Source organism: Raphanus sativus, chromosome 5 (genome assembly GCF_000801105.2).
Source record: "Raphanus sativus cultivar WK10039 chromosome 5, ASM80110v3, whole genome shotgun sequence".
Lineage (NCBI taxonomy): Eukaryota > Viridiplantae > Streptophyta > Magnoliopsida > Brassicales > Brassicaceae > Raphanus > Raphanus sativus.
The window spans coordinates 7,381,261-7,517,816 of NC_079515.1; the positions used below are offsets into that span (position 1 = coordinate 7,381,261).

General features: G+C 35.2%; 24 protein-coding genes and 2 pseudogenes across 30 annotated transcripts; 17 read left to right on the forward strand and 9 right to left on the reverse strand.

The window, feature by feature from the left end:
* Positions 1–7,328: 7,328 nt before the first annotated feature.
* Positions 7,329–9,894, reverse strand: LOC108862713 (WUSCHEL-related homeobox 1). Of its 2 annotated transcripts, none has more exons than XM_018636938.2 (4): positions 9,365–9,894; positions 8,889–9,254; positions 8,703–8,764; positions 7,329–8,033 (listed from the first exon to the last, which is right to left on the reverse strand). In XM_018636938.2, the coding sequence occupies exons 1-4, from the start codon at positions 9,489–9,491 to the stop codon at positions 7,536–7,538; spliced, it is 1,053 nt and encodes a 350-aa protein (XP_018492440.1). In that variant the 5' UTR covers positions 9,492–9,894; the 3' UTR covers positions 7,329–7,535. The 2 variants fall into 2 exon arrangements, with proteins under 2 accessions (XP_018492440.1, XP_018492441.1); XM_018636939.2 differs by having other exon boundaries at positions 8,889–9,251; positions 9,365–9,867.
* Positions 9,895–12,499: 2,605 nt separating this feature from the next.
* On the forward strand, positions 12,500–14,788 carry LOC108862714 (pentatricopeptide repeat-containing protein At3g18020). The gene has a single exon (XM_018636940.2). The coding sequence runs from the start codon at positions 12,548–12,550 to the stop codon at positions 14,609–14,611; it is 2,064 nt and encodes a 687-aa protein (XP_018492442.1). The 5' UTR covers positions 12,500–12,547; the 3' UTR covers positions 14,612–14,788.
* Positions 14,789–14,816: 28 nt separating this feature from the next.
* LOC108862715 (phosphopantothenoylcysteine decarboxylase) lies at positions 14,817–15,829 on the reverse strand. Its single transcript, XM_018636941.2, has 2 exons — positions 15,373–15,829; positions 14,817–15,301 (listed from the first exon to the last, which is right to left on the reverse strand). Exons 1-2 carry the CDS (start codon positions 15,709–15,711, stop codon positions 15,008–15,010), a joined length of 633 nt encoding a protein of 210 aa, XP_018492443.1. The 5' UTR covers positions 15,712–15,829; the 3' UTR covers positions 14,817–15,007.
* A 3,849-nt stretch (positions 15,830–19,678) lies between these two features.
* LOC108860268 (uncharacterized) lies at positions 19,679–22,022 on the reverse strand. The gene is made up of 4 exons (XM_018634168.2): positions 21,708–22,022; positions 20,815–21,615; positions 20,354–20,437; positions 19,679–20,253 (listed from the first exon to the last, which is right to left on the reverse strand). The coding sequence occupies exons 1-4, from the start codon at positions 22,020–22,022 to the stop codon at positions 19,912–19,914; spliced, it is 1,542 nt and encodes a 513-aa protein (XP_018489670.2). The 3' UTR covers positions 19,679–19,911.
* Positions 22,023–27,544: 5,522 nt separating this feature from the next.
* On the reverse strand, positions 27,545–29,847 carry LOC108860007 (uncharacterized). The gene is made up of 4 exons (XM_018633916.2): positions 29,536–29,847; positions 28,678–29,454; positions 28,237–28,320; positions 27,545–28,132 (listed from the first exon to the last, which is right to left on the reverse strand). Exons 1-4 carry the CDS (start codon positions 29,818–29,820, stop codon positions 27,803–27,805), a joined length of 1,476 nt encoding a protein of 491 aa, XP_018489418.2. The 5' UTR covers positions 29,821–29,847; the 3' UTR covers positions 27,545–27,802.
* A 15,010-nt stretch (positions 29,848–44,857) lies between these two features.
* Positions 44,858–48,648, forward strand: LOC108863162 (mitogen-activated protein kinase 9). The gene is made up of 11 exons (XM_018637490.2): positions 44,858–45,452; positions 45,904–46,312; positions 46,404–46,531; positions 46,606–46,665; positions 46,772–46,921; positions 47,238–47,393; positions 47,469–47,606; positions 47,715–47,788; positions 47,893–47,994; positions 48,082–48,286; positions 48,383–48,648. The coding sequence occupies exons 1-11, from the start codon at positions 45,135–45,137 to the stop codon at positions 48,446–48,448; spliced, it is 1,806 nt and encodes a 601-aa protein (XP_018492992.1). The 5' UTR covers positions 44,858–45,134; the 3' UTR covers positions 48,449–48,648.
* A 1,389-nt stretch (positions 48,649–50,037) lies between these two features.
* LOC108856314 (uncharacterized GPI-anchored protein At4g28100) lies at positions 50,038–52,255 on the forward strand. Its single transcript, XM_018630088.2, has 2 exons — positions 50,038–50,747; positions 51,628–52,255. The coding sequence occupies exons 1-2, from the start codon at positions 50,076–50,078 to the stop codon at positions 51,967–51,969; spliced, it is 1,014 nt and encodes a 337-aa protein (XP_018485590.1). The 5' UTR covers positions 50,038–50,075; the 3' UTR covers positions 51,970–52,255.
* Positions 52,256–53,941: 1,686 nt separating this feature from the next.
* LOC108862951 (actin-interacting protein 1-2) lies at positions 53,942–57,086 on the forward strand. Its single transcript, XM_018637224.2, has 6 exons — positions 53,942–54,411; positions 54,864–55,025; positions 55,115–55,301; positions 55,535–55,960; positions 56,112–56,519; positions 56,605–57,086. The coding sequence occupies exons 1-6, from the start codon at positions 54,023–54,025 to the stop codon at positions 56,857–56,859; spliced, it is 1,827 nt and encodes a 608-aa protein (XP_018492726.2). The 5' UTR covers positions 53,942–54,022; the 3' UTR covers positions 56,860–57,086.
* Positions 57,087–57,828: 742 nt separating this feature from the next.
* LOC108860282 (DNA-directed RNA polymerases IV and V subunit 2) lies at positions 57,829–63,675 on the forward strand. The gene is made up of 8 exons (XM_018634177.2): positions 57,829–57,939; positions 58,129–58,560; positions 59,020–59,259; positions 59,502–60,382; positions 60,756–61,047; positions 61,145–62,038; positions 62,136–62,443; positions 62,987–63,675. Exons 2-8 carry the CDS (start codon positions 58,162–58,164, stop codon positions 63,486–63,488), a joined length of 3,516 nt encoding a protein of 1,171 aa, XP_018489679.1. The 5' UTR covers positions 57,829–57,939; positions 58,129–58,161; the 3' UTR covers positions 63,489–63,675.
* Positions 63,676–64,520: 845 nt separating this feature from the next.
* Positions 64,521–68,101, forward strand: LOC108860284 (uncharacterized). Of its 3 annotated transcripts, none has more exons than XM_018634181.2 (8): positions 64,521–65,082; positions 65,219–65,265; positions 65,341–65,697; positions 65,792–65,991; positions 66,136–66,297; positions 66,425–66,739; positions 67,051–67,566; positions 67,649–68,101. In XM_018634181.2, the coding sequence occupies exons 1-8, from the start codon at positions 64,611–64,613 to the stop codon at positions 68,019–68,021; spliced, it is 2,442 nt and encodes an 813-aa protein (XP_018489683.1). In that variant the 5' UTR covers positions 64,521–64,610; the 3' UTR covers positions 68,022–68,101. The 3 variants fall into 3 exon arrangements, with proteins under 3 accessions (XP_018489683.1, XP_018489681.1, XP_018489684.1); XM_018634182.2 differs by having other exon boundaries at positions 64,942–65,082; positions 65,328–65,697; XM_018634179.2 differs by having other exon boundaries at positions 65,219–65,697.
* Positions 68,102–68,225: 124 nt separating this feature from the next.
* Positions 68,226–73,136, reverse strand: LOC108860283 (pentatricopeptide repeat-containing protein At3g18110, chloroplastic). The gene is made up of 4 exons (XM_018634178.2): positions 69,497–73,136; positions 69,160–69,360; positions 68,959–69,049; positions 68,226–68,858 (listed from the first exon to the last, which is right to left on the reverse strand). The coding sequence occupies exons 1-4, from the start codon at positions 73,072–73,074 to the stop codon at positions 68,346–68,348; spliced, it is 4,383 nt and encodes a 1,460-aa protein (XP_018489680.1). The 5' UTR covers positions 73,075–73,136; the 3' UTR covers positions 68,226–68,345.
* Positions 73,137–73,358: 222 nt separating this feature from the next.
* On the reverse strand, positions 73,359–74,997 carry LOC108860285 (receptor for activated C kinase 1C). The gene is made up of 2 exons (XM_018634183.2): positions 74,046–74,997; positions 73,359–73,634 (listed from the first exon to the last, which is right to left on the reverse strand). Exons 1-2 carry the CDS (start codon positions 74,922–74,924, stop codon positions 73,533–73,535), a joined length of 981 nt encoding a protein of 326 aa, XP_018489685.1. The 5' UTR covers positions 74,925–74,997; the 3' UTR covers positions 73,359–73,532.
* Positions 74,998–75,198: 201 nt separating this feature from the next.
* Positions 75,199–77,397, reverse strand: LOC108860286 (target of rapamycin complex subunit LST8-1). 2 transcript variants are annotated; one of them, XM_018634185.2, is made up of 10 exons: positions 77,047–77,393; positions 76,852–76,953; positions 76,646–76,758; positions 76,466–76,535; positions 76,225–76,302; positions 76,003–76,119; positions 75,838–75,920; positions 75,675–75,754; positions 75,527–75,586; positions 75,199–75,428 (listed from the first exon to the last, which is right to left on the reverse strand). In XM_018634185.2, the coding sequence occupies exons 1-10, from the start codon at positions 77,152–77,154 to the stop codon at positions 75,322–75,324; spliced, it is 918 nt and encodes a 305-aa protein (XP_018489687.1). In that variant the 5' UTR covers positions 77,155–77,393; the 3' UTR covers positions 75,199–75,321. The 2 variants fall into 2 exon arrangements, with proteins under 2 accessions (XP_018489687.1, XP_056842362.1); XM_056986382.1 differs by having other exon boundaries at positions 76,852–77,397.
* Positions 77,398–87,104: 9,707 nt separating this feature from the next.
* On the forward strand, positions 87,105–88,849 carry LOC108858085 (putative F-box/LRR-repeat protein At3g18150). Its single transcript, XM_018632065.2, is given in 4 exon segments — positions 87,105–87,502; positions 87,504–88,025; positions 88,179–88,352; positions 88,427–88,849. Coding segments are annotated over 4 exon segments (1,380 nt in total). The 5' UTR covers positions 87,105–87,127; the 3' UTR covers positions 88,736–88,849.
* Positions 88,850–92,909: 4,060 nt separating this feature from the next.
* LOC108858086 (putative F-box/LRR-repeat protein At3g18150) lies at positions 92,910–94,550 on the forward strand (annotated as a pseudogene).
* Positions 94,551–96,314: 1,764 nt separating this feature from the next.
* On the forward strand, positions 96,315–98,258 carry LOC108857699 (pre-mRNA-splicing factor SPF27 homolog). The gene is made up of 6 exons (XM_018631710.2): positions 96,315–96,607; positions 96,833–97,011; positions 97,137–97,220; positions 97,579–97,648; positions 97,751–97,884; positions 97,975–98,258. The coding sequence occupies exons 1-6, from the start codon at positions 96,368–96,370 to the stop codon at positions 98,027–98,029; spliced, it is 762 nt and encodes a 253-aa protein (XP_018487212.2). The 5' UTR covers positions 96,315–96,367; the 3' UTR covers positions 98,030–98,258.
* A 135-nt stretch (positions 98,259–98,393) lies between these two features.
* On the forward strand, positions 98,394–98,932 carry LOC130512660 (defensin-like protein 229). The gene is made up of 2 exons (XM_057010867.1): positions 98,394–98,528; positions 98,643–98,932. Exons 1-2 carry the CDS (start codon positions 98,462–98,464, stop codon positions 98,831–98,833), a joined length of 258 nt encoding a protein of 85 aa, XP_056866847.1. The 5' UTR covers positions 98,394–98,461; the 3' UTR covers positions 98,834–98,932.
* Positions 98,933–101,596: 2,664 nt separating this feature from the next.
* Positions 101,597–101,971, forward strand: LOC130495035 (defensin-like protein 229; annotated as a pseudogene).
* A 6,661-nt stretch (positions 101,972–108,632) lies between these two features.
* Positions 108,633–110,572, forward strand: LOC108859605 (alpha-1,3-arabinosyltransferase XAT3-like). The gene is made up of 3 exons (XM_018633517.2): positions 108,633–108,987; positions 109,070–109,189; positions 109,297–110,572. Exons 1-3 carry the CDS (start codon positions 108,831–108,833, stop codon positions 110,472–110,474), a joined length of 1,455 nt encoding a protein of 484 aa, XP_018489019.1. The 5' UTR covers positions 108,633–108,830; the 3' UTR covers positions 110,475–110,572.
* Positions 110,573–113,626: 3,054 nt separating this feature from the next.
* LOC108858087 (alpha-1,3-arabinosyltransferase XAT3-like) lies at positions 113,627–115,139 on the forward strand. The gene has a single exon (XM_056986753.1). The coding sequence runs from the start codon at positions 113,675–113,677 to the stop codon at positions 114,875–114,877; it is 1,203 nt and encodes a 400-aa protein (XP_056842733.1). The 5' UTR covers positions 113,627–113,674; the 3' UTR covers positions 114,878–115,139.
* Positions 115,140–115,446: 307 nt separating this feature from the next.
* On the forward strand, positions 115,447–117,397 carry LOC108863153 (T-complex protein 1 subunit delta). Its single transcript, XM_018637480.2, has one exon. It carries the CDS (start codon positions 115,535–115,537, stop codon positions 117,137–117,139), a length of 1,605 nt encoding a protein of 534 aa, XP_018492982.1. The 5' UTR covers positions 115,447–115,534; the 3' UTR covers positions 117,140–117,397.
* A 300-nt stretch (positions 117,398–117,697) lies between these two features.
* LOC108857488 (2-oxoglutarate and iron-dependent oxygenase domain-containing protein CP2) lies at positions 117,698–120,159 on the reverse strand. Of its 2 annotated transcripts, XM_018631477.2 has the most exons (10): positions 120,006–120,159; positions 119,596–119,903; positions 119,418–119,465; positions 119,142–119,318; positions 118,923–119,073; positions 118,729–118,815; positions 118,517–118,641; positions 118,324–118,442; positions 118,107–118,218; positions 117,698–118,023 (listed from the first exon to the last, which is right to left on the reverse strand). In XM_018631477.2, exons 2-10 carry the CDS (start codon positions 119,899–119,901, stop codon positions 117,988–117,990), a joined length of 1,161 nt encoding a protein of 386 aa, XP_018486979.2. In that variant the 5' UTR covers positions 119,902–119,903; positions 120,006–120,159; the 3' UTR covers positions 117,698–117,987. The 2 variants fall into 2 exon arrangements, with proteins under 2 accessions (XP_018486979.2, XP_018486978.2); XM_018631476.2 differs by having other exon boundaries at positions 119,596–120,137.
* A 442-nt stretch (positions 120,160–120,601) lies between these two features.
* LOC108859651 (uncharacterized) lies at positions 120,602–122,006 on the forward strand. Its single transcript, XM_018633562.2, has 2 exons — positions 120,602–121,019; positions 121,321–122,006. Exons 1-2 carry the CDS (start codon positions 120,855–120,857, stop codon positions 121,891–121,893), a joined length of 738 nt encoding a protein of 245 aa, XP_018489064.2. The 5' UTR covers positions 120,602–120,854; the 3' UTR covers positions 121,894–122,006.
* Positions 122,007–123,151: 1,145 nt separating this feature from the next.
* LOC108860564 (probable lipid phosphate phosphatase 4) lies at positions 123,152–125,417 on the forward strand. Its single transcript, XM_057010657.1, has 7 exons — positions 123,152–123,367; positions 123,655–123,892; positions 123,986–124,073; positions 124,209–124,318; positions 124,677–124,770; positions 124,858–125,106; positions 125,181–125,417. The coding sequence occupies exons 2-7, from the start codon at positions 123,677–123,679 to the stop codon at positions 125,339–125,341; spliced, it is 918 nt and encodes a 305-aa protein (XP_056866637.1). The 5' UTR covers positions 123,152–123,367; positions 123,655–123,676; the 3' UTR covers positions 125,342–125,417.
* Positions 125,418–129,326: 3,909 nt separating this feature from the next.
* On the forward strand, positions 129,327–136,242 carry LOC108858088 (uncharacterized). Its single transcript, XM_018632067.2, has 2 exons — positions 129,327–130,368; positions 135,310–136,242. Exons 1-2 carry the CDS (start codon positions 129,338–129,340, stop codon positions 136,043–136,045), a joined length of 1,767 nt encoding a protein of 588 aa, XP_018487569.2. The 5' UTR covers positions 129,327–129,337; the 3' UTR covers positions 136,046–136,242.
* On the reverse strand, positions 133,714–135,096 carry LOC108837258 (homeobox-leucine zipper protein REVOLUTA-like). 2 transcript variants are annotated; one of them, XM_057010804.1, is made up of 5 exons: positions 134,637–135,096; positions 134,383–134,522; positions 134,228–134,301; positions 134,064–134,154; positions 133,714–133,989 (listed from the first exon to the last, which is right to left on the reverse strand). In XM_057010804.1, exons 2-5 carry the CDS (start codon positions 134,479–134,481, stop codon positions 133,957–133,959), a joined length of 297 nt encoding a protein of 98 aa, XP_056866784.1. In that variant the 5' UTR covers positions 134,482–134,522; positions 134,637–135,096; the 3' UTR covers positions 133,714–133,956. The 2 variants fall into 2 exon arrangements, with proteins under 2 accessions (XP_056866784.1, XP_056866783.1); XM_057010803.1 differs by having other exon boundaries at positions 134,617–135,091.
* Positions 136,243–136,556: the final 314 nt, after the last annotated feature.

Genomic DNA, 136,556 nt, shown 5'->3' on the forward strand with positions numbered 1-136,556 from the left:
CGGAAAGGCGACGAACCAGCTCCCTGAGAATCCATACCAACACGGAGAGGCCAGTAGATGAAGCATTGGTGAAGTACTAGCAGACGGAAGCGGAGAAATTTATGGCTCGACTCCGGTCCCGTCAAACGAGCAGAGCACAAGAGACACCAGCGACTGAGTATCAAAACGGCAGGTAGCGGTGATCGATTTCCTTCTGAAACAATGAGAACAGAGGAGGAAAACTCCCATCAACAGGCGAGAACTGGTCATGACCCGTCGCGAGGCAGAGACAAAACAGAGTAACGGCAGAAACCCTAAGCTATCTCGAGCCATCAGACAGAATATAGACCAACAGAAGACGCCATGGTTGCTGCTACAAAGATAGTAACGGAAGAGAAGTCCCCGGCGAAACCCTCAATTTCACCTTTACGATTTAGATCCGAAAATCCAATCGGGGAAGTTCTAACAAAGCGACCGGTGACGGAGACAGAGCGAGACCAGGGGAGACCAAGGGAGGCAGCAACATCCCCTATATATTATTTGAGAAACATTACAACCTTTGAACCTTGATACGTGTCATCACGAAAATAATTTTCAGAATACTTAGAAAAATTAGTTGTTTTATCTAAATATATAGTATACTATTCACTAAACTGATTATAGAATTAATTATTAATGTATAAAATAGAGAGAATTTTAAGTTTACCACAATAAAAATAAAAAATATGAAATTACTTAATTTGATCAAAATATACATGATAATTAATGATTTTAAATAATAAATATTCAATAATAATTTGTACATCTTCTATCATTTTGTTTAATTTTATATTATTAAAATATATTAAACAATTAAATTAATCATATAATAAAAATTAGATTTTTTTCTCTATATGCTATCTTTTGAATTTTTAAAAACGACTATAAATTTATAAAACTGTTAAAAATTCCACTTTAAAATTTTTCTGATCATTGTTCATAAAGCTATATGAATAATATTCTTATTTAATATATATATATATTAATATCGCTTAAATTAAATATATACCATATAAAACGCATAAATATTTAAATCTCAATTGCATTGAAAAAGTACTAAGAAGTTTAATATTTCCATTTCATAATTTTCATTTAATTTTTAAAAATAAATATAAATTACTAAAAGTATTAAAAGTACCATATATAGGCTTTTGTTCTCAATGATTTAAATTTTTGTAATAAAAAATAGAAATAATCATAAAACTAAATGAAAAGAAAATTTAATTTGATAAATAGTCGTATTAAAAATATACTATACATCTATGTTAATATGATTTAAGTTTAAATGTATATCATATAAAAATAATAAATGATTTTGGATTTATTTACCATAAATCATTGTAAATAAATAAAATAAAAATTTTGTTTTATAACCAATTTAATTATATACGTAATAGTAACCTAGATATCAGTAATTTAATAAAATTATTATTTATTTTATTTTATTAATATGTAAAAAGGAAAATAAATAATAATTCCTAAAATATTTGTGTATACGATATTCATTTCGTGCAAGATGCAGATCTTAATTTAGTAATATATTTCATATACAAATTGTAAAGGGCAAATCTCTAAAATAGCACTTTTAAAGTTTTTATCACAAAAATAGCACTCAAAAAATAAAATGACCAAAATAGTACTTTTTGTTTTAAAAATTTTTATTTTTATTTTTAAAATTTTGAATACATTCCTAAAACTCCACCTCTTAACTCCAAACCCTAAGTCTTAGATTAAATAACCCAATGGTTATAAATGCATATTTACCCTTCAATAAAACTTCTTTTAGTCATTTTTTTTCCTTGTGATGCTATTTTGTGACAAAAACTTGGTTTGGTACTATTTTTATCTTTTTCTCAATTGTAAACCTATATATTTGAAGCTTAATAAAAAAATTTAAAATATTTATCGAATTAAGGTGTTGTGTTAGTGGATCACTCATATCCAGACACCTAACAGACATGTTTAACACTGCCATTTACAGTTAATTAGTCCTCAAAGTCTGTTTTGTTAAACTCTGGAAGTGGAAGGCATATGATGGATTGGTTTATTGACTTATTCCCACCCAGATTTGAGCTCTTCATTGACATCCCTATCTAAAAATATATAGACCTCATTGAGTATAGTAGACATATTTTTTATTAAATTGTTTAATGTACTTTCACTCGTAGGTGAAGCCTGAGAGTAGCAAAAGAAATAAATTAAATAAAACCAAAAGAAAAACATTCCACCGAGCATAGCCATAGGACTGTGCAATAATAGACTGTGGAGAGGAGATATATACAAAGGCCTTGAAATCACCACATACCAAAACTAGATTCTTTAGACTCCTGTTTAGGTTTTGACCCAACCCTATCTCTACTACACACACCTACTCTCTTTTTTTGTAATCACACTGTCAATTTCAATCTCTTTCATGTCAATTTATTTGCAATATTTATTAATTTAACAATACAAACCAATCTTGAGTATTGATACATCGTTCTAGAAAAAAAAACACCAACATATCTAGGTAGACTGATTGGCACAATTAAATTATATAGCTACGACCTCGATAGCCAGTTAACGTAGATATTAATAAAACAGAGAATGTGATGCAGTCTTACATTGTCAGAATATTATATATTGTCTAATGTGAATGTGTGTATAACGTATACACCTACATATGGGGCATACATGTATTATGATGACCTCATGATAGGAGAGATTCACTGACAATAATATAATAAAGACTTGAAAAATAGGCTTTAATTGTCTAATTTTGATAAAATTTGTTTTGTCTCGCAAGACTCGAAGGGAGAGAAGGAGTGAATGAAGAATCACATGACACATTCAACCAAAAATAGGGAAAACAAGATGCAGAGAATAAGAGGAGGCGGTTGATTCACATCCAAGCCCAGCCAACCCAACCAATGGTCCACCTCAATGCCTGCCACCATTTTGCCCCTCACAGTCTCATCCCTTCTCCAGTCTTGTCAATTCCTCTCTGTCCCTCCCTCTTCTTCTTTTAATTTGTCTCTTCCATCTTTGGGTGTTTATTAAAAAGGTTCTCCAAATTATCAATGACTAGTGTCGGTCCACTTTCACCTATTTTTTTGTTAGATTTTTAGATGTCATTTTATGTTCAAATTAGTAATTATAGTTATTGAATGTACGACATTTTCTCTTATAAGAGATCATTTCTTTCGTGTAAATTACAATGGACGTGTGTGTTTGGGACAACTTGAAGGCCGTCTCTATATATTATCTACTTAAATGTCAAGATGTCATGAATTAGGGAACACAAATAAATTATCTACTACAGAATAAAGCATAAATAAATTATATGTATACTTATAATGAATGTTTTCATACAAATATTTAAAATATAAATATTAGTAAACAAAAATTGTAGAAGTTTCAAAACTATATAAAATCATATCTCAATGGTATCCATGATAAAATATAAATAGAATATATATTTTAACATCTGAATTGAGAATCTCCATTGGCGATACTCTAGAATGATTTTAGGTTTACTCTTTGTCGTCTTTGTATTTAGTATTATTTTTTTTTGAAAAGGGCATTTTTGTATTTAGTATTTACATACCCATAAGTATGAATCAGATTTATTAGTACATTGTGGTTCTTGTTTTAGACTTCTACTACAGCTAGGGGCTTTCTCTAGCTAGAGAAAAATACCTAGAGATAAACCACTCTTGCATGAAATAGTACGTGTCCCATATATATCTATAAACTATATACTTCAGAAGAAAAAACATTTGTGTGCGGGCCTAGGCGGATGAGAGGTTTCTGCTTTATATTAAGAAAGATAAACATGAATTTATGCGAATCTATATGTTTATATATACTTTGATCATTTGAGTTAGGGCTGGGCAAAAAATCAGAACCCGAAAAACTGAACAGAACCGATCCGAAAAAGTAGCACCGAACCCGAACCAAAATTGATTAAATATCCGAATGGGTTTAAAATTTTGGTATTTAAAGAACCGAAACCGAACCCGATCCGAACCGAAGTATTTCGGGTACCCGAATATATCCGAAATAGATTTATATACTTAAATATATAAATTATTTTTAATATAATGTATATTAAAAACATTCAAAATATATAAGATACCTTTAAGTTTTCTAAAATACTCAAAAAATATATGAAAATAGTAAAAAGTAAATGTTTAAAATAGGTAAAGTATATTAAAAACACCAAAAATAGTTAAATATATATTGATTCTCTATCCAAATATTCAAAGAAAACCAATATATATGTTAAATTTAGGTATTTTGACATATTTGTTATTAAAATTTATATGTAATATATTATCTTTCTTATAAATTTCGAAAATTTAAAGTATATAATGAATTTTAAATTTTTAAAAATAATTTGAATGGGTTATCCGAACGCGAACCAAACCCGCAAAGATCCGAACCGAATCCGAACCGACATTTATAAATATCCGAATGGGACTGAAATTTTTGACCCAAAAACCCGAAACCCGAATGGACTAAACCGAAACCCGAATGGGTACCCGAACGTCCACCCCTAATTTGAGTTAGCGACTGCTTTGATCAAAGAAAAAAAGGTTAGCAACTGCTTGATATTAGCCATCGTCACCAGATAACATTCGTATCTCTACAGTATAGATGAGATTCCATGTTAATTGGTCATCTGCTTTCCCTGACCGATATATGATGATTGGATTATTATAATCTCTAGCAGTTATAAAGCTTATTATGCATATAGTATATTACGTCACTGATAAAAAAAAAATTACGTCACTGATAATATTATGATAAATCCAACGAGCAGAAGACACAGATTTGTGTGATCCATGGAAATAACCAAAAGATTACACTTAATTTACCAATTAATCTTCGTTCTTCACGAGAAGATTCATGTTTCTTTCTTTACTAACAACAAAATATGTATATTGTATCTGTGGTAGTCTGTTGACTATGCGCGTACCCGTTAATATTTTCTCTTCTTGCTTTTCACTTTTGTCGTATAGATTGATTAAAGTTATGTTTCTTTTGCTTACTTCCATGCTCGCAAGACACACACAATCATCATGGAGAAAAGCAAATGAAAGAGAAGAGGATGGAATAATGATGCATCAAAATAAGCTATACAAACATATGAACTCACTCTCTATCTTTCTTCTAAAATTGTTATTAAAGAAAATAATGTCACTGAATCGTACAACGAAACATAAAAGAATGAATGAATCTTTCAGAAAAAGAAGGAAAGTGTCGGGGACTTCTTCTATGAATAAGCTACTCAATTTTATTATTCTTCTGATTTTTCTTTTGTCATGTCTCTTCTATCCTCTAAAAGCCACTTGTCCATCTTTTTCTCACGTTCTCTCTCTCTCATATATTTTGTATTTCCCCCACATTCGAAATCAATCATGGCTAAGTCCATTAGCAATGGAGAATCAATTCTCACCAAATCTCTCAAGAATATAAAAAAAGAAAAATTACAAAATAAGTAATAGAGAAGTTATTCTCTTACCACGGATGTAGCAGCCCAGTTGGTTTAAACGTATGCGTTGCTGCTGCTGCACTCCTCTATTCGATCGACCATGGGAGGAATATTTTATGCCATAGACCTTATTCCTATGGTATCAGTTGGTCCCGGGTCTGGAAGATTATGAACCTCAGTCCCCGAAACCTCTAGATAATAAAAAGACAGTTTTTAAAAGGCGTTTTGTACACTATAGTTCTATTATAAGTGGGTAAACCATTTTCATGTTATAATAATTTATTTTAAATACTCCTCTTTTTAGAAACAAAAATAAATCTTTGCCCATTGCTAATGGCCTAAGCTTTCTATTGCATTGATTAGCTATACTTATATAAAATGTGGTCTGTGGTCTAGTTCAACTAAAATGTTATTAAAGAAAATGAAATCAGGTTGGCATTTTCTCTTTCCTTTCTATTAATGAGGTTGGCATTTGCTCTATCAAACTTTTCAATCATCCAGGAATACAATTTAATTTATTTTAAATACTTCATTTTCTTAGAAACAAAAATAAATCTCTGCCCATTGCTAATGGCCTAAGCTTTCTATCGCATAATTAGCTATACTTATATAAAATGTGGTCTAGTTCAATTAAAATATTATTAAAGAAAATAAAATCAGGTTGGCCTTTTCTCTTTCCTTTCTATTAATGAGGTTGACCTTTGCTCTATCAAACTTTTCAATCATCCAGGAATACAATTTCTTTTATACCTTCACCAAGGCTTTCAAATTTTATAGATACAAATATTATCCAAGTTATAAGTTAGAACTTATTAATCCCAAAATATACAACAAATGTTAGTTCATAATTTGGAATTTATGTTTCATTTGCATAACTGCATTATGTTTTCGATTGTTTGTGTGTGTATATATATATATTTAGGCATTGATTCCTCATCATAATTTTTCGCGTTAAAATGATACTCTATCTGTTTCAAAATACTTGATGTTTTGGATGATGACACAAGAATTAAAAACATATTTTTTGAAAAAGTAGAATTAAAAATTAAAATTAAAATTAATACAACCAATCATCAAAAAAATTATAAAACCTCATTGGTTACACATATTTCAATAAAACTAAAACTAATATAAAAATATCAAAACATCATATATTTGAAACATCCAAAAATCTTCAAAACATCATCTATTTTAGAACGGAGAGAGTACTTAATTAGCATTACATTTCAATTAAACAGTAATATATTGTGAATTTGTGAACCCCAAAACTAAAACAAAAGCACATGAATTAGGATGTATTTTGGTTTATGATTACTCCGATTAGAAATAAGGTTCTTTGAATATATTAAACCCTTAAACACAAATACAAAATAGTGACATTTAATATGAGGAATATATTTTATATAAGTAGCAAATGTAAAGTCCTTTTGTTGGCATGCAAGTGAAGAAAAAACAAAACAAGTCCCAAACCAAAGTCCTCCCACTCTCTAAGTCACTTCAACATCAACCCAATTCCTTTTGTCTCACGCACATTTATAACTCAAGATACGCATGCTAAAGGTGACAACTATACAGTATTATGGATCATGTGTGTTTATTTATATAGTATTTGTTGTGATATTTAGTCATTTTCTTTTAAAATTGATAGTTTGGCCTTTTAAAAGGTGTACTGTAAAAACGAGTTCCCATTGTTGTAACACTTGATATCATCACCAAATACACTATATCACCGTTAATCCAAAACCCTAACTCACCACATCTATATAAAAGATGAACTAATGGGTGTTTGTATTCCTTTTTAAGTTTTGTTTGGATGGGTTTTAACATTTAAAGAAAGTGGTCCAAAGTGCATTTAAAGGCAAACGCCTATGAAATGTTAACATCAACACCATAAAGACGCGTTACCCTCACTCCCAAACAAAATCCTAGTTAATTAATTATTTTTCTCACACTATAGCATGATTGATTACTTAACCTAGTTATCTTAAAACAGTAAAACACTAAAACATGTTTGCTCTTGAAAAAAAAGAATCAAATAGGATTAGTTCTTCAATGGAAGAAACTCATAGAAACAGTGGGGGCCACTCTCTTTCTCTTTCCCACCATCTCTACCATTGTTACAAAACCCTTCTTTTCTCAGTGGAAATAGTTCTAGTGTTTGTTCTTGGTGATCCACTTCACCGTTTAAGCAATCTTCACGACGTTCTTCATCTTTATTATCATCACAAGTTCCAGTGTTCGTTGCTGCTCTTGTCCTCAGAAATAAAGGTGAAATTGTGACGGTATCTTTAGCAGCGGAAACAGTACTGTTGCTAGTGGAGAAGTTAGACGAAACAGTAGTGGAATTGAGAATGAGTTGATGATGTTGTTGTTGTTGTTGTGAAGAAGGGTAATGTCCAGGTGCAAGCTGCATCATCTGCGACATGGCATTTCTCCCGGGAAAGTTTTGTCTCTCGTCTCCTACATGACGACCATTGCGCTTCGTTGCTACCATCGCTATTGAGACAGGCTCCTCATGATGATTAAGGTCATGAGGTTTCTGATATGCAAAAAAAAATTTTAGTCAATTGGCATTGGAACATGCAAAATTTGGGAACGAATAAGTCAAAATCTTGGCAAAGCGACAAACTTTATGCTTTGAAAAAAACGAATCACACAGACCCAAAGTAAAATTCCTGAAAAGGACAGAAGTCCAAGGAGAATGAGACCGTTAAAAGCAGGGTCAAGACGGTCTTTTGAAGCATGCGTTTGAGTGAAAAGCACACTATTTCATGGAGATTCAGTGAAAAACGAAGTGAAAAACGATAAAAATCGATCGTACGTAGCAGATGTCCCGACAGAAAGGCAAGAGTCTGCAGCTTTTTGTATCAATCCATCATTAAAAAAAATAAAAATACTCAAAACAATACTTAAAAGTTAATACTAATATATAATTCTCTGGTCACAAAAATACTTATTTTTTCATTTCCCAATAAGCTAATCTCTTTGCCTTTGTTTTCATTTTCAAATTTTTTTAAAGTTTCCAAAAAGAGAATGCACTAATTCTTAAGAGAATTCTCTTTGTAATCATATGCCAATTATATCATATCATAAACCCTTAACTACATTCCCTTTCATCAGAAAATATAGTGAATAGAAAACAAACATGCCTACAATATACGCATATAAACAGTTTACAAAAAAAAAAAATATACGCATATAAATATACCTCTGGTTGTATGTCGCATCCGACCGAACATATCCAGTTCTTCGTCTGTTCAACCTTGTAACCTGTAAAATTTAAATAAACCTAAATTAAGATTTAATGTATTAAAAAGCCAATTTACAAACCAAAAAAAGATTTAATGCATTAAAATATGATCCACATTCTGTTTCTAATATTATGGTCTCTCACTTGGTGGATATTTCTTGTCAAACCCGTGGTTTGAGACAAGACTAGTTGTAGTAAAGACAGATTCGTCGTGGCCATTTTCCATCTGTCGTCGCCGTTTTTGGCGTTCACGGGCTTTGTGGTTTTGGAACCAATAGAAAACGTTTTTGCCTTCGATCTTCCCGTACCGTCGTAGCTGCGCCGTGATTTTTTGGATATGGTCGGCCGAAGGAGTTCTGGTTCCTTTTTGGTAAAGCTCTTCAAGAGCCTTTAACTGATCCGGTGTCGGATTCCACCGTGAGCTCACCATTAACGGTGGATGTTGAGGCTCTGAGTTTAGCATCATGAGCTCCCTCTTGTTCTGCTCAGCTGTCATTGTCGTCATCACTGCTTTACAAAATCATAACAAGAAAAAAAAATGAGCATTGTTTTTTGCTAGATATACAGAACATTTAGAAAAGTATAATTTTTTGTGGGGTGGGGGGTGGGGAGAGAGAGACCCATGTTAAAGCGGTGGTCGGAGTTGGCGGCAGTGGGGCAAGATGAGAGGCGTGGGATGAGAGGACGAAGCTTTCTTCCTCCGTTGAAGGAATCTGCACCGCCTTCGTTGTAACCCATCATCCACATTTTGAACTATTTTTATATTTTTATGTGGATTTTGGAGCGGAGAGAGAGATAATAATTAGATGTTCATAAAAAACTAGATATTAGGGTTTTGTCTATTTTACTGGAATTTTGAAGATGAGAATTATATGGTAGAAGGAGGAAATAGACAAATATATAGTAGAAAGTGCTATTGGATGGTTTATGGGTTTGAATGTTGAGATATCTTCTTTTATGTGAATGTGAGTATGGGAGCATGCAAATGGGGTTTTGCTAGCACACGCATATGTGTATATGTATATATACTGATAGATATAACGCGTTCTTTTAAAATTGTTTTTCTTTTTTCACAAATTCACATTCACATAGATAGAAATAATCATTTATTTGTTTTCTCCGTTTTATTGCTTTTATTTTATAAACTCATCACCGGATTTCACAAACAAATTAACATTTTTATGTGAAAGAAGTAATAACACATTAACAAAATTCTTTTAATTTGATCAAAACATACATATATAATAGAATTATTTTTGTATGAAGAATGTGATATATTCTTATAATGAATAGTATTATATATGTATGAATATTATTTCGCTATGGCTTGTCGATTTGATAGACAACATGTACAATTAATGTAAACTGTATTTTTTTCATACACATTAGACCCAAATGCATCCATACTTACATGAAAAATCTCCTCTATTCCAATTGTTCACTATAGCCTATAACTAAAAGAAGTTATAGTTCAGGAGTGCTTATGAACATGGTACTAAACATGGGTAGTACAAAATTAAAAAGTCAGGTTAATTTGCGGATGAGTACACTACAAGCACATTGTAATTTAGCACACTAACTGACATACGTACAAATAGGACAGAATCCAAGAAGAACAGTAATACTAATTACAAATCATAAAAGACACTAATGCTAATTAGCGATACAATAAATGCATTGATTATATTTTGCCTCTGTGGGAACACCTGATTAACATCAAAACCGTTCGAACAAACAAATGGATTATCATGACGAAATACTACGTACGATGAAACAAAATTTTATACTACTAATTACCTACATGGCCGGTGTTCTAATTCACTAAATGATTTTCTGGAATGATGTAACTACTTTCTTAGTTTTATATTTGAAATCTCATACATGATTTTGAATGATGTAACTACACTCTTAGTTAAGTTTCAAAAAAAAAGAAAACATTCTTAGTTGTATACTTAATAGGACATATTATTATGAATGAAAATTGAAAAGGAAGAAGATGAGATTGACAAGTAAGTGGGGAAAAGAAGAGATAGGAGAACGTGGAATTCTGGGAAATGAATGATATGGGGAGATGCGAAGGAGCTTAAAACGACGTGACATTCTCCCATCTGTCTCCATCACTCCTTTTCTTTCATTCTTTTTTCCCCTTTTTCATTTTTACTGCTTCATAATATATATACTACAGAATAAGTATTCGAGATAAATGTATATGTGTGTGGTGGCTTTCACTATTCTTCTTGTTCTCAACTGCCCCATTGCTTTTTCTCCTTTACACTCTTCACCTCTTCTCCTTTGTCTCTCTCAAACCCACTTTTCCATAAAACCCTTTTCTTCTCTTTGGGATCTTAAATCCTCCTTTTCTGTCTTTTCCAAGCCCTAATCCATTTGTTTTTACCCCATTTTTTGGATGTTTGCAATATATGTTAATCCTTGGTTTTGTAAAAGATATGCTAATTAATATCGTGTCTTTTCTTTATTTGTTTTAATGATCATGTGATGGACAACGTTACATTGTACTAGCTCTCGTTTGATGCGACTCATTAGCTATATATATCTAGATGTTACATTGACTATTGTAGAAGGCATATTAGTAATGTGGAAAAAAAATGTTAATATGTTTTGAATTAACTTGAAAATATAATTTTACTGAAGTCGGCCGGCCGACTTTAGTTCTTCAAACTTCAAAGGAATTACATTTGTGAATATTACTTTAGTTAATCATTCACATGATCAAATTTGTGATTCTGGTCTGGCTTTCTTCAAACTTCTATACTATTTGTTCCGAAGTAAACAAATTACCAATGAGTATACGTACTATATAATTCTGTTTCTTCTTCTTACATTTCCTTTTTAACAAGAAATAGATTTTAAAATAACGTTTTCAGCACAGTTTGTATCTTTTAAAACTCATGCATAAAGGTCTCTGAGAAATCTTGACATTACTACAACTGTATCTATTTCTCGTTTACAGAAGAATTATTGATGTCATGTCAGATATATAAAAACTCGATTGATAAATACTCCAACGAGTGGCTTACATTTGGACCACAAACCTAATGCATTGCACACGGTTTATCTGGTTTAGATTAAAGTTTGTCATGATTTATTTTTGTAAAAATACAAACTTAATTTACTAGCTAAGTTCATTTTTGTTTACACCATATAGAACTAATTAAGGTGTTTTTCTTTTGAAAAAAACTAATTAAGGTGTTATCTTTTCTTTTTCAGCCAAAACAGTACGTATATAATTAAGAAAATAATTCTTCACAAATATTTTAATATGATATAGGTAAAATCATTTGTCGTGATTCTGTGTATGGATCTAGGTTACAAAAGATGTTGTGATGGAATAGTGTACTATATGTAACTACATTTTTGATTTTTTTTTGACAACGAACTACGTTTGAATAATGATGTTAAAAATGACAAAAAAAAATTAATAGAACCAAGTACTTATGTTATCTTGAAGTTCGATCATAAATTCCATAAAATTTCAGTCTTAGTTTAAAGTTAAATCATCTTAATTATAGCTTTAGCTATAGAAATATTCATCTACTAAAATTAAGAAAAACTTTAAAGGATTCTTTTTTCATCACACAAATTTCTTCATACTCGCACAAGTCCACAACACAGAGAAAAGTTAATACCCTCTACTATAAGTTGGGCCGGGCTTACATACACAACACTACGCAGGCCCAATGAAAGGATTAGCCCCATCGAGCAATAAATAGTACAAAGGAGAAAAACACTCGTGTCATATAAAAGCCAGTTTCAAAAAAATCAAACACACTTGCAAAGTCATCATGTTCTTCATCTCTCGCCTGCGAGCAAAAAAAAACGGCTTCTACCACACCTTCTTCTCCACGCCTCTCTCTTCCTCATCCGCCTCCGTATCAAAACCCCCAGAACATGTTCTCGACCCTCGATTAGAAGACGATGCAATACAAGAAGAAGAACAAGAAGACCGTCGACGCAGCGTCACCGACAGAGCTTACTGGAGAAGACGGATACACAGTCTCTGCACCCTCCGTAAAAGCCCCGACGAAGCTCTTCGAATCATCGACGGCCTCACCCTCCGCGGATACCGTCCCGACTCGCTCAACCTCAGCAGCGTGATCCACTCTCTCTGCGACGCCGGAAGGTTCGAAGAAGCTCACCGTCGCTGCCTCCTCTTCGTCGCTTCGGGTTTCGTCCCCGACGAGCGCACCTGCAACGTCGTCATCGCGAGGCTGCTCGATTCCGGGGCTCCGGCGAGCACGTTGAGGGTGATACACCGTCTGATCGGTGCCAAGAGGGAGTTCGTCCCGTCGCTGACGAATTATAACCGTCTGATCAATCAGATGTGTTTGATGTGTAGAGTGAGGGACGCGCATAGGCTTGTGTTTGAGATGAGGAGCAGAGGGCATAGACCGAACGTTGTGACGTACACGACTCTGATCGGTGGGTACTGCGAGATCCGTGAGATTGAGGTTGCGCGGAAAGTGTTCGATGAAATGCGTGCGTGCGGCGTGAGGGGTAACTGTCTCACGTTGAGTGTTCTTATTGGTGGGTTTTTGAAAAGGAGGGATCTTGAAGGAGGAAGGAAGCTGATGGAGGAGCTTTGGGGAGAGATGATGGATGAGAGTGATGCATCAGTGAAGTCAGCGGCTTTTGCGAATCTCGTTGATTCTCTGTGCAGGGAAGGGTGTTTCAACGACGTTTTCGAGATTGCTGAGGATATGCCGCAGAGTGATTCCGTGAATGTTGAGTTCGCTTACGGGCATATGATGGATTCGTTGTGTAGATATAAGAGGAACCATGGAGCTGCGAGGATTGTTTATATAATGAAGTGTAAAGGGTTGAGACCTAGGAGTACATCTTACAATGCTATCATTCATGGTTTGTGCAAGGATGATGGGTGTATGAGGGGTTATCAGTTGCTAGAAGAGGGATCTGAGTTTGGTTTTTTCCCGTCTGAGTATACTTATAAGCTCTTAGTCGAGAGTCTATGCAAGGAGCATGAGACTGGTAAGGCGAGGAATGTTCTAGAGCTTATGTTGAGAAAAGAAGGAACTGATAGAACTAGAATATATAATATCTACCTACGAGCTCTCTGTGTAGTGGATAACCCGACAGAAATCTTGAATGTACTGGTTAGTATGCTTCAGGGAGACTGTAGGCCCGATGAGTATACACTTAACACAGTCATTGATGGATTTTGCAAGATGGGTAGGGTGGATGATGCCATGAAAGTTCTTGGCGATATGATGACGGGGAAGTTCTGCGCGCCTGATGCTGTGACTTTAACTACTGTTATGTGTGGCTTGCTTACTCAAGGAAGAGCAGAGGAAGCTCTTGATGTGTTGAATAGGGTTATGCCAGAGAACGGGTTAAAGCCAAGTGTTGTTACATACAACGCTGTTATGCGTGGACTGTTCAAGCTCCGTAAGGGAGTTGAAGCTATGCGTGTGTTTGATCAGATGGCAAAGGCAGGTGTGAGCGCAGATAATACTACCTATGCTATTATCATTGACGGGTTGTGTGTCACTGGTCAGGTGGATAAGGCAAAGAGGTTCTGGGACGATGTGATATGGCCATCAGGCAGACATGATGCGTACGTGTATTCAGCATTTCTGAAAGGTCTTTGTCGGTTTGGTAGTCTAAGTGACGCTTGCCATTTCCTATACGAGCTGGCGGATGCTGGAGCGGTTCCTAATGTCGTGTGCTATAACATTGTGATTGATGAATGTAGTAGAAGTGGGTTGAGGAGAGAAGCGTACCAGATTATAGAGGAGATGAGGAAGAACGGTCAGGCTCCAGATGCTGTCACATGGAGGATATTAGATAAACTACACGATTCAAGGGCCTTAGCAGTGGAAGGAGAGTAATCTTTGGAACTCTGCAACCTCAGGAGAAAGTGTTTCAAAAGCAGTAAACTTCATGCTTATGGCATCTCTTACATTTTTGATTTCATGATTACTGGTAGAATGTAAAGCTGCTTGGTGATCTTAGAATTGGTTTAACTTATCCACCATGCCAACCCTGTTTGTAAGTTCTTTGCCGGTAAAATTCACTAGTTTCAGAGAGCTCAGATAGTTTAATACTAAGCTTAGATAAACTTAAATAGTTTTCTACAGCAACATGAGTTGAGACATCAACCCAGATTCCAGACAGCTGTTTTAAAGATGTACAATAAACAAGCATTACAAACTGAATAATCATCTATTATCTATGACACTGAAAACAGAACCAACCAATGCAAAGTGGACACCACCATGGTCTTTTTAACTTGTACCACCACTTTGCTGATGAGCCTGCGACTCCCAGAAGAGCCTGACAGTGGAATAGATAAGAGAAGGCTCAGCCATGGCGCCGTTACCATAGTCCCCACACGCCAATCTCTTCTTGATGGGAGGAATAAGCGTGACTCCAAGTTCATCAAGCGACAACAAATGCCTTTCTGTAAAAGGATTGTTCCACATCAAAGTATTCATCGCAGGTGCTACGAAAAGCGGTTTGCTATAATCCCAAGCTCGAATGATACAAGTCAGAAGATTATCACACAGCCCACCAGCAATCTATAAAGAGACAAAAAAAAGTAAATTTCAGACAAAGAAAACTTCAAGTTAGGGTCTTTAGATGTTTTTACCTTCCCTAATGTGTTAGCAGACAAAGGAGCAATGACCAAAACATCAGCCCAGCGTCTGAGCTCGATGTGAAGCACAGGATCGCCGATCTTGTTCCAGCTCGACCACTCATCTTCATCAGTGTACAGAGTCACTTCCCCTGGGAGAGAGAGTCTGTCGACGAAATGCAGAGACGATTTCGTGACGACGGCTCTCACTTCAGCCCACTCTGTGAAACAATGGCAGAGATTGCCGAATTTGATGGCGGCGACGCTTCCGCTTGAAGCGAGTAGTACACGTGGTTTCCTCGGAGAGGAGGGTTGCACTTCCATGTCTTCCCTGTCTCGTTTCCCAGTTTCCATGGCTCTTCGGAAACACTTACGGAACTAGGGGAAGGTGATGGATGGATGTGTGTTCGGCGAGGAACCCTAACCGAAACAACCGGACCTTGTCGTGAATATCAAAATGGTTTTAGAGGGAAGAGAGAGAGAATGGATAATCATTGCTCTCATTCTGGCTGGTTAGATGGGCCGTTACCTCTCTCTGTAGGCCTTGAATCTTTTATATGGGCTTTATACTGACATTTTCTTTATAATTTTATAAACTCTATTATAGATCATAGTGGATAAAAATAAAATATTAAGTTTGACCAAAAAAAAAAATATATTTAAAAACTAAAATTTATGTAATTATGATATTTATTTTGATTTAGATTGAAACTAAATACTTAATATTTGAATAACTTAATTGATTCGTATGCCTTTTTCATTTTTTTCAGTCAAATATTAGAAAAGACAATAGATGATAAAAAATTATTAAGACAAATTCAGTTTTTTCATATTTTAGTTTTTAGTCAAACATACTATAAGAAATTAAATTTTAATAAATAATTTTTTGATAAATAATAATCAAAACTAAGTCATTTTCGTATTTTATTAGTTTTAATTGAACATAACATTAAAAGAAACGAAACTTAGTAAATGAAATGAACTAAGAAAAAAATCCAAGTCATATTTTCCATATTTTATTTTAGTCAATATATCATAATAAGATAAAAATATTCTAACAAAATAAATAAAAGAGAAAAAATAAAGAAATCCAAGTAAAATCCAAAGCATATTTTAGTATTTTATTTGTCAGATATATTAATAAAGAAAGATAAGAGAAAACAAAGAAATAAATCCAAATAAAATCCAAGTCACATTGTTCATGTTTTACTTTACTCCAATCTATCATTATAAGAAAAAAAATTATAGTAAAAGAAATAGAAGAGAAACAAAGAAATAAATCCTGGTAAATCCAAGTAATATTTTCATATTTTATTTAGCCAAACATACCATTATAATAAAACAATTATAATCAAAGAAATAGAAGAGTACACAAAGAAACAAATCCACATAAAATTCAAGTCATATTTTTATTTTAGTAAAATATATCATTATAATAAAATAATTATAATAAATAAATAAAAGAGAATACAAAGAAACAAATCTAAGTATCTATATTTATTTTAATCAAATAATATAATATACAATTTAGTTTACAAAGTGATTTTTCATTCTAACCTTTAACGCTAAAAAGTAAACTGGTTAAAGTCGTTGTTACCTTCGATAATAATTTGCTTTATTCACTAGATTAAGTTAAATTATTAATTGATATAATTAAATTACTTAAAATAAAACTTTTTGAGTTTTCAGGTTAAAAAATAAAAAATCGTTATTAATTTTAACAAATAATTATATTAAATTAGACTAAACTATTAATTATTACTTAATGTAATAAAATTACCTATAAAAAGAATTTTAAATTTATTAAATTGGGTTGTTGATTAAACATAATATGATAAAAAATACCCAAACATAAAATATATTTTAAAAATAAAAAGATAATTCTACATACACTATGTTGTTATCTGAAAAATATCTTTCAATTATAAAAGTTAAAAATTATAAAACAGAAACCACATAATAAAGATAATTCAAGTAAAAATCTTAATGTTATATAATCAAAATAGAAATGAAAGAGAATGATTTCAAAGACTAATTTATTAATAATTAAGTTGGTTATAAAAACTTTTTATATTTATAGTGCATGATTTTTCAAAAAAAAACAATAATGAGTATATTGAATCATTTTAAATAATTTGATATTTGGTTTAAAATATTGAAAACATAAATTATTACTTATGATGATTTTTTTCTAAATTAGTAATACATTTATTAATAAGTAAATATAAAATGATTATACCCGCGACTAAAACTCAAAACACAATATGGTGACCCAATTACTCTTAGTCAAACAATGTTAGTAAGAAATGAAATAAGCAGTAAATAATATTAGTTTACCGCAAAATAAAACAAAAATGTGATATGGTCTAATGGGAAATGTAGTGAGCTTAGTTAAGTTTTATCCATTAGAATAATCATTGAAATTCTAAACATACATATATGTATGTATGTGTATGTATATATTATATACGTATATAATTCTAGGGTTCATAAATTTACATAAAATCCAACCTAAATATTTTTAGAATATTTATATGGATTTTTAGAACTCCAGTCAGTAGAATTCTCTATTGGAGATGCTCTACAATAGTTTACCGAGATTTTTTAAAACACTAAATTTAGAAACTATGAGTCAAATATCGGATTTCCTATGTTATTAAAAAAGTCAAAAACTTAACTTAATTTATTGTTCTAATTACCATATATCAATTTTACGTTTCTTAATAGATGTAGTCCTCTGTATTTCTTGTTTCTACATCGGTTGTTATTCAAAAATTTTAACATCTCATCAACTGAATTTGTTTCTCTATGGTTAGTATTTCCTTTGTTTTTTGTATAACAGATCATGGATCTAAAATAGTGTACTTGCTTATAACTTCCAAGAACCGACTCTGGCTAAACTATATAATATTTTACTTCAATTTAAATCATGTTTAATGTTTCATTATATATGTATCTATAAAAGAATTTTCTATTGTTATATTTTCCAAAAAGTTTACATGTTTCAAAATATCTTGCTTTCGTATACTCGTTTCAGTTCATATGTAATCTATGTTAGTAGTGCAAGAACATTGGGTATACATGCTTTGGTCTACTTAAAACAGCATAGCAATTGACTGATAAAACTAATCGTAAAAAAATAATTTATTCCAAGAAATTCATAAACACAGTTGGGAAAATTTTATTATAATACACCGAACTAAATTGTTACTATTTTAATACATGCTTTTTAAGGACCTAGAACAATACAGATGCAATATAGGGCAAGGCTTCTTGGTCGAGCAGAGATAAAATTGTCGTGTAATCCATGCTTGTACTAGATCACGAAGGAACTACAGCTGAAGGTCTTTCTTATCGGTAGTCTCTCGTTTATGCAGAAGTGTTGAATTATCTTAATGGCCAATGCAAATATGAGAGATGATAGTATCACTTTTGTATATTCTATGGAGCAAGCTTGGCGAAGTCATGGTTCACCCTTAACAGTTCCCACTTCGCAGTCTCATGGACAAGAGATGTCAATGTGCCTCAAGTCCATGAGCTTATTGTCTGTAGACCATACTTTCACTGCAGGTAATAGGGCTGCAATGGAGATCGCCATGATCACTGGTACCAATGGATCATTTTTGGTCCCTTTCTCTAACTTTTCTTGAACTTATTATCTGCTCTTGGGAGCTTTCTTGTATGATGCATATTGCCATTTTAATATTTTTCAAGCTTTCATACGAGTATAACGCTGTTTATATTTAGAATGGGTTTTCTCACCGTTAACAAAAGAACAATACATGAACTGTTTTATTCATTTTACAAAATAACACAGATTTAAAACTAAGAAACTGCCATACAATATTTCTGCGTCCCCAAGACAAATATATCAAGAATGATGGAACATAAGCACCCATATTAGATGATGGTAATGTCTACAGTTTTGCACGTTACATTTAAAGAGCCCATATGTCAATATAACAAGGTCAAAAGGAGTATACTAAAGCCTAAAACGAGTGTAGCTAACTAGGTCAAAGTATCTCAATGGTAGATGAGTCCACTATGTATACCGAAGGACTAAAGTTCAAAGTGTCTCAACGGTAGATGAGTCCACTATGTATACCAGAGGACAAGAGTTCAAACTGAATTCAAAAGTAGCTGACTAGTTGATTAAAATTAACTGTAGACATGGAATATGTATGAATATATATTAATAATAACGAGTGAAGACAATTAATATGGAACTAAGATATTCGACCTCTATAACTATAACTAACATATAAACAAAACGGAAGCAGAATATAATGAGAGATTGGATAAGAAAGAAACTTAGATTGATATAAAAGAGAAAACATCCAACACTGGAAATATCCCCTCTAAATTACAACAACCTCTAACTGTTTGGTTAGTCAGAACACAACGACAACACAATGCCTTTTGTTTCTTCTATACCAAACTATTAAATTCAAAATGCAAATGAGTTTTAAATAAAGATAGATGCAACAACTATTAAAAAATAACTCTCCTAACCATAAACACCAAGGCTATGTCTAGGATGTCTTTGTCGGACCATTATTCTTCAGAAATCAGATCTGGGCCTTGCATTGCCTCGGCTTCGGTCTGAGGCTGAGGCTTGGGCTGTGCTTGTTCTCCTTCCTCGACTTCTTGTCCATGTTCCTCTCCTTGGGTTTCAGCTTCAGTCTGGGCTGCTGCCTCCTCTGGGGGCATTTCTTCCATGGCTTCTGGCTCCACTTCTTCCACGGCTTGTGGCTGCACTTGTCCCACCCCATGTGGCTCCACAATCAATATTGGTAGTAGTCCTTCCACCTCCTGTCTAACTTGCGACATTGCTATAACGCCGTTGCCTCCAATACCAGCATTCAAGCCATCCAAGATTTCTTTTGCTTTCTCACACTGAAAAATTTAGAGACCAAAACCAAACATATAAGAATCAAGAATTCCATTTAAAAAAAAAAGAAATCAAATAAAGGTCAACACTGTTAACTAAACTTACAGCAAAGTCAAGCTTTCTCTTGAGTTCTCCATAGTCAGATTCCAATGTCCCGGTAGCTTCCCTGATGGACATTGGTGTGGCACTCTAGGTTCATAAAAGAACAACAGGTTAGGTATAAAATTCTTCACCAAATTCAAGACAGACAATAATTTTTAAATAAGAGACAAGTGCTTATACTATTTGAAACGTTTCTAATGAGAAGAAGGTGCAATAAACAAGATAAAGCCAAACAACACCAACCAGATAAAGACAAACCAAAAAGCGAGGGGACAGCAATATAATAAGACAACATCTGCAAACTAGTCAGGATCTAGATTCTCTCTTACATGCTATAAAACAGACAACCCGACAATGATTTTAATTAACAAATGATTGCAATAAAGTAATAACCTTAACACAGATATTACGAATCTATCTCAATCAAGATGACAAAGATTGTAATATATGGGATCGGAAATTACCTTTCTGGGTCTGTTCCTAACGATCTTAGGTGGACGTCCAGGTCCACGCCTCATCTTTGACGCAACCGCCACAGTTTCTCCACCAGCTGGAGCAGCGTTGGCGACTCCACCGCTAGATTCACCTATGAGTTGCCTCTTCCTCTGTCTCCCAGCAGCTCTAAGACTCGGTGGCCTACCCCTGCCTTGCATGCTTGCATTTGGAAGACCTAGAATCACACCCGCAGTTGGAGCGACCGGAACAGCTTCGTCTCTCCTTGGACGACGACCAGGTCGTCCGTTTGCCGAATCAGAAACCACCTGGGTAGGATTGGTTACAGGCAACTCGGGTTGCTCACGGCTTGACTGTCCGCGGGACAGGACGGCGACGGGTCGAGCATTGATGGGTTGTTGCTCTTGTGGAGCTTCGGGCCTAGCCTTTGGAGGGCGTCCAGGGCCTCGCCTCTGAGGCTGAGAAGGCAAAGCCCAAGCGGAGCCAGAAGCAGAAGCAGAAGCAGCCAGCAGAGCAAGAGGAGAGGTGTTCCTCAGAAAAACCTCAGATCTGGGAGCCACTATATCTCTCGCAACAGCCACGTTCTGCCGAGGAGGAGGAGGAGGAGGAGGAGGAGCAGCAGCAGCAGCGATCTTGTATGATTTGTTAACCATGGTGAGAACGCCATTATTCTTCAACGTCTTGAGATGGTAAGTCATCAAAACCTCGTGAGAAGGAGGCAAAACAGCGTTCGATCTCTTGATATGCGTCGAGATCGTCTGCTTGGTCGAACCACCTGGTTGGTTCAAGTCCCTGATTGCGTCACAGATCATCTACACACATAGAAAATGTCAGCACTTCAATAAAAAAGACCAAACAGAATTGAGTTTAAACTTAAAGTATAAGAGTTTAGATCCAAACTTACATTGTCGTAAGGAGGGTAGTCTATGGAAGGCTGTGCCCGTGCAGGAACAAGAGCAAACTGAGAAGAAGGAGAGATTTGCTGCTGGGGCTGGGGCAGGAACTGGAGACGGGACTGGAACTGAGGCCTAGGCTGGAACTGGGGACGGCGCTGGAACTGGGGCATGTGCTGGAACTGAGGCTGGGGCTGGGGCTGGAACTGGGGATGGAAATAGACATTGTTGGACTGGTTAATAGGTCGTACATGGAAAACGGGTTGGTTGGGAGGAGAGCCACGACCGCGGACAATGGAAGTGTTAGAAGGATGGTTAGGGTCCATCTGATAAGAAAACACTGAAAACAAAACAAAAACGGCTAAAAATGAGATTTAGTTTTTTTTTCCACTGGAAGATTATATTATTAAAAAAAAAATTATATTGATTATGATAACAACCAATAAACCGCACAACTTATAACACAAAAGCTAGCAGGTTTTGATCAAAAAAAAAAAAGCTAGCAGGTTAAACAAAAACCTAGAGGAAGAATCCAACAAAGAGAGATTTAGTTTTTTTTCTAAGGGATTTCTTTTTGATTATTGTTTGTTTTGTAAATGTGAAATTTTTTCTGAAGAAAGTTTTGTAAATGTGAAATATGAATATAATAATTGGGAGATTAAATAGATAAAATTGGGTTGAAATGATAGGCTGGGATGATTAATTAGGAAGAGGATTTGAGTTATTTGACTATGGAATTATGTTAAACTTACCATTTGAATAATATTTTATGATGTATTTTGACTAAGATTGATGACTTTTTTGCTAATATTTTATTTTTGAGATTTTTTTCGACAATAATAAAGATACTTTCATGATTTTATAAAAGACATATCTCGTTTTCTATGTAAATAATTATACATATATTTCTTGGAAAAATAAATAAGAATATCTAGTTACAAGAAATAAACAAGGACCTCCCGTCGCCAAAAGAAAAAAAAAACAAGGACCTCTATTGCTTTCTCATACATAAAGGAAGTGTAGCGAAAACCTTGTAGCATTAAGTAGATGAGCTCAATTAAAGAGCGTATGACAAGCAAATATAAAGGATGGTTTGGATGCATAAAATAACTACATAGACGAAATAATATCCATCACTAATAGTATAATACTATCCAGAAAGGTGTTAATAATAGATTGATTTTTGAAATTATTGTATTTGTGATACACACATAACAATGAGCTGATATTGGTATTGATTAGATAATTAATTTAATGTATAATATTTATATATATTATACTCTCTATGTTTCATTATAAAAAAAAATTTAAATTTTCTGTTTTGCCTATGTTTAAAATGTTATTTTGTTTGATTTTATTAATTAATCAGATAAGAGTAATGGTAAAAACTAAAAAAAAAACATTTAATATTTGCTATGAAAATGTAAAACTACATTTATAATGAAACAAAATTTAAAAACTAAAACGATATTAAATATAAAATGGAATGAATAATACATGATTTTTCAAATAATTAACTGTAATAACGAGAATAGATCTATTTTGATATTTTTTCATATTTAAATAATTTATATTCGGTATAATTTTTTTGTGAATGTAAATAATTACTTATGATCATTTTAAAATTATTAATGCATGGATGAAGAAAAATGCTACCAAATTATGACCCTTCAGTCGTTTCAACGAAGACTTTCTGCTAGAAAGTACGTTAACCAGCTAGGATAAAATATTTTTTATGATAATTGGTATCAGGTTATATAGCGGTTAAAAAAATTTAAGAGTAAGAAAAATACAAGAAGATAAATATGTGCATGATGTGGTGCACCTAATAAATTAATAAATCATATGTTTTTAATGTCTACGACGGTTCAGGTTTAGACACTTTCACGAATTCCATCGAATCAAGACATCTTTCCCACTTAACCAGTATTTGCAAACATAGATCATTTATTTTGAAGGGTTTCTTTCAAATTGGAAGATCATCAATTTGCATTGATCTTGTGATACATACATAAATGAAGAAACAATAAAGTATTTAGCGTTTTGGATATGATCCTAGAGATATTCTCAAATTAGCATAAACAAAGTTATTTTTTTGGGCTGAGGCACAAGTTTCTCTTACACAAGGAATTAGTCAAACTCGATTACAAGTAGCAGCAACAATATTGTCAATTCCAGGTAAATGGTGTTTTACAGATGAATCATGGAAAAATCAGGAATTTATCAAGAACAAGAATTCCTGAATAAGGTTCATGAAACTTGTGTATATTAGATACCGTGGATGGTCAGGACGTTACGCAAGATGTTTATTAATTCCTCTTCTACTCCACATCTTGCACATTGGATATCACATTAGATATCTCTTGTACAAAGTTTTTTTAACCGAAATACATCATGAGATTATTTTCGAAGTGAAATTTTAATCTTTGGTGGTCCACAAACTTTCCAAGAGAAAGCCTTCAAAATATCAACATCTTGCCTAGGGGTGGGCGTTCGGGTATCCGTTCGGGTTTCGGTTCGGGTCTGTTCGGATTTTGGGTTTTCGGGGTTAAAGATTTCAGCCCCATTCGGGTATTTTTAAATTTTGGTTCGGGTTTGGTTCAGATCCTTGCGGGTTCGGATAACCCGTTTAAATTATTTTTAAAATTTTAAAATTCATTATATACTTTAAACATCTCAAAATTTATAAACAAAATAATATATTACATATAAATTTCAATAACATGTGTCAAAGTATCAAAACTTAACATATAAATTGGTTTGATTTGGATATTTGGATAAAAATAATACATATTTTTATGTATTTTTGGTGTTTTGAGTATACTTTAACTATTTAGATATGTATTTTTGACTATTTGTATATATTTTTAAGTATTGTGGACAATTTAAAAGTATTACTAGATTTTGGTATTATATATGTTTTAGATGCTTTTTAATATACATTCAATCTACAAATAGTTAAAACATATATGTATATTAATCTATTTCGGATACATTCGGATACCCAAAATATTTCGGTTCGGATCGGGTTCGGTTTCGGTTATTTAAATACCAAAAATTTAAATCCATTCGGATATTTAGTTAATTTTGGTTCAGATTTGGTACTACTTTTTCGAATCGAATTCGGTTCTTCGGATTCGGTTTTTTTGCCCAGCCATAATCTTTCCCATATACTACAAGTGGTCGCCATAAATCCAAATACACCCTTTTGATTTGATAACTCGATTTAATCAAGTATTTTCTTTGTTAGTAAAGTGCCATCCATCTTTGTCCGTCCAGAGCAGATGAAGAATCAATCTATCAATCTATACTATTAAAGCAGATGAATGTTTATAAATCTGTCCCTGAAATTTTTAAGTAATTACAAAAATTGCATGTATTTGTTTCCAGCATTATTTGAAACCAATCAAAAGTCATTATTTTGCAATTACATTAAAGAGTATTTAATATAATTCAGTTCTTACCCTTTTTGAAAATTTTGTTTCCTAAATGTTTGTATTATATCTTTCTAAAAAATCTTTATCATTATTAATTATTTGAAAGCATTTATTAAATGAAACTTCAAAATAAAATCAAGTTAAAATAACAAATGATTAAATCAACAAAATCATAATACATGTCTGAATTATCTCAACTCCTTAAAATCTATACTATTAAAGCAGATAAATGTTTATTAGTCTGCCCCTAAAAATTTTTAAGTAATTACTAAAATTGCATGTACCTTTTTCCAGCATAATTTGCAACCAATCAAAAGTCATTATTTGCAATTACATTAAATTAAAGAATATTTAATATAATTCAGTTCTTATCTTTTTTGAAAATTTTGTTTCCTAAATGTTTGTATTATATCTTTCCAAAAAATATTTCACATTATTAATTATTTTGAAAACATTTATTAAATGAAACTTCAAAATAAAATCAAGTTGAAATAACAAATGATTAAATCAACAAAATCATAATACAGGTCTGAATTATCTCAACTCCTTAAGTATAGATTCATTTAAAATAAAAACTAAATCACATAAACTAAAATTATAGAAAATGTTTTGAAACCACAAATGAATTTTTCAATACAAGAGTGTTGAAGATATAAAATATTTTATTTAGATTTAAAAATAAGTGTAAAATAAGTTTAACTTCGGTTAAAAAAATAAAATCATATTACGGGTTAGAATTATTCTGAGTTTTCTAAAATTTAGTCATATTGAAAATAACAAAAATAAATCATATAAGTAAATGTAAGATAAATTTTATAAAATTTAAAATATATAATTTTTCAAAAATCATAATTTTTGTTACATAAAATATTTTTCTAACAAAAAATGTACCCACCCTTTTAAAGGCGGGTCAAAATCTAGTAATAATCTTAAGATTTATTGATTTCTCCTCTGCTTCACATCTTGCACATTGAATATCACCTTAGATACCTCTTGTACAAAGGTTATTTTACCGAATACATCTTGAAATTATGTGCCAAATAAAATTTTAATCTTTGGTGAGCAACGAAATTTCCAAGAGAAAGCTTTTGAAATATCAACATCTTGTCCATATACTACAAGTGGTCGCCATATATCTAGATACATTCTTTCGACTTGATACCCCGATTAACCAAGTATTTACCTTTGTTACTTAAGTGTCACTAGATCATGACCCGCTCGACCGAGCGGGAGTAAATTTTTTTTTATCTTTGTTTTTACTAAATGTTATACATGATCTCAATGTGTATTAATATAAAATTTTGATTAAATAGCAACGTGTACTAATGTGTTTAAATAAGTAATGTGTTTAATTACTAAATTTGATTTTTAATTTTTATGATAACGTAAAGTAAATTTTTCTATATTATTTTAAATATATAGTGCTATATATTTTGTATTTCCAACATTTATCATATAAAGCTTACATTGGGATATTATTTATATGAAAATACGTATAACATAATATATTTATATATTATATAAACATATGCACACCCGCACGGATTTTATTTTTAAAATGTATTCTATATTATTTAGTTTTATGTAGTACCGAGTTTGTATATTCAATTTTGTGTTTAAAGAACAATATCAAAACTGTCTTTCGTATGTAAAAATAACATTTGCAATCGCGAGTTGTGTCTTTTTATTGTAACACAAAATTTATATAAAACTTATGTTTTTTTGTACATTACGAAATTTAATTTTTTAAATAATTATTACGTAATTTCAAAATGAATTTGATCTCTGAGGTCTAATATATTTTGTGTGTAATGGTTCAAAGCATTTTTGATATATATTATATTTCAGTTTGGTTTGTTTTTAGTATTACTGTATAAATATAATACTATACAATATTACTATATTCTATACAATATATGAAGCTATGTGTTATTTGTTTTAGAAAGTAGATTAGTCCCAACATAGTTATAAGAATAGTCATATCTTTATGTATGTGTCTATGACTTATCTACCTAATGTTATTCGTACTAATAAAATTAATATGGCCAATGAAAATATACTGATCAATTTAAAATGAATTGTATAGGGTAATTGTAGAACGATTAATATTTTGGTATTCTTAGTATATATCTTATTTAAATCGACATGTAATAAATATAAAAATCATATATGGAATATGAACAAAAAGAAGAATTGTATTTAAGGAAATACATCAATACAAAGTTAGAGTATGGTACGTATTATATATAAAGAATGAGACATTTAATTTAAATATATGAGGTCCATCTTTAAAAATCCACCTAGAAGAAGTTGTAATGTTCCTGTTTTAATAAGATAGATTCATCCTTGTATGTCGTTTGAATCTGGCTTAAAGGAATACTTTCAATGAGAAATTGGATAAGAAAGAAACTTAGATTGATATAAAAGAGAAAACATCCAACACTGGAAATATCCCCTCTAAATTACAACAACCTCTTACTGTTTGGTTAGTTAGACACACAACGACAATACAATGCCTTTTGTTTCTTCTATACCAAACTATTAAATTCAAAATGCAAATGAGTTTTAAATAAAGATAGATGCAACAACTATTAAAAAAAGAACTCTCCTAACCATAAACACCAAGGCTATGTCTAGGATGTCTTTGTCGGACCATTGTTTTTCAGAAATCAGATCTGGGCCCCTTGCATTGCCTGGGCTTCGGTCTGAGGCTGAGGCTGGGGCTGTGCTTGTTCTCCTTCCTCAACTTCTTGTCCATGTTCCTCTCCTTGGATTTCAGCTTCAGTCTGCGCTGCTGCCTCCTCTGGCGGCACGTCTTCCATGGCTTCTGGCTCCACTTCTTCCACGGCGTGTGGCTGCACTTGTCCCACGCCATGTGGCTCCACAGTCAATATTGGTATTAGTCCTTCCACCTCCTGTCTAGCTTGCGACATTGCTATAACGTCGTTGCTCACATTACCAGCATTCAACATATCCAAGATTTCTTTTGCCTTCTCGCACTGAAACATTCAGATACCAAAACCAAACATAAGAATCAAGAATTCAATCCAAAAAAAAAATCAAATAAAGGACAAGACTGTTCATCATAATCAACTAAACTTACAGCAAAGTCCAGCTTTCTCTTGAGTTCTCCATAGGCAGATTCAAATGTCTCGGTAGCTTCCCTGATGGACATTGGTGTGGCACTCTAGATTCATAAAAGAACAAGAAGTCAGGTATAAAGTTCTTCACCAAATTCAAGACAGACGATAATGTTTTAAATAAAATACAACTCTTATACCAATTGAAACACGTTTCTAATGAGAAGAAGGTGCGAAATGACACCAACCAGATAAAGACAAACCAAAAAGCAAGGGGACAGGAATATAATGAGACAACATCTGGAAACTAGTTAGGTTTTAGATTCTTAATTGAAAACAGACAACCCGACAATGATTTAACTAACAAATGATTGCAATAAAGTAATAACATTTACACAGATATTGCGAATCTAGCGATCTACACAGATGACGAGGATTGTATAATATATGGGACAAGAAATTACCCTAGGTGGACGTCCAGGTCCACGCCTCATCCTTGACGCAACCGCTACAGTTTCTCCACCAGCTGGAGCAGCGATGGCGACTCCACCGCTAGATTCACCTATGCATAGCCTCTTCCTCTGTCTCCCAGCAGCTCTAAGACTCGGTGGCCTACCCCTGCCTTGCATGCTTGCATTCCTACTTGGAGTTGGAGCGATGGGAACAGCTCCGTCCGCCCTTGGATGACCACCAGGACGTCCGTTTGCTGACTCCATAACCACCTGGGTCGGATTGGGTACATGCAACTCGGGTTGCTCACGGCTTGACTGTCCGCGGGACAGGACAGCGATGGGTCCAGCAGTGATGGGTTGTTGCTCTTGTGGAGCTTCAGGATTAGCCATTGGAGGGCGTCCACGGCCTCGCATCTGACGCTGAGAACCCGAAGCAGAAGCCGAGCCAGAAGCAGAGGCAACCAGAAGAGCAAGCGGAGAGGTATTCATCAGAGGAACCTCAGATCTGGGGGCCACCGGATCTGCCGCAACAGCCACGTTTTGAGGAGGAGGAGGAGTAGGGGGTGGAGGAGTAGGAGGAGGAGGAGGAGGAGCAGCAGCAGCAGCGATCTTGTATGATTTGTTAACCATGGTGAGAACGCCATTATTCTTCAACGTCTTGAGATGGAAAGTCATCAAAACCTCGTGAGAAGGAGGCAAAACAGCGTTCGATCTCTTGATATGCCTCGAGATCCTCCGCTTGGTCGAACCATCCGGTTGGTTCAAGTCCCTAATTGCGTCACAGATCATCTACACACATAGAAAAAGGTCAGCACCTAAAAAAACAAACAGAATTGAGTTTAAAGTATAAGAGTTTATATCCAAACTTACATCGTCGTAAGGAGGGTAGGTTATGGAAGGCTGCACCTGCGCAGGAACAAGAGCTAACTGAGAAGAAGGAGGGATTTGCTGCTGGGGCTGGGGCTGGAACTGGGGACGAGTCTGGAAAGGAGGACGAGGCTGGAACTGGAACTGGGGCCTGGGCTGGAACTGAGGCTGGGGATGGAAATAGACATTGATAGACTGGTTAATAGGTGGTACATGGAAAACGGGTTGGTTGGGAGGAGAGCCACGACCGCGGACAATGGAAGTGTTAGAAGGATGGTTAGGGTCCATCTGAAAACAAAACAAAAACGGCTCTGAAAATGAGATTTTTTTTTTTTTTTCTTTTCCACTGGAAAATTAAATTGAAAAAAAAGATCATATTGATAGTGATAACAATCCAATAAACTAAACAAACATATAACTCAAAAGCTATAGGTTAAGCAAAAACCTAGAGGCTGAATCCAACAAAGGGATGTTTAGTTTTATTTCTTTTTGATTGTTTTTTGATTTGTAAATGTGAAATATGAATATAAATAATTAGGAGATTATATAGATAAGATTGGGTTGAAATGATAGGCTGGGATAGATTAATTAGGAAAGGATTTGAATCATTTGACTAAGGAACTATCTTTAACTTACCATTTGAATAGTACTTCAAGGATGTATTTTGACTAAGATTGATGACTTTCTTTTGTTAATGTTTTAAATCTTTAGACTTTTTTCGTCCCAAATTAAAATCTTTTAGCAATAAAGTAAATTAAAAAAGACCACCATGATTTTATATTACACATGTATCATTTTTTGTGTAAATAATTAATTACTAAATTTTAACCCGTTCTTAAAAAGGGCTGATATATTTTGTTGGGAAATTATTTTAGTTAATAAAAATTATGAATTTTGATAAATTATATATTTTAACTTTTTATGAAATTTATCTTAATTTACTTGTATGACTTATTTTTGTTATTTTCAATATGATTAAATTTTAAAAGATTCTAAATAATTCTAACCCATAATATGATTTTATTTAAACTGAAGTTAAAATTATTTTACACTGATTTTTTAAATTTAAATAAAATATTTTATATCTTCAACACTCTTGTACTGAAAAATTCATTTGTGCCTTTCAAAACATTTTCTATAATTTTATTAAATTTAGTTTATGTGATTTAGTTTTTATTTTAAATGAAACTATTTTTTAAAGAGTTGAGATAATTCAGACCCGTATTATGATTTTGTTAATTTAATCATTTGTTATTTCAACTTGATTTTATTTTGAGGTTTCATTTAATAAATGCTTTCAAATAATTAATAATGTGAAAGATTTTTTGGAAAGATATGGTGTAAATATTTAGAAAACAAAATTTTCAAAAAAGCTAAGAACATTATATTAAATATTCTTTAATGTAATTTGCAAAATAATAACTTTAGATTGGTTGCAAATAATGCTGAAAAAATACATGCAATTTTTATAATTACTTAAAAATTTCAGAGGTAAATTCATAAACAATCATCTGCTTTAATAGTATAGATACATAACATATACTTTTGGAAAATAACAAGAATATCTAAGTTACAAAATAAATAAATAAGGACATCTATTGCTTTCTCCTACGTAAAGGAATTGCAAAAATTGTTGCATTAAGTAACCTATGGTTGGCGTACTATTATGGCAACGAAAATTCTTTTTAATTTAGGATTATGAATATTATGGGGATAACTCTAAATACTAGTGTCTGGAATGAACTATGGATCTCGGACACCGAGACACGACCTCCAAGAAAATTCGATCGAGTGACTTATACACCCGAAACTCTTTGTTCACTCCTTTACTAAACGTGACTAGGAATCAAGACACTGCTCTTTTACAAAAATTCTTCCACCCTGAGAACATGCCCTTTATCTCGAGTTGATACATAGTACCAAGTGGTCAATGGATGATTATGCTTAGGCCTTGATTGGTAGAGCATTAGCATTAGCATTATGCTACACATTATCCAATTAACATTTGTTTGAAAAACATTTAGAAAAGCATTTACTAAATGCTAATGCTCTCTAAATGCTTTCTAGCAAATGCTCTCATATGAAGCTTTTGGAAGAACATTTGCATTTACAATTTATAAATTTAAGAAATAAATATAATTAGTTCATTTATTTGATTTAATATTATCATAAAATTATTTTTATATCCAGAAAATAAAAATTTGATTTCTAAAATAAATTTACAATATAAATATTTTTTTAAATAGTATTTCACATTAAAATATAATTTAATTATATTCTATCTCTTTTATATATTAATATATAAAATAAAAGATATATATAATGATAATTTATTTATTCTTTTAATATATTCAAATTATTTTATATCCAAAAATAAATTTATGTTTTATTTATTTTATTTAATAATATTGAAAATTATTTTATATCCAAAAATAAATTTATTTATTTTTTAAAAAATACATTCTAAAATAATAATATTTCACATTTAAAATTTAATTTATGTTATTAATTAAGATTTATATATATAATTTAATATATATAATTTCAAAATAATTATATTATAAACTAACTTTTATAAAAACTTAAAATTGTATAGTGCTACTGCTCTACCAATCATCTTATTAAAAGTTTTAATAAGAGCATACAGCTTCTGCAGCATACTGCTTGTACAGCATACTGCTACTGCTTCTTCATCAGCTGTACCAATCAAGGCCTTAGAATCATACAAATCTGGTGTCTACTCAGTTAAATCCGAATATGATTTAAACTAAGGAATACTACTGCTCAGATCGGCCAACCAAGTATCACTGGTTTACAGAGTCATGTGTGAAAAAAGGTTTGAGCCCTAAGAAAGATGAACACTTCATATGGCAAGAACTAATTCTCTAACCTCTTCTCTAGCCTCCTTCTCTAGCCTCTTCTCTAGCCTCTTTAGGAGCCTCTTTACGAGCTTTCTTCGAGGTCTCTGATTGTCTTCCTCCTCCTCCTCCACCTCCACCACAACCATCTCTTTGGCTCTTTTCGATGGAGTCACAAACTTAGGTTTTGTACCAGTGACTTCCCAGCAATCCATGGTCCACTTCCACGGTCTCCGATCATACATGACTTTAATGATGTTCTCCGCGGGCACGTCCTCAACCTCAGAGTCCCATTTTGGCCACATTTCACTAATGTCCTTCTCAACAAAGTTGATCACGCGGGTCTGCAGTAAATAGAAGAAGAATCGAGTTAGATATTTGAAACAAAATACTAAATAGACGACTTAATTATAAGTCATCTACTAAGTCGTCCAGCTGAACGACCTTCCATACGACTTATTATAGTCGTCTACTAAGTCGTCCAGCTGGACGACCTTCCAGACGACTTATTATAAGTCGTCCAGCTGGAAGACCTTCCAGACGACTTATAATAAGTCGTCTACTAAGTCGTCCAGCTGGAAGACTTTCCAGACAACTTAATTAAGTGAAGATGGAAAGGTACCTGACTCAAGATAGCAGCTTTCATGAATCTGCGGCCTCTGCTGCCCTCGTAAGCCAGAATCGGTGGAGACGGACTGTTTGCTCTGGGACTACCAATACTAGCACCCAATCCCGGAATAGCTGTGTACGCCCAGACCTGAAGAAACTTGTATAAACCCATCCACGGTGTAACAGCCAGTAATATCTTTGTTCCACAAAGAGTCCATCAGCACCTTAAACGCGACTATCCCCCATGGATAATTCTCAAACCGTTCTAAATCCATCACTAGCCTTGCCAGAGTAGCTCGTGTAGCGGTTTGAAAACTTTCTCCCTTCAATGAATCCAGTGAAGATGGAAAGGTACGCGAGTCGCTTGCGATCTTTCCCTGGACCAATCCCCGCATCTCTTCAGTGCTGCTATTATCTGATCAGTAGTTGGCCAGCTTCCAGATGAACTCCCATCATCCCTCAGAAAGAACCATCTCTGGGGTAACTTCACATTCTGGTTTCTCAAGGTCTTCGATGTACTCGCAGTTTAGACCAGTGATGTTTTCAAACTCTAACAGTGAAAACCTCGCAGGTTCTGGACCAACGAGACACCACATCTCGTACTTCTTCTTAATGTCCAGCTTTAAAACAGAGCAAGTAGTGAACCAGCCTTGAAGCCCAACCAAAATCCCTGCTCCTTGAACTTGATGAAAACTCCCAATCTCGACTCCTTGAGCTCTTCAAATTCAGCATCAGTGAGAGCTTCCCTAAGAGCAGTATGCAACTTCTTGTTATCCGTATGATACGAAATGCTTTTGTGGGGTTCTGGCTCTTCCCCTAATGTGTATAACCTACGGGGGAGTTCTGGAATATCCATCCTTTTTGTCTGCAAAATAATCAAAGACAACAATAGAAGTCAGAACACAAGCTAAATCAATCACGCCTTAATTGTTACTCCAGACGACTTAGTAGACGACTTTAATATAAGTCGTCTGGAAAGTCGTCCAACTAGACGACTTAGTTGACGACTTATATTTAAGTCGTCTGGAAAGTCTTCCAAATGGACGACTTATATTTAAGTCGTCTACTAAGTCGTCCAGTTGGAAGACTTTCCAGACGACTTACTTACAAGTCTTCTAGTAGAAAAAATTTCAAGCGGACCTGATTAGTCGCAGAAGGAGTTGGAGTACTCGTCATTGTGGTTATAGATCTGAAAAATAAACGTGAAACGGTGAGAATGAGTAAATTGAAAGAGACAACGTGTTATGTTCATCTTTTCCTCGAGTTTGATGACTTACCGGCGTTAGGGTTTACAGAGAAACAGCGCTACGGTTTACAGAGAAGAAGCGGCGGCGCTAGGTTTAGAAGAAGCGGCGGTGCTAGCTAGTGTTTAGAGGAAGCGGCGGTGAGAACGTTGGTGAGCACGGTGGCGAGGGCGACGGTTTGTTCGGAAATAGTGGAAGCGGGGGCGCTGGGGTTTAGAGGAATCGGCGGCGCTAGGGTTAGAAGAAGCTGCGGCGACAACGGTGAGAATGAAGTGAGATAGATAGCCGACGTTGAGAACGATGGTTGTTCGGAAATAGTGGGAATTCGAATCGCCTTTGATATCGCCGGTGAGAGAGAACTGTTAGGGTTTCTGAATTTCGCGGAAAATGAAAAAAAAAATCACCTTATATATTGGGTAAATAATACGGTTAGCTTTAAAAGTACATTGGTAAACTTTAAGGTTTGGTCCGGTTTAGACGACTTATTCTGGCTGATAATGTACATCAGACGACCTAATATTTAGTCGTCTGGGCACAGAAGACTAAATATTAAGTCGTCCCATATCCTAAAATGAACCCCTAAACTAAAATGACTAAATTAACTTACTAACCACGTTATAAAATCAAATTATACTTCAATTGTGTTTACTATACACAGAAATGAACACGCTTTGGTAATTTTAAAAATTTTCAAAAATGGTTTTAATGCTTTCCAAAACCTAACCATAAGAACACATACAATACTACAACATATGTTGATGAAACATAAACTAAAGAATATCATGACTCACTACTGTCACTCATCTGTGCTGAAAACAATTGAAATTTGTTATATATTAATTTATATCTCTTAAGACATATGTTAATTACATAATTCCAATTTTTCACTTATCAAAATATTTTTACAAAATTTTTAAATTATGTTTAAGAATAACTGTCCAGACGACTTTAAGTTAAGTCGTCTGGACGACTTATTTTCAAGTCGTCTAAACAGACGACTTACGAGGGGTAGAAACGTAAAAAAAAATCCGTTTTTTTTTTTGTTCACAAGGAGATAGTTGTAATTTCAATAGCCTTTTAGGTTACTTTTGCCTTTGACCCAAGTTGTGGTATTCTTTTGGGTTTGACTCCAAGTTTTGAGTCACAATTGGTAATTCTCCCTAAATTAAAACTTAAATATCAATTAATGTTTACAAATTTGTACAAAAATACCTTATTTGATCTACCGGTTAATATATTCTTACTATTAGACACAAAATGTCTCACATCAGTAGTTGAAAGAGATCATAAATAATATATACGATAGATGGACTAATCCACTTATCACCAATTGGTTTTAGGTTAGAAATTCATATAGCTTAACACTTATTTGTCCACCAGTATGAGAGTTCGAATCTTCCAAAAAATAACTTTTAGTTTACAGAATTTATCTAAAATGACCTAATTTTCTATAAATTAATGGATGACTAATATCTTTGATGGTCAATATATATAAACATAATTTTAAAAGTTTATGTAGTATTTTTAAATTTTAAATTTCATAATTTATCAAAAATAACGTCATTTGATAAATTAATGGTTTAATAACACATTTGATGATTAATATATATAAGCACAATTTTGAGAATTCGTGTAGTATTTTTGGATTTTTGTTTAGTTTAGTATGAAATATGCACTACTATAAAGTTTATGAAGGACATGACACAACACTTGAAGTTCATATAGTATTTTTAAGTTTTTGTGTAGTTTAGTATAGAATACGAACTACTATAAAATTCGTGAAGGAATAGGCCGACAGGTAAAGTTCATGTTGAAAATAGACACTTTTTCTACTAAAACACCCAAGTGACCATTGTAAAACAGTAAAGAATGAAAATGACGAAAAGACAGCACACACGACCACCCAATATATATTTTCTTTTTAAGTCATTTTATTACTCAAATTTGAGGTGATCTGGGTAACTATCCAATATTTAAATGGGAAAATGGATAGAGTGTGAATTGTATTATGTTCGGACAATGAGATTGTTAGAATATGATATTATCCACATGCTTACTTACGTTGTAATGAAAACGTTTGATTACATATTTACATAGTGGAAACGTGTTTGCTCCAGTTATTCTCAAAAAACTCTTGAAAACTATAATCTATATATACCACACATTGTGTTCAAATGAAAATTAACTAGATTTTGATTTGCGCATCTGTGTAAATGTTAGTTTTGATTGTTCTTTTCTATTTTTGTTTGTATGTCACCATTATATATTTTACGCTGTCACTATTATATAATGCAATTGTAACTGAATATGTTTTGGTTTACGTTATTTTATATCGAGATATTTGGCAGTATCATGTATACATTATTATTTAGAGAAGTGAATATGTTTTGTTCACATTTTTTTTAAATAACAATATGTACACTAATCTTTTAACATTTAGTTTTTACCAAATATGTATAAAATAAGTTAATTTATGAAGCTACTAACATAATAAATATCTATTCTATTAAAAAGAATTCATGACTTCTTTTATAAGTGATATTTTTACTTGGACCATCTTCTATAAAATTTATTAAATTTATTTACTTAATGCTAACAATCATAATATCTTTTGATATTCTAATTTAAAATATATATTTTAAAATTCTAAAATATTTGTTGAAATATTATATTTTCAAAAATTGAATACAAATACTTTCACTAATTTCGTAATTAGAAATGAAATTTTGAAAAAATATCTATCATTTTAAAATAAAACCATTATATTGAAATAAATATGATAAATTATTTTACATTGATAAGTTAATATATTTTATTTTCATAAATATAGAAATATGCTAAGATGTAATATGTTGGTAGAACGGTTTAACATTATTAAACTATATAATACATGTATAAAAATTAATTTATCTTAAACTTTTATTATATAAATTAATTTAAAAACATGTAATTTAATAAAAATGAATTTCCTTTTATGTAACTCAGAAAAGAAATTTAATATAAAAGACAATTTTATTAAAATCATGTAATTTAATAAAAAGGTTTTTGTATAATCAAAAGGGAATATAATATAAATATATCATATATTTAATATAATTATATATATATATATGATATATCTAAAACTATAATTTAAGAAAAACTAATCTATAAATATATCAAAAAATGTAATATCAAAAAAGGAAATTATTATCAATTGTCTTTTATATTACATGGCTTATATTAAAATTTAATATAAAAGACAATTTTAATATAAAATCATGTAATTTAATAAAAATATTTTTGTATAAATAAAAAATATAAATAAATCATATATTTAATATAATTTATATATATATATCTAAAACTATAATTTAAGAAAACCTAATTTATAAATATATCAAAAGAATGTAAAATCAAAAAGGAAATATATTGAATTAAAAAAATATAACAGTTTCTTTTATATTTATAACATGATTTGAATTCCCTTCACAATCTCAAATTCACAAAAATATGAATTGTGTTGTGAACCAACGTGAATTAACTTTGAAGAAAGTAAAGAGCGAAACATATTGAAGCAAATACCTGTTTAAGGTTTTTTATTATTGTGTGAATGAATAATCTTACAAATCCTTAGATCCGTATTTATAGCAGCCTCAAAACCCGATTTCCTTTTCCCTATAGGAATACATACTTATATAGAAAAAATAATTTTCCTAAACCGAAAAAGGTTTATCCTCCTAGCGCCTACGACTGCTGGTGCACATATATTTAAGACACACAGACAGTACTGCACACAGATGCAACAAATAGTTTTCCTAAATCATGTATGTTAAATTAGTTTCCTTATGACATTAAAATTTCCAATATCTCATTAATAAAATAAATACATCAAATTAGTTAGAAATATATTTTTACGATATTAGAACAATTTTCATTATTTAAAAAATTTGGTCACGTTAATCAGAAAACAACTAATTCTATGAAGTTTGAACCATCAATATAAATATTTCAATATCTAAGATTCTACTTTTTCACGAAAATTATGTTTTTCTATATAAAAACAGACATCCATTGTTTTTGGTATAGAAATTTATCATATTTGACCACATGAAAGATCAATATGAATATCATAAAGAATACTTCAAATAACTTGGTTAACTAAACTGTAGCGACTCTAACATATGCGGGTGTTACATAAATATTTTACAAAATGACATCACGGGAAAGTACAAGCGGATGAGGCAACATTAATAACATGTAATAGAGCTAGCTAAAACTTTAGTATTTGTAATGTTTTTTTTTGATAACCCAGTATCCCACCACTAAGCGTGATCGACTAGCCCACCAGGCTTATGCCCATGCCATTACAGGAATTTTTAAGCCTCCACTTAAGGGCCTCTGGTTACGCGAAGTGGTCTGGAGGGCGAGAGAAGCCCATGTAAATCCTCTCGTGGCCAACGCGGATCGAACCCAGGGCGGGCACTCCAGCCGAAGTTCCTTTACCACTAGGCCAACACGCGTTGGTTATATATTTAGAATGCAGTATATAGTATTTGTAATATTTGTTACTCTGTTTCAATCGATATTTCAGTTTAGAATGCAGTACATACAATTTCTAGTTAGTGATGCCTTTATAAAAGAAAACCAAATATGTTACTTACAAGAAAAATTCTACTCCCTCTGTTCCATTTCAAGTGGAGTTTTAAAATTTTTATTCTGGTTCATAATATGTGATGTTCTCACTATTCTAGGTGAAATTAAATGTCATTTAAATTTTGTGACCAATTACAAAATCATGTACAATTTTTTTATTGGTTAAATTTGTTTTATTTAATATGATTTTTATGTAACCAAGATAAAATGTATAAAAGTTTGTATTTTCTTAATAATTGTGTAAAAACCTTAACATCACTTAAATTAGTACAGAGGGAGTAAAACATTAGGTAGCTTTAATTGAATTTATGTTTATGTGAAACTTTAAATATAAAGTTATATATATATTTTTTTTAAATGCAACTTAAACTGGTTTAAACAATATTTTAAAACATTTAGTTTTATTTGTTTATAAATTGTATAAGTGATTTGTGATAATTAAAAAAACTAACTACGCCAGATTGAAATAAAATTAGAACTTTAGAATCAAATATCATAACAAAATTAAATATTCTGCAAATCAAATATATTAAAACATCACAAATTCAGTAACTTATAAATAACGATTAACTAAAATAATATAAAATATAAAACAAAACAAAACAAAAAATATTAATAACCTAGTTTACAAAATATCTGTCTAAATGTTCACTTTTCTTTGGCGCTACTGTCTAATTGTTCACATGAACCAATAATATATAACATCAAATAAACTAATCTCCAGATGTTAACGGGCCCAAATTGGTAGCCCAGCCCACAATGAGATGGGGCATGTACAGCTGTGTGCATACTACTACCAGTTTTGATGATTTGTTTCCTTAAAATAATGAATTAATTAATTTATGAAACGCCAATGGTTTGGGGGTCCGCAAGTCACGACCGGAGACGTGCATTAGAAGAGTTACAGGGCAGAGATTGGCTGGCAATTTCTCAAAACAGAAAAAAAAAACTCCTCTTTCATTATTAAGAACACTGGACCCCACCAACCACAATCTCCATTTCTGCTTCGTTTTCTCAAAAAATAATTTATCTCGAATTATTATCCACACGTTTTTATAATTAACAGTCCTTATCGAAACAGTTGTAAGATTTGTTAGCCTAATGTTCCTAACAAGTAATGTTAAAATAAATATGGACGGACGTAGTTAAGTTAAGACAACAAAGATCAATTTGAATTTGTGTGTTTAGTAAATCTATTTATATAAAGAAACGTTTTCTTCTCTCCTGGGCGTCCACATAGGAATCCAGCGTGGAAACTCGCACTTTCTAAAGCCGATACGTGGCAAGGGTTAATGAAACGCGGCGTCTTGATTATTTGTGTTTCGCATGGATATTCGTTTCGGCTTCGATCCAGCAACCACACGGTTGGTATCGAAATCCTAATCAGATTTTGTTCGCTGCTTCGTCGTCTTCGCTCCTCTTTGATCGGCGACGAGACTATCCAAATTCCATAACAGTGGGCGTTTTGATGTATTCGTCTTGAATCGTCTTAAATCGTGATATTATTACGAGACCTTCCGCTGATCTGTTCGTCGGTGTAATCGGTATAAATATCTACAGATCTCTCTTCTGCATATCGTACTGTTATTATTTCCGTGTTATTAAGGTTTTTTTTCTGATTGTGTATTTTTCTTAAAAAATAAAATTATTTGGTCTGATTTATTGTTGTCGGCGAACTGTATCGTGATTATCATCACTGGTATTGTGTTCCGTTGAACCAGACCCTGTCGTTTAGTAAGAGTTTGATTTCCTGTTTGATAGAGTCAGATACTGATAATTTTTTCTTTTCTTTTTGTGTTATTTTTTCTTAAACAAATAACTTACTTGGTCTGATTTATTATTGTCGGTGAACTGTATCATAATTGTTAACACTGGTATTATGTTCCTGTGAACCTGTTGTTTAGTATTGTGTTTGATTTCGTGTTTGGTAGTGTCGATACTGATAATTTTTTTTTAAAAGAAACTTAATTAGTTCTGATAAATTCCAAACTATATTTCAGGGAACCATGATGCAGTTCCTTTGCATCTACGGTGAGTTTTTATTATTGAGGATTCTTGGTTATATGTTTCGCAAAGTAGAGAGGTGGACGCTCTGGATTCCGTCTTTTTCCGTCGCCAGCTACATCTATGTCTCTAGGCTCTTAGGTATTGTATCGCAGAACTACGTCTCTTCATTTCGTTATTATGATTTAGATTATCAGTTTGTTTTGTATTTCTTTGAGCTTAGGTTTTTGTCCAGATCGGATCTGATTATTCATGACTATCAATCATGTGTTTGTAGATTTGGTTAATTATGAATTGACGAGCGTCTAATGTAAGTTGAGCCCATTGTCACCTTTTCTTGGATTAGTTATGTTGTTTTATGTTGTTTTGTGTGGAATGATTTCAATTGATCTCAGTGTAGATCCTTACATTGGTTTCTTCAGGTTTTATCAGGCTCAGATATTTTCCTCTGTTATTAAGCAACTTTTTTTATGGCCAAGCTTTTACCATTATCGACTTCACTCATTCCAAGAAGCAACCCATTGGTTTTTTTTTAATGTTTGTTTGCTCTTATGGTACATGTAGATATATGAACAGACATGACTACCTTTGCTAGAGACTGTATCTGAAATTCAAATGGAAATGGGCACGGTGCAATGAACTGTGGGGTATTTGGGAGTCATGTGATATGCAAGAAGATGCTCACTGTTGCGATGTTCATATCTCAAACCATCCAATTAGGCATGCTAAATTTTGGGACCAAGGTGAACATGTTTCTTTCTTTCTTTGTCATTTGTATATTCTGAGTTTAATTAATGAAGGAATATGGTTGATGATTCCAGCTTTTGTTGTTCCACAGGTAGAAATAAAGAATTTAAATGCGTCTTCAACACTTAGCTGGAAAGTTGACTATGAGAGTATCAAGACAGTCACTTCTCTACAACCAGGTACAAGCCGGCTAGATTGTGGGAAGAAGGAACTCAGGTAGCAAGCTACCTTGCAACCATCGCTAGACGCACAAAAGACTATTCTTCCAGAAATCATAAACATAAAAGATATATGTATAGCTGTGATGAACTCATCAGGAGGATCCCAAGATTCAGAGGTATGATGATAAAATGATTACACTTAAAAATGAGAACCTCAGTGATATCTCTGTGATCTACAATTATTATGTTTGTGTATATAATTAGGCCGTCAATGAGTTTCCCTACAATCAACTCACTGAAGCTGTACAAATGGTGAAAAAGCCTTACCTCAGTCAGTGCCAGTTATTTCCCATTGAGTTATTCAAGAAGATGTTTCATCTGACATCATTTTTAGTAAGATTTAATTTGTCTTGCTGTAGAAAGTAAAGCCTTTAGTTTATTTGAATATCACACTCCTAACATGGAACTCTTTTTTTTTTTGCTCTGTAGTTTTCTGCGATATACCAACTATAGAAGACAAAACTCTTCTTTGAGTGGTATAGAATACTTGCCTGGATGGGAAACTCTTCTTAGTCAACATCAGATTTCATTAGTAAGCTTTCAGATCAAACTACTGTAACAAGGAGCCACTTCACTTGGATCCAACCACACATGTGCCATGAGGATTAATGGCAAGAGAAGGGTGTTTGATGCTGTTGTAGGCAGTGCAAGCATCAATGGTTACATCAGCTATCGCCATCGCAGCACTTGCTATCGTCATCCACAAGAGTGCCAAGTAAAGGTGTAGATTACCAAGAACCGATATGAAAAGCATAGAGACCACTCCAAGGACCACCAAAACGAAGTAAGGGCGTCTGTGGAAGCCATAGATGGGAAGAACATCAGTGAGAATGCCCCAAAGAGGCTTAATGATCCATGGAATCTTGGTGATTGCGGTGAGAGCCTGAGACTGAAGGCTGAACCTCTTGAACATCTTTCATCTAGTACTCCGTGGCCACACGGCCCAGTGAGCCACCAAGCCCTTGGTTTATACCGTAGAGTGAGACAACGCCGAAGACAAAGCTCCAGTGAAGCTCTTTGGATCTTTATCCAACGCACTGGACCCCACAACATATTACGGAAATAACTGTCCTTTGACCACCACACGGATGGATCCGCCGTTTTCGAGGTGTTGGTCTTATACTACCATAGCTGGTAAAAAAGATTCAAGGTTTGGCTTAAATGTTGAAACTTTTGATGTGGGTTTGGTCTGAAACTGTGGGAAACAGATCCAGGACCAGAGTTGACTGAAGTGGGTGTTGTTCTTGGATTGGATATGAAGCTAAGATCGTATGAATGATGAATCTTCTGAGGTAAGGCAAGTCAAAGAACAGAGATTAAGTGACTCAAAATCTTAGCCTGGATTAAAGCTCAAAGAAACAAGAATGAAACTGGGGCAAAAGAAGCGTCGTTGACTTGATTTCGTATGAACAACAAATGACCATTGAAGATGGAGAAAAAAAGTGATTAAAGAAGTGAGAGGATGAAACACAGATAAGAGAGAGAGGACGAAAGGGAAAATGTCAAGTTTTGCTGCTAAAATGTTTGACAAAACAATCTTTCGTTTCTCTTTCCATGAACAACATTCTTCTAAATTTTTTTACTTTCTATTTTCATTGCCTATTTCACTTAAAAGTATAATTTTATATTCGAAACTATTTTTGAATGTAAAAGGTGTTTTTTAAGAAAAACAAACTTTTTGGCAAATAAGATAGAGAGAATTTTAGACTCAAAATAAAAAGGGATTTATATGGTAAATTCAAGAAAATATTATGTTTTGCATCAAAGTCACCATAACATAGGATTGTGCACGGTTCGGATATCCATATTTTTAAATATATGTAGATTTATTTTATATGTTACGAATATTTAATTTTCGATTTTTTTTTTGGTTTTGCATATTCGAATATGCAATATTTATCAAATAAATAAATATTTGCCGATAGTCACAAATATTTACGAAGATAGACGTAGCATCGTCGAAGGTGGTGAAAAAGGCCCGTGTTGGCTGATATATATCAACAATTAATTCGTGATTGGTTTCTCAGTTTTAATACTGCCTATGCATCTTTGTTTACTTTCGCTTATTTGGATTTTTCGCTTTTTGACATTCTCATTGGGCAATTTAAGTTTAAAGATTTGAGTTTAAGGATTTATATTCTTCTTTTGGTTCTTTGTTCTACTTTATTCATTAAAAGTTATATTAGTTAAGCTATGCGGAAACGAATTCCGGTTATAATTTACGTAGATATATGGTATGATGAGCACCGAGAATACTCGGACCCCTGAATACGATTGGATCACCAATATCTATATATTATTTTGGTAGTTTTGTTACACCAACATTTACATAGATGTATTAGAATTGATAATGTATGTCCACTGTGAGTCAGAAATGTTATTAATATTTTGATTAACATTACAATGTTTATAGTAATGTTAATCAAAATGACACATTTTATCAGTAACTATGGAAACAGATATATTTTTATAACTGTCCATTTTCAATACAAATAAACGACAATTCTGGTGTTCATAAAGCATGACTTATTTAGACTGCTATTACAGTAACATGTATAAATCTAACTAATATGTATATTTTTATATAGAACAAATCATTGGCGAAGCCAGCCTAATCTTTTAAAGGGACCAACCTTATAATTTAACATTACTATATGAGTCACAGTGGCTGATACCGCGATATATTCAGAGATTCTTATAAAAAATGCATGTACTTTTTTTTTTGTAAAAACCACATAGGTCATTTGACCCCTTCCAGCAAGAGTAGCTCTGCCACTGGAACAAATATATATATATATATATATTTTTTATTATAATTATTTTAACAATTATTAAATATACATCCCGCCCGAAGGGCGGGCCGACCCTAGTAGTAGTTATAAAAAAGCATGATTTTGATAAGGACTACTAGAGGTGATGATGAAGAAAGAAACGCCATGTGAAGGCAGCTATTAAAAAAAAGCGATATAAAAAGTCAAACATGCCCTTTATCACACGCCTCACGTGCTAACGCACGTGCCAAAACCCTTTCACCCTTCATCTTCTTCTCCTTCTTCCTTCCTTCCGCGTCCATCGGAGAAGACAGAGGGAAAGAAAAATAATGGGGAGACCTGAGAAAGAGAGGAAAGCACGCCATACCTGAGAGCTTCGTGAAGAGTTGAAAACATTTTAGTAATAATTAATTAATTATTATTGTCAATTTCTGATAATAATAATATATTGTTAAATTTAGGAAAGAAGAAGATAAAAAAAAAAAGAGGTGTGGTGGTGGAGGTGTTTGATGGATGGGTGCTACTCACAGCACCAGCGTTAATAATAATCAATCTCATTCTCATTCTCATTCTCATTCTCATTCTCGGAATCATTCGACCAATACCTCTCGACAGTGTGGTGCGAGTGATCGATTAGCTGTCAGCAATTTGCGGTCTCAGCTCACTACTATTTATAGAAACCACGAGGACGACGAAGAAGAAGACGAAGACGAAGACACCAAAGAGGAAGAAGCGAGAAGATTCGCCCTTGTTAGAGATTTTGATTTGTCTGGTTTGAAGCCCATTAGGGTTCCAAGAAGGAATCATATTCTCATGGATCCTCATAAAAAGGTTCGTCCTTTTTCTTATGGATCTGTTTGATCTCTTCTTCTTCAGATTCAAAAATTGAAATAATTAGGTTTTGTTGAGTTACTGCCAATGTCTCCAACTACATTTGGAAGGAACTCTTGCAAATCATTGATTGAATGTGTTGTGTTATTATCCAGCTTTAGTTGGTGTTTGTGTTGCTTAATGATTTGGTTAATAATTGCAAGCCTTGTCTCTGATGATTTGTTTACTTGCTACGAATTGACTCATGGATTTGTCAAATGTTTGATCAATAGTCTCATACTACATTGTGGATTTGTTTGCTTTCATCATTATATGCCTCTGAGTTGACTTTTAAATGGCTTTTGGCTGATCTGAAACTAGTATAAATGCTACATTGTTGGTTTAGTACAGTATTCTCAATCTTTTCTACTTTATAACCTGAGGGTCTTACTATGCATTTATGTTAAAACAGGTTGCATTGGAGACTGAGTTCTTTACCGAATACGGTGAAGCCAGTCGGTACCAAATCCAAGAAGTTATAGGGAAAGGAAGTTACGGGGTTGTGGCCTCTGCAATCGACACACACACCGGCGAAAAGGTTGCCATCAAGAAAATCAACGATGTCTTTGAGCACGTCTCTGACGCTACGAGGATTCTTAGAGAGATCAAGCTCCTCAGGCTCCTCAGGCATCCTGATATAGTGGAGATTAAGCACGTCATGCTTCCTCCTTCTCGCCGTGAGTTTAGAGACATTTACGTTGTTTTCGAGCTTATGGAGTCAGACCTTCACCAAGTTATCAAAGCTAACGATGATCTTACGCCTGAGCATTACCAGTTTTTCTTGTACCAGCTTCTCCGTGGCCTGAAATTTATTCACACAGGTTAGTGGTCCTGGATAGTGTTACTGTTAGTTAGTCCCTTACTGCTTTTCTACTAAACCTGAAGAAAATCTTTTTGTTGTTGTTGTTGCAGCCAATGTGTTTCACCGTGATTTGAAACCCAAAAACATTCTAGCCAACTCTGATTGCAAGCTGAAGATTTGCGACTTTGGACTTGCTCGTGTGTCGTTTAACGATGCACCTTCTGCTATATTCTGGACTGTACGTTAGAGACTGAAACGTTTTCATTCATTAAATGTAGTGTTGTGTACTAAATGGTTTTCGCTTCATTGCAGGACTATGTCGCTACAAGATGGTACCGTGCACCAGAACTTTGTGGCTCTTTCTTCTCCAAAGTAAAATCCAATTCTTTTTTTTTTCTCTGTGTACCAATTACCTGTTTATTATGGCATTACAAGCTGAGGATTAAAAATTGTATATTCTGTTCTTTCTCTTCTGTAGTATACCCCAGCCATTGATATATGGAGCATAGGATGCATATTCGCAGAGATGCTTACCGGGAAGCCGTTGTTTCCTGGGAAGAACGTGGTGCACCAATTGGATATTATGACTGATTTGCTTGGTACTCCTTCACCCGAAGCTATCTCAAGGGTTAGTTTGTTACTTTGTGTTAGTCAGTTTTAAAGTTTTTTTTTTTTGCTACAATTTCTAAGCGTGGAGTTTCTTTGATGTCGTATAAATGTGTTAAAGTTTTATAAGCTATGACTACTGTGTTTACTTGTGCTTTCCAGCCATGGTTTTATGGCTGGTAGTCTAGGTCTAGTTCCTGTTAGGTTCATATTTAATTGGTAGGAGACCTCAGGTCGTAAGTATGTTGTCCACTTATGAGAATATTAGTGATAACATTACCAGACCAGGTTTAGATCAGTTGTAGTTATCTGTAATGATGATGAATATTTTGTTGCAGATTCGTAATGAAAAGGCGAGGAGATATCTCGGGAACATGAGGAGAAAACCGCCAGTTCCATTCACTCACAAATTTCCTCATGTAGACCCGTTGGCTCTTCGGTTGCTGCACCGCCTTCTTGCATTTGATCCCAAAGACCGTCCCACAGCTGAAGAGGTAAAGCTCCTCTTATACTATTTTGCACTTCTTCAAAGTATCAGACCATTGAAACATGTGAATATGTGTATACAGGCACTGGCAGATCCTTACTTTTATGGACTGGCAAACGTGGATCGAGAACCATCTACTCAACCGATTCCGAAACTTGAGTTTGAGTTTGAAAGAAGGAAGATAATGAAAGAAGACGTCAGGGAATTGATCTACAGAGAGGTACACTAAATCTCATAGACTCAATACTGTTTTTTTTTTCTTCCACATATATTCAGTTTCATCGTTTTAATTGTTGTTCTTACTAAACTTGCATGTGAAACAATGCAGATATTAGAGTACCATCCTCAGATGCTACAAGAGTATCTTCGAGGTGGAGAACAGACGAGCTTCATGTACCCTAGGTACTAATATCATAACAGTTTACAATCTATATCCAAAACTTTCTATACGAGTTACTAGACTAAGATATAAGTATTCTTAAAAAAAAAAAACAAATGAAATGCAGTGGTGTTGATCGGTTTAAGAGACAGTTTGCACATCTTGAAGAACACTACGGTAAGGGTGAGAGAAGCGCTCCTCTTCAACAACGACATGCTTCTTTGCCTAGGTACACAAATCTCTTTTGCTGGTGTGTTTGTCAAAACTGATTTTGAATCTTGTCAAATTCCTTGTGTTTGCTACCTTTCTATTTTAGAGAGAGAGTACCTGCGCCTAAGGAAGAGAACAGACCTGCAGCTTCTTTAGCCACTACTCCCGAGAGCCCTCAAAATTCTCAACACGAGGGCTCGAATTACATGAACGGAATGAGCCAGACGGGTTACAGTGCCCGGAGCTTGCTTAAAAGTAACAGCATCAGTGCATCTAAATGCATTGGCGTGAAACAAAGGAACCAGTCCGAGGTAAAAAAAAAGATCAAGAACCTCATTTAAAAGATGTATATTACGAGTTTGTATGTATATACACTTGTTCTTCACATTCCTTTTTTTTTTTTGCAGCACGGGGAAACGAACAATGATGCAAGTGATGCTTTGTCTCAAAAGGTTGCGGCTCTCCACACTTGATTGTGATGTTATGGGGAGTGAAACTTCTTGCTAACAGTAGGGGCTGATTCATATACACATCTCTCACAGTGAAGAGAAAGAAGAAGAGAAGAGTAGCATGTGTCTCTAGTTCTGTACTGCATACATTTACAAACTAATCTTTATAACTTCTGAGAGACATGAGTTGTTGTCTGAACAAAAGAAAACCTTAAACCTTCAATTTGATCCAAGTTGTATGAAATGAATGGACTAATCTAAGGGGGATCTCGGAAATGCCCCAGAAGTTTGGCTTTATTACATGTTCACCCCTGGGTTTCTGATTGACAAGTATATGACCTTAGCACATAATAACAAATAAATCGTTCAAGTACATCTTCTTGACCCTGTATATGTAAAGCATACGTAGGTATGATGATCACTTCATCTTCCAATGATAGAGAATCATTCTCATTGACTGTTCATTTCCTTCTTTTTGGTCGTTCCATTTTGCTTTTGCTTTGTTCTCTTTCGGTTTACTAATGCTGGTAAATAAGACGATTACTGTACATATAAGATAAATAAAACTTCAGTTATCGAGTTTAAACTAGTGCACAATACAACAATGTTGTAAGAATAATATCTACACATCTGAATGAATTTTTTTTGTAACTCTTTATGTATAGTAGTAATCGTCTGTTGTGATTAGGAATAAAAATCCGTTTTGCATTTTTTTGTTATGGCGTTCCCGAAAAAGGGTTTTGTAGTCTTCTTTTCAAGATCAGCTTTCACTATTCGCGTGCCTGAGGTTACCTTTTTAACATGGAGCTCCTCCCACTCTTTTCACCTTTTTTTAGTTTTTACTATTCAAAATGGGTATTATGGAATACTTGATCAATGTTACAGATTACATATCATGCTGATTTTGTATGACGTAGTTTATTCTTAAATCCTACTATCGTGTTATTTTTGTCGATTATACAGATTACATATCAAGACAAGTATGTTACACACAAAAAAAACAAAATGAATCCTTCCAAACTTGTGTATTTTTTTAAAATACATCAGTAAACCTGTCGATCAGTCAGTCACCACTAGTGTTTCAAGTTTCGATGCGAAGAATAATCGTCCGTGATTCACATATAAAATGATTCCACTAATTAAGTCATTAACACTCCTATGTTTCTTATACATAAACAAATTATTACATGAAAGGCTGAAATGTGTCGACTGCGATTTAAAAAAATGCTTCTACTATTAATAATCCTAAAATTAAATTAGAAATTTCCACATAAAAATAACAAGAAAGTATCAGAGATACTTGCGAATTTTACTTTTCGCAGATTAACTTCACAAGAATGTTTCATGCATTTTAGTTCACAAAAAAATTGTTTGATCCATTTAGCAGAAAAAAGGTTTGATGCTCCAAATTTTAGCAAAAAGAAATATTTGATGCTCAATAAATTAATAATATATTATACAGTAATTTGTCAAAAATAAAATAATATATATATACAGTAAATGCAAAATGTACGAAGAAAATCAAATTAAATTATTTAAAGCCAATAAAAAGTACAAGTACTGTATTAAATTGGTATCGACTAGATCGCATTGGCGATATTTTATTACACATCTCTCTTCCACTCCCTCACTTCTTTGTGTTCCTGTCTCCATGCTTCCAGCGATGTTTCAACACGCGCCATCTTTCATCTCACTCATAGTCCTCTTCACCATTCTATCACCCGTCTCACCGAACTCAGACCCGGTCACCGTCCAGCCATTCCTGGTCAAATCATCCCCACCCGCCACCATCCCCGCTTTCCCGGAGCAATCCGATTTCTCCGGCTGCCCGCTCGATCTACCAGAAGACCTCTTCCACGGAATCAAGTCAGCCTGCACCGGCAAAAAGCTCCACAAAGGAAAATGCTGCCCCGTGCTTGGCGCGTGGCTCTACTCCGCTTACTCAACCACTGCTCTCAGCCGCTCCATTCCCAGCTCCGCCGTTAGAAACGCGACCTCCGCCGCAACCACGCCGGAAGAAGATATGCCTTTGCTTCCCGACGACTCGGAGACTTGCGTCGACGGATTGGAGAAATCTCTGAGGAGGAGAGGGATTGAGCTGGCGAGTCCGAACGAGACGTGCGGCCTGGTTGACTGCTACTGCGGGATAAGATTGCATCACTTGAGCTGTTCCGAGGCGTTTACTGTGAACGGAGAAGGGAGGCTCGTTGGAGATGAGAGTGTTGATCGGTTAGAGACTGATTGTTTGAGTGTAAGCCACGACAATGGAGATAGATTAACTCCTCTCAGTAGATGTAACAAGTGCTTGAACAGCCTCTATAAGGTAAGTCTCTCAGTATCATTTAGATAATGTCATTGAGGAGATCATATGAGATTAAATTGAAAATAACAAAATTTTCTGCAAATATAGTAACATTTGATAAACCTGTTTATATGCCCTTTTAGTGTTTCTTGGTGTGTGTTAGCATCTTTTTTTTCTTTAGATTAATACTGTTTTTATGGTTAATAATAGCAACTCCAACCTTGTTTCATTTTCTACTCTCATTCTACTTCATTTTTAATTTCAAGATTATAAAATAGGGTTATTCTAGAAATGAAGTAGTCTAATTATCTTTTGTTTATGATTTCTATTTTTATTTATTTTAGATTGAATATAATTGGAGTAAAACTTAATTCTTTTTGGAGTTGTTTCATTTTGAGTTAAAAATAGAACACATTGGAGATTATCTAAAGAATACATCAATTAGTAACCATCTAGTTAAGGTCTAGTCCAAGTTGGTAAGTTTACTTGACCGTCTTGATGATGATCTTTGGTGTTTAAACATAAGGGTTTTACATTTTACTATATGAGTGACTGGGTGAAGAAGATGTGGAATCATATGTTCTAGGATTCTTTTCTGATCTCTCTGTGTATCAACCTTGTCGGATGGTAATTTGGGAATTTTTTTGTTCTTTAGCTCTTTTGTTCTTTTCCTATCTGACAAGTCTGACACATTACGCTCTTACAGATTCCGTGATCCCCACGCGTCATTTCTTTGCACCCATCATATGATTTCATTCTTGTGCATCTTAATCACCAACCCACCATAACTAAAAGCTTTAAGCCACTAGCTTCTACTTTGTATAATCTTTAATCATTAGTATAGCAACAGATCCTAACCAACACAGACCAAACACTTGTGGTCTTTTTGTTTTCTTTGCAGCTAAACCCTAAGAAAACGTCAGGGACAAGAAACCCATCGAAGGAAGACAGAAACAGAACAACAAAGATGCACAACAAAGACTGTGTTCTCATGGGTCTCACTTGGCTTCTCGCTAAAAACCGTACGGCTTACTTTCCCACCGTCACTTCAGTCCTCCGAGCCGTCATGCTCAACCAAAACGGCGAGCCACGGTCATGTGCTCTCGGCGGTGACGGCATGCCTTTAGCTGTTGACTCTTCCGAATTCTCTAACGGCTCTTTAACTTTAATTCAGCACCCGTACCATGTGGTCCACTTCTTACTTTTCAGCGTCATCACATTGGTCTTGCTAGGGTCTTGGTGACTCACGCTGACGTGGGTTTGGATTTGGTTGTGACACGGCGTTACGTGATTGGCTGAGAAGTTAAGTGAACATTCAGATAGAGAGAAGAGTGATAGGATGGGATTTGTCATTCTGTCTTTGTAAATTAGTTTTGCTTTTGTTGTCATTATCGTTGTTGTAGTCATTTTGTTTCGGAAAAAAATCGTTTTGTTTTCATAAGTTAATTTTAAAAATTGTGATTCACAATTTTCAGCTATGTTTTCGGTAAGATCAAATTATAAGAGGGCAATGCAATGCAATCAAATTACTTTTCTTTGTCAAAGCGAAAAATAAAATGTTAGCTAAAACAATCAAAGAAGTATATCATATAAGAATAATAATAGAGAAAGGCATGTGAGTGATGGGGTCGAGGTGGTGTGGGAGGTTTGAGAGAGACATAGAGACTTGTGACAGCTTTGTTGTTATGTTTTCCTTATCTTCTCTCTGACTAGTGCTGGGTTTGCGGGTTGACCCGCCCCGCCCCGCTGCGGATTGAATCATTTTTTTGATTCAAAAATCCGACCCGCTTGACCCGCAATTGAAAAAAATAAGACCCGCCCCGCCCCGTATAAATTAGCGGGTAACCCGCGGGTAAAATAAAAAATAATAAAAATAATTTTTTATTAATATTTTTTTTTAAAAATTAATATAAATAATATAATTTAATTAATTTTTTAAAATATTCGTAATTTTTATTATTTTTTTATAAAAAACATATTTTTTGTTAAAAAAATCATATTTTAATTATTTTTTTTTAATTTTGCGGGTTGGCGGGTACCCGCAGTTTGAATTCTTTCGACCCGCACCCGTCTCGCGTTAAAATCACTTGACCCGCACCCGCACCCGCGAACAATTTTTTTCAAATCATTCGACCCGCACCCGCCCCGCAGCGGATCAAACGGGGCGGGGCCCGCGGATAATGAGTCAAATTCCCAGCTCTATCTCTGACCACGCAAATGCGACCAAGAGTTGCGAAGCCCCACGACTGATATTTTTATTTTCTCATACACTTCTCTATGATATGTTCCCTTCACTAATGATTCGATATTTCATAAGTATATTTAGAAAAGGATCTACTAATGCACAATGCAACTAGATAGGGATTCACTGGATCAGCATTAAATCAGTAGTGCTGGTTTGGGCTCAAATAACTAGCCCATGGGCATCTATTTTCTTCTTATTGGTGAAAGTATAAATTGTGACATGGATTCTTTTTCTTTTGGGTCTAACTGTGACATGGATTCACTTTTGTTGCTACTTTTTAAAACCTCTTTCACTTTAGCTGAAGAGCTTAAATTTTAAGACAGTTGAAATAACTTTCACTGACATGTAATTTGTGTTACAAATCAATGTAATCATTCATATTAATTTTACAGTAAGCATACTTTATGTGAAATTAAAAACATGAAGTCCATTATCCTTGTCTCCATCAACTCTAATGACATTGTTTGTGTAATTAAATCCTTTTTAATTTCCAGAAAATTCTTGTATGTAGCATGAAGAAGTACTGTTATGTGACAACGATCATTCAATTCTTAAAATTACAGCTAATATCAAAAACTCAAAAAGACTCAAAACCGCCCTCACCAGAATTTAAAATTCCTTTTTATGCGATAAAATTCATTTTTTCTCAATGTTTTGTGTGACAGTAATCATTACATTATTATCTTAAATTAAAAAAGCATTTTAAAATAATACTCCCTCCATTTCATATTAAGTGTCGTTTTACAGAATTTTTTTCGTTGTAAAATAAATGTCGTTTTAGAGTTTCAATGCAAAATTTATTAATTTTATTCTCTATTCTATTTTTCTATTGGTTGAATTGTATCGGTAATGATATTTTTATATTGAAAATATGCAAAATTAAATGCTTTCTTAATCCGTGTGCACAAATCTAAAACGATACTCATAAGTAAACAGAGGGAGTAACCGCTAATAATATCAATCAAAACCGTCTTTTTCATTTCTCTTCGTCTCTGTGTTCTCTCCTTCTTCTCCTCTCCCCCGAAAACACTCAAAAAGTCTTCTCAAAACGATGACTCTCGCCGAGACTTACGCCTGCATCCCTTCGACGGAGAGGGGTCGGGGAATCCTGATCTCCGGCGACTCCAAGTCCGACACGATGCTCTACACGAACGCCCGATCCGTCGTGATCCTCGACCTAAACAACCCCTTGAACGTCTCCATCTACGGAGAGCACGCCTACCCAGCCACGGTGGCGCGGTACTCCCCTAACGGAGAGTGGATCGCGTCGGGGGACGTGTCGGGGACGGTGAGGATCTGGGGAGCTCGCGACGATCACGTGCTGAAGAAGGAGTTCAAGGTGTTGGCTGGGAGGATCGATGATCTGCAGTGGTCGGCTGATGGGATGCGGATCGTTGCTTCTGGTGATGGCAAAGGGAAGTCTCTCGTTCGTGCCTTCATGTGAGTACTACTATTAGTAGCAGTTTATGATCTTAGGGATTTGAATATTTGAATCGGATGTTTTTTTTTTATGTTTGACTTCGATTGATCAGTCAAAGTTTATGTTTTTTTTTTTGGTGCTGATTGTTGCATTGAGTCTGTTGAATTAGATCGGACTTAGTAGTGTATCAATGATATGATAGATTCTTGGTTTCTTGTTTTGATTGTTGCATTGACTTCGAATGATCAGTCAAAGTTTATGTTTTTTTCTGCTGATTTGTTGAATCAGATCGAACTCAGTGTCTCAATTACAGATTCTTGATTCGTTTCCTGTGCATTGGGTTCGACGGATCAGTCTAAGTTTATGTTTTTTTCTACTGATTGTTGCGTTGTATTTGTTAAATCAGATCGAACTTAGTCTGTCAGTGAGTCTTGTTTTGTTTGACTGGAAATGGGGTTTTTACCAATGTTAGGTGGGATTCAGGATCGAATGTGGGGGAGTTTGATGGACACTCAAGGCGTGTTCTTAGCTGCGCTTTCAAGCCGACCAGACCCTTCCGCATTGTAACTTGCGGGGAGGATTTTCTTGTCAACTTCTACGAAGGCCCTCCTTTCAAGTTCAAGCTCTCAAGCAGGTCTGATAAAAAAAATACTTTTTTGTGTATCTGTTCAGTTTCATGCTTTGGTTGTTTCGGAATTACTTACGAGTTTGTTGGATCAACAGAGAGCATTCCAACTTTGTCAACTGTGTGAGGTATTCACCTGATGGAAGCAAGTTCATTACTGTGAGTTCGGATAAGAAGGGAATCATATATGATGGAAAGACTTGTGAGAAACTGGGTGAACTTTCATCTGAAGATGGACATAAAGGTAGCATCTACGCTGTTAGCTGGAGTCCTGATGGCAAAGAGGTACTAAGTTATGTCTATTTGTTCTAATATAATATCAATTATTGTCTGAATCCGTTATATAGGCTTGAATAGGGTGTATAAGAATAGCGTATGATATTAATAATGCATGAGCTATTTTCTGTTTATATGAAGAAGACTCGGTGAGATATTTTTTATATTTTGATTCTTGATTACAGTGTGGTTGATGCTGCGTCTGTACTCATTTTGTTGTATATGTTTGAATGACCAAGCAGGTCCTCACTGTATCTGCAGACAAGTCAGCTAAAATATGGGAAATCTCGGATTCTGGTAACGGAACATTGAAGACCACACTGACTTGTCCTGGATCATCAGGTGGTGTGGACGATATGCTTGTCGGGTGTCTGTGGCAGAACGACCATATTGTCACTGTTTCTCTAGGTGGTACAATCAGCATATTCTCAGCGAGCGATCTTGAGAAATCCCCCTTCCAGTTTTCGGGACACATGAAGAACATCTCTTCCTTATCTGTGCTCAGAGGAAGTTCTGACTACATACTATCCGGTAGCTATGATGGTCTGATATGTAAATGGATGATGGGACGTGGTTTTTGCGGTAAATTGCAGCGGAAGCAAAACTCTCAGATAAAGTGCTTTGCTGCTCATGAAGAAGAGATAATCACATCTGGATTTGACAATACGGTAAACTAGTTTTCTCTCATGGGACTTGTCAACCTGACTGACTACTCCATGTTTTAGTGATCTGATATCACTTAATATGGTTTTCAAGTTGATTGTATTAATGATAAATTAAGCAGCTAACAGCGTTCTTTACTATTTGATAATCATCCAGATATCCAGGATCTCTTATCAAGACGGCCAGGTCACAAACGAAGAGTCTATTGGCGTTGGAAACCAACCAAATGATCTAAGCCTTGCACCACTCTCGCCTGGTCTCCTTCTGGTGGCCTTTGAGTCAGGAGTTGTGTTTCTCCGCGGTGAGAAAGTAGTGTCAACCATCAACCTTGGGTTCACCGTCACTGCTTTGGCCGTGACACCTGATGGAACCGAAGCCATTGTCGGTGGTCAAGACGGTAAGCTCCGTCTGTACTCTGTGAATGGCGACTCTCTCGCTGAGGAAGCAGTTCTGGAGAAACACAGAGGCGCCATCAGCGTCATACGTTACTCCCCAGACTTATCTATGTTTGCATCAGCTGATTTGAACAGAGAAGCTGTTGTATGGGACAGAGCCTCCAGAGAGGTAACTAAATATTATTTTAAAAACTTGTCCATGAATCTCCGATACTAACACTGAACATAATTACATCGTCTCGTTTTTAAAACAGATGAAACTGAAGAACATGTTGTACCATAGCGCTCGCATAAACTGCCTAGCTTGGTCTCCAAACAGCACTATGGTTGCCACGGGATCATTAGACACGTGTGTGATTGTGTATGAAGTGGACAGACCTCCTTCCGCACGGATGACCATAAAAGGAGCGCATCTAGGTGGAGTTTATGGTCTGGGTTTCGCTGATGATACCCATGTTGTGAGTTCTGGTGAAGATGCTTGTATCCGGGTTTGGAGCTTAACGACATGAGGTGTGAATTTATAAAAAAGATCTCTGGAAGCTCATCTTTGTCTCTTTGGAAAAAGCTTTTACTACTTCTAAAGGCTTTGGATTCTTCCGTTTGGCCTTGTGTATTTGAGGCTTTGTTGGTGTGTGAAAATAATACATTCTGTTGTTTTTTTTGTTTTTTTTTTTGTGTGTGAATGAGGATTGCGACTTCTCTTCTCTGTTCAGTAAATTTTGAATGATTTTGGCTCTGGTGTTCAGTTTTCCACTAAAATTGGTATTCTATCATACAATTGGAGAAAAATCATTTAGAGGTGGACCAAGGTTAAGGTTGGTTCGTCCTTATGAGATTTGCATTTGTGTGACAACATGTAGCCATAAAATCAATGGCGATACTGATTATGGAGGCAATGTGGCTGGATATGGTTGTCACTTGTGAGGAATGGGGATATACTTAAGGTAATGGATGCTGATATATGACATTTATTAAAAGATATTAAGTATTGTTGTAATGTATTTGTACAAGGTTTTGAATCGTCTATGTTGATTACAGAACCTTGAAAAGGTACCCCAAGATGTCTGCCCTATGGTTTTTGCAAATTTGAAACGAAGCAAGAAATTATCTGAAGATTGAAATGTGTCCATGGACGCATAAGGTTTGGCATTGATGGTTAAGTAGTCGTGTTAGTCACTTTGAAGTCTTACCTTCTCAATCATTTCTTACAAAAAACTACTAGTGTTTTTTTTGTAATACTTTTTTAATTTTGTAACACCAAAAAACTACTAGTATAAGCTATCAAAATAATGAATGAAATATTAAAGAGTTTTCTTTTTTCATTTAGTAATTGGTTAAAAATTGAAAATTGTTAAAAGGAAATGATACCCACTCGTCAAATGTACAATACTACCCCTCAAACGCAAACCAGAATAGGGACATACCGGTAATTTCAAAAGAGACAGTCTTCTCTTTTTGGTTGTATCCTCTTCACTCCTCGGCCACTGTTTCGCTTTCAACATTACGAGCATCAAGGGTTTTTCAGAGACTTCCGGCGACGAAACGTTTTCCTCTACTCTCTCTCCCTTCACTTGCATCGTTCCGAATAGGTAACTCTATCTCCCTATCACCCTTTGATTCTTCTTTTTCAACGCTTTAGCTTTCCCCTAAAATTTTGCTTTTTTTTAACGCTTCCATTGTTCGGTGAAAAGTTCGAATCGCACCATCGATCGAACATGCATTTACGTTGCTCACGATTTAACCCACTCCTGAAAATCGTTTCCCTTTCTTCGTTTTAGGGTTTTAGGTTTTGCTACAGTCTCTTCAAAACCATGACTGATACGGACATGGAAGAGATCGAGGCCGCTATGGAGGTCGATCTACGCGACATAGGAGAGCCGTTTCTCCAGAGCTTCTGCAAGAAAGCGGCGACTTCTTTCTTCGACGAGTACGGCCTCGTCAGCCACCAGCTCAACTCGTACAACTTCTTCGTCGAGCACGGGCTCCAGAGCGTGTTCGAATCGTCCGGGGAGATGCTCGTGGAGCCGTCGTTCGATCCGACGAAGAACAAGGACCATGAGTGGAGATACGCGACGGTGAAGTTCGGGGAAGTCAGCGTGGATAAGCCTACCTTGTACTCTGATGATAAGGAGCTTGTGTTTCTTCCCTGGCATGCTAGGCTTCAGAACATGACCTACTCGGCCAGGATGAAAGTTAATGTCGATGTTGAGGTAAGGGGAACTGAAACTCTTCGTTGAAAATCCATGTAAAGTTATCGCCTTTTTGTCGTTCTACCTCTTGCAATAACAGCTTACTGAGTCGTGTCTGTGTAGTCAGTCTTAAAGAGTTTGATAACGTATGATGTGAGATATAACTGATTGAACTCTTTGTTGGAATCCAAGTAAAGGAGAAAGGGTGATTAAAGTTATCACCTTTTTGTCGTTCTACCTCTTGCAATAGCAGCTTACGGAATCGTGTCTATGTAGTCAGTCTTAAAGTTATCACCTTTTGTCGGGGTTCACTTAGTTTTACTCCATCTCCCTCACGTCCTGCTTTCATTGTGTGATCTATGCTTGTATGCAATGGCTCCTTATTTTGTCAAACTTTTTGAGTGTAGTTTCTGGTTTGCTTGCCTTTGTATCTTGTTCTTATTACTGTGTAGCTGACTCTTCTCCTTGTAAATTGACTAGGTGTTCGTTAAGAAAGTTGTTAAGAGAGACAAGTTCAAGACGGGACAAGACGAGTATGTTGAGAAGCAGATCCTGTCTAAGAAGACGCAGGACATCCCGATTGGGAGGATACCCGTGATGGTGAAGTCTGTGCTTTGCAACACAACGGAGAAAGAGAAAGGGAAGAACGGGGAAAGCTACAGAAAGGGGGAGTGTGCGTTTGACCAGGGCGGATACTTTGTGATTAAAGGAGCTGAGAAGGTGAGTTACACCAAATATATGCATTTCTGCTGTCATGGGATTGTATCTGAACTATTTTAGTGTATGGCTTTGTGGTTACCTGGTTGGATTGTGCGTTCTTCATTGCACCTATTTGCCTTAACTATTTCAACTGCTGACAACGTTTTGTTGCTTTCTTTTGTTCTATAATTCTTTATATATATACTGGAAAACATTGCCAACCTGTTATACAAGTTCCTAACGTGAAGAAATTTGTTTTGCAGGTCTTTATTGCTCAAGAACAGATATGCACAAAGAGACTCTGGATTTCTAATTCACCATGGACAGTCTCCTACAGGTCCGAGACTAAGAGGAACCGGTTCATTGTGCGTCTATCAGAGAATCAGAAAGCTGAAGACTTCAAGAGAAGGGAGAAAGTACTGACAGTGTACTTCCTGTCAACCGAGATCCCGGTCTGGCTCCTGTTCTTCGCTCTGGGTGTTGCGTCAGACAAAGAGGCTGTCGATCTGATTGCCTTCGATGGCGGGGATGCAAGCATCACCAACAGCGTCATTGCTTCGATCCAGGAAGCTGATCTGGTTTGCGAAGATTTTCGCCATGGGAGGAATGCTCTGGCATATGTCGAGAACCAGATTAAGAGTACAAAATTCCCACCTGGAGAAAGTGTGGATGACTGCCTAAGTCTGTTCTTGTTTCCAGGCCTCAAAAGCTTGAAGCAGAAAGCACGATTCCTGGGCTACATGGTGAGATGCCTGTTTAGCGCATATGCTGGGAAAAGAAAGTGTGAGAACAGAGACAACTTTAGGAACAAGAGGATCGAACTAGCTGGAGAGTTGCTGGAAAGGGAGTTAAGGGTGCATCTGGCACACGCTAGAAGAACAATGACCAAGGCCATGCAGAGACACCTCACGGGGGATGGCGATTTGAAGCCTATTGAGCATTATTTGGATGCTTCCATCATAACGAATGGACTCAGTAGAGCCTTCTCCACTGGAGCGTGGTCTCATCCCTTCAGGAAGATGGAAAGGGTGTCAGGTGTTGTTGCTAATCTAGGCCGTGCAAATCCCCTGCAGACTTTGATTGATCTGAGGAGAACGCGGCAACAGGTCCTGTATACCGGTAGAGTTGGAGATGCTAGATACCCGTAAGTAAAATTTCCACCACCTCTTGTTTGTTTGGAATATAAGTATATATGCATGGTCTGTGTTTACTCAGTTTTACATGTCTTCAGTCGGTTTTATTTGTGTTCCCATATTTCATTTAGTTATGATGATTACCATTGGTTCCTGCAGAGTCTTCCTAGCTGTGCTTAACGCAGATTTATACTAATTTTAGATTATGATGCCATTAAGTCCTTCTGTTACTGTTTTTCTTGTTTCTTTTTTTCTCCTGATGTAGACAATGGATTGTCCATTTTAGTTACATTTTAAAGTGAGCTGTGAAATAATCGAGCCGTTGAGTTTTTGGCTTTTAAAGAACTGAAATGTGACTGCATTGTTTTATAATGTATGCAACAGGCATCCCTCTCACTGGGGCAGAGTATGCTTTTTGTCAACCCCAGATGGTGAAAATTGTGGTCTTGTGAAGAACCTGTCTCTCCTTGGAGTTGTTAGCACTCAAATTATGGAGCCCGTGGTGGAAAAGCTCTTCGATAGTGGAATGGAAGAGCTGGTGGACGATACCAGTACACCACTGTGCGGGAAACACAAAGTTCTTCTGAATGGAGACTGGGTTGGAGTATGTTCGGATTCGGACTACTTCGTTGCGGAGTTAAAAAGCAGGCGGCGTCATAGTGAATTACCTCGTCAGGTATCTTCTGTTTTACAAAGTTTTGTGTTATTTTAATATCTTGTATTTATCAGGATCTTGTTACACTTTACAAACGTCTCTATGTCATTCTTTGCAGATGGAAATCAAGCAAGACAAAGATGACAAGGAGGTACGGATTTTTACTGACGCTGGCAGACTTCTCCGTCCCCTCATGGTTGTGGAAAATCTCCACAAGTTGAAGCAGAGTAAACCATCGCAGTACACCTTTGAGCATCTTCTTGATCAAGGGATTCTCGAGCTGATCGGGATTGAGGAAGAAGAAGACTGTACCACCGCATGGGGAACCAAACAGCTTCTGAAAGAGCAGAAGAGTTACACTCATTGCGAACTGGACCTGTCGTTCCTGTTGGGTGTCAGCTGTGCCATTGTTCCGTTCGCTAATCACGATCATGGTAGAAGAGTTCTCTACCAGTCCCAGAAGCATTGCCAACAAGCCATTGGCTTCTCCTCAACGAACCCAAACATCCGCTGTGATACCCTGACCCAGCAGCTGTTCTACCCCCAGAAACCACTTTTCAAGACAATGGCGTCCGAGTGTCTTCAGAAGGATGTGTTGTTTAATGGACAGAACGCAATTGTTGCTGTGAATGTTCATCTCGGGTTCAACCAGGAGGACTCCATTGTGATGAACAAGGCTTCGCTGGAACGTGGTATGTTCCGTTCAGAACAGATCAGGAGCTATAAAGCTGATGTAGACAGTAAAGACTCGGAGAAGAGGAAAAAGATGGACGAGGTTGTTCAGTTTGGAAAGACACACAGCAAAATTGGCAGAGTTGACAGCTTGGATGATGACGGGTTCCCTTTTGTTGGTGCTAATATGCACAGTGGTGATATTGTCATTGGCAGATGCACCGAGTCTGGGACTGATCACAGCGTGAAACTGAAGCACACTGAGAGAGGGATAGTGCAGAAAGTGGTTCTATCGTCCAATGACGATGGGAAAAATTATGCTGCTGTTTCTCTAAGACAGGTAAGTTCCAGATCATACCATAGTGAGCTCTCTTTCAGATAATGCATACCTTTGAGCTATATACCGTTTCCATTGATCTATCTTTTACATCTTGCAGGTTCGTTCTCCATGTCTTGGAGATAAATTCTCCAGTATGCATGGTCAGAAGGGTGTCTTAGGCTATATAGAGGAGCAGGAGAATTTTGCTTTCACGACGCAAGGCATAGTTCCTGATATCGTGATAAACCCGCACGCATTCCCTTCTCGGCAAACACCGGGCCAACTCTTGGAGGCTGCTCTCTCCAAAGGAATAGCTTGTCCTATGCAAAAGAAGAAGGGCAAGACTGATGCATACTCCAAAGTCAAACGCCATGCAACTCCGTTCTCCACTCCCAGTGTCGATGACATAACCGACCAGCTTCACAGGTACCTTTCTTCACACTGACACTTGGTTTAAGCACTGTATACAAAACATTGAGAAAATATACAGGCCTTTGATGCTACAATGAGTAGAGGTCAATAGGTAACTGTTTACGTTTGCTTCCTAGGTAGTAAAAAGGCATGATATTCGTGATTCGTGTCTGGTTTAAAACGTTTGGACTTGGAAATTTTGTACAGGATACCCAAAAGTTCAAATGACTGCTAATTTGAGCACCGTATAAGATTGAAACTTCTCATAGTGATTGGTTTTGTTTACCTAGGAGAATTAAAAGCTAGCGTGCACTGGTCTGTTCGTTTCTTTCTTTTATGTAGTTTGTGTCTGTAAAACCTCTAGAGAGTACATAAAAATGGGCTCAAAAACAATGACACCAGAATAATTGTTAAGAGGGTTGACTGTTTAGGTCGAGACTTGAGAGTCGTTTGTCTTGTTGATTATGTGATGGTTCATTGAACATGTTTCGTAGATTGTTGCTGATTCTTGACACCTGATTGATTACGGATTGTAAATACACTGTTGTCTGTGCTTAGGGCTGGCTTTTCAAGATGGGGAAACGAAAGGGTGTACAATGGAAGAACAGGAGAGATGATGCGTTCACTCATCTTCATGGGCCCAAATTTCTACCAGCGACTCATCCACATGTCGGAGGACAAAGTCAAGTTCAGGAACACCGGACCAGTTCACCCTCTGACGCGCCAGCCGGTTGCAGACAGGAAGAGGTTCGGTGGAATCAAGTTCGGAGAGATGGAGCGAGACTGTCTGATTGCTCACGGTGCATCAGCGAACTTGCACGAGCGTCTGTTCACTCTGAGTGACTCTTCACAGATGCACATCTGCAGGAACTGTAAAAGCGCAGCCAATGTGATCGAGAGGGTGGCAAGCAGTGGAAAAAGGATCAGAGGACCATATTGCAGGCTGTGCGAGTCTCCGGACTATGTGGTGATGGTGAACGTGCCGTATGGAGCTAAGCTTCTGTATCAGGAGCTGTTCAGTATGGGCATCTCTCTCTCCTTCGAAACCAACCTCTGCTGAATGGTCCCATTCTCTATGTTTATATCTATCGTCTAATAATAACAAACATATGTATGGCTTAGAGCCTTTAGACCATGGTATCTGTAGTTTGAATCTGTTCTGGTTCGGGTCACCTGAACCCTAAGGAGCCATTAAAACCGGTTTATGACACTTTTAATCGAGCTAATGTTAATCGACTTAACCGGCTTTTCCTTTTGTTAACTCTAACCGGTTTATAATCCAAGTTTATTTTGAGTGGATCATTTGAGCCGATTTGCGTCAAAAATATAACAAAAAGTGATATATTTTATGAAGTTAAGGGGGGTGTATTCAACCGAGAGTTTTAGGTGATTTATATTAAAATGATAAATCCACTGTTATTCAAACATGAATTTTAAAACTTCATTTAAAATCCATTGTTATTGAATTTGACATTTCATAAAGTACTCTCAAATCCACTGTTATTGAAACTATTTTAAGTTATGTAGTTTTAAAGTTTTGAGGTGATTTTAGGTTGTTTGGGTGGAGTTTCTTAGTTAAAAAAATAAAAACTCAAATCCCATAGTTTTAGGTGATATTCTAGAGTAGTTTAACCAAAATCACCTAAATCTCTGTGACTTATTGAAATCATCTAAAACTCTATTAAAAATCAAATCACATTAAATGTTAAATTGAATACACCCCCTAAATGTTAGTAAACTTGTAATTTGAAAAGAAATATATGGTAACTCGAAAGATATTTTAGTTAAGCTTAATACTTAAAGATAACAAAATTCAAATCTCAATTTTAGATACAATTTTGCACTGTTTAACTAAATCATTTTAACTTTCATAACTCACCTAAAATCATCAAAGAAGTCTTAAAAAATCAAATACAAATGAACAATGTTGAATACACTCGTTTCGTTGACCAAAAAAAAGAAGAAAATCTCGATTTGTTATCAAAATTCAAATTTATGGGTCTAAGCCCATTAAGAAAAGGCTTGGGACCCGAACCGACCCGATTGGATCCGTCTGTTGCTATGCCGCCATAAAAGGCTTTCTTCTTGTTCTCTCGGAGGAGGCGCAAGAGCAAGGTGCCATAAACCTTTCTATTGCAGCCGTTTCTCCCATTCACTCCTTTTCTCAGCTCGCCGTAACGCGATGAATCGCGGAACCTTGTACGAGTCTGACGACGACGACGACGAAGAAGAAGACGACGACATCGGCGAAGATCTCGAAGACTTAAGACGCGCCTGTATTATCCCCGAGTCCAATTCCGATGATGTTATTCCGAAACCCGGTTATGTCGAACCGGACGGAGGCGTCGGAGGCGGAGGGGGAGAGATGCCGTCGGATTCGGAGAACGAAGAAGACGACTTCGAGATGCTTCGGAGCCTCAAGAGCCAATTAGCTCCGTCGACGGATCCTCCTCCCTTGGGTTTGTCATCAGTTCCTTCAGATTCGGAGAGTGAGGACGACTTCGAGTTGCTTCGGAGCCTCAAGAGCCAGCTGGCATTGTCGATGGATGCGCGCTTTCCTCCCTTGAGTCTCTCCGATGATGACGACGAAGATGATGATTCTTTCGAAACGCTTCGTGCTATTCGTAGAAGATTCTCTGCTTATGCGAATCTAGGTGAGCATCAGTGTGATATCTAATTATTCTCTTTTGCTATCTGATTCGTTAGATACTGAATATTTTATAATCACTGTCTTTCTTGTGCAGTAGTGGTAACTTCTTACTGTTTTTTGTTTTTTTTCTGTTTCTGTAGATAAAGATGGAGCTTTTATGAATGATTCTCTCGGGAAGAAAAAGCAGGTACATGCCTCGGACAATGAACCTTCGAGAGAAATATTGAGTAGGTCTAATTCTTGTAAAAGCTTTCCAGATCAGGGGGAAAAAGTTGTCACATTGCCTGATTCTGAGGGAATACAAGCTGGTGATTCTGTTGATGTACATGAAAACACACCTCTTGAGCAGACATCCCAGTCATCAAGTTTCCCTGAAGCTGCACAAGCCTTTGTTGAGGCTATCCGGAGGAACAGGGCGTATCAGAAGTTCCTTCGGAAGAAGCTGACTGAGATTGAAGCGAAGATCGAGCAGAACGAGAAGCACCAGAAAAATGTTAAGATAGTTGTAGACTTTCAAGCTTCTTGCAAGAGGATAACTAAACAGGCGCTTTCTCAGGGGAAAGATCCTCGTCTCCAATTAATCTCGACGCCAAAATGTGGGCCTCGTGATAGCTCAGAGGTAACACGCATTTTGATCATTCCTCCCTCTCTGCAGTTCTTTAAAAATGATCTGAAATGTTCCTTTTTCTTAAATTCTGTTTGTTTTCTTGCAGGATAACGATAAAAAGATATCTCCTTTGACGTTTGGTCCACCGGAAAACCCTTGTGTTGCAAATTATAGGATGGTACTAAAGACGCATCCAATTTCAGTGAATCGAAGAAGTTGGTCTACAGAGGAGAACGAAAATCTTGCAAAAGGTATAAAACAACAAGTTCAGGAAACACTGCTTATTGAAGCTATAGAACGTTCCAGGTACTACTTGCTCTTCCTCCTTTAAAGTACTATCAATATTCTGGTGTGTGCCTAGTATTGTTAAACTTGCTACTGACGAATATTCAGATACAGAAATAGTTACTAGTTTTCTGAAAGAATTGACTGACATCAATTTCTTAACAGTGAATTGGAAGGATCTTCAGATGATATAGAGACCATTAATGAATCGATCAAAAATCTTGAGATCACACCAGAGATGATGAGGCAGTTTCTTCCGAAAGTTAATTGGGATCAGTTGGCCTCGATGTACTTCAAGGACCGTTCTGCTGCAGAATGTGAAGCTCGGTAAGTTCCTACTCTAGTTTAAGTAAAGATAAATCAACTTTCAATCATCTATAGATGCACACTCGATATATACTTATATTCTCTTCATTTGAGAATTTGATAGAATTTCGTAATTTTTGTGTTGTAGGTGGATGAGCACCGAAGATCCATTAATAAACCACGGTCCGTGGACTGCGGAGGAGGAAAATAACCTGCGCTTAATCATCCAAGAAAAGGGTTTTACAGACTGGCTTGACATTGCGGTGTCACTAGGGACAAATAGGACCCCGTTTCAATGTTTGGCTCGATATCAGAGAAGCTTGAATGCAGACATATTAAGAAAAGAATGGACTCCAGAGGAAGATGACCAACTCCGCGCAGCTGTGGAATTGTACGGCGAAAAAGACTGGCAGACCGTTGCAAACGCATTAGAAGGACGAGCTGGAACTCAGTGCTCTAACAGGTCAGTTATTATCTTCAACACTCACCCATCTCTTTATGAATTAGATAAATTTAATCTAGTTTATTGTAGACTAATCAAGCTGTCGAAAGAGATAGTTTGTTTGGTAAAATATTCTACGGGGTTTATAAACCACACATCATGTCCATGCTTAGCCGATGTGGGATTACCTCAATATGCAGTCATTAATGATAATCATGTAGTAGGATTTATTAATGCGTTACAGGTCATTGTCCTGTTATTTTAGGATGTCTTAGTTCATATTACCTAGTGTAATGTTTGATCTTATTCTCGTTTTTCTCTTATACTTTCAGATGGAAAAAGACGCTTCACCCTACCAGAACGAGGGTAGGGAAATTCAGCTCAGAGGAGGAAAAACGTTTGACCGTAGCTGTGACACTCTTTGGAGCTCAAAACTGGCATAAGATTGCACGCTTTGTTCCCGGACGGACCTCGACTCAGTGTCGAGAGAAATGGGCGAACTGTTTAGATCCAAATGTAAATCATGGAAAGTGGACAAAGGAAGAAGATGCAAAGTTGAGAGAAGCAATGGCAGAACACGAGATTGGTAACTGGTCCAAAATCGCTTCACATGTGCCTCGTCGTACTGATAACCAATGCCGGAGGAGGTGGATGCAGTTATATCCTCACCAAGTGCCTCTTTTACAAGAAGCTACAAGGTTACGCAAAGAAGCTATCGTAGGTAACTTTGTTGATCGGGAATCACAACGTCCTGCTCTTCTCGAATGCAAGTTTCTTGCACTACCCGAGATACCTCTTGAGCCAGAACCTGAAACTGTAGGCCTGAAGAAGAAGAAACGCAAAGCAAGGTAAGTTTTATTCGAATATTCCTCACATATACACTCGCATCGTTTTTGTGAATCTACATTTTACTTTTTTATGTTGATGCAGACCGAAGAAATCAGATGGGGAATGCGAGAGCGAAGCAACTAGTGCTGCTAAAGAGAGGCGGCCAAAGAGGAGGAAAGGATTAGAGAGATGCTCAGGAGATGCATGTAGACAAGAGGATGAGACTTTCTGTGAAAATATCGAGAATCTAGACAATGGAGGAGAGGTTAGGTCTTTGGAATGGTGTAAAGAGAATCAAGACAATGTAAAGGAGAAGAAACAAAGACGAAGACGCAAAAGTGTTGTAGAAACATCCAACAACAGCACAGTGACCACCGACTGCTCTCAAGTCGAAGTTGGTGTCAAAAAGCTTACGCCTAGAAGAAGGAAAGTGTCTACAGTAGTTCCTATCGAGAACCAAGATGCACCAAACTAGTTTTGTTTTTGTTGCTCTTGAAAATTTTGTCTGTATAATAAATACGTCTAATTGATTATAGAAACACAATAGTTTCGTGATTTTAACATCGAAGATTAGATTGCTTGAACTTTACTGCTACAAAGAGTAATCGAGAACATAAATAACACGTTTTCTAACTAAAATTACAGGTAACAACATATTTAACGGTAATAAACAGTTGGATGTCATGTAACTCTTCTATTAATCTTTGTTTTAAATAAATAAAAACATAGACAAGAAATAACTTTGTACATATCACTCATGTGTCGTGTATGTATAATCGAGTACAATCTCATTATGATATTACTTACTTCTAATGAACTTCCTTCGAGTGTTAACGCCTACCATTACATTCCCTTTATTCTTCTTCCTCATCTTCTCTAGCTTCTGCCTATGCCCTTCTATATCTGTCTTTATTACTCGTTCTCTCATCTCATCTGGTAACAGAGCTAGCCTCGAAAACTTCTTTGGTGACACAAACCCACCAAGTCTCTCTTTGATGTGGTTAAATGCAGGAACAAGGCCTCGTCTTATAAAACACCCGTCGATCAGCTCCATTGAGCTTGTTTCCGGTAAAGACACCGAGTCTTTCAGTTCCAAGTCGAAGCAGAAGGGTGAGTCCTTCAACCACATTCTGAGAGAGTGAGCTTTCGCCACTAGAAGTCCTGTTCTCGTCTTGCAGGGAAGAAATGGAGATCCCATCTCCCAAAGACATGCCTTTAGCGTTTTGTCCAGAGAGATACCATTGTACTCTGCAGTCCCTGTGATTAAGACTACTGACTTTGGAGATTCTGGGTACCCTTCAAGTGATGCATCCTGAAATGGCATAATAGTTGTAACAGAGGTTCGTTGGTGAATATGAGAATGATTGTCAAAAGATGAAGCGAAGATGCAGATAATGAGACAGAAGAATTGCCTGCATGTGATCAAGCCATAGAGTCAGGGCAACAAGCGCTGCACCTGCTGACAATCTTCTAAAATCAGCACCCCAGTCCTTGTCCGCCACCCTGAAAATCAAAACCAATCACAAACGTGACTACTAAACACCTAAGCAAGTGTTGACTAGTCCAGGCACGAGCTCTCCAGAACAGACGACAAATGCAAAACGGAATCTGACCTGAAAACGTCGCGACTGAAGATACCCCTTTTGATTGCCAGCTGGAACACCCATGATGCAGTAGCTCTGAGCTCGAAAGCCCAGAGAAGATTTAAAAGAGCATTGGCAAGATTGAGAGCAGCATTGTCCTCTATGGGTCTCAGTTTCTCGAACCATTCATCCACCTCAGAAACTAGCAACTCAGGTCTTCCAAGTAAAAGTCTGGTAGGAATCATTAAATGAGAATTAGTAACATAAGACGATAATTATTATTTCTATGTTTAGTTAAGAGATTACTTTTCAAGCAGATCATTCAAGATTGAATTCAAAATGGTATGTACGGAAACTGGGAGCATACCTGATAGGAAGATCAAAACCAACATCTTGGAGAGCTTTCAGAAGCAGCATGACTTCACTTTTTTCCTTGGAGAAACTCGCCGCCCTAACAAAGCAAGTCCATATCCTGTGGTCTGGCTCCAGGCCCTCTCTCTTCATTTCCAATACCCTTTCTATTCCACTCTCATAATCTTTGCTCCGAAGGTAAGCATCAATGACTGAACTATAAGGCAGCGTTGTTAGTTCCACGTCTGTTTCTTTCAGATTACTAAGAACTTTTTCAGCTTCTTGGGGATTTCCTGAAGAACTATATGAAACCATCAGCAGATGCATTGTAGCAAGCGTTAGTTCTATTCCAGCACTCTTCATCATTTCCAGCAGCTTCTCTGCCTTAGAGTCGCTCCCAGAATCTCGGGATATTTTCATCATGGTGTGGTAAAATGAGCGGTCTAGTTTATGACCCTTGGAGAGAAGCTCTTCAAACAGTTGTTCAGCTTGCTCAAGGCATTTTTGCTTACCAAAAGCTGAGATCAAGCTCTTGTATGTGTCCAGTTTTGGGTCTAGACCAATGTTTCTCATTTGCTGCATAAGCAAGTACCCTTCTTCTGGCCGTCTGTCTCTACAGTACATTATAATGAGAGTATTGTAAGTGGTCTCATCTGGTTCTAGTCCAGTTTCTTTGATCCTATGGTACACTTGAACTGTCTTCTTGTAATCCTCGATAGCTGTATACATCTTCAGCATGGAATTGCATATAGCGAGCTCGACCTTGAAGCCAGCTTCTTCCATTTCAGACACCATAACTTCAGCATCTCTGACTCGTTTCCCTTTGCACAAAAGCTCAATCATCATTCTATAAAGGCGAATTGTTGGCAAGTAACCAGCAGCCTTCATGCTACTATATATCTTCTTTACTTCAAATATATTTCCAGCTCGAGCAAATGCGTCAAGCATCAAAAGAATGGAGCTTTTGCTAATCTTGAAGCCCATATCTTGCAACTCTTCAACAACAACATATAGCTCCTCAAGCCTTCCATCAACACACAAAGCATGCAACAGAATGTTGATGGATTCAACACTTGGATACGGACCATCCCTCATCATAGTGTTAAATATAGCTCTTGCCCGCTCGTAACAGCCACACTCAGCATAAGCCGTCATCAAACTGTTCCACGTCTTCAGATCAGGAGTTCGTCCACTCTGTCTTAAGTTGCCAACCACACTCTCTGCTTTTTGCCATAGCTTTAGTTTTCCATAAGCCTCAATGATATCAGTATATATAGGCGAACAAGCAAAGTGGAAGCCTTCTGTCTCAGCCTGAGTGACTACTTGATGAGCTGTTTCTGGAAAGCCAAGCTTACAGTACACACCAACCATGCTTTTACAAACACTTTCTGAAGTTTCACAGCCAGATAGTCTCAGGTCAGAGAAAACTTGAGAAGCTCCTGCGTAATGTTCGTTCGCAACACAGCAGTGTAATAAAGACTCATACATGGTGGAACTGCCAAAACTCCATCCATGAACACATGCCCCAGCAAAATATTCTTCTAGCGCAGCAATTATATTGTTAACCTTGCAATGTAGAACGATCAGTGCTCCATTTATAAGCAGCCTAGATCCACTGGCGTGTTCTTTCAAAAACTCAAGTAACTCACATGCTTCTGAATGCCTGCCTGATGAACTGTAGGAACTGAGGATGGATAACAGAGTATCGTTTTGCAGTTCATAGCCATTGGTGATAGCAATTTTCAACTGTCTAGCGGCAAGATCAAAGCATTCGCCCTTAACAAGAACAGAGGAAATCTCTATTGGGTTCATGCCACACAGTTCATCCATATCTCTGATGGTTTTCTGAATGTCGTCTGCCCTGTTTTCCTTCATAAGTCCAAGTATCATCAACTCATATAGACTGTGAGTCGGTGTATGGCCATCAGAAATCATATCACGATATAAAGCCCACGCCTTTCTTGTCTCGTTGCCTCTTAGCAACACATCCAACATTACAGAATACGCCAAATTATCAGGTTTAGTCCCTGAGCGCAACATGCAACTGAAAGTATCTTCAGCCTCCTCTCGCTTCCCAGCCTTGGCATAACCGCAAATGAGAGCACTGTAGGTCTGCAGAGTTGGCTTGATCCCAACATCAAGCATCTCAGACATCAACGCCGCAGCTTCCACGGTCCTGTTTGCTTTCCCAAGCGAATCTATCAAAACCGTGTAAGTAATCGCATCAGGGTTTTTACCCGACAAGCCTTTCATGTCCTTATAAAGCTTCAGCGCGAGATCAAGCTGCCCCTGCTTCCCATACATGTGAATGATCGTGTTGTAAGTCATCTCGTCTTTCCCAAACCCCATTTTCTGCATCGCCTGGTACACTTCCTTCACCTTCTCCGTATTCCTCTCCCTAGCAAAAGCATAGAGCAAAGAGTTGTAAGTAACCGCGTCAGGGAAGTAGCCTTTAAGCTCCAGCTCCTCGAATAAACTCTCAGCTTTCGCAGCAAGCCCGCATCTCCCGTAAACAGAGATCATAGCATTGTAAGTCCACAAGTCAGGCTGGCAACGATGCGCTTCCATGTCCTCGAAAACCTTCACAGCCCCTTCCAAATTCGAATCCCTCGAACACGCGCTGAGAAGCGTATTGTAAGTGATAGCATCAGGCCTAAGACCAGAGGCCCTCACCATATCTAACAACTCAACAGCTAGATTCGGAGTCAACCCACCGGACTTAACCCTAGCGTTGACCAAAGTGTTGAAACTGATCAAATCAGGAACGCACCCTCTCTTACGCATTTCGTCGAGCATCTCCTGCGCCTTGGTGAACTTCCCGCTCCGCGAATAAACCCCCATCATCGCGTTGTAGACCTGAACCGTATCCCCAACCGCAGGCTCAGCCCTAGCGAAAACCTCCGCCGCGAGAGACTCCTGGCTCCACCGTCCCAAAACGCCGAGAATGGCCGCGACCATGCGCGCGTTGGGGGAGTGCCAGTTGCGGAGGTTGAGCCACTCGAAAACCTCGAGCGCTCGCTGCCAGCTCACCGCGCCGACGGATTTGACGACGAAGCAGTAATCGGTGGGAGTCATCTGGACGAGGCGGGCGTCGAGGATGTCCGCCACGAATTGGTTGGGTTCCAGGTTTAGGATCTTATCCGTTAGGAGTTTGACTCTCTCCCTCCAGTCTTTGGCTCTTAGCAGAGCGACCTTGTTCATCTTCTTCACTCTCCTCCGACGAGTCGCCACGGCGGCTTCATCGTTGGTCTTTTGGAGGTCGCTGGAGGCGACGGAATCGATGAATTCGCCGGAATCCGGCGTATCGGAGACCGGAGAGACCGGAGGAGGGAGAGGAGGATGAGATTGGGTTGAGGTTTTGGAATCATACGTCTCACGGAGGTTCAAGTGCGGCCATCGGACGGCGGGAGAGGCTCGACTGTAGGTGAATTTCTGGGTGGAGGAGCTGCTGCTGCTGCTGCTGGTGTTTCCTTGTTCATCTTTAATCTCGGAAACCGTCACCTGAGTAGAAGAACTAAAGGCGGGGCGAACGGATAAGGAGGGGGATGGAGAGAGAGGAGAAGCGAAGGATAAAGCCCCTGCAGAAACCGCCATTAGTATCTCTAAGTTTTATCCATCTCTTAGCAGTTAGCAGGATATGTACCGTTGCTAGATGAGCGAATGATAAGATTTTTTTCCTTGAGGTTGCCGAGATTACAACTTCATGGTGTCCGAGATTTTGATAAACAAACAACGTGGCGTTTCTATGTTACATGACTCCATGCTGACCAACATGTCGACGAAGAAACATCCTGCTGGTTTAACTGTGACGTAGTACGAAGAATAAAGCCTAAAGTTACAGTCATAAACCTCTTTTACTATTTCTATGATCATGAATGTTTAGTTGTCGAGACATTTGGCATTATGGATAATAATCAAAAGGGTAAACATTCTGACTTAGTTTTCTTTTCTGGAATTAAACAAAAATAGAGGTTCTTGGAGGGGCTAATACATAAGAAAACTTCAAAAACACGAAAGCAGATTTGGTAACATCCATCTTCTTCTTAGAGTATCTAGTAACGACCAATACCCCAGACCCTGACAACTCCATCAGTGTAACCACTGAACAGTGTGCTTCCATCTGCACTCCAGTTCAAGCTTGTACAGTAGTTCACCTGTTCCATTTGGGAATCCAGAAACATTATCAATAAGAAGAACCAAAAACAAACGTTAAGCTACATCATCAATCTCAAGAAACACATACAAACGCCCAGCGAAAAGTGAAATGATAACTCTGAACACGTACATAACATCAAACCAAAGTTTCATATTTTTCAATAATAAAGAAAAACTCAAGTATACTTTTTCCAATCTCTCAGTAGTTTTGGTAATGATTCCGATGAACATAACTTCCAACCAAAGTTGCAACCTTTTGTTAATCAAAGACAAACCAATATACTTCCTCCACTAGTTTTGGTATTCCGTAAACTAATCAATGTAATACGCACGATTTGAATGAACAGAGGACCAGTAACTATCAAAAACCATAAAATGATTCTTAAGTATGGTAAGAATAACGAGGTTACCTTCTTCTGGTTACCAGTTCCGACACCACCACCATCCTTCTCCGCTTCGGCCTTAAGGTCAACCTTCAACTCATCAACAACGGTCTTGCTCTCAAGATCCCATATCTTAATACTGCTCTCAGTCGCAGCACACAACCAGTACCTATTAGGACTAAAGCAAAGCGAGTGGATAATCGACCCACCCTCAAGCGAGTAAAGCTTCTTCCCTTCAGCCAAATCCCACAACAAGATCACACCATCTTTCCCACCACTCGCGCACAGCGAACCATCAGGCGACACAGCAACAGTGTTGAGGTAACCCGAGTGCCCAGCGAGAGAGCTCTTCAGCTTACAGTTCTGAAGATTCCACACCTTCACAGTCTGATCCCAAGAAGCAGACACAATGGTGGGGACAAGCGTGTTGGGGCTAAACCTAACACAGCTAATCCAATCCTTGTGCCCATCAGCTTCAGAGATGGTGTACTTACACTCACCGAGCGTGTTCCAGAGCTTGATCGTGCGGTCACGAGAGGCAGACACGATCTGACGGTTGTCGACGGAGAAGGCCACGGAGAGGACGTCTTTGGCGTGTCCGACGAATCTACGGGTGGAGACGCCGGTGGCGAGGTCCCAGAGACGGAGCTCGCCGTCCCAGCTTCCGGAGAGAGCGAACTGGCCGTCGGAGGAGAGGACGACGTCTTGGACGAAGTGAGAGTGGCCCGTGAGGCGGCGCTGCGCGACTCCGTAGGACTTGTCGTCCTTGGTGAGTTTCCAGAGGATGATGGATTTGTCGCGGGATGATGTGACGATGATGTCGGAGTTGTCGATCGGCGTTGCGATGGCGGTGACCATGTCGGTGTGGGCGCGCATTGTGCCTTTCAGAACGAGTCCCTCGGCCATGGTTAGGGTTTATGGGAGAGAGAGAAGGCTCAAGAGGGTCTGGATTCAAAAATGGCGTAACGGAGCGAGAGAGGCAGAGATCTAGTGAAATGAAGGTATTTATATTCTAGGTCAAAAATGAAACTAGGGTTTGGTTATAATGGGCCGTACGTGGGCCTTTTTTGTTTGTTTGAGCGGGTTTCTGTCGTTATATTTGAGAGTTGTTTGATCACAAAGAGATTGGAGTAACAAAACTGTTAACAACTTTTTTTTTGGGCAAATACAAAACTGTAACAACTAAAGGTTTAAAACTTGAGATGAATTTGATTCAAATGTACAAGTGTTTCCTAAACACACAAACAAAGAAAGTCATTATCTGTTCATTTATTTAGTTTCTTTGAAATTAATTCATGTTTTTTTAATCATGGAGGGCACAACACACGGTGGCTTTGTGATGACCTTGGTAGACCTTCACTTCTTTTCCCGCTGGCATAGACCACAATCTAGCCGTCATGTCCGATGATGCTGTGCATATTACAGAATCAAAACCCAGTTTAGAAGACTGTTCTGTCTCTTTTTAAGACAAGTTGTTGATTTTTAAGATGGAGATTAGTGATAGTTACCTGTTACAAGAAACTCTCCATCCACTGAGAAGACACAGTCCCATACCCATCTTTGATGTCCTGTTAGATAAGATTTGATGAGAGTGTAAGAGAGAGAGAGCAATGGAGAGAACCAATAACCTTTTTCAAAAAACATGGGGAACCATACCTGTTAAGACTTTCTCTAGTTTGAAACCATCGACGTTCCATATCTTGACAGTTTTATCAGATGATGCAGTCGCTAGATATCTGCTAACAAAATATATAAAGGGAGATGATGGAGGAAGCGTGTCATACGGGGGGAGAGAGAGAGAGAGTAAGAAACACATTACTTGTTTGCGGGAGAGAGTAGGCATTTAAGGATATGGCCGTTATGAGCTTGTAGCTTATGAAGTGGCTCAAACTCTGTCATCGTCTGGAAACAATACAACTTTTTAAATGGCATGGCAACTACAGGACTGCGAGTTTAGCACGGTCAAACAGAAGTCTTCTCGTACCTGTTTTCCGCGCAACAAGCGCCATACATAACATGTTCCACGGTTGTTAGCAGCAACAACCATAGTCCCATCCCACATCACGGTTAGAGACCGTACAGGTGTATCAACCTCTGGTACCTATTAGTTCCGCAAGAGAGATTACATAGAATCGTTTAACAATCCTGTTTGGCTGAAAGTTACCTATTCTTTCGGAAATGTAACTAAGGATGGATTAAATATTACCAGTTCACAGCTACATGAATTAGCTCTGAGATCCCATACACGGATATTGCCGTTTTGGTCTCCAGATATCAATTCTGTCTGTAGGAAAAAAAACGCAATGTTCATCATGATAAAGAACAAACACATTGTGATAGCAACTGAGACAAGTATCAGACAAGCAAACACAACAGTGCAGTATAACACAGTGATCTCTCAAGTAAATACTACTGACAGATGACGTTTCAAAGTTGATGATGTATACCTGATTTGGGTGTAAAACAACGGTGTTAACAGCGGCAACACTCTCATACTCTCTTTGGCAACCTGGAGCCCTACATTTTGGTCTTACAAGTCAATAACTTGTTGCAAAGAAATGCAAATCAACTTCGAATCCACACTCGAAAGAAAGAATCTATTAACAATCAATACTACAAAAACTAACCTCAAGTCCCAGATCTTGACAGTACCATCCTCTGAACCAGAATACATCCATTTTCCATCACACTGGAACCCCACTGCCATAACATTGTTGGTGTGTGAATCATATGTCATCACCTGATCCAATTGCACAAAGAGATCATTCAAAGTAAAGGCAGAATCACCCCACAAACTGTAAAAAAAAACAAAATGAAAGGATGAAACTTTTACAGGTTGAGGGCTGTTGGAATTGACATCAAAGAGACGTATATGAGGATTGCAAGCTGCAGCTAGATGACGCTTATCTGGCGTTATCTCCAGCCTATTCACATGCTGAAGAAACAAGACAATGGGGTTTGTGTGAAAGTTGAAACCTTTAAGATGATCAATAGAGAAGAGTGTTTGTGTGTGTGTGTGTCTCCTTACCGAGTCAGGATACTGAATGGTACGGTAACAGCGACCGCTCTCGGCTTCCCAGAATCGGATCGTGTGATCATAGCTCGCTGTTGCGAGAACTACACATGGCTGACTCATTCTCGACGAACACAAAGACTAACGATCCAACCAACTAGGGTTTCGCGATTGAGGAGGATCCAAGACCTGAGAATTACAGAAGAAAAAATATTAAGAAGAATCAATCTTTGCATAATTAAGGCGGGGTGTTTTAGTCTCTAAAATATATGTTGGGGGTTAAATTGTCGTGTATAAAATAAGTAAGGCTTCATTCTGTTATTTATAAATATCAGGACTAAGTGAAAACAAATGCTTCCGAATGGTCCGTTACGAGAAGCTATAAAGTGTTATAAATATTGTAGTGATGTCCATATGGAAAGTCCTCTAGATATACTTGTTCCCCACTCCAAGTTAAGCTTTGTCTCCAAGCTATTGTATCATATATAAGAAGATCATTATTCATGGAATAAGACACACCAATTTTTCTCTTCTCTTCTCTTCTCTTTTCTTCTTTACTTACAACACGTTATCAGCACGAAACTCTAGCTAATGAGCAAAACCCTAAAAATCTCGGTCGATGATGTTTTAGATCTGTTCAAATTCTAAGTTCTCGGATCTCTTACTATGACTGTCTCTCCTTTATTTTCCATCGAGCTAAATATTACTTGTGCTCATAATTTATTATCCTCTTCTTACTTCTAGAACTATGTTTATTAAGTTATAAACTGTTCATGTTTCTGATATGCTATTTGATCCATGTACGCACAATTCGTTCGACAAATTAATGTCGTAATTGAAATTATTACATCGGATTTTTTTTTTTGACATGTATACTGTGTATTGCATTGGTTCGTATTCCTTTGCAATATTCTTAATGATTTGTAGTGTTTTATTCCTAGCCACTTATTTGATTGTTTTATATCACTTATTTACTTCTTATAAAATTTCAATTGTTATAGATTAGTTATTTCAACCGAACGATTGAATTTGTGAGATCCTATTGAATTACGTTGACATAATTCTACGGATAGTTATTCACTTAGTGGTTTAAATTGGTTTATATTCAATCTTATTTGGATGTATCTGCTGGTTCATATAGCTTTAAAAGAAAAAGAAGCGTTTGTTTGTATTTAAAACACTATTGATTGGTTCAGTTCTAGTAAAACTATGGTTTTTAATCGATAGTTTACATATTTCCTACATGTGTTAGAATATAATCAGTTTTTATATATTGATGTTTACTAACAAATAGTCATATTTCTATGAGCTAAACTCTAAATATTTCAGGGAAATATATCATGTTATAAAGACAAAGAGTTCTACCAGATTCTATATCAGATCCCGAGTCTTAAGATAAGTATTATTTACTTTTATCAATACATAACCACCTAAAGTTAAGTTGCATGGAAACTTCATATAAGTGATATGAAATTTGTTCATTAGGTTATTTGATTGGCTAAACCTTGTTAATTAGCATTAAAACAAAAAGTTAGTCTATAGAATAATTATTATAGAAATATTATCTTCTGATATAATAAAATTTTATGATAATACATATCTCTATATATAATTTGAAAAGTTTTATTATTATCTTTCATTACCATTATATATATGAAGGTTTTAAGTTTAAGACTTGACCTTAAAAAAATCCATAAGTTTTGGAAAATAATCCAAAGAAAAGTATAATCACCTGAATGTGATTATCTAAAGCTCATTATATATTTTGCATCTAAAAGATTACAAGACTTGAAGTCTATAAATAAAGCTCAACTATGTTGGATGCTAAATTTAAAACTAAATTTTCATGAAGAAAATTTTAATGATGCATATATATTAAAAACTACATGTTGTCCAGCAGACACATGATTGAAAAAAAGAGATATACTTATATCTTGTCTCCTTGACACTCAGAAAAATAATGAGCTATTGATGTAAGGTCAAGACCAAATAGATATTTTTTTTTTTTTAGAACTCATATTCTCACCAGAAGTTGAGAAAATAAAGATGGTAATAAGAAGAGATATGATTCAATCATCTAAAGATGAAAGACAAAGTATTTTGAATTCAATACAAGGCAATACAAACTTATAAAAGGGTTGGAAAGAGGATACTCCAGAAGAGTATATAAATATTACTGCACACCCTTAGTGGTTATATTTTCATAAGTCTCTAAAGTAAGAAAGATCTAAGAAAGAATACATGACCCATGTAGGGTATGTCGTTGGTTCCAAAAATGAGATTCATTCGAGATTGATAAACATATAGTATTATCATCTCGAGGGGAAGAGTTAAGGAATCTCATATTTTATGATAAGGGAAACATCCAGAAGATTATGTTTACACTAAAAGTGAGATTGATGAATTCTTCTTAAAGCAAATCTATAGTTAAGGAATCTCATATTTTATGATAAGTGAAACATCCAGAAGATTATGTTTACACTAAAAGTGAAATTGATGAATCTTTCTTAAAGCAAATCTATAGAATTTTGAGACAAGTTATCTTGAGATACTAAGCAAAGAAAATGCTAAATTTACTTCCAAAAATACTTCTCAAGGCAGTAAAAACATTGTAGAAAAAGTATATACATCCTCTTATAGATTGTACTACACAAAGATTAGTGTAATAGAGATAAATATATAGTAAACCAGAAGTTTACAAAGTATTTGGCATGAACCAGTTAGACCATTTTGGTTCAGTAATGATGCGAAAAGATACATAAAGATTTTTTGTGAATATTCATTGAAGAACTAGAAGATTCTTGTGAATGATTTCACAAATGTTTCTTGCTCAGAAGATAAAATGGAAATACGGTTTTCACCAGCCAAATGAAGTTATGGCATGAATAAAGGAGATGTTGGTGGACTGATCACCCACTATGCATCTTTATAATATTGGTGAATTCACGTCTTAAGTCTTTGACGACTACAACAAATTCACTTGGATAAGTGTTAAATATTTCGAGCAATACTAATTCGCATCAAGCCAAAAAGTAATCATTAATTCTCCCCATCATTGGTATTTGGGTCAGAAACCAACCATTTTCATCTAAGAATGTTGGATGTGCGATATACATTCCAGTTGCTCCACGACAGAGCTTTAATTAAAATGAATTTTCAAATGAGGTTGGTAATATATGTTGGATATGAATCTCCATTGATACTTAAGCATCTATAGCCATCCCCGAAGGATATAAGTAAGGCTCGATATGAATGCTAAAAGCTTGATTAGTATTTCCAACATAAGGAGGAGAAAATAAAAAGCTGGAAAAGAAAACAAGTTGAATGGAATTATCATTGATCCTCAGACTAAAGAGAAAGTGAATTAGAAGTCCAAAAGATAATTCTATAGCTTAGTAAATTAGTTGCCAGAACCAACTAATGACCCTAATATAGTGTGACCAAATCACATATACCAGCTATAAATGCTCTAAATAAGAATTGATGTTCCAGAAGAACAATATCAAACTGCCAGTTACGCCTGAAGCGTAGTAGACATATTGGTTCCAAAGATAAAAATCCTCGTAAACAAAAATGAGCATAAATTAATAATGGTCAAGAGGAATAAGAGTTTTGAATGATCTCTAGAAGAGACATTAACATGACTGAAAGAAAATTCAGGTACCTGAGACAATGAAAAAAGATCTCAATAAATTATGTCATGTATGAAATAAAATGGAACCGATAAGAAAATCGACGTCGATAATATTTATGCATGCAAAGTAGCAGTTGATATGATGAATGAGAAAGAGGATCATGAAATAAAGTCTATTGAAAAGTGTACACACAAAAATGATTGGCCAAATCATAAAGAAGTAATAGACAAAAGATACAAACTCTTGTTAAAGAGAGATGTATTTGGACCAGTAGTCCATACACTAGAAGGTGTAAAATAAATGGGATAGAAATGTGGTTGCACCAAAGTAAGATCAATATGAAATTGATTGTGAAGAGACATAGTCTCATATGGTAGATGCAACTACTTTCAAGTTTCTTACTAGTCTGGCAATAAAGGAAGAACTTGAACTATACAACCTATTGGAAACTGATAATCCCTAAGAGATATAATCCTTGAAGGATTGATGATATCAAAATTATGTTCCCAGGAACTCTAGCTATTCGATTGAAATATGTTTTATGGGATATGTGAAATATTAGAAGTTAATCAGTACATCCATTTGTATTTATCAAGAAATTATGAATCAATAGAATCATTGATTTGAATAAAAATCCAAACTCTTGAAGAGTTATAACAAATTGTTTGTTTGGAAGAAAGATCTTGAAAAGACTACATTGTTATGTGTTCCAAACTAGACATCTAGAATAAGAGATGTTATCTTAAAAGATCCTTAAATATTTTAAGATGATCATATATATGACTGGTCCTGAAGTACCATACTTAAAACAAGCTATGTTTTACATATGATAAGACTGCAATGACTTGCAGCAGAGACCATAGCCGTGGACATGTGTATGACTGAGATCAGCACGCCCTAAGTGACATATAAGATGATCACAGAGATAGAAAAAGAAGGCTCACGCCAAAGACCATACAATCAAAGGTCATATCTGGTTCCATTCAAGTCCAATCATCCATGAGAGATGAATAATATGCCAACCCAAAACATGATATGGTTTCGAGGTATCAACTATCATTATGCATAGTTTAAAGATATAGCAAATGGTAAAGATGGTCATGAGACGCCATCAAAGAAAAGTTGGACTGCGATGTTTAAGTAATAAGATTACATTGTGGGACTGCAATGTAAGCACAAGCTCTTATGATTGCATCAGTGGATAAAAGGGAATCATAATGGTCCAAGGTATTGGAATTAAAGCCATACACGTCCCTTGCTATAAGTTATTTAAGCAAGTTATTATTCTCTTTCATAACTGAAAGATGTAATTTCATATGACAAGAAAGAAAGTCATAATAATAACTTTTATAGTTATGAATGAATAACTCGTATGTACGAGGCGAATGTCCACGAGACTGTATGTAAGATGTTTGGTTTGAAGTCTAAATAGACCAAGAAATTATTAGCTATATCAAATGAGAATTTTTGGACCAGAAGTCCATAGGTCTTGAATACTCTAATAGAAAGAGTTTACTATGATATTCTAATTTCAAAGGAAATTTATTTGATTGAAATGCATATCCTGAAGATATTGTTTTCAGGGGAAGAAATATTGAAATGTGTATGGTTGTACTCTTTTTCCTTATCATGGTTTTTATCCTATTTGGTTTTCCCATGAAAAGGTTTTAACGAGGCAACAAAGAACACACAAATGATACACACCAGAAAGGAGTATTTGAAACTCTAATGCTGATTTAAAGTCTTTGAAAGCAAGAGAATCGAAGAAAATGATCAAGTCATAGGAGGACTCAAGCACTGCAGAAGAACGGTGATATTCGTTTCCTACAAATTGGCTGATTTATTCATCAAGACGGTACTCTCAGCTACTTTCGAGAAGTTAGTTCACCTGATCAGATTACATCATCTCAAAGATCTTGACGAATGTATACATGAGGGGAAGTCATTACGCGCTGCACTCTTTTTCCCTTAACCATGGTTTTTCCCATTGGGTTTTCCTGGTGAGATTTTTAACGAGGCAGCATCTACGGCGTTTTGAAAGCACTTCGACATATTGGACATCAAGGGAAAGTTATAAATATTGTAGTGATGTCCATATGGAAAGTCCTCTAGATATACTTGTTCCCCACTCCAAGTTAAGCTTTGTCTTCAAGCTATTGTATCATATATAAGGAGATCATTATTCATGGAATAAGACACACCAATTTTTCTCTTCTCTTCTCTTCTCTTTTCTTCTTTACTTACAACATAAAGATTTTTTTTAAAGCTTTATCAGATGTTTTTTTTGCCGAAATCGGTTTAAAAACCGTCTGTTTGATCGACAGAGTGACGACCCTGTTTGTCCTCTTGATATCGTAGTTCCAGTCTCATGGTATATTGGTGTTGTTTGATGTGTTATATATGCACATCGGAGCTTGATTTTGTGTTGCTTTTCTCTAAGTTGTGGTGTTTTTTCTGCCGTATATGGCGGCATAGAGCGAAGATCGGTCCAAAGTCAAACCGGATGAAACATTCGTCTTAATCCTCCAAACATTTATCAAATGCTTCCAAATGGCCCGTTACGAAAAGCTATAAAGGTTTTTTTTAGCTTTATCAATAGAGTGACGATCCAACTTGTCCTCTTGATATCGTAGTTCCAGTCTCTTGGTATATTGGTGTTGTATCTCTAAGTTTTGGCATTTTTTCTGCCATATATGGCGGTATGGAAGCTATGGATGTTTGTAGAGAGTTTAAAGACTGTGTTCTTCTCTGGCTTTCATCTTTGTCTCTATTCATGAAGATGATTCTATTTTTCATTTGAGGTGATCCTGAAATTCGTGGAAAGTCTACATTAGCTTCTTGCTCTCATACATCAAGATTTATTACCGGTAGATGATTTTCCGTGGTCATGCATGAATATAAATATTTATAAAGTAAAAATATTATAAAAATTGATTGCTATTTATATTTTTAATTTAAAATTAATTTATAATTTTATGAATAATTTATGTTAATAATATTATATTACTTTAATTGTGCATCTGATTTTAGATATTTTATATCTAGTCGAATTTGTTGTTTTTACAGTCAATTTAATCATCATTGGATATATTGGATTACATCTATTTTTAAATTCAGCTATAATAGTTTTTATTTTAACTATATTAAAATTTTGATTAATTTTCTTAATTGCATTTGGGTTGGTTATTGTTTTAGATATGTGAATATATTTAGAAAAGATTATGTATAACTTAAGATATATCGTGCTTAAAAATGAAATAAAAAATAAAATCACTGAGTCCAAATTACATAAATTAATATAACGATAATATTTTGAAGTCTCGTGTATATAAACTTTATAAAAGAACTAAACTGTAACAGTTGGTTAATATATTATTTTCATTTTTAATATGTTTTGAGTCATTCTATAATGTATATTTAGATAATAAATTAGTATTATTATAAAATTATATATTTTTATTGCAGTTAAATTTATGATTTTAGATATAGGTTGGATTAATCGAGTCACTCATATTGTGAATAGATTGAGTTAAATATATTCTTTCAAATTAAAACTAAAGTGTAATTGTTTTTATTATAATTCAGTCAAATAAAATTAATTTTTTTAGTGTGCATGTATTTTAATAATATATCAAAATATATGTTGTTGTTTTTAAAAAAATATTAGAAAATAAAGTGATCAATAGAAAGTTACATACATAAGTAAATGATAATTTTTTTGGGCTCATGAACATATCAATATTTAAAATAATTAAAATATTTTATAAATATTTTATCTAAGATTTATGCCTTAGAGTTATTGAATGGTAACTAAACTGAAGTTTGTTTTAAATAATCTTACAAATGAGAATTCAGATTTGTTTTAGTATTTTGATTATGGTTATACTAAGTTCTACAAACATAAAAACATAAATTTTAAAAGCAAAATTAATATTAAGAAAAAATAATAATTATAATAATGATAAAATATAATATATCTACGTTGTTAAAGTATATAGAGTTATGTTATTTTAAAATATTATGTAGTTATTTGATTAAAAGACGTTTATTGTTAAAAATTATTTTTAGTTTTTTTTTCCTAATATCTCTTAAAAATAAGTATTAAAATTGTGATTGTATTTGAGAAATCATATTATATAAGTAAAATTTAATTTACTGATATTTGTTTACTGAATTAAAAGATATTCTAGTCAACTAAATATATGAAAAATACACATATCAGTTTATGTTACTTAATTATTTTATATAATCATCTAAGAAAATAGGTAGGTGTATAAAAATATATATTTCTATTACTTTGAAATAGTATTTCTTTTTCTAATATCAAGATTATCTATGTGATTTTTTTATGAAATCACATGATATACAAATATATATTTTTCATGTAAGAAAAAATATATATAAAGAAAGTATGTTATCCCCTTACTTTAATGTATGTTTATGTTATTTAAAATATTTTTAAGCGGAATATTACTATTTTATGAACTTTCCTTTTTAACAAAATCATATTATATATACATATATTTTCGTTTTTAATTCTATTTTTTAACTTTATAAATGTTTCCTTTTTATTATTATATATGTTAGTTGGAAAATTTTTAAAAATAAAAACTAAATAAAAAATCAATAATAGTATTTAACTGTAATATTTTAATTCACTAAAGGTACTAATGTAATCAACCATTGTAAAAGTTAACGTGAGCATGACACAAATGAAATTAACTTATCGAATAATATTATAGAGATCGGAGATTTACATGAATTTTAGATAGACCGCTAGGTTGTTTCAACTCCTTGGTTTGTCAGTATAGAGATCTCCTCTACCCTCCGTTGAGGATGGTTACATCAACAACACCTACTGGTGTTTTCATTTAGATCTCTGCTTTGCCTATGGTATAGGCCTTTTCTCTAAACTTTTTTTTTGTATAAAAACTCATTTGTGCTCTTCTGAGTTTGGAGTTGTAGTTCCATTTTACCTTAATAAAACCAGTGTTAAAAAATATATTAGTATAAATTTATAAAACTTTTCTAATCTTTTTTTGTCTTCTTGTATATATGATTTTGATAAATAGAGCAACCAATCCTTTTATCAACACTGGTATAAGGCTGTTCTATTGGCAAGTCTCCAAATATATTGGTGTTGGTACTACAAAGTTTTTCTAAAAGGATCATTTTCAGCTAGTATGGGACCAATAAACAAAACTGGGAAGGTGGATGTCATGTTGCAGAGCTCTTTCTCTATTGTTTCTGCCTCCTTGTGTTTATTCATTTCTAGCTTCCCCTCGTATTTTCCTTTAAATTTTATCCAAACCAAACCAAAATAATCGAACCAAACAGAATGTCCTAAATACTTGGATGGATTCTATAACTCTAAAACCAAAAAAAAAAACAGAAAACTGAAATGAATTAAACCAAATCGATGCCCGAAATACCCATACCTAGTTCATATTTTATCGGTAGACGACTTGGAGTTATTTATTTAACAAATTCTTGCATTTTTTTATTTCTTCATGTATAGAAGCATTTTTCCTCTTTTTTTGTTTTTAACGTGTGTGTGGATGTGTCACATGGTAGACATAGAAGCTCAACAACCAAGCGGATGCACTGCACAGTGGACACTAGGGGTATAGGGGTCGACATTTTAACCGATACCCAAACCCTTATTTGAATCCGATCTGAAAAACTTGAAGCGAAATCTGAACCAAAATAGTAAAATACCCTAACGAGTATTGATTCAAGAGAAATTGGATATCCGAACCCGAATGGATATCCGAAGATAACCGAACATATGTATATTTATCTTTATATTTCTAGTTTACATCTTTTATATAATCTAAAATATTATATTGATGTTGCACATACTTGAAGATCATATAATATACATATAATTACAGAAAAATGATTTGTTATTCATTTAAAATGGATATCAAACTTTTTGTTTTATGTATTAATAAAAGTTACATCCAAATTCTAAAAAACAATAGTCAAATTAGTGTCTATTTATTTTTTCCTCCAAATTTATTAATCATTTCATCTATTAAAAATAAAATTTCAGTTAACTGAAAGCTAAACTTTTAAATATAAGAAACTTAAAAATGAAAATTTTAATTTTTTTTCTTTCAAAATCTAAATATCTAAACCCGGTCCAAAATAATCAAGTTAAAATTACATAAACCCGACCCGAGTACAGAAATACCCGAACAAGTTATATATTTTTATATAGAAATACTCGAAAATCTGAAATACTCGGAATCCGAGTAGTATCCAAACGCCTAGTGGACACCCTCGCAATATGACCATAAACCAATGTCTCACTTGTACGTTTTCTTGCTGTAGTTGTGCCTTTTACAGTGGTTATCAAGTTTTGGTTTTTTCGAATGCAAACTAAAGCCCATTTGTATTTTAGGCCTAAGCCCATTATGTACCTGAATCCTATTTATATAAACTGTGCCTTAAGAATAATGTCGCAAATAACGATGGCCGAGGACAGGCAGATCAAAAGAGCTGTAGACAGGATCAGCAATTTACCAGATGTGATCCTCCACCACATACTCTGCTTTGCTTCGACCAAATTAGCCATCAGTACTTCCCTCTTGTCTAGACGATGGAGACATGTGTGGTGCGATATACCTTCCATCTCCTTAGATGTCTATTATCTGAAGACTGCCGCTTCTGTTAACCAAACCCTAACTCGATATACAGCTCCCAAGACCACAAAATTTCACCTCAAAAGCACCAGGAGGGAGAACATTCCCCATATCGACCGGTGGATCAAGTGCGCTATGTCACACAACGTTGAGAATCTTACCCTGGATTTCTGGAGTCCTTGTAGTAATGAGGCGTACACGGCTTCCTGATTTCTTCTACAACAGTTCCTCTGTCAAGAAACTCAGCCTTTCGTTAAGCTACTCTCATACGATTGTTCCCGAGTGCACTGTGTCTTGGACATCCTTACAGAAGTTATCTTTGAGTTCTTGTACTCTCTTTGATGAATCCATGGCTAATATTCTATCCGGTTGTCCGTTTCTTGAAAACTTAACGTTGTATCACTGCGATGAACTAAAGATTCTTGATCTCCGCAAATCAAAACGTCTGAGAACATTACAAATAGAACGTAACGTGTGGGTGCCGGGGCCAACGCAGATTATGGCACCACACATCCATTGTCTCAGATTGTTAAACTCGCAATTATCATGCAATTTTGTTGATGTCGCTTCTTTAACCGAAGCTGAACTGGACATTTGTTATATCCCAATGTTCCCTAACTTAAAGGCTGATTTTCTCCAAGCCATGGTGCTAAAGATGCTAGAAAAGTTGCAGAACGCAGAGAAGCTTACGTTTGGGGGAAACGTTATTCAGGTATATAATTAGTTTGTGGCTCATGATGTTTTATTCTCTAATGCCTGATTAACAAGCAATTGGTTTCACACGGTCAGTGTTTTATAAGTTTTGATTATGTCATTAGCTCGTTACTAATCGATATTACTATCTTTTTTTGGTTCTTTCTATTAGATTTTATCTCTTGCTGAGATTCGTGGTGTTTCTTTCCCCATGCTCAAGGTCAAAGCATTGACTCTTCATACAGAAATCTCTCAGTATGTCATTCCTGGTATGGAAAGGTTGTTACAAAACTCACCTGATTTAGAGAAGCTAATAGTACGTGGAAGGGTTGAAAACTCTATGCCGGTATATTCATCATCAACCTCTTTTTTCTAGCTATTATCCAAGGCCCGTCTTTGTATCTTATTTATGTTTTACAGGGAGAGCATCTTGACCAATACCTGAAACTACTGTCCTTGAGTCCGGATCAGTGCTGGAGATCAAAAGATGGTGCCTCTTGGAACAAGCACCTTGGGGATTTAACATCTGCGCATATGGCTTCATTAGTGAAACTTATGCTTAAAAATACAAAGAAACTAGACAAAATTGTCGTACTCTTGGACGAACATTTCCTTGAGTTTGAAATTGAAGACGTGGTGGTTCCAAAACTTTCTCACGACAACAATGTCACCATTGTGCTCTCATCCAACAAGCTGATGACATCAGATGAGTTGTTTGATGAATCATAGGCTTTGAAGTTTTGAGTTTTATTGAACGTTTGCTTTTACTTTCTCTGTTTCTAATAACTGGAGTACTTTATTTAATATTGTAGAAAAAGATTTTGGTTTGATCACAAAAAAAAATAAGCGTTCTTTTGAGTATATTAAAACCTGATGTTCACCAATATTGCTAGATTTAGCCTGGGATAATAGTTCTATAACTACAAACAAACAACTGTTTTGATAGTTCAATAAGGGCTACCTTTCGAAAATGACCACCATATATATTGAACGAGACTATATATAACTATTACAGGCTGAGGGGTGTTGGAATTAACGTCAAAGAGATGTATTTGAGGATTGCAAGCTGCTGCTGCTAGATGACGCACGCTTATCTGGGGTTATCTCAAGCCTATTCACATGCTGAAGAAAGAAACAGCCCCCAAAGAAAAATAAAACGTATTAGTTTGTGTTCCATACAGACAGTAATCCCGACAAGGTGTTTGTGAAAGCAGAAAGCTTTAAGATGCAAGCGATCCCTAGAGCTTACCGAGTCCGTATACTGAATGGTAGGGTAACAACTCTCGGCTTCCTAGAATCGGATCGCGTGATCATAGCTCGCTGTTGCGAGAACTACACATGGCTGACTCATTCTCGATTAACACAACTAGGGTTTCGAGATTGGAGGATCGACGACCGGAGAGTATAGCAGAAGAGAAGAATTAATCCGCATAGTTAATGCTGGGGGTGTTTTTGTATCAAAAGTATACGATGGGGTTAAACTGTCATGTTTAAATAAGTAAGGCCTCATTTTGTTAAATAAGTAGACTTGGACATTTTACCTCATATCCAAATCCGAACCCAACTCTAAAAACCTGAACCGAATCCTAAAAACTCGAACCAAAATAATAAAAAAATATCTAAATAAAAACTTAGTTAAAATTAGATATCTAAACTTGAATGGATATTTGAAATAATCGTATACTTCAAAATTTAGTTAATATATATTTATAGTTACATACAAAGTGATTTGCGATGTAGGTTTTTGTTCCATGATTAACAAAAAATTCATCTAAATTCTCTAAAAATAATAAAGTTAGTGTCACATTTCAAAACTGTGTTTCTAACCTTAATAGTCGTCCAACCTATTAAAAATCAGTTAAGTTAATGGTAATTTACCATTACCACAAAATTTATAATATCTAAATCCGATAGGAAATAACCAAACTGAAAATATTTTACTCTAATTTGATATGTTAAAATATCGAATGAATTCAAGATTTTTATACCAAAATATCCAAAAATTGAATTATTGATTCGAACAAAAATATCCGAAAACTTGCCAAAATAATCGCCCATGCCTAATCGACAGTTACAAGAGTTCTTTAACTGGGTATCTAAATGTAACCGATTTATGTAATTAAATGTTTTTTTGTTTTTTAAAAGATGTATCAATATGACATGTGGTATTGTGGGGGGGGGGGGGGTTAAACTTCCAAGTGATATGATTGTGAACCGGGATTTCAGAATCGGTTACATTTTTGGAAACACAATTAATAAATACTATTATTCATGTGCACAAACAAATTTCATTAAGATTATTATTTAAGTTTCCAAACACTCCAATTTTTTTTTAATCTATACTATTAAAGTAGAATCCCTATTAGGATTCTGCCATTGGTTTCCTAACTTATTTACAAAGAAATGCCATTATCTTTTTAAATCTTTTTAAAAAAAAAAAATTATGACCAAAATAAATACAAACCAAATATTTTTTTTTCCGTTTGGAAAAAAAGAAAGATATCAAAATATTTTCTCCTCTTTTGTAGGAAAGAAATCTGTCTTCAATTAATATGCCACCAAAATATGGAAATATATAATAAAATAAGACCCAAACAAACTATTCTGAACCCAAACGATTAAGGCAATGTAACAACGGGTTATTATATAACTATAATCTGTCATCAATTAGTATGGTTAACCCATGCATGGTTCAACTCTACAATTATATGACTATAACTGACAACAAATGTTACCATCTCCAAAAATCCAAATTAAAAATACATCTATACTATTAAAATAGAATTCTCCACAAAATTATGCTCATACTTTTCTGATTTATTTACAATAGCATGTCACTTCTATATTTATGGTTAACTAATTATATTAGTTATTTTAAAGATATTAATGGATACTATCCAATAATAATTACATATATAATTTTATTTGTGTATTACATATCCAAAGCATTTATTTTTATCTATAAATACATAAAATGATATATTCGATTTATAATTTTAATTTTAGGTATAATTATATTTATATTTATATGTTTGGATATGTATATTCATTCGGTTCTCGGTATGTATGAGATTTGTTATTGAAAATATTTAGGTCGGATTAAATCGAGTTTGATATCTTGATTCCCGAGTTGTTTTCCAATCGATTTTTTTGGATGCAGATATTATGTCCAAATCATATATTAAGCAAAAACTATAATATATAATATTGTGATTAATTTTTTGTTAGTGAAATAATTGAAAGAAGAAAATCCCGCGTTTTAAACGCGGGTCAAAATATAGTCTATACTATTAAAGCAGATGACTGTTTATGAATCTGCCCCTGAAATTTCTTAAGTAATTACAAAAATTGCCTATACCTTTTTCCAGCATCATTTGCAACCAATCAAAAATCATTATTTTGTAATTAAATTAAATTGTATTAAATATAATTCAGTTCTTAGCCTTTTTGAAAATTTTGTTTCCTAAATATTTGCACCATATCTTTCCAAAAAATCTTTCACATTATTAATTATTTGAAATCATTTATTAAATGAAACCTCAAAATAAATCAAGTTGAAATAACAAATGATTAAATCAACAAAATCATAATACGGGTCTAAATTATCTCAACTCCTTAAAAAATATTTTCATTTAAAATAAAAACTAAATCACATAAATTTAATTTAATAAAACTATAGAAAATGTTTTGAAACACACAAATTAATTTTTCAATACAAGAGTGTTGAAGATATAAAATATTTTATTTAAATTAAAAAATCAATGTAAAATAAGTTTAACTTCGGTTTAAATAAATAAAATCATATTACGGGTTAGAATTATTTAGAGTCTTCTAAAATTTAGTCATATTAAAAATAACAAAAACGAGTCATATAAGTAAATTTAAGATAAATTCCATAAAACGTTAAGATATATAATTTATCAAAAATCATAAATGATTAAATCAACAAAATCATAATACGGGTCTGAATTATCTCAGCTCCTTAAAAATAGTTTCATTTAAAATAAAAACTAAATCACGTAAATTAAATTTAATAAAATTATAGAAAATAAAACGCGAAAATGAAATTTTCAATACAAGAGTGTTGAAGATATAAAATATTTTATTTAAATTAAAAAAATCAGTGTAAAATAAGTTTAACTTCTGTTGAAATAAATAAAATCATATTACGGGTTAGAATTGTTTAGAGTCTTCTAAAATTTAGTCATATTGAAAATAACAAAAATAATTCATATAAATAAAATTAAGATAAATTTCATAAAAAGTTAAAATATATAATTTATCAAAAATCATAAATTTTATTACATAAAATAATTTTCCAACAAAAAATATACCCGCTCTTTTTAAAGGCGGGTCAAAATTTAGTTTTCCTATTAAAGTTTCAAAACACTCTGATTTTGTACTTGAGTTTTAATAAGATAGATTGGTTTACCTTTGGAAAATGACCACAATTGAGTGAGACTAGATAGACTTTGGCTAGTGGTTTATGATATTTGTTCAGAATGAACACAAGACAAGAGGATCATTATTTTTGCAATAAAAAGGGCGAAAAGAGGCTACAACGTAGTGGCGTGGTCGGACAATGGCAGCTGTTAAAGGAATGGTGACCGAAGACATTCTATTGGCAAGTTTTTTAAAGTGTTGGTGTAAGGACTTGGTCTTATCAATATCATCAGCTATTGCAGTTATTCGGTCATAATACTTTGGACTAGCTGTAGCAAAATTTTCACATGAAATTATTCGTAACACCAGCGGATGAAAATGGCCACTAACACAATAGCTTATTTGAAGCCCATTATATTTTTGGCATAAATATTTGTAAGGGTTGAGAAAGAGGAAATTATATAACGTTTTTCTGGAGTCCTATATATATAAAATCTGTGCCCTAAGAATACACGTCGCAAGTGAAGATGGCCCACAACAGGAAGATCAAAAGAGCTGTAGACAGGATCAGCAATTTACCAGATGAGATACTCCAACACATACTCTGCTTTATACCTATCGATTTGGCCATCACAACATCCATCTTGTCTAGACGATGGAGGCTTGTATGGTGCGAGATACCTTCTCTCTCCATAGATGTTGATACACTGACAGCAGCTTCGGTAAACAAAACCCTAACTCGCTACACAGCTCTCAAGACAAAGAGTTTTAACCTCACTATAACACCCTATACTCAGAACATATCATACATCGACAGGTTAATCAAGTTCGCCATGTCACATAACGTTGAGAATCTGTCCCTGGATTTCTTTCGTTATTATTGTGAATATAAGCTTCCTGATTTCTTTTGCAACACTTCTTCTGTCAAGCATCTCAACATTAATTTAGGATTTTCTCATATGATTGTTCCCGAATGCACTGTCTTCTGGACATCCTTGCAGAACTTATCCTTGAGTTGTTGTAGATTCTCTGATGAATCCATGGCTAAGACTCTATCTGGTTGTCCGGTCCTTGAAAACTTAACATTGTATAACTGCTATGAACTAAAGGTTCTTGATCTTAGCAAAATCCCTACGTCTGAGAAGATTAGATGTAAAGCTTACCGTGCCGCCGGCTTCGGGGTTAACGAAAATTGTGGCACCACACATCCACTGTCTCAGATTGTTAAACTCTGAGTCATCGTCACCTACTTTGGTTGATGTAGATTCTTTAACCGAAGCTAAACTGGAAATTTTCTTCTCGGTGAACCGTTACTTGACGTTCAGATTCTTTAACCAAGTCATGGTGCTCAACATGCTAGAAAGGTTACAGAACGCAGAGAAGCTCACGTTTGGGGGAAACTTTATTCAGGTATTAAAAGTTTTGAATTGGCTCATATTTTATAGGTTTGATTAATAGAGGTTTGCAATAGTCTATTATGTCATAAGCTCGTTACTAATTAATCAATATTCACTATCTCTTTGGTTCGTTCTATTAGATTTTATCTCTTGTTGAGATTCGTGGTGTTCCTTTTCCAATGTTCAAAGTCAAATCATTGACTCTTGATACAAAGATCTCTCAATATGCTATTCCTGGTATCGAAAGACTGTTACAAAACTCTCCTGATTTAGAGAAGCTAACAGTACGTGCAAGGAATTTCAGCACATTACTGGTAATATTCATCGTCAACCTCCTTTTCTACCTATTATTGAGTTCAAATATATCCAACAACTGATTTTGTATATATATTTTTTTCTATTGTACAGGAGAAGCATCTTGACAAATACTTGAAAATAAAAGGCTTTAATCTGAACACATGCTGGAGATCAAAAGATGGAGCCTCTTGGAACAAGTGTGTGTATGTAAACTCAAAGCATGTGGCTTCATTAGTGGAACTTGTGCTTAAGAACACAAAGAAACTAGACAAGATGGTCGTGTTGTTGGATGAACATTACCTTAAGTTTAAAATTAAAGACGTGGTTCCAATACGTCCTCGCAACAAAAATGTCAACGTTGTGCTCTCCACTACCACGTTGATGGCATTAGAGAAGTGGTGAAATGAAATCATAGGGGTTGACGTCTTGAGTTTTATTGAAAGTTTGCTTTTACTTTCTGTTTCTAATAACTGTTGTACTTATTTAAAACATGTTACATCGAGTCGATTGAAACACACAGTAGAAGAAGATTTTGGTTTGTTCAAACAAAATATTTAGTCCATATATAAGTGGAGTTCTTTAGAGTATATTAAACCTCATGCGAATCAGTTCTCCAATATTAACCTGGGATTATAATTTTTTTTTTTGATCAAACTACATTTCATTACTTGATAAAGAGTTTACACTCTATTAGAGAAGGAGAGGTTAAGAGAGGCTAGAGCTGATTTTGCCACACAATCAGCATCACCATTACATAACCGAGGAATATAAGAAAACATGATAACTTCAAAAGACCAGCTGAAATGATAGATATCAAACAATATGCCAAACAGTTCTGGTCGAGATTCCTTGGCTTTCAACATGTTTAAGCACTTGGGAATTGGAGAGAACTATCAGCGATCCGACGTGCTGCGGTTATGACTGCGTCTTCATCAAATGTCTGATCCCTGGGATAATAGTTTTATAACTACAAACAAACATTGTTTTATAGTTCAATAAACAGAGGCTACCTTCCGAAAACGATCACTATATTAAAGGGTACATTCCATTATCAAAACTCTCTCCCTTTGTTTGTCATCCTCGAATGTTGATTCTTTGGTAGCATTGTATAATGTGTAAGGAAACCTAATGATGCGTGTTTGATGTGCTAACCACAAGACTCTTGAGAAACTATGATCAGGATTCTTGATGTGTTTATGAGCACCGGAAGTTCACATCACTTGGTAGATTATATAATGATGGCACAAGATACAACAATGCTTTCGAGAAACACCACCACCACCACTAATGTTTCCTCTCCAGATGCAACTGCCACCAAGTTTCATCAGCTCATAACCGAGACAAGGGAAGTACTCACTTATATACACTCTTGTCATCATATAAAAGATTACTTGGTCTCCTTGCCTTGTTGTAGCACCGAGTTCACAAATGTTGCAGAGATCTCGCTAAAGTCTTGTACAATACTAAGAGTTAAGTAGAGGGGATGGAGAAGCAGCCCGGTTTGGCAACGGGTATGCAACTGGCGAAGCTCTTACCACAGATTGAGAAGACGGTACCAGAGATTTCAGATGTACCGGACAGGAAACGGTTCTTGCAACTCATCCGGAATTGCCTGAAGTTCAACTCTTTTATACTCAAATATGCCACAATAGTCGAAAAATTGCGAAATCCATTTACTTTGTTTTTTTTATCAGAAAAATTATTTCAACATAGTAAAAATAAAACATCTCTAGAACAATTGTTCCATATGTATCAAATCATTTGATATTGCCACAAAGATATACGTAAAGGAAACATTGGCAAAATAACATGAACATATTTTTAATTTGTAAATTACCTCAATTCCTAGTCTAAAAAAATCTCAAAAATAAAAATATTAAAATATAAAACTAATTAAATCTATTAAAATATTAAATTGAATTTTTATGTTTAAATTTTTTAAAAATATATTAAAATATAAATACTAATTAAATCTCCTAAATATTAAATTGAATTTTATGTTTAAAATTAAATTTAATATATTTACGCAATAATTTAATTTTCGTAAATTATGAATATTAAATTTATAATCTCGAATTTTTATTAATTAAACTTGTTTGTCTGCTGTAAAAAAAAATTCTTAAATAACTGTTAATAACTTTATGTTACTGTGGCGGGCCCTGAGGCCCAATGAAATCGGGTCGGGTCAGCGGAGAGCCGGTGAGTACAATATTTCTTTTTTTCTTCAATTTGTTCTTCTACTCCCTCTCTCTCTATACTTTCTGGCTTTGCAATAGAGACGGTAATGGCGACGAACAATGGGGACGTTCTGATGCTGGAAGCGGCGCCGGTGGCTACGAAACCCTGGGCAAGCGCGGCTAACGCAGAAGTCATCGACGCGCTTCCTTATATAGACGATGACTACGGCAATCCACTGATTAAAGCCGAGGTGGACCGCTTGGTGGAGGAAGAGATGCGTCGGAGCTCAAGGAAGCCCGCCGACTTCCTCAAGGATCTCCCTCCTCTTCCAAAGTTCGATTTCGAGGTCAATTTCACTCTGAATCCTTATATATCGATTTGCTTGTTAGGAGTTAGGGTTTATAGCGTATTGGTTGAAACTTTCGTGAGAGCTCAATTCGTTTTTCGCTTTTTTTAGGGGTTTTTGCTTCTTCGTGGAGTTTACAATTTGTTAGGGTTCTTGCTCACGAGTGTTTTAGTTTAATTGTCTTATGTGTTTGTTTGTTGTTGTTTTTTTTTAAACGAATATCAGAACTGTCCAGTCCTCGGCAAAGAGTATGAGCGTGTTCGAGCTGGGAAGCCACCAGTGCGGATCGATTTCGAGTCCCGTTACAAGCATGAATTGCCGCCTGCTAATAAGAAAAATGATGATGCTGCCTGGAAGCAGCATCTTCACAAGACTCAACGGTCATTGCAACAGAAGATGATCGAGTAAGTAAGCACACATTACTAATCAATGCGTCTAATGTGTGATCTCCACCCATTCTGACAAGTTGTTACATGCTGCACTCCTCTCTCTCTCTTAAAATCGTGGATTTTGTTTTTTTAATTCACAGGCTAGAGAATTTGGAAATGATGTCAAAACATGGCCCTGAGCTTTGGAGACAGAACAATCATCGGCTAGATGTATTCTTGACCAGGTTTGTTTTCAGATATATATGTGTAAAGCAGCATTAATTGAATTTTCATTCGTTACATTGTAACTTTTGTGTGATTAAAAATGTTCAAGCTCTTTAGTTGATGGGCTGTATTTAAGCCTTGTTGATAACTTCGTTGTCGATTTCATTTGCTTAAAATTCTTCTTTAGCTTTGCACATGAGACTTGCTTTGTGTTTCTTCTTCTTGTGCTCTCTGTGTGAGAGCTTCTTCTTTCTTATGAAACATAAGAAACTATTCGTGCTCTTGGGACATCACTCTTTTTCTCTTACATAATTACTTGCTTTGGACTTGAACACACCGAAATTGATCTCGACACTCTACTTGGTCTCTGTTTTCCAGAATGCAAAGACTAGCTCAGGAGCAGAACGAGGAGATCGAGAAAGTTAATCGTGAAAGGAAGTATCATCAGGTGATTATACTTTTCAAGTATTTTTTAAAAAATATATCTTCTTTGCAGTCTTCTTTTTAGTTTACGGGGTAATCTGAAACTTTTTGTGTGTGGACATATCAGCAAACCACAGCGTACGAGCTCAACGCTCTATCTCAAGAATGGAGACAGCTCTGTGTCAAGAACATGGAGATTCAGTCTGCGTGTGCTGTGCTTGAGACACAAATCGATTCCTTGAAAAGGGAAGCTGCTGAAAGGTGAAGAAAGTTTTGTTATTACCTCTTCTTGCATTACTCAGGGGTTGCATTGTAAGCACAAAACTAAAAACTCTTGTGGTTGAGTTTCAGGGGATGGAACTTAGAAGAGAAATTAGAGTGTGTCAAACCGCTTCAATCGCAGTGAGGCAACCGCCTGTGCTTGCGTTTACTGATTTACTTAAAGCCTATATGAATCCATCTATCATGTCTCCGCTATATTTTTGAATGTTTTGTTTTCTCAAATACTATTTATAGTTAAGCGAATGATTTTATCAGAAACATAATTACAGTTTTAGGTCAATGATTGTTTCTGTTTATGTAGTAAACATTTTAGAATTGTTTTATTTTATTTTTTAAACATGTTTATTACATTCTTTTTTCATCTTCATATTTTTTTTCCTAAGTTCTCTCTGAAACCATACAAGTAAATGTTCCTCCTAGTTTAGTGTAAACATCTATTTTTAACGTGTGTTTTTATCTATAAAGAAAACTAGCATGCATGTATGTTTATTACAAAAGCCAAACAATCAAGTTCCTACACGTAACAAAGAGTATATATTTTTGTTTTTGTTGAATCATGAAGTCTACTACATTGATCATGGTTTTCTGTATTCTCGTGTTCTTCATTCTCAACAATGTGAATGGTGCGTGATATGTTATTTTTTCTTTTGATTCTGACTAGTTATTCACGACACAACGAAAAAGATCTGATATACAATATAACATTTTCTTTTTATATTGGTGATACAAAATAATAGAGGTGAATGCGAAGGTGTGCATAAAATCACAAGACTTCGAACAGAACTGTGGCTGGGATGGAAACAAGACTTGCATAAGAGGATTTAATAAAATTAATAAGTTCCCTATTTCTTGCGAGTGTACCCATAAAAACCCTACCGTGAGCAGCAAACGTACCTGCAAATGTAAATTTCCAAAGTCTCCCTGCTAAGATTTCATGTAGTTTTATATAAACCAGTATCTCTTTGTTACTATACGTATACAAGAATTGAATACACGTATAAGTCGTTGTATTAACATGGCAGATAAAGTTAGCAGGGCTCTCGTTTAATAATGTATTTTTAAATGTCTTTTGTTACTTTTATCTCTATGTAAAATCAGCAGAGTTATAATCTAAAAGCATGTTTATTGGAGTTTCTTAGTGTAATATTCTTAGCAAAATATAAGAATATGTCTCTTAACTTTTAACACGAAAAGTTAAGAATTGGTTATTAAATATCTTGTAAAAAAGTCGATTCTTAGCTTTTCTAATTAAAAATTAAGAAACGGGTTCTTATATTCTGCTAAGAACCCCACATTAAAAAACCTCAATAAACATACTCTTAATACAAGTCCAGTTCAGTTATTTCGATGAAACCCTTATATATGCACTCAATATTCTTTCATAACTAGAACACTCCTTATGGAACAAATTTTGGATTGTTGGTAATACTATACTCAAAAGCCCCATTCATTTATTTTAAATTTATGGGTTGGGTTTGAATCCTTCTGAATTTGATTCAGATCGTCATCTATTCAATATCAGAAATCATCTAAAAATCCATAAAATTACTAAAGTATTTAATTACTCAAAAAACTAGTAAAACTGCACAAACTACCAAAAAGTATCTTCTGAAAGTTTTTTGTAACCCAAAATTTGATTAATTTGGACACTTGAGAGTATCCTTGTAGAGTGATAGTTTTTATAAAGATTTTTTTGGTTATTTCGTCACTTTTAGGTAGTTTATGTAGTTTTATTAGATTTTTTTAGTAACTGTAATACTTTTGAATACTTTCCGATTAATTATGTTTAATTAATTTTGATTTTCAAATACTACTTTGTATTTTGGTTAGAACTTAATAATATCTGATATTCAAAACTATCTACTCTTAGGAAATTTCTAAATGCATTTCATGTATCTATCTTATTAAAACATAAGTACACATATAGAATACCCTTAATTTTCAGTGTTATTTACAATTGCATGCCACTGAGAATTAAATTGAATTTCCTATTTTAATGCTTGTCTTTTTCAGTTATATTAATGTGTTTCTTTTTCTTTCCTATTTTAATATTTGTCTTTTTCAGTTAGATTAATGTGTGTTTTTTCTTTCCTAGTTTAATGTTTGTCTTTTTAATTAGATTAATGTATTTTGTTTTTTATTCTTCAACAATTAATGATATTTTGAAGTTGTCTTTTTTTGTCAACTTAAAGTTGTCTAAACTATTTGAAAATATAAAAGATAGTCAAAAGTAAACATATAAAGTACAAAAACAATAATCAAACACCAAAAATATTTAAAATATATATTTATTTTCCATCCAAATATTGAAGTTCAACCTGTTTTTAATTTTTAATTTAGGTATTTTGGCTTACATTACTCAAATTTATATGTTTTGAGAAATTTAAAGTATATATAAATTTTGAAAATTTTAAAACAATTCAAACGGGTTATCCGTATCCGAACCGAACCCGCAAATACCCGAATCAAACCGAAACCAAAATTTATAAGTATTTGAATGTTGTTGTCTTGCTGAAATCTTTAAACTCGGGAATCTCAAACCCAAATAGATTTTAACCGAATCAGTGGGTATCTAAATACACATCCCTAAAATAGTTAATTTAAAATGATCAAGTATTATAAATACATCATTTAGTATAAATAAATAAAAACTAAAACAGAAAATTAATACCCGTGCGATCGCACGGGTCAATATCTAGTTTTTACATTAAAATAGAGTAAAAGAGAATATGAGATAAAAATACTCCAATACAATTCTATTTTCGCTGCATAATAGAGTTTACTTCATTTATAGAATATAGAATGAGAAATAGAGAGTTTAATTTTACTTTATATTCTATTTTACTTTATTTTGGATGAAAAAAAGTTTTATATTGGAGATGTTTTTGAACCACATTTGGATTCTGGTTTAATGACATACCTGACTATAACTTTAAGATTCTTGTGGCACATGCCTCGGGTTGTTTGAGGGATATGAACATATTACAAGGCCACATCGTTCGAGCTCAACGCTCTATCTCAAGAGTGGAGACAGCTCTGTGTCAAAAATATGGAGATTCAGTTTGTGTGTGCTGTGCTTGACACAAATCATTTCGTTGAAATGGGAAGCTGCTGGAAAGGTGAAGAAAATTTTGTTATTACCTCTTTGTATCACTCAAGGGTTGTATACGTACAAAACTAAAACTCTTGTGAATGGGCTTCAGTCGCAGTAAGGCAACCGCCCGTGCTTGAATCATTGCATTTACTGATTTATATAAGCATGTCTGTTCTATGAATCCATATTAGTTTCGTCCCAAACATCATTCAATCATGTGATCTCTAAGCTTTGCCTAGTGTGTTTTTCCAGTTGAGCTAACGACACTTAGTGAATACTATTTATCGTATTAGAGAAAACTTCTTTACAAACATACAGTCTTAGGTGAATGAGTGTTTTATGTATATGTTATAACATTCGAGAATTGTTTATTTTTATTAAACATCCTCACATCCTCGCATTTTTTTTCTTCCTAAGTTCTCTCTGAAACCACATTTCTCAACGTATATAACTAAACGTTCCTCCTAATTTAGTGCAAATATCTATTTTTTAACATGTGCAATTATCTTTAAAGACACTAGCATACATGTATGTTTATTACAATAGTTCCTGCATGCAACAGAGAGAATATTTGTTCTTAATCATTTTTATTGCATCATGAAGTCTAACACATTGATCATGGTTTCTTGTGTTTTCATGTTCTTCATTCTCAACCATGTGAAAGGTACGTCATATGTTAATTTTCTTTTAGTTTTGACTAGTTAATCACGCACAATCAATTTCTCATTGCATTTTATTATTTACAACTTATCACTTTTTGATGTTTCTGATAAAAAATATATATAAGTGAACGGGAAGGTGTGCACAAGAAGACAAGTCTTCGAAAAGAATTGTGGTGAGAATGGAACCAGGACTTGCATAAGAGGATTTAATGAAATTAAAAAGTACCCCTTTTCTTGCGAGTGTGGCCTTGAAGTACCAACCGAAAGCAGACGTGTCTGCGTATGTAAATTTCCAAAGTCTCCCTGTTAAGATTACATATAGTTTAATAACTAGCATCTCTTTGTTACTATGCATAAGAGAAATAAATACATGTAAAAGGTCGTTGAATTTACATGGCAGTTAAAGTTAATCTTGTTGGTTTAGTGTACTTTGAAATAAATTTGTTTTATTACTTTTATTTCCATGTAGAATCAATGAAGTTATAATTTAGTAAGTTCGATTATCTCGATGAATACTTCAGATGTCTACTTAATATTCCTATTATAATTTTGAGATTCTTGAAGTTGTGAGTCGTGCCTCGCGTTGTCGATCTGAGGCCACTGCCTTGGGGCTTTTTTGTTTGATCCTTGTTAACAAGATCAATTTCGTGGCCAACATTAAAACTCTACCATCTACTAATCTTTTATTTTGTTTTAGTTCTATTTTATGAATTTTAACAAATTACTGGCTGTATTTTTGAAATATACTGGCTTTTGTATGAGTTTCAGTGGAGGTTACTAGAAATTAATTTGAAGTGTCCATAATTCTATCTAGGGTGTCCATAACTTTAAAAATCTTTTTTTCCCTATAAAAATCATTACAGGTTATATAACACCAGATGTTTGTCAGAAACAAACATGTAAGTCTAAAACCAACAGTGATTTTCCTATCATTTCTTTATGTGATTATGATACCATGTAAAAAATCTCATAAACAAAGACTATATTATGAATGGTAATAAAGTTCTTGGTGGTCTTTTCTTATTGTTAAGACATACCATGTCGTATCTTGACATATTGTATATTCTGATATGTCAAAATACGACCAAACTTTAAAAGATGTCTTTCATATCGTATATTCTGACATATTGTATTTTTCATGGTAAATGAAAGATCTGGTCAGCTGTGAATTGTTGTTCGACTAGAGCGATTGTGTTGTTAAGTGTGTGTGACACTTTTTACTTTGTTGGTAATAGATACAAAACCAAACACTTCTAGTATAATCATCAACTAATGTGAGAAAATATCTTGCACCATAGTGAGATTGAATTCGATAAGGTCTTCATAAATCACGGTGAATTAATTCAAATGGAACTGAAGTTTTATTAGAACTTGTAGGGAAAATACTTTGAGTTTGCTTAGGGCTTACATAAGTTTCCTACACTTTATTTTGCAACTCCTTATTATTAGAAAAATCAGAAATAGACAGCGAATCTAAAATCTTTGATGAAGGATGTCCTAGAAGTTGATGTCAAACATCTCTAGATACTGAATCAGCTCGCTGCACAGCTCCATCAAATTCCATCCCCCTCAGAAAGTATGTGTTGGATATCTTCAAGGAAACCGGTCTCTTAGGTGAAAAACCATATGCATTCCCGATTGATCAGAATCATCAGCTAGCTCTTGTTCAAAGTGATCTTCTTACTGATGTCGCTAGGTACAGAAGGTTAGTAGGAAAGCTTATTTATCTGAGTAACATGCGTCCAGATCTCTCGTATGCGATTTATATTCTGTCGCAATTCATGCACAAACCGTGATAAGGTCATTGGGATGCTGCAATCAGGACAGTCTGTTATCTAAAAGGTACTGCTGGTTAGGGCATTATGCTTCAAGCACACACTGTTCTGAATATAGGGTTAATGCATTAGGAAGTCTAGAGTTTGAAACTTTTATTGATAAGTTGGACATTTTTAATCTCCATGTTCCAGCTTGAAGAGGGAGTGTTACGATATCGTACCGCATCGTATCTTGACATATATATTCTGATATATTGTATATATTTCATACTGCCTTCGTCGATACCTTCCTTGTATGTAGGAAGCTAGGTTACATAACGTGGACTATATAAACAGGTCCATTGACCTAAGAGTAAATACAGCAGCTGTTCTTATTGGATAACGAAACTACAGCAGCTAAATGCACATTAATTGTAGAAGCCTTCAGCGTTGTTTTGTAACGAGAACAAAAGTTACATTAATTGATGGTTAACACAATCACATTAAACAAATCATACGTCTGCCGTCTTTGAAGATTAAATTACTTTGAAAAGAAAATAATTAATATATGAAGTTCTGTATCTTGCATGTGTAATCGAAAATCGTCCCCCACGTTTTTGTTTGTGGCGTTGCCGCTAAACATATATATGAACTTAATAGCATTTGAACTTTTAGATAAATAACTATCTGTAGGCCTAAAACTTTATATATAACTATTTGGTTTTATAAATATCTAATTATCTGTTGTAGTTTCTCATTAAATTTTCAACTTCCAAATAATTTGATATATGCATGCTATTCTTCAGAATTTGTAAAATGTTAAGACAGTTATTGTATAAATAATGATTCAGAAAGTTATATGTGGATCGTTTGATTCAGAATTGTTTTTTTTTTATTTTATACCAAATTTATCATAAAACATAACTTAGCAATCTGCTAACCTATTACACTACCCATAATTTAAATAACAAACGTATATTGGAACTGGAAGATGCACACGTACATCGTCATGCGACCCACCATATAGGTAGGCTATAAGACACGGAACTTGTTAGAATGTCTCTTTCTTCCTTAACAACTCGCTTATATTGCTATTATTATTATTAATTTATTGTTTATTTTAATCACCACCTAACTAATGAAGAAAAAATCCATATTTTGCTTAACAAATTTAGATTGGGTGTTGAGTTAATCACCGCACGTTTTGGATTATATCTATGTTTTCTGTTATATTATCAAGTCAAGTCTTGCAGATTTCAGTAATAAGACTCAAGTTATAGCCAAAAGTTATGAATAGAAGTAGCCATTGTTGGCAGACGTCTAATATTAGGAGCAAATGGAATGGTCGAATAAGATTCAAAAATAAAAAATTATTTAATAATTTAAAAAATAAATATATAATTTATGGATTAAAATTTTAAAATTTTAGATATATTGTTAAATTTATAATTTATAATTTATAATTTTAAAAGATGTAAAATATATATAAATAGAAGTACAAATTTTAAAAACTATTTTGCCGTTAATATTTTTCTTGAACAAGGTCAGAGGGTACTGATTAGTGAGAGAAAATGCAACAATGTGCAACAATGTCCATAGGTTTTTTTTTTAAGAAAAGGTTATTAGGTTTAATTGAGTGACGGTGATACCATTTCACAATTAGATGAATCACATGGACATCCGCAAATGTCATTAAAGTCATATCCATTTCTATTATTTTCATCATGATCTGTTGATATTATTAATTAATTAGGTAAATTTAATTTAATAATCATGGTTAGTTAAAACAAAATTTGTCAGTTACTTGGTAAATTTAAAATCGAATCAGTCCAATGAGATGTGTGTATTTTATATAATACTTATAGTATAATCATATGCAGAATATAAAAAAAATATAATGAGAGATTGTTTGGGAAAACGTCCAAAGAAAATTTAACAACCAGGCTTTACATAAATCTAGAAAAAATTGCACCAACTGTTAGTTGATTCATAGCTTTCATGCAACACTGATTCTGCCTCCTTAGTTGATTGGTCTCGAGGAAACTAAAACTAAAACAATGAGCAATCAATCAATCATTTAGATTTGGTTGTGACATAACAGTCAACTACAAAGTTCCTTTCATTTCTATTAATTTAAAAAATATTTTGAACCTGACCAACGAAAACATTTTCATTAATAATAACTGGATGATCTGATTTAACAAATGCATGTATAATTGAAATAATAACACTCAGAGACAGTTTTAAGTTTATTATTACACGATAAATCACTTTCTTCTACCAAGACACTTTTTTCTAACTATTTCTCTTCTTTCTTAAATGAATTTGTCACGTCACAATAATCAGTTGACTAACCAAACCATTATATTAATTGAAATTAACTTCCACCACATACCTCTCTTTCCACTTAATGATCCAGATTAAATGTAATACTTTTGACAAGATTTATTTTTATCTTATTTCCTGACCATTGGATTTACTTTTGCACTTTAACCTTTAACGATTCGGATTTACTCTTCAAAATCATCTTTTTCTTTTGATCTCTGTAAGCAAAGTGGGTGATTTATTATTTATTTTGGGTTTGCAAAATCGACTACACATCAATCATCAATAACATAGCTTTCTGTTTCGGATCCTCCCACCACCTTTTCACCGCATTCAAGAAACCCTTTGTTGGCTTCTTAAATAATCACCATATTCCTCCACCACTCTCCATCCTGCTAAGGCTGCCTTATTTGATATGGTAAGAACAATCTCTTTTAATTGCATAGGAAGTTTAATGCTTAAGATGCCTCGTTCAAAATGATTGTTACATTCACAGGGATCACAGTATTAGTGAATTCTTGGAATGGCTATAGTTAAAAGTTTCTTAACCATCTACACAAGATTCCTTTGTAAATTTTCTACAAAAACGTTTAGTTGGATGTCTATGTGTACATTTTCCTCATAGTATACATGGGTAAATTTTGCTTCATATTGTCCATGTGTACATCTATAGGTATCCACATGACTTTAGTTCACATGTACGCTTGCTAAACATAACATGGATGCATTTGTGAATTCAGACTTGTCTTGGAACGTATGTTGAATAACTTAAAACTAATTTCACATGTATATTCTTGATTTCTTAACATTCAAATTGATAATAATCATATACTACATCATTGGGACTATGAGAAATGCAAACTATGGCACAAATGTTTGCTAAAAACTCAGGTCCCCCATTAGATATAATAACTTATGCAATGTACAAAGAACCAATGTATATGTAATCTTTTATAAAACATTGTACATGTGGACAGTGAAATACATGTGTACACGTATATTTGCGGTTATAGTATTTTGTAATCGCTGCTTTGTAATCAGTGTACACGTTGTTTTTCAAACCAATGTACATGTCGAGTCAATATTGTGTACACGTGGACAGTCAATCACCGTGTACATCATGTTCATATAAATGTTAATAAATTTTATACGCTACTCCAACAACAAAACTTTGTTCATCTTTGTTTGTACACAGCTTCTCAATATTAACTTTTAATTTGCATGTACACCAAAACTTATTTGTACAACTTTGTAGTGTACGTGTGTACACCGATAAATATTCATATGAATGTTCGCATGCATTCTTTCTAATGAAACAATAATGTATTTTTACACATGTACACAATATGTGTTGTACATTTGCTTATTTGTACATATGTGTGCTTAGAATGCCTACATTACTTGTTCATACTTTGTTGTCCATATGTACATCTTTAATAATATCCACACATTTTATCAAACACTTAACATGTATTTTTCTCTACAATTATTGAACAAACAACATATGTTTCTTTGACTGAGATTACATAGAGAAAACTAATAATTGCAGAAAAACATAGAAAACAAGACAGAAGAATAACAAAATAAAACTACAAATGTGTCTTTTCTTAATCAGGCCCATCATGTAGTCGAGCTTCCTGTCCATTATTTCATTGTTCCAATCCCACCCAACGACTTCAGATTCACCAGTCTCCATCGTTTGCTGCACACTCACCTGATATACACAAAAAAAAAACACATACTTAATCAACAATCACCTAAGGTCAGAAACCCTACTAGGTGACAAACTCCATATCAAGAAGCGCTACACCATATATATCTCAGGTTCGGTACAACTGACCTAAACCCAAAACATGAAAAACGATAAATAAGAACTCACCTTCGGCATTCTTCTTCCTCGGTCATTTTTGTCTCGTCGTCATCTCCATAGTCAACAAATCTGTCATCAAAATAAAAGCTCTCGACGAGGATAGGAGGTTTCACCGTCAAAGAAAAGAAAAAAGTCAAAAAATAAACTCAGTTTAATATTTTCTTCGGATCCACCACACAAAATAAGAGAAATTCAAAAGGTAAAAAAAAAACCATAAAAGCAAAAGAAAATTGCTAACCAGCCCAACTAGCATAAAATGTCGTTTTACTCAAATGCCCATCTCTAGTTTTGCTTTTTAGAGAATAATTTGGTATTCAACCACAAGAAAGTGTCTGTGTAGCACAATGTGCTCTAAAGTGTAATAAAAACACATAAACTGCCTATTTGTGCTAATAACTCTGTATAATTCAAGTAGTTGACAAAACATATTTACAGACGATAGTAATTTTAAAGCATGCCCACCTTATTCAGTGCAACAATAACCGGTCAAACCGAATGTGACATTTTATCATTGTTAAGATTAACAGTTATGATATTGCATGTGATACTACTTATTTGTAAGAAAGGTATCTATTTCATCCACATCTTCATTTTATTCACAAAAATAATATTCCCCAAGACTATAATTTAAGTAGCTACAAATTTGAATTCATTGGAAGTATTCTAATTTTTTTTTTATTCTAATTTTTTTTTGACTAAAAAAGTACTTTAGTTTCCAAAAATATTTTTAATAATTAGTTCGAGACTTTATAAAATTATAAATGGTTTGGTGTTTAATATATTTAATATTAATTTACTGAAAACGAACCTAAAGAGAAGAATCGTGGGGAGCATTATTAAGCTTCTTACTAAGACTTGTTCTTCTACAAACAACTTCATGCCCTCCAAATCCTTACTCTCCAATGCCGACAATACCCGGACTTATTAATTAATAAAATCTTGTCCTTTTAATAATACACTAATTTTACTTATAATTTATTTTGATCTTCAACACGTAAAACTTCTGTTCGCGATCCTTTCTTAAGATCCCGACATTCACATAAGCAATCATTGAACACGAGAAGCATTGTCGTAGAACGGCTTCTTATATACTTTGTACAATCCTCTCCCTCTCTCATCATCATTCACATATCTCTACATTTGTTAGTAAACCCTATTTCTAGAGTTTCCTTGCTGCACAAGAATATAAAAAGTTTTGGGTAACTCGAGAGACAAGAAAAATGACAGAGAAGGATCTTCTTTACGATGCAATACTTGCTCGTAGCTTTAGCAAAAAGCAACAGAAAAGACTGGGCTATGGAGCTTTCATTGCGTGTCTTTTCTTCGTCTTCACTCTATGCACCGTCTTTAAACCTTGTCTTAGCCCATTACCAGCAGGTACGTCCATCACATCTCTTTATATAAAAACGTAGAGACAATAACTAACTAACGTTTATCTTCTTTTTCTTGCTTTCTTCAGTGGAATTGCAATTATCAGTGGACGCTGGTCTCAGGATGCTGAGAGTAACAGAAAAGCAGAAACCGCAAGCGTTGAGTATTACTACACCCACTTCAATCTCCAAAGAACAAGCTATTTCAGGTTCACATTCTAAACCATTCTATTTGTTTTTAGTAGTTTTAATCAATTTCTACACAAGTTCTATAATTCTGAATATGTGTTTTTTTTTTCTTTTGGTGAATTTTCAGACGGTAACAAAATGGAGGAAACGGTAAAATGTAAAAAGCAATCAAGAACAGAGGTATGCGAATTAAACGGCGACGTAAGAGTCCACGGTAAATCCGCGACGATTCTCGCCGCGATCACGTCTGCGTTTTCGGGAAATACCACGTGGCATATGAGACCTTACGCGAGAAAAAGAGACCCTGGCGCCATGAACAGCGTTAGAGAATGGACGGTGAAATTGGATAAAAACGACGAGCGTTTAGAGAACGCTAATTTCTCGCGTTGCGTTAGGAACCACAGCGTTCCGGCGATGGTTTTCTCTCTGGGAGGCTACTCGATGAACAACTTCCACGCTTTCGCCGACATCGTGGTTCCTCTATTCACGACGGCGCGTAGATTCAACGGAGAAGTTCAGTTCCTCGTGACGAACAAGAATCAACCGTGGATCAACAAATTCAAGGAGATACTGAGGAGTCTCTCGAACTACGATCTGATCCACATCGACGACGAAGACGAAACGCACTGTTTCACAACCGTCATCGTCGGCCTCAACATCCATCCGGAGTACTTCAAAGAGCTGACGATCGATTCTTCGTTCTCCGAGTACTCCATGTCCGATTTCCGGAGATTCCTTAGAGACGCGTACTCGCTGAGAAACGCCGCCGTGGATCTGCGGCGGCGGCGGAGGCCTCGGATCATGATCCTGTCGAGAGCCGGATCGCGAGCGTTCACGAACACCGACGAGATCGCGAACGCGGCGGGAGAGATCGGATTCGAAGTCGTGGTGGCGGAGGCGAACAGAGGCCTGGCGAGGTTCGCGGAGACGGTGAACTCGTGCGACGTGATGCTCGGCGTTCACGGCGCGGGGCTTACGAATATGGTGTTCTTGCCGGAGAACGCGGTGGTGATCCAGATTCTTCCGATCGGTGGATTCGAGTGGCTGGCGGATACGGATTTCGGGAGGCCGGCGAAGGGGATGGATCTGAGGTATTTGGAGTACAAGATCACGGCGGAGGAGAGCTCGCTTCTGCGGAAGCACGGACGCGATCACGAGATCGTTAGAGATCCATCGGCGGTTGCGAAACGCGGGTGGATGGCATTCAAGTCGACCTATTTGGTACAGAACGTGACCGTTGATATAAACCGGTTCAAGCCGGTTCTTGCCAAAGCTTTTGAGTTATTGCAGAAACCGACGATGTAAAATTAATAGTTTACTGCATTCGTATACTGTAAATTCTTATAGCCGGGTCGGAAGGCTAATTTAAAATTTTATCATATATACAACTGCCATTTCATGAATTGAGTAACCAAAAGAGAATCAAACTCACAAAAACTATCGTAAATGTTGGTAAGGAGTCTTTACTTGCACTAAACAAGCTATAATACTTGCACTAAACAAGTTAAGGAAACTCAGAAACAGTGGCTACAGAAAAGAGCCGCACGAGGCAAAAGAGAAAGACATGAAAATGTGCATTCGAGGAAAGAACAACGCGTCCTCGTCTTAGAGCTTTACATGGCTTTAGGGGAAGCAAGTGACACTCTTCTTGATGCTACAGACTCTGTCCAAAGTTTCAGCAACAGATAATACGTTTTGTTGTTGTTACTACTAACGTAATAATTGATCAGTTTGCTCAAGAAAGATGTTTGTGTTACCATTCAGGTACTTCAACGGAACATTCTCCATGGATTACAACATTCTTCATGGATTACAACTCTGCAATATTTTGAAATATTTTGAAATTATGTTCAATAAGCTTAATCCTGAGATTTACATCAAGATAAAATCAAACAGAAATTGAAAACGAATGTGAAACTTATTTTGCATCACCCGCTTTATTTTACAACCGTCTGAGTATGTTTCAGTCAACCGTAGTTCGCTACAGAATAAGTAACGTCCAGGAAAGACGTTTATGAAAGTTTTTGAGTAGAAAGTTTTTGATGATCATTTAAACTTGAAAAGCAGTCTTAATTATATAAGGCTGGAGGCCGTTTTTCTATTCATATATATTTTTATTTTAAAAGTATTTTTCTACTGATTTTTTTTTATATCAACCTTTTTTTATTATCGATTTTATGTTTTTTACCGACTACCGTTTATTAAATAGGCTGATAAAAGTTTGTTATTTGATGAGAATGCCAGACTCGTCCCCAACATAAAACAAACAGTGGTTTTCCTATAAATATCTTTATGTGATTATGATACAATGTAAAAATTCATAAACAAATACTATATTATGAAAGGTAAACGAAAAATCTGGTCATAAAGTTCCTCATAGTCTTCTCATATTTTTTTTACCAATGATTTCAACTTCAGCCGTTCTCATTGGATAAACGAAACTACAGCAGCCAAATGCTCATATGTGAAAGACTGAAAGGTAATTAATTAGAGCATCTCCAAAAGGATTTTCTATTTTAGAGTTTATAAAAGGAAAAACTCTAAATTTGAAGTTTTAGTGTGTTTTTTTTCTAAAAAAAAAACTTCAAACTTAATTTTGAAACTATTTGTATTTTACACTATGGTCTCTATATTTGTTATAATTAATATAAATTCATAAAACTTATAAATAATTAGCATATGTATAAAAATATCACATTAATATTAATTAATAAAATCTTACAGTAAATATATAAATTATAAATATAAATACATAACTAAATATTAAACTACAAGAAAAAGACAGTATATTTTGAAGTTTGCAAAACTTTATATTTGAAGTTTAAAGATGTTTTTAAACTTCAGATTTGAAGTCTGAAGATGTTTTTAAACATTAAAACTTTTTATTTTAAGGTTTATATTTAGTTTTATGTGTAAAACTAAAATTTATGAAAATATATATGAAATATTATAAGATATGATTTTTTTAAGATTAAAATGATAAACAACAAAATATCTAAAAATCATAAAATACAATATGTAATTTTAAGAACCAAAATGCAAATAAAAATATAAAATTTCAAATTTGAAGTTTTGAATAGTGACACTCTATATTTGAAGTTTAACTACTAAAAATTTCAAATTTGAAGTTATAAAATGTCTTTTGCAGATGCTCTTCTAGAAGCCTTCAGCCTTATTTTGTAACGAGAAAATAAAATTACCAGCAGGAAAAAATATTCTCCCTAGGATATTAACCGATGGTTGATTGGTGTTGAAAACAAATTTAACCGATGGTTGACATATAATCACAATAAACAAATCATACGGCTGCCGTCTTTGAAGATTGAAAAGAAATGAATTAATATAATTTAATATTAGTGAATTGAGTATTTTGCATATGTAATCGAAACTCTTTTATATCATGGTTTGGTGTTCATTTTATACTATATATTAATTACATAAACCGAAGCTAATTAAAAATAAGAATCGTGGGGAGCATACATTAAGCTTCTTACTTAAGACTTCTTCTTCTACTAACAACTTCATGCCCTCCAAATCCTTGCTCTCTCCAATGCCGGCAATCCCCAGATTTATTAATTAAGAAAATCCTGTTTTAATAATAAACCGAACTTTAAAAAAAATATTTGATCTTCAACACGTAGAACTTCTGTTCGTGATCCTGTCCTAAGATCCATTAATTAATATAATCCTGTTTTAATGATAAACTGAACTTTAAAAAATATTTGATCTTCAAATAACAAACTCAACTTTAAAATCATTGAAAACGGGTAGCATTGTCGCAGAACGAGTTATTATATACTGCTTAACAAACCATTTCCCACATTTATTCATCTCTACATTTCCGAGTAAACCCTGGTTCTAGTGTTTCCTTGCAGCACAAGAGAATAAAAAGTTTTGCGTAACTTAAGAGACAATAGAAATGAAAGAGAAGGATCTTTTTTACCACACTATACTTGCTCGTAGCTTTAGCAAAAACGAGCAGAAGAGACTTGGCTATGGAGCTTTCGTTGCCTCTCTTTTCTTCGTGGTCACTCTTTGCACCATCTTTAAATCTTATCTCAGCCCATTACCAGCCAGTAAGTCCCTTTACAACGCTTTCAAAGCCCCAGAGAACGCAGAAACAACAACTAACTAAGGTTTTTTCTTCTTTCTTCAGTGCGTATGCAATTATCAGTGGACACTGGTCTAAGGATGCTGAGAGTAACAGAAACGCATAAACCGCAAGCGTTTAACAGCAACTACACAACATCTGGAACTTCTGAGAGTCTCATTATCCCGACGACTCAAAATAACATTACATCAAATGCAACAAATACGCAGAGCTTAACCAGTTCTGAAGATGACAAGCTTAGTGTTTGCAGCGACACAAGCTTGCCCAAGAATCATCTTGATTCGTTTAACTGTACTACACCCACTTCAATCTCCAATGAACAATCTGTTGCAGGTTCACATTCTTAATTTTTGTCTTTGTTTTTAATCGTTTTAATTAATTTCTACATATTTTCATGATTATGAATATGTTTTATTCTTTTGGTGAACTTCCAGACGGTGATAAAATCGAGATAAAATGTAAAAAGCAATCAAGAACAGAGATATGCGAATTAAACGGCGACGTAAGGGTCCACGGTAAATCCGCAACGATTATTGCGGCGATCACGTCTGCGTTTGCGGGGAATACCACGTGGCAAATGAGACCTTACGCGCGAAAAGGTGACCTTGTGGCTATGAACCGCGTTAGGGAATGGACGGTGAAATTAACACAAAACGCCGATCAGTTAGAGAACGCCAATTTTTCATCGCGTTGCGTTACGAATCACAGCGTTCCGGCGATGGTTTTCTCTCTGGGAGGTTACTCGATGAACAACTTCCACGACTACACAGACATCGTGGTTCCTCTTTTCACGACGGCGCGTAGATTCAATGGAGAAGTTCAGTTCCTCGTGACGAACAAGAATCAACCGTGGATCAACAAATTCAAGGAGATACTGAGGAGTCTCTCGAACTACGAACTGATTTACATCGACGGAGAAGATGAAACGCACTGTTTCACCACCGTCGTCGTCGGTCTCAACCGCCATCAAGAGTACTTCAAAGAGCTGACGATCGATCCTTTTTCTTCCAAGTATTCCATGTCCGATTTCCTGAGGTTCCTAAGAGACACATACTCGCTGAGAAACGCCGCCGTGAGTCTGCGGCGGAAGCCACGGATCCTGATTTTGTCGAGAGCCAGATCGCGAGCGTTCACGAACACCGACGAGATCGCGAACGCGGCAGGAGAAATCGGATTCGAAGTCGTGGTGGCGGAAGCGAACACAGGCGTCGCGAGGTTCGCGAAGACGGTGAACTCGTGCGACGTGATGCTCGGCGTTCACGGCGCGGGGCTTACGAATATGGTGTTCCTGCCGGAGAACGCGGTGGTGATTCAGATTCTTCCGATCGGTGGATTCGAGTGGCTGGCGGATACGTATTTCGGGAGGCCGGCGAAGGGGATGGATCTGAGGTATTTGGAGTACAAGATCAAGGCGGAGGAGAGCTCGCTGATGCAGCAGTACGGTCGCGATCACGAGGTCGTTAGAGATCCATCGGCGGTTGCGAAACGCGGGTGGAATGCGTTCAAGTCGGCCTATTTGGTAGGGCAGAACGTGACCGTTGATATAAACCGGTTCATACCGGTTCTTGCTAAAGCTTTTGAGTTATCGCAGAGGTAGTTGGTACAGAATAAATACTTTACTTGTAGTCGGATCGGAATAATTATCTTGTAAACATTTAAATTAAAATTTATCGATCTGATGTTCACTACTTCACTGTATGGTAAAACAACAGATCAAAACTTCAGAATCAAAGGAGATTTCTCACTTCATTACAAGACCTTAACAAAGATATACCTATACAGTCCCATTTTTGATGCAATTCCTGATATTTTATGAAAACCATCCCAAGTCTCAATCTCAGACACAATCTCTTTTTCATGCTTCGATATGAGAAACGCAGTAAACCTTAAACTCCACAGGTTCATCTCACAAGCCGGCTGTGAATCACACAAAAAGTAAGCACTAAGCGAAGTAGAACACTAATATCAATGTCAAAAGTCTGATTCCCTGCTATAGAAGTCAAGTCACCATTGGTTGCGAGTCAGAGTCGGCCTGATAAGTAAATTGGAAACTCGGAGATCTATAATGGGCCTTTTGGGCTTAATACAGTTTATACACAACAGGCCCGTTACTAACAAAGAATAGATTAGTTCGTGCAACCAAAGAGTACCCGTAAACCCTAGAGCGTCTCTTTCCACTGTACACAACTGATCTAACTCATTTTCCCTTTTAGAGATCAAATCAAATCTCGAGCTCTCTCCTCTGTAGTCTACAATGGCGACGGCACCCATGGCATCGAGACCCCGCGCATCCAAAACCGAATCCTTCGTAGACAACAAACGGAAAGAAGACATCCGCTCCGCCAACATCAACGCCGGCCGCGCCGTCGCGGACGCCGTCCGCACGAGCCTCGGCCCCAAGGGGATGGACAAGATGATCTCCACCGCGAGCGGCGAGGTCATCATCACCAACGACGGAGCCACGATCCTCAACAAGATGGACGTCCTCCAGCCGGCCGCGAAGATGATGGTCGAGCTCTCCAAATCGCAGGACTCGGCCGCCGGAGACGGGACCACGACGGTCGTCGTACTCGCCGGAGCCTTGCTCAGGGTGTGCCAGACGCTTCTAGGCTCCGGGATCCACCCTACCGTGATCTCCGACGCGCTTCACAAGTCCTGCGGGAAGTCCGTTGATATCCTAACCGCCATGGCTGTCCCCGTGGAGCTAACTGACAGAGACTCGCTCGTTAAATCGGCGAGCACGTCGTTGAACAGTAAGGTTGTTAGTCAGTACTCTACTCTGCTCGCTCCGTTGGCTGTAGATGCGGTTTTATCTGTGATAGATCCGGAGAAGCCGGAGATTGTTGATCTGCGTGATGTCAAGATTGTTAAGAAGCTTGGTGGGACTGTTGACGATACGCACACTGTTAACGGTTTGGTGTTTGATAAGAAGGTGAGCCATGCTGCAGGTGGACCTACGAGGATGGAGAATGCGAAGATCGCTGTGATTCAGTTCCAGATCTCGCCTCCCAAGACTGATATCGAGCAGAGTATTGTTGTCTCTGATTATACTCAGATGGATAGGATCTTGAAGGAAGAGAGGAACTACATCTTGGGGATGATTAAGAAGATCAAGGCGACTGGTTGCAATGTGTTGCTGATCCAGAAGAGTATTTTGAGAGATGCCGTGACTGATCTGTCGCTTCACTATTTGGCTAAGGCGAAGATCATGGTGATTAAGGATGTGGAGAGGGATGAGATTGAGTTCGTGACGAAGACGTTGAACTGCTTGCCGATTTCTAACATTGAGCATTTTAGGGCTGAGAAGCTTGGTTTTGCTGATCTCGTTGAAGAAGCGTCGCTTGGAGATGGGAAGATTTTGAAGATCACTGGGATTAAAGACATGGGGAGAACCACCTCTGTTCTCGTCCGTGGCTCTAACCAGCTTGTTCTTGACGAAGCCGAGAGGAGTCTGCACGATGCGTTGTGTGTTGTCAGGTGTTTGGTGAGCAAGAGGTTTTTGATTGCGGGAGGTGGTGCGCCGGAGATTGAGCTCTCGAGGCAGCTAGGTGCTTGGGCTAAGGTGCTCCATGGGATGGAGGGTTACTGCGTGAAGTCTTTCGCTGAAGCTCTGGAGGTTATTCCTTACACGCTGGCTGAGAATGCAGGTCTGAATCCTATTGCAATTGTGACTGAGCTCAGGAACAAGCATGCTCAAGGGGAAATCAACTCTGGGATCAATGTGAGGAAAGGGCAGATCACTAATATCTTGGAGGAGAACGTGGTGCAGCCTCTGCTTGTGAGCACCAGCGCAATCACTCTCGCAACTGAATGCGTAAGGATGATTTTGAAGATTGATGACATCGTTACTGTGAGATAGTGTGGTAGTTTCACTCTAAACGGGTCATCAGTACACTTCTCTTGCTCTATCTATCTAAGCTTTGTTTCCTTTTTGGTGTTTTGATGTTCTTTTTTTTTTGCAATGGTTGAACTTAGAACCCTCGTTGCTTTCATCATGTTCTATTGCATCTTTTCTTTTTTGTCAGCGTTCTATTGCAGCCTAGTGATCTTCTTGTGGTTTGTGCTACTTTGTTTCTTTCTAGTGACTTTAAATATCAAGATTTCTCTTTTTGTTTCATATTGATTATGATTTGGGTTATAATGCAAAGTGGTTGAACTAGAACCAGAACTTCAATTGTGGGACAAAAAGCAGCGTAAGTGGCAATCATAGACGGTTACTTGTGTTTTTAATACAGTACAATCAGAACAACGTGCAAAATATCCGTAATAATTTTCTCTATTCAATAGAGACTACAAAGCAACACTGGCTCAAACAAAAACAGCATAATCCATGATTAATGTGGCTCTAGCAATTACTCACTAGTAACGAGTACAATCAAATTTGGAGGTTTTTAGACAGCAGCAGAACAAAATAACATTAGAGAACATAAATTCTTTAAAAGGTTCCTTATACTAAAAACTAAAAAAAAGTATCAGATAACAATACAACTCCATATGGTAAATTTGAAGTTGAAACTAGATTTCATGTACATAGTTATCAAAGAGTTGATGAAAGATAAAACCGAAAGCCATTTACCTTAAAATGATTTCTACATAGGCTCAAGTTTTAAGTCACCATAAAACAAGAGCAATTCTAACAAGGCTTGATCTCAAGTTCTAAAGTCATCCAATATAAGCTTCTGATTATTATCTTACTAGTTTGTTTCTTCAAGCCTGGGGTGCACGCACTGCTTTAACATATTTCTGCAATAGCAATGAAGAGCATATATATTAGCTAGCTGAAAAGAGATAACTAACTACATGCTTCATCAATCAAATGCTTTTACCTTTCTTATAGCATCAAACGTCCGTGCTCTCTCCTCTTTCCTTTCACAAGAACACTCTCCGCACCAGCTCGAGAAGTCCCTCTGAAGTCGTTTAAGCTCTCTAAACGCAGAGCTGCGTGGAACAAGAAGAAGAAAAAGTCTGATAAGAAACTGGAGGCAAGTTTAAATATCCATGTCAGTCCAGTCAAGAGGCAAGTTTTTCAATTGGTATACATACCTTCTGCACCACAGAACCATGTTGACCCTGTGTCCAGATGTTGTGGCTCTTGCACCATGGCGGTGGCGGCCACGGTGAAGTACAGCTTGCCCCGGTACATGACAATAATCAAATATCTCCTGCTTACGTATTGTTTCAATTAGCCATCAGCCAAGATATAAAAGGTTATACGAGAAGAAAGCAAGTAGCATACATCTGACTTAGTCGCTGTGTTAACATGTTTCTCACACCGTGTGCCTCGGAAAAACAACTCCCCTCCCACGAATTGGCTACCCAAACAAACATTCAGAGTTACTTCTGAATCATCCACATGAAAGCCTGCAAAACAAATTTATATAAGAACTGCTTATATTCCACTGAATTTAATAAGGATTTTTGAAAATTTTCTGCAGGGATAGGTCTCACCTAAATCAACATCCCTATCTTCACCATACTCAACAACAAACCCATGGTGAGAATCCAGACTTGCTCCACCAACATCATTGAAGAACACTACAAAACAGAAGACAGCAAGTAGCTTTTTAGCCCAGCAATTTTACATAACTAATGAAAACTTCTTAAAATACAGTCTATGTAATGGATTTTAAGTTATATATTGCCTTTGGAAATGGGACGTATAAAAGAATCCATGAGTTTGTCAAGCATGTTATCGAGGCCAAAGTCATCAAGCACAGCGCCGTATTTATTCATGGTGTTCGGCCTCATGATTCGGAATTTTGTCTCAGCCACCCACTTCTCAAAATTGTCTACCTGCATCGTCAAACAATTAATTAGTATGAAGAAACTTAAAAAAAAGGAAGGATGCACTGAACATTAACCTCGGCAAGCATCATCTCGCAGAAGCTAGGGAGGAGCATGTCAAAGACAAAAACACCAGGAGACGGTTCAGATATGATGCTTCTGAAGCTATCCTCTGTATTGTCATTAACCGACTTTAGGAAAGAGGGAACGAAACATAATCTGGGAAACAGATTATACAGCTCCCTGTGAAGTGGCTGCAAGAGAAATAAAACACAACATTTCAAACTACTCTTCTGATGACTGGTGTGCAGCTTTAGATAAGAAACACAGTAAAGAAGGGGATTCACACACACCTGATAGTTTGATACTATCTTACTCCTATAGTCACTGTGCCTCTGAGCCTAGGGGGAAAACAAAAATGAACATACTTTGTAAAAGATATCATCGTAGAAGCCATGTCGGGTTAGGTTCAAAGCGATACCCATCTCAAAATTGAGACAAAAAAAAGGTCAAAGCTTTGAACTTTTTTACCCTGGAACGCTCTGCACTAGGGCAATGGCTGTGCATAATGTCAGTCATGAACCTCACTTTCTCTTCCCTGTCGGAGACAAGCAAGTCCGGAGGCAAGTACTTCTCCAGATTCTTGTAAACAGGATTAGGGAAATCGAGCTTCAGATCCTCGTAATTGTCCGGCCTTAGCTCGTTGTTAGGGTTCATCCTCAGTCTACGGCACGAAACCGTCGTAATAGCAGAAGCCGTCTGGTGAGAATTGGATCCGTTATTACCGTCCACAGTTGTCGTCGTCTCTTGTTGACCTTCTCGCCTGTCGCTTGACATTACTGTTGGGTGGGGGATGGAGGTAACGTAATAAACTTTCTTTAGCACATTTACATTCTAAAAGCCGAAACCTGGAATCTTATAAGAGAATCTGATTTTGGGACCTTTTTGCTATTTTGTTTTTGTGCTCTTTTGAGATCGATCTGTGGTGGATTGGGTGGGTTCCCGTTGAAGTTAGGGTTTTCTCCTGTGTTCGCTTGAAGTTTTTTTTTATTATTACCTTTTTTTCCTTCTTTTAACTGCGCTCGTAACTTCTCTTCCCACGCTTTTAAAAAGGAGTTAAATGAGTGTTCAGCCCATTTTCAAGGCCCATGAGAAAAATACAGTCCGGTTTCTTGGTTTTTGTTTTTTGGTCAACACAGTCCGGTTTCTTGGTTTAAAACTGAAATTACTGGTATTTTGACAACAAGTTAAATGGACTTTTACTGAATCTGACACCAATAACCAGAATCAAAAAGATCAATTAAAATAAAATAAATAAAGTATTTAATTACATGTTATATTTCTTAATTTTCTTATAGGATGTTCCCCATTTTTATGTATTCTCTTATGAATTGCTCAAAAAAAAAAAGTATTCTCTTATCGAAACCAATATGGGTGTTTACGGGAAATAAAAAACAATATGGGTCCAAGTGTCCAACTGAAAGCCCAATAAAAATTGGTTTAGGCCTAAATTTGTTTCTAAAGCTGAAAAGATGTTCTCGGAGCAAACCAGAGAGGAGAGATGAAGATCCCCCCATCATTGACTTTGGAGTCTGTTTTGTTTAGTGTCAACACGTGCGACACATGTGACAGACTGTCCCCTTTCCAGCTTCGTGGTCTCTTCCTGCGCTCGCTGGCTTCCTTCGTCTCTCACTGTCTCTCGATCTCTCTGCCAAAACCTCCTGACCATCGATCCCTGTCTCCTCGGAAACATACAAATCTCGAGTATCTCTCTCTGCGGCTGAGAAGAAATGTGGAAGGAGGAATCCTTGGATTTAGTACTCGTGCCGTCGGGTCTAGCCGTGATGGTCGCTTACCATGTCTGGCTAGGCTACACCATTATCCACCGTCCCAAGCTCACTGCTGTCTCCCTCAACGCTGAGTCTCGACGACTATGGGTCTTCTGTATGATGGACGTACGTTATCTCTCTTCTCCTTTTTTTTCCTCTTTTGATATAATTAATACTCCTCAGCTAAGTGACGCTCTCTCTCTAGTTAGTTTTCGATTGAGAACTGTTAAACCATAGTTTAAATAAACTTAAAAATAGGAAATGTGGAAAGGGTTTATGAGTAATGGTCATGAGATCAGTAAAGATTAAGCGGACCAACACGTGAGCTGAAAACGTAGGCTGCAAACACGTGACTAATCTGAACTTGGGGGCGTGTATACCTCTGTATAATCCAAAAAAAAATTAAGAAGACTTGTTATTTTTGCAGGATCCAATGAAAAATGGTGTATTGGCAGTACAGACAATCAGGAACAACATAATGGCATCAACCCTTTTAGCCACAGCAGCAATCACTCTCTGTTCCATCATCGGCGTCTTCGTAAGCAGCAACTCCTCCGCTTCCGAATCCACAGCGTCACCTATCATATACGGCGACAAAAGCCCTCTCCTCGCAACCATCAAGAACTTCTCGATCCTCATCTGTTTCCTCATGGCCTTTCTCTGCAACGTCCAGTCCATCAGATACTACGCTCACGTCAGTTTCCTGGTCACTGTGCCTGTCTCCAGAGGGAAGAAAGAGCACTGCGAGTACGTGGCTAGGAACCTCAACCGAGCTCTCTACTTCTGGTTTCTCGGGTTGAGGGCTTTCTACTTCTCCTTCCCGCTGTTCTTGTGGAACTTTGGTCCCATACCTATGTTCGTGTGCTGTTGTATGATGTCTTCGATTCTTTATTTCTTGGACACGACCACTTCTTTTACTAGGCGTCTCCATAGCCAGTCTTTCGTAGAAACTTCTGAGTCGATGGACGGTGAAATCGAATCAGCTGTTTATGCTCTGTAGATTCTTCTCTGATTCTTTTTTTTGTGGATTGTTCGTTGAGTTATATATTTTAAGAATGTTTTTGAAATGTGATGTAATAGCTTTGGCTGCGACTGCCATTGTTTATTTGCGTTTGCGTTTGCATTTAACGATTAGTAGATTATCATGTGAAACGCAAACGCTTATTAAACAATCGAGAATACTATCATGATCTGTACTCTGTAGGATGTAGTCTATGTAATTTCCGTTGCGCTGAAACTTCTTGCAATCCCTGCAAAATGAAACAGAAAATATAAGCAAAAGTAATTGGCTATATTGAAGTATTACAATGCAAGTTGGTGCATGTACTCTCACGTGTTGCATACTAAACATATATCGGTCTATACATGTACACCATAAAAGATCAAAATTACAATAAGAAAGGAATCTTTAACTGCGTTCAAGAAGTGGCAAGAAAGTAAGTGCTCACTACCTAAAAGCACATCACCTAAAGCAAATGTTAAATGTTTTCATTAGAAAAGGGTATATGTGAGATCTCATACACACATGTAAGTTTTATGCATAGATAAATGTGACTGTGTATATGTTTGTATATATGTAGGTAAGACTAAGAGAGAAGATAATATAATCGTGGTGACAGAAGTATAGAGAGCACAAAAGAATAGCTAGAGATGCAGGATATTCGTGTTCTCTATATTCTGTCAAACAAATAAGAAACGTTCAAGCCTGATGTTACTATACAAAGAAAGAAAGCATATCAGCAGATTTAGTTAGGCTCTATAACATAGTAGTGGAACGGTGTTTTTGTTTGAGAAAAAAAAAAGAAAAGGAAAAACAAGAAACAAAAAACAAAAAACAGTTTCACTAGTATGTTCTAGCGCGTAATATGGAGTGGAACTGTTACATACTCATATTATGTTACAGTCTGATGATATGCGTTCTTTCGTAGTAGTGGAACTGTTACATACTCATATTATGTTACATGCTCAAAATTTTAGAGGCTAAAAACAAATATTTTTTCTTAAAATCGTGATATGCCGGTATATCTTCTCGAAATTTAGTATTTTGAAAATTTATTGATTTGAAAAATAGGAAGTTTGAAACCTAGACACACAGGAATCAACTTCCTATTTCAAACACTGCTATTAGACTACCACCACTTTACAAATAATTAAAAATCTTCATTTAGTAATAGTTATTTTGTTATAATAATAGTTATTTTTGTTTTAAAGCCACATCCAATGGCGAGAAAAAAAGACAAAAAACCAAAGAACTGTTGTGAAAAAAAAAAATTTGCGATAAAACATATTTATCATCGATCGTGTTAAAAAAACATATTTATCATCGATCATTCTCTCCCCAAAATCACAAAACCGCTTCAAAAGTTATTTCTTTCATTGATTCGTTTGTAAATTGCAACTGTAATCGTAATAGAAAGATTAATTAGGGCTTTTTTAACCTCGATTGGCCATCGATTTGTCTCGCATTTTACCAGGTAACCTTTTATTCCATCATCTTTATGTGTAAATTGTTTATTCATGTATGTATGCATGATGAATCCAGATTATATTTTTGTGACGTTGTTTTATCTCTGATTAAACATGAATTATTTATTTTGTTTTTTTCGATAAATAGTTCCTTCATTGCGTTGATCAATGATGTGAACAAGAAAATAAACTAAATCCAAGTATATTTTCTCATTATTACACAATTAAAATTCAGTTCTGAAAGAATAAGAAGATAGGCTGTGTATACATGTTACAATGAAACGGCTGTTTTTAGGTCAATATAATTAGCCTGAGAGATGGGTAAGATAACGCTTGGATCTCACACGGTAAAGAGCCATGGATGGAAAGTGGCTCGAGAACATCTAATGGACTGGATCATCCTCGTCCTCCTCGGTATCGTCATCATTGTTCTCAACATTATGGAGCCTTTTCGTCGCTACATCGGGCCAGACATGTTGACCGATCTAACTTTCCCATTGTATAAAGACACCATCCCTATCTGGGCTGTCCCGGTAAGTACACTTGTTTCGAAAGAAATAATCTCACTATGCCTTTCATCATCACAAGAAAGCAGTGCCAATGTTGCTGATTATATATGTGTGTAGATTATTTGTATATTGGTTCCGATATGCATCTTCACAGTGTACTATTACTTTGGGAGAGATGTTTATGATCTTCATCACGCCATTCTCGGTGAGTTAATTAATTCTACTTACACTGATCATGCTCAAATGTATACCTCGTGTAAAAATTGAATTTCAAACGGAAACCATACTAATATATACCATTGATCGGCATGATTTATTAGTATTTGTATGTTGTGTATAGGTATCGGATTCTCATGTCTTGTGAATGGAGTCATCACTGATTCCATCAAAAACGCGGTCGGTAGGCCACGACCTAACTTCTTCTACCGATGTTTTCCCGACGGTAAACCGGTATGAAACATCTCTTATACAAGAAGCCCTGGTCTCAACTCAAGTCACAAAATTTAATGCAATGTCATAGATCCATGTATGTTAGGGCTTCTTTGCCAATGAATTAGTATAAATATATAGGATTAGTAGGCTAAGTATGTGATCAGGAGATGTAATCTTTGAATGAATGAGGAGCTTAATTGTGCGCAAGCAAATAAAGAAAAGTAAAAGCTTAACTTATTAAACAGTTATATCTTTGATCAAAATAAGAATCACTAAGGCTTCTTGTATAGCTCTAATATCGTTTAATTACCCACATTTTAATCAGTTTATTATGAAGGATTTTTTCTTATTTCGTACAATTTTGAAAGAATTGCAGAAATTTGATCCGGATACTAAAGATGTTGTGTGCCATGGAATAAAAAAGATCATCAAAGAAGGTTACAAGAGTTTTCCAAGCGGTCACACTTCATGTTAGTCTTCTAAAAACATCAAAGTTAACAAAATATATGAATTGAGTCGGGGTTAACTAAACGGGTTAATTGCTGTATAAAATGCAGGGTCATTCGCCGGTTTAACTTTCCTTGCATGGTACTTATCGGGGAAGATCAAAGTTTTTGACAGAAGAGGACACGTGGCAAAGCTATGCCTCGTGTTCTTACCAATATTCATCGCAATTCTCATCGGAATATCACGTGTAGACGACTATTGGCACCACTGGACCGACGTCTTCGCCGGGGCCATCATCGGAATATCTGTGGCTTCTTTCTCTTACCTCCACTTTTTTCCTTACCCATATGACAACAATGGTAACAAAGTTTTTGCATCATGTTTCTGCTTACGTGAACTGAGGTTTAACGATTAGGTGATTTAAATTTAATAGGATGGGCACCACATGCGTATTTTAGAATGTTGGCCGAGAGGAGTGGTCGAGACACAACGATGACTCGGAGCGGTTCTCGAGAGATCTTGGACAACGACGTCGAGCTTGGCTCTACCTCCATACCACACCATCGTAATCGAGGAAGCACTGATTCTGAATGATAAAATTATTCCCTGTCACATTTTAATATATTTATGTGTGTAATTTATAACTACGTGATTATATATGTTTGACTTACTGGTAATTTGTTACTTCAGCTAAAATGTACATTTCCTTTAAGTAGTAGTGGTACTATATAACTGTTGTTAACCATGTTCACAACGATTTTAGACTGGTTAGTATTGGTTTAGTTTGGTTCCCTAAGTTTCTCTTGGTTTCTGATTTCAGCAACAGATCCGTATTAGTTAAGCAAAGTGACTCTACGATCAAAATATTTGTATTTTTATCGATTTATATTGTTTTTGTCAATCAGAGGTTCTGTGTACTCAGCATTGGCCTTCAAAAACAAAGCTGGAATGCATAAAAGACACGCAAAAAAATACTAACTATTTATGCAAAAGTTGGTTTTAAATTGTCTCTCCGTGTTAGACTTTTCCTAGGCCACCTGTTATCGTATTACAATTAGCTCTGCATCTTTGGATAAATGAATATTATGAAGAGTCATAATGTTTAGTGTTCACGATGGTGGCAACTGGAAAATACTAAATAGTAATCCCTGTTTGTTTTCAAGTTTTGAGGGAAAATAAACTTTGGGAACTGGAGTGAAACGTCCGGTTGAAGTAAACCGGACACGGTCCCCTAGAGTTATCCACATGGGTTCGGTTTGTCACTTACCCATAAGGTCCAGATTCATCCGCCTTCTTCCGAGTCGATCCATTTCATTTGAACAATTTTTCATTTTTCGTTAACAGTGAACAAACTTAAATTCTAGTTTTTAGCAACAAAAATAAAATAAATTCTAGTCTTTGTTATGAGCTAATGACCTACCAAGCATGAAAATAATCGGATATACATCAACTATCCGGAACACAAATTATAGCATGTTTATTGGGGGATTTTAAAGGTAAAAATTTTAACGGAATATAAATTCGTCTCTTAACTTTTAATTAGAAAAACTAAGAACTAGTTTTTAGATAAGATATTTAAACTACCATATTCTTAATACTATTTTCATGTTTATTTTAATCACATTTATCTTTAACAAAAAAAATCATTGCTCCATAGTTAATTAAAGAAAATTTTCATATGATAATCCAAACTTTTTTTTTTACCATAAATATAGTTCACAATGATTAAAATAACCAAAAATTCATTAAAACGGTATATGTCGGCGAAGTTTTCGATTCAATGTACATGTCGAGTTTTAAAACATTGCATATAAGTTTTATGTCTTCAGTCACAAGTATATTCAGATTTACAATAAACTATTTATAGCTTTTAAGTTCTAGGGACTGATCCTAGATACGGAACGTCTAGTAGTCGATTGAAGTATAAGCCACAACTATCTTTATTATTATTATATTATTTGAGAAGTCAGTTTTTTACGTGTCGTGTTCACGTTAATTTTCACAGTGGTTGATTACGATGATACCTTTAATGAATCAAATATATCTAATTATCATTATTAAATATTTATTTTATTTTATTTTTCCTTTTCTATTTAGGTTTCCTTTTTCTTTTTTCTTCAAATAACTTATATATAAAGAAAATTTATAAATTTAAAAACGAAAATATCTTTTATATATAGTGTAATTCATAATAAGGAAATTTCACAAAATAATCTTGATTTTAAAGTAAAAAGAATAATAATCTTCCCTTTTTAAAAATAATCTTAACAATATAATATCTTTTTAAAATTATTAAGCATTTTATTTAAATCAATATATTTCTCATATTATTACAAAATAATTTAAATAGCATAAACTAAGATATCTTTAATGAATAAAATTTAATTTAATATTTTTATGTTCCCTTTTATATTTTTCAAATAACATGTATGATAAAGAAAATATTTATAAACTTAAACCGAAAATACTTTTTATATATAATTTGATTTCATAAATAGGAAATTTTAGAAAAATAATTGATATTAAAATAAAGAATTAATATTCCCTTTACGAATGTATCATTATATTTTGATGCAATATCGTACCTATCATCATTTTATTTTTATAATTTTATTTTTGATAATTATCATATTCCAAATTACCAAGTACTATACAATTAACAGTCATAGGCTATTTACAAATAGCCAATTCATAGATATATATATATATATATATATATATATATATATATATATACACATCTAAGATGAAAACCAAACTAATACAATGAATACAATGAATATGATTTGGTTGAATAAGAGTAGAAATAGTTATACTTAAATTTAACGGAAATATGTAACACAATATACCCACAAATAAGTAACTAGACAAATCCAAATTATTTTATACAAAATCAAACATTAAATAAAAATAATATTTTCTCATTTATTCTCAACATTTTACTAAATAAATATGAAATTATCAAATAATACTACAAATATATTAACCAACTATTACAATTAAGATGTAATTTTGAACCGATCAACACTTTAGTTTACTTTTACTGTTTGATTTTCAAAAACAACATATATTAGATTATACATAATCCTACTAAATATATATATACACAAATTTAAGGCAAGAATCAAACTATATAAAAATAAAAAAATTAATCAAAATTTTAGTCGGTATAACAAAATATTTTAGTTGAATCGTAAAAAGTAAATGTTATTTAATATATCGAAATAATAACCAAACAGTCGAGATATTATATATCCAAAATTATAATCTAATGAAAATAACACAAAGTTATTTAAAACAAACCATGCATATTGATTACAATATAAATAACAGAATAATTAAAAAAATAAAATATTAATAAACTATCATAATATAAATAAAATATTATAATGTATTTACTTTATAAATGTTTATACCCGTGCATGAGCACAGAAAAATCACCTAGTAACTTTTATATATGTCACTATGTGTGATATAGATGTACAAACCCGGTTGCTCAAAAAAAAAAAAAAAAAGATGTACAAACCCTTTTTTGTCAGCAATCAACATGTACAAACCTTTATTTATTTAGCAATTGCCGACAAGACTTATAGACTTCTATCTTATTAAAACAGAAACATTCTGTTGGACCTAACATTTATTTTGTAAGTTTTTAAATTAAATACACATCTATACTTTATAGTTAAACCTACATTAAATCACTAATGTTCCTTTCTTTATACTACTATCCATGTTTCCAAACAATATACTTATTTCTTTATACTACTATCAATGTTTCCAAACAATATATTTTTATACTACTATCAATGTTTCCAAACAATACAATAATTAATCTTAGTTATTTTATATCTATCATTTTCTCTTTAAAATTTTGTAGAAACGTTATAATTTCATAAATTGCAAAATAATGAACTTTAAACTTTGGATTATAAGACTACAAAATATGAAACTATTTCAATTTAAATCCAATTAGATTACATATCGGTCATCCATCAGTTCAATCGGTTAGTCTCGGGTTTTAGTGATTTTCTTTAATATGAATATTTTAAAAACCTAAATTGAATTGTCAGATCTCCGGATTAACTGGTATAATCACAATCGGGTTGAATTTAAAAACACTGATTTAAATGCAAAAATATTTTAAATACACACTCTTTAAAAATTACCAAAATATTTGTTAAGTTATTAGTGAAATTTTTCATCGTAAAATATTCCGCGCTTCCAAAGCGCGGGTCAAAATCTAGTTTTATAATTAAAACATAACATAGACCAATCTTAAAATTTCAGAAAACTTTAATCTAGATTCGAGCAACCAGCTTTGGAGGTCATAACGTTAATAAAATATGACGCTGGTACCAAAGCAATACACATGGGGTGTGATCGGTCGTCGATGTACATATAAAGAGGAGAAAGAAGAGAAAAAGCTTTCAACAGGGAGATATAATCGTCCCAACCCAACATGCTTAGAATCTAACGTTTCATTCTCGTCTATTTGTATAGAACTTTAAAGTTAGTTTTTTCGTCTCTACAATATCGAATATTAAACAGTTTATCAATACATAAACCAGTAAACTAAATTATTTGTTGAATATGGAGACTCCACTTTCATCTATACCGCAACTAATCCCAAATCTTACTTCAGCTACAATGGTTGATGGATCCCCACGTGCTGTTTCTGTTGATACGGAGCTACTAGCGGCCGTCCCGGACACTAAGCTTCGCTTCATGTGCAGCTTCGGCGGCCACATCATGCCTCGTCCACACGACAAGGCGCTGACGTACTCTAGCGGCGAGACACGTCTAGTTGTTGTTGATCGACGCTCCTCACTAGCCTCGCTTCGATCTCGTCTCTCTAGTATGCTTCTCAGTGGCCGGTCCTTCACGCTCAAGTACCAGCTCCCTAACGAAGATCTTGATTCACTCGTCACCATCGCTACCGATGAAGATCTTGAGAACATGATCGAGGAATACGACCGCGCGACCTCATCAGCAATGACGAGTGCAACGCATCGGATAAGGTTGTTTCTTTTCGCTAACAAGCTTGAGACGGCTGCTACCATGGGATCTCTGCTTAACAGCACAAAGTCGGAGACGTGGTTCGTTGATGCTTTGAACCAGACCGGCTTGCTTCCGCGTGGTTTGTCGGATTCTGCCGCTGTGAATAACACCTTGGTGAATCTTGATGAGGAGACCGGAGGAGAGACAGAACTAGAAGCTGATGTGGGTGGTGAGAACAACAAGCGGGGAGATTACTTCACAAACGATGTGATGCCTCATCAGGAGATGCATATGAGTTCTATGCCTGATTCTCCTATGTTGGAACCCGCCGGTGGTTCTTCCTCTTCTTCTCCTTCCACTGCCAACTTGCCACCGATCCACGTTAGAGTCAGCGAAGATGGCATTGGTTTAATGGAAAGTCAGCCAATGATGGGGTATGACAATAATGCACCTATTGATAATGTTACTGCCGTAAGAAACTGTCAGGCTTCATCCGATGACGATCGAACGGATCCTAATGTGATGGTTGGATACAAAAAGCCACCGTTGCCGATGCAACCTTTGGTGATCCCTCTCAGGGGTGCCGGCGGGTATGGCTTCACATCTCCTGATTCTATTGCAAGGTACTTTCATCTTCTACTGCCATCTTTATTTATTATTTGATATGTATGCCTCTTGTTCTAATGATCTACAAATATTTTGTGAAATGAGAGTCTCTTTTGTTGTATTAAATAGATAAATGTTATGAACTAGTAATCCAATTTTTTTTTTCTATGTCATCCAATTGTTTTCAGCATGTTTTGAATTTTTTGTTCTCTTTGCTCGGTTTTTGCTTTATGATCTTCATATGTGGTCTTAATTAAACGCGAGCATTAGGCTAAGTAGCTAAAAAGATAGATGACTACTTTGTAAGTACTGTATGTTATAGAAACCCCAATGGCGAATTTCTTTTATTAGGACGTTAGATGCATAAGAATGTTACTTCATATTTATCATCCAGTCTATTACTAGAAACGTTAGGTTTGTTATTCCAGTCTATTACTAAATACTACTAGTTTCATAGCCCCCGCGCAGGCGCGGGGCCGGGGACATTGTCGACACGTCAGATAATTTTGTGTACGTAATTTTGTTATTTGATTAGATTGTTGAATATTTACGGGATTTTGTATGATTATTATTTTTGGAATTGTAAGTAATGAGAAAATGAATTCCGAGTTTGAATTTTGAAAGTGTTTTTTTAATTATTAGCCCGTATTGGCTCATAAATTACTTTTCTGACACACTGGGCAACTTATACTTATATGAAGCCAGTGATCAATGTAAAGAAAATGAAATTTATGGTCGCAGGTGAGGGTCGAAATATTGGTTACATTGGTGTAGTTCTCAAAGGAGATGGAGCATATATTGTTTTACTCTTCAGTTGTCGGAGGTCTATCAGTTGCTTCTAGATCCGTGATGATCAGACCAACGTCAAGTCTTGCGGTTGCATTTAGATTGTAGTCTAGAATGGTTAAAGTAACTTGAAGATCTTGAGGTATAATATTATTGTTTTCTCTCAGTAATCTTATCACATATTGGTAAGTCTCTTCAATGAGGAATGTTGAGTCGGGGTGATGAATATCATGGTATGATAACATGAAATTCAATGACTCAGCAACCAAGTCATTGTAATTACCTCTATTGTCAAAAAATTCTTGGTACCTGGAAATAGATGAACGATTGTTGTGTTTTCGGTTTGTGTATATAGACTTGGAGGAATTGTCCTCGATTAGTTTCTAACGATCTTGTTTGGTGTGAGAGTCGATAGGTAAGAAGTGGATTGTTGTTCATGTTATGTCTGTTGTGAAAGCTTATCACAATATATATTTCTTTTATAGGTGATTATTGAATTGTTGTTTTTTTGCCTATTAATTTTTACGTTTGTTTATATACTGTATTTATTAGTGAAACTTCTAAAAATTTAAACTTCTCATTTGAAAAATTTGTTTGACTAAAATGTTAAGTTTCTTAAATGCATTATATGATGGAAATGTTTTATGATGTAACTTAAATTTTCTTGGATAAAGGGTAGAGTATTTAATAAACGGTTTTGAATGTTTAGGTAGAATTTTTTTTCTAGTATATGATATATTATATAAAAATGTTTAGAAAAATATATGGAAAACTTGTAAATTTAAACTTCTAATTTGCAAAAGTTGTTTAGCTTCTCATTTGCGTCATTGTTGCTTCATATATATGTGTGGAGGTGATGTTGTTCTTTGCTATGGTATATGTTTTTCCAAGTGTTGTAATGAAATAAATTTGAGTTTGGGAGTATAAGGGAGTTGATTTGTTTGTTGTTTTCGTGTTCGTAAATAATGTTTATCTTTCGATAAAGTTTTTTTTGTTGGAGAAATCAACAACGTAGACCCTAGCTTTCAGAGCTGGACTTCATACCGGACACAGCGGAGAAAGGTCATTCGCATCGCAACATACCCATATCATATTCTATTCAGTGTAAATAATTAATAGACATAAATGTTATATATTTTAGATGATTAAATTAATTCTTAATCAAAAAGCATATCAATTCATGTTATATCTAATCCATATACTTGGTTCCAACAAAAATATGTTAATATACATCAAAAAGGTTGCATACCACAAAACTGCCGTTGTCAAGGTTCGTTTTATGCAGCTTCAATTGTTTTATGCAAATGAAAAAAAAAATTAAATTTTAATGAAATTTTAGTTTATTTTTAAATATATTTTTACTATGTTTAATACATATTCTACTATTTCTTTTTCTTTTAGAAAAATATATTTTTTACTATATTAAAACAAATATATATATTTCATTGAATTCAAAATATTTAATTTTCCTGAATTTAATAGATTTAAATATATTTCTTCTTAAATTTTATAATTTAAAAAATTATAAATTGAAAATCCAATTTATTATCCTTTTCTTTAAAAAATAAGCAAGAAGCATAAAATATGATATTAATTGATGGTGTTTAATATTTAAATAACATGTTTGTTTATATATTTGTGGATTATTATATTTTAGTAAAAGTATAAATTTGTGTTGTTTTATCTTTCTTCAAATTCACATTGACAAAATCTTGAAAAAACAAATTCCACAATTTTATGCTTTTTTACCATCAAAATCTAAGCTAAACTAAGAAAAATAGAAAACTACAATTATTTGATGTATTGTTAGCTGCGAAGATCATTTATGGAGCATTTATTATTCTTAATGTATATACTTCAAAATTTTAATTTACTAATTAGTATATTAAAAATATCAATTATTGCTATTTAGATATTTTAAAAATATCAATCATTATTTACATTAAAATACTGATTGTTACTATTTAGGAATATAGACATTTATTTGAATTTTGTGTAGTTTATTATATTTGGACACCAAGTAATGTTATCTTGATAATTTATTATATTTTGGTGTAAGCGTTATTGAAATTTCCGGAATATGTATTCATTGTAACTTCATTATATAAGTTATTTGTTACAGTAACAACTGATTTTATTTTATTATTGATTTTGAAAAATATTTTAAAATCTGTACTTTTTGTTTTGCTTATTTAATAGCTACTTTTGTATATTTTAAAAGATTTATTTGGTTCCTGCGACTCCACTTTCTTAGATATGTTTATATGAGATGAATGAACCGTGACTCTTAAGAAAATCATATGGAGTGAGTAGTTGGTGTAAAATAAGGCCTCGACTTTCTATGTATTTTTGTGTATAACGTTATGGCGTAATTAGCAGAAAATAGCAGTTCTATTTCTGCAATAAAAAGTTTATGTATATATAAAGTTCATTCATGGACATTATAAGAGAAATCATGAAAATATAGGGAGGGTCGACATAAAATTCAGGTATTTTAATTTGTAGCTAGAGCTTCAAAGTTAAGTTGCAGTTATATAAACATGCTTGAATAATGGAATGTCTACAACACAAAGATCTTAATGATGATGAAAATTTGTAGAATTTCAATCTATCAGAATGTTTTTACGGGTAAACTGAAGTAAACATTGTTTTATGCATCTTCAATTGCAGAGATAATTACGGGTTCTCAATTTTGTTTTATGCATCTTCAATTGTTAAAGGATACAAAACTAAACCAAGAGACAAAGATTCATCTGCATATACACGAGCTCAATGGTGCCGCCATCAATGAAAACTTCTAGGCTCCAACAGTCACGGCATCAAGATGGCCGATCTTTAAGGATCTCTGCAATCTACAAGAACAAACGATAACAGAACATCATTTCAGTGGTGCACACATAAGTAATGAGAGGAGAGGAGTATATACCTTCATCCCAGGCATCTGAACCCAATCAACAGCAGTTCCTGTAGCCTTGGATAGGAACTCTGCCAACGTCTCCTCCGCAATCGAGATAAACCTACGAACCAAAACCAACTGATTAGGCCTAGAATAGTAATTACCAATTGAAAAAAAAAAAAAAAAACCTTTACCCAGCAGCATTATTAGTATCTCTAAGAGACTGCCGAGGAGTTGTAAACACGGTGTCGCAGCTTGCATCGTTCAACTGAAATTACAAACACAAGTCAAATTACTTAACACGGTCGAGTCTTTCAAGAAGAGTTTTTCGAAGAAAGAAAGGACAAACGAAAGTAGTTAGCTGCTGTTTCATATATCCATCGTCATAGACAAACTGAGAAATTTGCTTCTGCAGTCTATCATTCTCCTCCATCAACAATTTATTCATCGCTGAAAGCTTCCTGTTTACACTCTGGAGCCTTGACGCCTCTTTAAAAACAGTTAACCAAAAGTCCCAAGATTAGATGTATAACACGGATTCTAAGTTATGAAAAAGAATCTATAAAAATAGTGTAATTAATACCTCAGGTTTTGAAACCAGACCTTGATCTGCTTAGGTTTGTTAGTGGCCAAAATGGAACATTCACAGTCAACTGTTGACGCCGGAGCCAAAATCGAACACTCTCTTCAAAGCTTGCCGATTGAAAACGTTTGCTATCGAAGGATGACCCGTGTAAAAGCTCATCTCGAAGAGAGACGAAGACAGCGAGTGAAGGGATTGGAGAAGTACGCTCTAGTTCACGGATCAACGGTTGGTGATCACGTCGAATGAGTATTGATGAACAACCTCTTCTCTCATTTTCCTATATATAGGAAGTACGCGAGTATCGGTTACGGAACGAAGCCATTTATGATAATTTGAGTTAAGACAGGGGAGATGCATTGAGAGAAGAAGGTAAAGAGTTACATGGATTCATTGAAAAAGATCACAAAAGGTAACGTATTCGTTTCTGATCGGAATCAAGGATTAAAACCCTAGATCATTTGGATAAGGAAGCAGTGTTCTGCGACAATAATGAACAAAACGGGCCGAAATGAAAACCTAAAGCCCATGTGAAACACAAAACTTCAGACAGCAAAAGAAATTAATGTCACGCGATGTAACGAAAAACGGCACGCAAGTTGGAAAAAACGCTGACGTGGCAGCTCAGGAGTGAGTAAAGTGCCCCATTATATTATAGATTTTTTCATGTTGTTATTATTATTTTGTATGCAGTGATACTAGCATTTCTTCTGCTACTTCATTTTCAAAGCCGATGAACTACCAAGAACAAGCTCCAGCTGTGCCAAAACCCCCCATAACACAGCCTGAAACCACATTGGTCCAAACCAGTCACGGCATACCTCCGCTTGAAACCACTCTAGTCCCAACCACACCACTCATCTTATCTCAGTCAGGTACATACACAACAATGGACCAACAACACCAACTCCCGGTTCAACAACCTCTCTTACACCAAGGTGTTCAATACATCCCTCATCCATCACAATACATCCCGGTTTACTCTCATCAGCGGCAAAACTACCCGGTTTACGTGATGTCCGTTCCACAATCTCAACAATATGTCCCAGCAAAAACTCCCCCGCTCTACCCAAGACCTGAAGCCGCTCAAAACGTTTATCAAGCTGTTATGTCGCAAACCCCTCAGGTTCATCAAATTCAGCAATTGCAACAGCCTCAACATCAATATATGAGTTACTCTGGAGGTCCCCAACACGGTGCAAACGCAAATTCTAATTATAATGGGTCATACGAGTACACAAACCTGCCAAGTGAGTCGATGTATTTCCATACACAACATCCTCCTGCTAGCAATGCTATTCAATTAGTATCTCCGTACCAAAGCATGACACCTGCGGCAGCAGCAGCCGCTCTAGCCGATATGTCCAAGCAGATGACTCTTGATAACGACAAAGAACATCAACATATGGCTGCATCTCAACCGCTTTAAACATTTACTGATGCATTTTTCTTCTCTTATGACGCGTACTATAATAATGTCGATCGAGTTACAACTCACTAAATATAAATATATAGGCTAGCTTTCGTTATATAGTTTTCTGAATGTATTGTAGTTATTATTAATGTCTCTTTTTCTTTTTGAAAATAATACTTGTTTGAATGGATGATTTCTCTAAATATTATATCGGTGTTCTTAGTATATGAAAAATTGTTTAGGTTAACTATCAGAATTGTTTTAGTGCGAATCTCTTACGTAGAAGTTAAAGGCATAAAACCAAGAGATGCAATCACATATCTATACGTTTATATTATACACAGTTTCTAGTTTAGATAGACAATGTCCAACATAGTTTAAAAAAAATTCCAACATAATTTTTTTTTGAACAAAATTTCCAACAAAATATGTAACAATCATCCATAGATGATACCGAATCCACTTTTATACGGTCTTTCTAGAATTGACTGTTTAGCTGTGATAAAATTCACTAGAGAGAGAATGT

Bases quoted from the DNA above. Each gene is read 5' to 3' on its own strand.
- LOC108858087 (XM_056986753.1), top strand. From the start codon at position 113,675: ATGATTATGAATATGTTTTATTCTTTTGGTGAACTTCCAGACGGTGAT.
- LOC108859651 (XM_018633562.2), top strand. From the start codon at position 120,855: ATGTGGAAGGAGGAATCCTTGGATTTAGTACTCGTGCCGTCGGGTCTA. The intron at 121,020-121,320 runs GTACGTTATCTC...TTATTTTTGCAG, and splicing joins GGGTCTTCTGTATGATGGAC to GATCCAATGAAAAATGGTGT.
- LOC130512660 (XM_057010867.1), top strand. From the start codon at position 98,462: ATGAAGTCTACTACATTGATCATGGTTTTCTGTATTCTCGTGTTCTTC. The intron at 98,529-98,642 runs GTGCGTGATATG...ACAAAATAATAG, and splicing joins CATTCTCAACAATGTGAATG to AGGTGAATGCGAAGGTGTGC.
- LOC108863153 (XM_018637480.2), top strand. From the start codon at position 115,535: ATGGCGACGGCACCCATGGCATCGAGACCCCGCGCATCCAAAACCGAA.
- LOC108857488 (XM_018631477.2), bottom strand. From the start codon at position 119,901: ATGTCAAGCGACAGGCGAGAAGGTCAACAAGAGACGACGACAACTGTG. The intron at 119,074-119,141 runs GTTAATGTTCAG...TTGACGATGCAG, and splicing joins GCGAGATGATGCTTGCCGAG to GTAGACAATTTTGAGAAGTG. The intron at 118,642-118,728 runs GTGAGACCTATC...TTTGTTTTGCAG, and splicing joins AGATAGGGATGTTGATTTAG to GCTTTCATGTGGATGATTCA.
- LOC108860284 (XM_018634179.2), top strand. From the start codon at position 64,611: ATGAATCGCGGAACCTTGTACGAGTCTGACGACGACGACGACGAAGAA. The intron at 65,083-65,218 runs GTGAGCATCAGT...CTGTTTCTGTAG, and splicing joins CTCTGCTTATGCGAATCTAG to ATAAAGATGGAGCTTTTATG. The intron at 66,740-67,050 runs GTCAGTTATTAT...TTATACTTTCAG, and splicing joins GGAACTCAGTGCTCTAACAG to ATGGAAAAAGACGCTTCACC.
- LOC108860285 (XM_018634183.2), bottom strand. From the start codon at position 74,924: ATGGCCGAGGGACTCGTTCTGAAAGGCACAATGCGCGCCCACACCGAC. The intron at 73,635-74,045 runs GTAACCTCGTTA...CAAATGGAACAG, and splicing joins GAACTGGTAACCAGAAGAAG to GTGAACTACTGTACAAGCTT.
- LOC108860564 (XM_057010657.1), top strand. From the start codon at position 123,677: ATGGGTAAGATAACGCTTGGATCTCACACGGTAAAGAGCCATGGATGG. The intron at 123,893-123,985 runs GTAAGTACACTT...ATATGTGTGTAG, and splicing joins TCCCTATCTGGGCTGTCCCG to ATTATTTGTATATTGGTTCC. The intron at 124,074-124,208 runs GTGAGTTAATTA...TGTTGTGTATAG, and splicing joins TCTTCATCACGCCATTCTCG to GTATCGGATTCTCATGTCTT.
- LOC108856314 (XM_018630088.2), top strand. From the start codon at position 50,076: ATGCTTCCAGCGATGTTTCAACACGCGCCATCTTTCATCTCACTCATA. The intron at 50,748-51,627 runs GTAAGTCTCTCA...TTTTCTTTGCAG, and splicing joins GCTTGAACAGCCTCTATAAG to CTAAACCCTAAGAAAACGTC.
- LOC108860007 (XM_018633916.2), bottom strand. From the start codon at position 29,820: ATGGACCCTAACCATCCTTCTAACACTTCCATTGTCCGCGGTCGTGGC. The intron at 28,321-28,677 runs GTAATTTCTTGT...TTATGAATCTAG, and splicing joins GACCTGGACGTCCACCTAGG to AGTGCCACACCAATGTCCAT. The intron at 28,133-28,236 runs GTAAGTTTAGTT...TGAATGTTTCAG, and splicing joins AGAGAAAGCTGGACTTTGCT to TGCGAGAAGGCAAAAGAAAT.
- LOC108862713 (XM_018636938.2), bottom strand. From the start codon at position 9,491: ATGTGGATGATGGGTTACAACGAAGGCGGTGCAGATTCCTTCAACGGA. The intron at 8,765-8,888 runs GTGAGAGACCAT...TAAATTTTACAG, and splicing joins TGACAAGAAATATCCACCAA to GTTACAAGGTTGAACAGACG. The intron at 8,034-8,702 runs GTATATTTATAT...TTTGCATATCAG, and splicing joins GATGCGACATACAACCAGAG to AAACCTCATGACCTTAATCA.
- LOC108860283 (XM_018634178.2), bottom strand. From the start codon at position 73,074: ATGGCGGTTTCTGCAGGGGCTTTATCCTTCGCTTCTCCTCTCTCTCCA. The intron at 69,361-69,496 runs GTATGCTCCCAG...GATTCCTACCAG, and splicing joins GGTTTTGATCTTCCTATCAG to ACTTTTACTTGGAAGACCTG. The intron at 68,859-68,958 runs GCAATTCTTCTG...ATGCCATTTCAG, and splicing joins TATGGCTTGATCACATGCAG to GATGCATCACTTGAAGGGTA.
- LOC108862714 (XM_018636940.2), top strand. From the start codon at position 12,548: ATGTTCTTCATCTCTCGCCTGCGAGCAAAAAAAAACGGCTTCTACCAC.
- LOC108858088 (XM_018632067.2), top strand. From the start codon at position 129,338: ATGGAGACTCCACTTTCATCTATACCGCAACTAATCCCAAATCTTACT. The intron at 130,369-135,309 runs GTACTTTCATCT...TTTTGTATGCAG, and splicing joins TCTCCTGATTCTATTGCAAG to TGATACTAGCATTTCTTCTG.
- LOC108860286 (XM_056986382.1), bottom strand. From the start codon at position 77,154: ATGAGTCAGCCATGTGTAGTTCTCGCAACAGCGAGCTATGATCACACG. The intron at 76,759-76,851 runs GTAAAAGTTTCA...CAATTGGATCAG, and splicing joins ATTCCAACAGCCCTCAACCT to GTGATGACATATGATTCACA. The intron at 75,755-75,837 runs GTAATGTGTTTC...TTTTGTTAGCAG, and splicing joins CTACTCTCTCCCGCAAACAA to ATATCTAGCGACTGCATCAT.
- LOC108859605 (XM_018633517.2), top strand. From the start codon at position 108,831: ATGACAGAGAAGGATCTTCTTTACGATGCAATACTTGCTCGTAGCTTT. The intron at 108,988-109,069 runs GTACGTCCATCA...TGCTTTCTTCAG, and splicing joins TCTTAGCCCATTACCAGCAG to TGGAATTGCAATTATCAGTG. The intron at 109,190-109,296 runs GTTCACATTCTA...GTGAATTTTCAG, and splicing joins CAAAGAACAAGCTATTTCAG to ACGGTAACAAAATGGAGGAA.
- LOC108862715 (XM_018636941.2), bottom strand. From the start codon at position 15,711: ATGGAAACTGGGAAACGAGACAGGGAAGACATGGAAGTGCAACCCTCC. The intron at 15,302-15,372 runs GTAAAAACATCT...GTCTCTTTATAG, and splicing joins CTGCTAACACATTAGGGAAG to ATTGCTGGTGGGCTGTGTGA.
- LOC108863162 (XM_018637490.2), top strand. From the start codon at position 45,135: ATGGGTGCTACTCACAGCACCAGCGTTAATAATAATCAATCTCATTCT. The intron at 45,453-45,903 runs GTTCGTCCTTTT...ATGTTAAAACAG, and splicing joins TCATGGATCCTCATAAAAAG to GTTGCATTGGAGACTGAGTT. The intron at 47,607-47,714 runs GTACACTAAATC...GAAACAATGCAG, and splicing joins GGGAATTGATCTACAGAGAG to ATATTAGAGTACCATCCTCA.
- LOC108862951 (XM_018637224.2), top strand. From the start codon at position 54,023: ATGACTCTCGCCGAGACTTACGCCTGCATCCCTTCGACGGAGAGGGGT. The intron at 55,026-55,114 runs GTCTGATAAAAA...TTGGATCAACAG, and splicing joins AAGTTCAAGCTCTCAAGCAG to AGAGCATTCCAACTTTGTCA. The intron at 55,302-55,534 runs GTACTAAGTTAT...ATGACCAAGCAG, and splicing joins GGAGTCCTGATGGCAAAGAG to GTCCTCACTGTATCTGCAGA.
- LOC108860268 (XM_018634168.2), bottom strand. From the start codon at position 22,022: ATGGACCCTAACCATCCTTCTAACACTTCCATTGTCCGCGGTCGTGGC. The intron at 20,438-20,814 runs GTAATTTCCGAT...TTATGAACCTAG, and splicing joins TTAGGAACAGACCCAGAAAG to AGTGCCACACCAATGTCCAT. The intron at 20,254-20,353 runs GTAAGTTTAGTT...TAAATTTTTCAG, and splicing joins AGAGAAAGCTTGACTTTGCT to TGTGAGAAAGCAAAAGAAAT.
- LOC108857699 (XM_018631710.2), top strand. From the start codon at position 96,368: ATGGCGACGAACAATGGGGACGTTCTGATGCTGGAAGCGGCGCCGGTG. The intron at 97,221-97,578 runs GTTTGTTTTCAG...TCTGTTTTCCAG, and splicing joins CTAGATGTATTCTTGACCAG to AATGCAAAGACTAGCTCAGG. The intron at 97,649-97,750 runs GTGATTATACTT...TGGACATATCAG, and splicing joins GTGAAAGGAAGTATCATCAG to CAAACCACAGCGTACGAGCT.
- LOC108860282 (XM_018634177.2), top strand. From the start codon at position 58,162: ATGACTGATACGGACATGGAAGAGATCGAGGCCGCTATGGAGGTCGAT. The intron at 58,561-59,019 runs GTAAGGGGAACT...TAAATTGACTAG, and splicing joins AAGTTAATGTCGATGTTGAG to GTGTTCGTTAAGAAAGTTGT. The intron at 59,260-59,501 runs GTGAGTTACACC...TTTGTTTTGCAG, and splicing joins TGATTAAAGGAGCTGAGAAG to GTCTTTATTGCTCAAGAACA.
- LOC108837258 (XM_057010804.1), bottom strand. From the start codon at position 134,481: ATGAATAAATTGTTGATGGAGGAGAATGATAGACTGCAGAAGCAAATT. The intron at 134,302-134,382 runs GTTTGTCCTTTC...TTGTAATTTCAG, and splicing joins AACAGCAGCTAACTACTTTC to TTGAACGATGCAAGCTGCGA. The intron at 133,990-134,063 runs GTATATACTCCT...TTGTTCTTGTAG, and splicing joins TTCAGATGCCTGGGATGAAG to ATTGCAGAGATCCTTAAAGA.